Below are 144,179 nucleotides of genomic sequence, written 5' to 3'. Positions count from 1 at the left end.
AAAAATAAGAAGTATAAAGTAAGAATAAAATTTTAAAAATGAAAAATAAAATTAAGAGTAAAAATAAGAATACAATTAAAAATAAGGCCTTTAAATTTTAATAACAAATGCAGAGTAATTATATTCTCCATAAAAAATACCCTTATATATCAATTATTTGGATGATTTCATATTTGTCATAACCTTGTACCACCAAAAAATATTAAATTATGCAACTTTGCATGTAATACCCTTCTTAATTATACCATAGTACCTTATTATTATTTCTTCTTTATTAAAATGTGTGGAAAATAAGTATTGATCAAAAGTGATTATGCAATCAGGATCAAAAACACATTTTCCCCCTTAATACCAAAAATATTATTTTATAAAATTTATGTATATATCAGAACCAAATTAAAAATAATTATTCTTCTAGAAATATTGTGCATAAATTTCATATCGATGAGTAGCATAGATTTGACTAAAGAGAGGTGTGTACCTATTTAGGTAACCATTAAAAATAATATTATAGTTATTCAAGAATATTATCATGTGGAAAATTATTCTAAATATAAATTTGCTTTGTAAACCATTTTGATGTGTGGTTGCCCTTATCCACTATTAGTTAAATCAAGAAATAATAATTATTAAAGAAATATAGAAATATATATATGTAGATAATACCTAATTATGTATTATAATTTCCTCAGAATTAAATATATTTTTGTAGCTTCACATAAAGAAACATTTTTTTTTTTTCAAACATACAAACATACGAGGCCTCTGTCACATCAATCACACTTAGCAGCTGCTGATTTACTCATCTGTCACCTTCACTCTGACATTCACAGATCTGTTCAACTCAAACATTCCACATATGAAGTTTTAGATATATATATATATATTTAACCCAAAATTGTTGTATCCCAATTTATTAATGCGCATTGCCATATCAATTGAATATCTTTATATTTCTTTGACTATTCCCCAAGTACATATTATATAATATGAGAGTAAGTCACTGGAATTTCAGACACTTGAAAAAACTCTTGTCTTAGATTCTTTTTTCACTGGCTGCCCGGTCTTAAGTTACATCAGTTGAAAATAGAATGAATGGGATCCTATACTATTAGCTCAAAGTTCAAAGGCCGCAGCTGTCACACGTCATGCTGTAAAGCTACTTTAATTTGCACGAACACTTCATGCACAGAAAATATTAGCAACACAAAAGAATTAATAAGTATTACATATATATTATAGTTCAACTAGATATATTGTTATTATTTTAAAATGTTATACACATGAAATTAATGCAATTTTTTCACTTCCTGTGTGAATAAAGAAATAAATCCATTTTAGAGTTCTTTGATCAAATCCTGCTTTGGAATGAAAACTCTAAGGAAATATAAGAAAATAAAATTAAATAACAAATTCATACAGAAACAGAATTATTTAAATATCTTATACATTTATTGGTTGGTTCTAATGTAATTCAAAATATTGCTACTTAAATTTATAGATATGTAGTTCTAATTTATTAATTAATATATATATATATATCTTATAAACGTATATATAAATACAATTATACGCAATCTCTACTTAGACAAGTGTATATATATATATATATATATATATATACGAACTATTAGAAACTATGTAACTACAATTTTACTGTATAAGATTATAAATAAATATTGAGACATTTTATTACATTTTGATACAACATTATAATTACAGTTTTTCCTTAGCCACTCCCTAAACCAAATCTTCTGTCTCTCTCAAATATCTCCAGGAACGCCCTATTTAGGAAAGACATTTTTCTATCCTTCAAAACCTCAGAGAACTGCCTGCTCTTCTGTCCACATTCCGTGACGTCACTGTGAGTTGGTCGTCTCACCTGTCTCTGTCCATCAGTTTCAGCCATTTTCCTTTTTAGAGAATCACAGTTCTGACTGAGAATTAACTCATTCTGTGGAGAGATGGATCTTTGCACTGGCTGATATGGCTTATAACATATATGTAATCTTCTTCGTATTTGATAGAGTTCACTATGGGGATGACTCAGTCTAGGAGAGTTTGATATTGGCTTTTGGTAAGATTTTACCTTTCCTGGTTTTATAAATTTAGCTTGATTTATTTTCTTTTCACGATTCTCATGTTTTCTAACAAAATCCAGCATCTGCGCACATTCAAATAATTAATTTTTTTGTGATGCCATAACTTGGGAAACTGAATTTAGGAATTTGAATTTTTGTACAAAAGTTGTTATCATATGTTGTACTTTTCCATTTTTGATGAGAGCTTTGTACAACCGTTCAAATATGGATATGAATGTATATGTACATTCCTTCCTACCAATCCTTAGTTTCTGCAGATCTTCTATGTTGGGAAAATCCTTTGTGACACAATAAAACAAATATCTTAATCTGTCCGAATCATTTTCCCATCCATTAGGAGAGTCATTTTCACAGGGCATTAAATGTAAACGTCTGGACAATGTCACAGGAATCCATATTTTAAATAATTGATTCCTCTCCTCATTGGATAAATCAAACTTATCAGAGAAGCTCTCAAATGTCTCTGAATTTCTACAGGCATGGATTTTGACATCATATTTTGCATGATTTTGTATAATTTCAGCAAATTTTTCCTCATTTTAATTTGGAGTTGAGCCTGGGTAATTCCAGAATTCTCTGATATTTTTAGTGGCTCTTGTACGTCCTTTCCTCCTACGTCACTCACGTCTCCTCCCACATCACCTAGTATGTCGGTTTCTCGTATGTCAGTCATGTCTCCTCCCATGTCAGGTTTCTGTATGTCCGTCTCTTGGTCAGACCCAAGGTCACCTTCAGTTACAGACATGTGTCTTACTTCTTGTTCATTTTCCACATTACAGTCTGAATCAGTATCACCGTCTGACACTTCTACACTATTTTCCTGCTTAGAAATCTCTAACACAAGACTATGAAAAAAATCTACCAAATGTAGAATATTTCTCAATTTCTGTTTGTCTCTATTTACCAATTTAGAAGTTAACTGTAAATTCTGCAATTCACATTCTTTGTATAAACTGAGCCACAAAACTTCTATGTCATCTCCTACATTAACTTTGAAATTAATATTACTTTGTTTAGCAAAATAAGAAATTATATCCATATTTTGCTTACCTTAAGATTCCTTGGCTTCTCTTTATCAGCACGTCCTGTCTTCAGTTCGTCTGATTCTTTTCCTGTGTGATTCTGTTCCTTGTTAGTACCTCTGCTTCCTGTCTTTCCTCAGTCTGTAGGTCCTTTCTGCTTCTCGTGACAAACTAGTGAATTTACTGACACGTGAACAACAGCTGTTCAGCTCGTCAGGACTCCCCCCTTGTTCACGGAAGAAATTCACTTACTTAATTTAAAAAACAAAAAAACAGGACTGGCTGGCTCACCATTGTAAAATAATACTCTTCCTGTATTATTTTTTTCTACTGAGGACTTCTCAAAGTATCAATATCACGATATTCTTATAAAAAATGTATCTATTTATTCTTGGATTGTCCATTAAAAAGAATCAGATTGCAGCAGGTACATACAATAATTAGTTATAAAGTAATTGTCCATTTGTCCATAATTAGCTTAATTGTTGAGATTCACCCATCTTTCCTTGGATCCTGGCTGGTAAATCATGTCTTTGTCCAGCATGTGTCCAGGCCTACATGTCATCTGCTTCTCAGCATGAAGATTCTGTGTCTTGTGGGGTGGGCAGAGCAAGAGAGCCCCCCCTTTCTGTACCATGGGCTTTTATAGCCAGTCGTATGGACACCTGTTCTACATATGGTAGTGAACCAAAAATACATACACAAATAGCGCATGTCAACTAGACATGATGGCTGAGGCATAGAACTCAGAAAAATGATTATCGATTAACATTAAAAATGAATTTCCATAATTTACCATTTAACAGAGACCGCCTGGGAATGCCAGGTGCTGTAGGCTTTTGCTTTTTCCTTCCTTCCACCAGCAGGGGGCACTCTCTTCTATGCCTTTTTTCCATTCCCTTTCACAAGTGCACACATTCATTCTCTTTTCTTTTTTTCATTTGCTTTCTCTCTTGCGCTATTTCATCTCTGCAAAATACCAGCATCCTTCTGATCACCGTGGGCATCCAGCATTGTTGCTTATTTACTTTTAATACTAGGCTGCTTTTCACCAGGACCAGCGTCTCCCGGGTGGCTGGAGGCAACCACCGGTAACCCCAAGCAGAAGACCTTTGCAGGCAACATGACCCTCCCCCCTGAAGAGCAGCTCAAAGTCACTGGCAACCATCTCACCTTCTTCCTTCATTCACCCCTGGACGTCTCGCTCCGCCCCCAAGTTACGGGTCCAGCTTGCTCTTTCTGTCACATTACCGCGATGAAGGGTTTAGCCTGCAGGAGACCCTGCGTCGAGCCATTTTTGAAGACACCTGATGCGACGGGTGAATCACTGCTAAACAAACCACACCTGTAGGGACGGCACAGCCTTTGCATGGACCCTTCGGAGCCCACCCCGTCACGGCCAGATTGCTCGCCATCAAGCGATCCTGAGAAAGGCTGGCCGGGCGATGGATCGAGCAGCTTCTACTGGCCATACCACCTTGGATACGCCCGATCTCATCTGATAATATCACAGCGTACCATAGCAATCAGTAATATCCATCTAATTATTATCAAAATATTAAAATAAATTATGTTTGGAATAATAAACAATAATAGATAATAATTCATTATCAATCAAGTTCTCCATATGATAGAACATTTTTATGTCATAGGTGTAATTACCTTTTCCAACCCATAGGTGTCAGTGTATTTTGAAAAAACAAGTTTTTATATGTTTATTAAACCAATAATATCAAAGAATGTATACTCCTGAACCAAAATGAATAAATATATGAATGTATGAATGAATGAATGAATGAATGAATAAATGAATGAATGAATTGTTGTGTTTACTCAGAAAATGTAAACATTTTTTTCCTTAGCAATATATATTTAATGAAGCAATACTCTTGTATTAGACATTACTTTATTAAATATTAATGTGTTTTCTCAATTGAGATATTGAACTCAAATAAAATCAAATGAGAATTAAAAAATGAAAAAATTGAAAAATAAGAAGTATAAAGTAAGAATAAAATTTTAAAAATGAAAAATAAAATTAAGAGTAAAAATAAGAATAAAAATAAAAATAAGGCCTTTAAATTTTAATGACAAATGCAGAGTAATTATATTCTCCATAAAAAATACCCTTATATCTCCATTATCTGGATGATTTCATATTTGTCATAACCTTGTACCACCAAAAAATATTAAATTATGCAACTTTGCATGTAATACCCTTCTTAATTATACCATAGTACCTTATTATTATTTCTTCTTTATTAAAATGTGTGGAAAATAAGTATTGATCAAAAGTGATTATGTAATCAGGATCAAAAACACATTTTCCCCCTTAATACCAAAAATATTATTTTATAAAATTTATGTATATATCAGAACCAAATTAAAAATAATTATTCTTCTAGAAATATTGTGCATAAATTTCATATCGATGAGTAGCATAGATTTGACTAAAGAGAGGTGTGTACCTATTTAGGTAACCATTAAAAATAATATTATAGTTATTCAAGAATATTATCATGTGGAAAATTATTCTAAATATAAATTTGCTTTGTAAACCATTTTGATGTGTGGTTGCCCTTATCCACTATTAGTTAAATCAAGAAATAATAATTATTAAAGAAATATAGAAATATATATATGTAGATAATACCTAATTATGTATTATAATTTCCTCAGAATTAAATATATTTTTGTAGCTTCACATAAAGAAACATTTTTTTTTTTCAAACATACAAACATACGAGGCCTCTGTCACATCAATCACACTTAGCAGCTGCTGATTTACTCATCTGTCACCTTCACTCTGACATTCACAGATCTGTTCAACTCAAACATTCCACATATGAAGTTTTAGATATATATATATATATATTTAACCCAAAATTGTTGTATCCCAATTTATTAATGCGCATTGCCATATCATTTGAATATCTTTATATTTCTTTGAATATTCCCCAAGTACATATTATATAATATGAGAGTAAGTCACTGGAATTTCAGACACTTGAAAAAACTCTTGTCTTAGATTCTTTTTTCACTGGCTGCCCGGTCTTAAGTTACATCAGTTGAAAATAGAATGAATGGGATCCTATACTATTAGCTCAAAGTTCAAAGGCCGCAGCTGTCACACGTCATGCTGTAAAGCTACTTTAATTTGCACGAACACTTCATGCACAGAAAATATTAGCAACACAAAAGAATTAATAAGTATTACATATATATTATAGTTCAACTAGATATATTGTTATTATTTTAAAATGTTATACACATGAAATCATGCAATTTTTTCACTTCCTGTGTGAATAAAGAAATAAATCCATTTTAGAGTTGTATGATCAAATCCTGCTTTGGAATGAAAACTCTAAGGAAATATAAGAAAATAAAATTAAATATCAAATTCATACAGAAACAGAATTATTTAAATATCTTATACATATATTGGTTGGTTCTAATGTAATTCAAAATATTGCTACTTAAATTTATATATATGAAGTTCTAATTTATTAATATATATATATATATTTTATAAACGTATATATAAATACAATTATACGCAATCTCTACTTAGACAAGTGTATATATATATATATGTATATGAACTATTATAAACTATGTAACTACAATTTTACTGTATAAGATTATAAATAAATATTGAGACATTGTATTACATTTTGATACAACATTATAATTACAGTTTTTCCTTAGCCACTCCCTAAACCAAATCTTCTGTCTCTCTCAAATATCTCCAGGAACGCCCTATTTAGGAAAGACATTTTTCTATCCTTCAAAACCTCAGAGAACTGCCTGTTCTTCTGTCCACATTCCATGACGTCACTGTGAGTTGGTCGTCTCACCTGTCTCTGTCCATCAGTTTCAGCCATTTTCCTTTTTAGAGAATCACAGTTCTGACTGAGAATTAACTCATTCTGTGGAGAGATGGATCTTTGCACTGGCTGATATGGCTTATAACATATATGAAATCTTCTGCGTATTTGATAGAGTTCACTATGGGGATGACTCAGTCTAGGAGAGTTTGATATTGGCTTTTGGTAAGATTTTACCTTTCCTGGTTTTATAAATTTAGCTTGATTTATTTTCTTTTCACGATTCTCATGTTTTCTAACAAAATCCAGCATCTGCGCACATTCAAATAATGAATTTTTTTGTGATGCCATAACTTGGGAAACTGAATTTAGGAATTTGAATTTTTGTACAAAAGTTGTTATCATATGTTGTACTTTTCCATTTTTGATGAGAGCTTTGTACAACCGTTCAAATATGGACATGAATGTATATGTACATTCCTTCCTACCAATCCTTAGTTTCTGCAGATCTTCTATGTTGGGAAAATCCTTTGTGACACAATAAATCAAATATCTTAATCTGTCCGAATCATTTTCCCATCCATTAGGAGAGTCATTTTCACAGGACATTAAATGTACACGTCTGGACAATGTCACAGGAATCCATATTTTAAATAATTGATTCCTCTCCTCATTGGATAAATCAAACTTATCAGAGAAGCTCTCAAATGTCTCTGAATTTCTACAGGCATGGATTTTGACATCATATTTTGGCATGATTTTGTATAATTTCAGCAAATTTTTCCTCATTTTAATTTGGAGTTGAGCCTGGGTAATTCCAGAATTCTCTGATATTTTTAGTGGCTCTTGTACGTCCGTTCCTCCTACATCACTCACGTCTCCTCCCACATCACCTAGTATGTCGGTTTCTCGTATGTCAGTCATGTCTCCTCCCATGTCAGGTTTCTGTCTGTCCGTCTCTTGGTCAGACCCAAGGTCACCTTCAGTTACAGACACGTGTCTTACTTCTTGTTCATTTTCCACATTACAGTCAGAATCAGTATCACCGTCTGACACTTCTACACTATTTTCCTGCTTAGAAATCTCTAACACAAGACTATGAAAAAAATCTACCAAATGTAGAATATTTCTCAATTTCTGTTTGTCTCTATTTACCAATTTAGAAGTTAACTGTAAATTCTGCAATTCACATTCTTTGTATAAACTGAGCCACAAAACTTCTATGTCATCTCCTACATTAACTTTGAAATTAATATTACTTTGTTTAGCAAAAAAAGAAATTATATCCATATTTTGCTTACCTTAAGATTCCTTGGCTTCTCTTTATCAGCACGTCCTGTCTTCAGTTTGTCTGATTCTTTTCCTGTGTGATTCTGTTCCTTGTTAGTACCTCTGCTTCCTGTCTTTCCTCAGTCTGTAGATCCTTTCTGCTTCTCGTGACAAACTAGTGAATTTACTGACACGTGAACAACAGCTGTTCAGCTCGTCAGGACTCCCCCCTTGTTCACGGAAGATATTCACTTACTTAATTTAAAAAACAAAAAAACAGGACTGGCTGGCTCACCATTGTAAAATAATACTCTTCCTGTATTATTTTTTTCTACTGAGGACTTCTCAAAGTATCAATATCACGATATTCTTATAAAAAAATGTATCTATTTATTCTTGGATTGTCCATTAAAAAGAATCAGATTGCAGCAGGTACATACAATAATTAGTTATAAAGTAATTGTCCATTTGTCCATAATTAGCTTAATTGTTGAGATTCACCCATCTTTCCTTGGATCCTGGCTGGTAAATCATGTCTTTGTCCAGCATGTGCCCAGGCCTACATGTCATCTGCTTCTCAGCATGAAGATTCTGTGTCTTGTGGGGTGGGCAGAGCAAGAGAGCCCCCCCTTTCTGTACCATGGGCTTTTATAGCCAGTCGTATGGACACCTGTTCTACATATGGTAGTGAACCAAAACTACACACACAAATAGCGCATGCCAACTAGACACGATGGCGGAGGCATAGAACTCAGAAAAATGATTATCGATTAACATTCCAAATGAATTTCCATAATTAACCATTTAACAGAGACCGCCTGGGAATGCCAGGTGCTGTAGGCATTTGCTTTTTCCTTCCTTCCACCATCAGGGGGCACTCTCTTCTATGCCTTTTTTCCATTCCCTTTCACAAGTGCACACATTCATTCTCTTTTCTTTTTTTCATTTGCTTTCTCTCTTGCGCTATTTCATCTCTGCAAAATACCAGCATCCTTCTGATCACCGTGGGCCTCCAGCATTGTTGCTTATTTACTTTTAATACTAGGCTCCTTTTCACCAGGACCAGCGTCTCCCGGGTGGCTGGAGGCAACCACCGATAACCCCAAACAGAAGACCTTTGCAGGCAACACGACCCTCCCCCCTGAAGAGCAGCTCAAAGTCACTGGCAACCATCTCACCCTCTTCCTTCATTCACCCCTGGACGTCTCGCTCAGCCCCCAAGTTACGGGTCCAGCTTGCTCTTTCTGTCACATTACCGCGATGAAGGGTTTAGCCTGCAGGAGACCCTGCGCCGAGACATTTTTGAAGACACCTGATGTGGCGGGTGAATCACTGCTAAACAAACCACACCTGTAGGGACGGCACAGCCTTTGCATGGACCCTTCGGAGTCCGCCCCGTCACGGCCAGATTGCTCGCCACCAAGCAATCCTGAGAAAGGCTGGCCGGGCGATGGATCGAGCAGTGTCTACTGGCTTTACCACCTTGGATACGCCCGATCTCGTCTGATCTCGGAAGCAAAGCAGGGCTGGGCTTGGACAGTACTTGGATGGGAGACTTCCTGGGAGCATCGGGTGCTGTAGACCATTTTGATGACTTTTTGCCCTACTGCCCAGCTCGGCTAGCATGGAACGGCACCTTGCCGGACACCGACCTTAAGTAACTTAGATGATGGAAGCCCCAAGGCCTCTGAGCCAGTTGGCAGCTAAGTACGCTACCCCGCCGCCTTCACGCAGGCCTGACACCGAGCTCTTTGCCACGGCTAGGAGTGCTTATTGACTCCGCAGCTCGCCGTGTGGAAATGATGGCGTTAAAAGCACCCGGGGCCGTGAAGGGGCCAGGCTTACAGCAGGTGCCCAGGGAAGGTTTTGGATGCCGGCCGCCTAGCGAGGGCCAGCAGAAGTAACATATTTCTCTGCAAAGAAGCTTGTGTAATCAAGCCAGACGGCTGACAAAAAGCTAACCTCAGTGCAAGGAAGGTGCGGAAGGAATTGCGGAGGGGGGGGTGATTCCTGCTAGGGCCCTAAAATCATAAAACAGGCAGGAGAGTCTGACGCATGGTGACGGAGAGGTTGTAGGGGCAGATAGGGGGTGTTGTCACGTGCGAGCACGTGTGCATGCTGGCTTGTGTGTGAGAGTGCGCTTCATAGGTGTGGCGCGCTGCAGACAGTCAAAGGGATTGTTCCCTTTCATTAAAAGTTAATCCCCGGCTGCAGGCTATTAGAAAGCAACTAACCACGCTCTACTCACCCTACCCGGGTCTACCGGTGAGTCTCGCCTCTGCTCCCGGCCTGTGGCATTGGCCGTGAAGCTGACGTTCCGACGACAGAGCTGCAGCCGATCAGTGAGCTCAGCGGCTCTGAATGGGGCCCTCTGTCTACAAGACCTTTTAAGGAAGCCAGCAAAAAAATTGGTTAGTACTTGGATGGGAGACCGCCTGGGAATACCAGGTGCTGTAGGCTTTTGCTTTTTCTTTCCTTCCACCAGCAGGGGGCACTCTCTTCTATGCCTTTTTTCCATTCCCTTTCACAAGTGCACACATTCATTCTCTTTTCTTTTTTTCATTTGCTTTCTCTCTTGCGCTATTTCATCTCTGCAAAATACCAGCATCCTTCTGATCACCGTGGGCCTCCAGCATTGTTGCTTCTTTACTTTTAATACTAGGCTCCTTTTCACCAGGACCAGCGTCTCCCACGTGGCTGGAGGCAACCACCGGTAACCCCAAGCAGAAGACCTTTGCAGGCAACACGACCCTCCCCCATGAAGAGCAGCTCAAAGTCACTGGCAACCATCTCACCCTCTTCCTTCATTCACCCCTGGACGTCTCGCTCCGCCCCCAAGTTACGGGTCCAGCTTGCTCTTTCTGTCACATTACCGCGATGAAGGGTTTAGCCTGCAGGAGACCCTGCGCCGAGACATTTTTGAAGACACCTGATGCGGCGGGTGAATCACTGCTAACAAACCACACCTGTAGGGACGGCACAGCCTTTGCATGGACCCTTCGGACCCGCCCCGTCACGGCCAGATTGCTCGCCACCAAGCGATCCTGAGAAAGGCTGGCCGGGCGATGGATCGAGCAGTGTCTACTGGCCATACCACCTTGGATACGCCTGATCTCGTCTGATCTCGGAAGCAAAGCAGGGCTCGGCTCGGACAATACTTGGATGGGATACCTCCTGGGAACACCGGGTGCTGTAGACCATTTTGATGACATTTTGCCCTACTGCCCAGCTCGGCTAGCATGGAACGGCGCCTTGCCGGACACCGACCTTAAGTAACTTAGATGATGGAAGCCCCAAGGCCTCTGAGATAGTTGGCAGCTAAGTACGCTACCCCGCCGCCCTTCACGCAGGCCTGACACCGAGCTCCTTGCCACGGCTAGGAGTGCTTATTGACTCCGCAGCTCGCCGTGTGGAAATGATGGCGTTAAAAGCACCCGGGGCCGTGAAGGGGCCAGGCTTTCAGCAGGTGCCCAGGGAAGGTCTTGGATGCCGGCCGTCTAGCGAGGGCCAGCAGAAGTAACATGTTTCTCTGCAAAGAAGCTTGTGTAACCAAGCCAGATGGCTGACAAAGAGCTAACCTTAGTGCAAGGAAGGCAAGGAAGGAATTGGGGAGGGGGGGGGGTGATTCCTGCTAGGGCCCTGAAATCATAAAACAGGCAGGAGAGTCTGACGCATGGTGACGGAGAGGTTGTAGGGGCAGATAGGGGGTGTTGTCACGTGCGAGCACGTGTGCATGCTGGCTTGTGTGTGAGAGTGCGCTTCATAGGTGTGGCGCGCTGCAGACAGTCAAAGGGATTGTTCCCTTTCATTAAAAGTTAATCCCCGGCTGCAGGCTATTAGAAAGCAACTAACCACGCTCTACTCACCCTACCCGGGTCTACCGGTGAGTCTCGCCTCTGCTCCCAGCCTGTGGCATTGGCCGTGAAGCTGACGTTCCGTCGACAGCGCTGCAGCCAATCAGTGAGCTCAGCGGCTCTGAGTGGGGCGTTGTGTCTACAAGACCTTTTAAGGAAGCCAGCAAAAAAATTGAAGAGAAGGGAAAGCACAAAAGGACCTGGTCTTGCTGAGCACTGGAAAGGGCAGCCGGCAGCCATACGTCAAAGTAGAAAAGCAGCAAGTGAGAGGCCTGTCTCTGCCTACGGCCACACCACCCTGAACACGCCCATTCTCATCTGATCTCAGAAACTAAGCAGGGTCGGGCATGGTTAGTACTTGGATAGGAGACCGCCTGGGAATACCAGGTGCTGTAGGCTTTTGCTTTTTCCTTCCTTCCACCAGCAGGGGGCACTCTCTTCTATGCCTTTTTTCCATTCCCTTTCACAAGTGCACACATTCATTCTCTTTTCTTATTTTCATTTGCTTTCTCTTTTGCGCTATTTCATCTCTGCAAAATACCAGCATCCTTCTGATCACCGTGGGCCTCCAGCATTGTTGCTTATTTACTTTTAATAATAGGCTCCTTTTCACCAGGACCAGCGTCTCCCGGGTGGCTGAAGGCAACCACCGGTAACCCCAAGCAGAAGACCTTTGCAGGCAACACGACCCTCCCCTCTGAAGAGCAGCTCAAAGTCACTGGCAACCATCTCACCCTCTTCCTTCATTCACCCCTGGACGTCTCGCTCCGCCCCCAAGTTACGGGTCCAGCTTGCTCTTTCTGTCACATTACCGCGATAAAGGGTTTAGCCTGCAGGAGACCCTGTGCCGAGACATTTTTGAAGACACCTGATGCGGCGGGTGAATCACTGCTAAACAAACCACACCTGTAGGGATGTCACAGCCTTTGCATGGACCCTTCGGAGCCCGCCCCATCACGGCTAGATTGCTCGCCACCAAGCGATCCTGAGAAAGGCTGGCCAGGCAATGGATCGAGCAGCGTGTACTGGCCATACCACCTTGGATACGCCGATCTCGTCTGATCTCGGAAGCAAAGCAGGGCTTTTGGCTCGGACAGTACTTAAATGGGAGACCTCCTGGGAACACCAGGTGCTGTAGACCATTTTGATGACGTTTTGCCCTACTGCCCAGCTGGGCTAGCATGGAACGGCGCCTTGCCGGACACCGACCTTAAGTAACTTAGATGATGGAAGCCCCAAGGCCTCTGAGCCAGTTGGCAGCTAAGTACGCTACCCTGCCGCCCTTCACGCAGGCCTGACACCGAGCTCCTTGCCACAGCTAGGAGTGTTTATTGATTCCGCAGCTCGCCGTGTGGAAATGATGGCGTTAAAAGCACCCGAGGCCGTGAAGGGGCCAGGCTTTCAGCAGGTACCCAGGGAAGGTTTTGGATGCCGGCCGCCTAGCGAGTGCCAGCAGAAGTAACATGTTTCTCTGCAAAGAAGCTTGTGTAACCAAGCCAGACGGCTGCCAAAGAGCTAACCTCAGTGCAAGGAAGGTGCGGAATGTGCGGAAGGAATTGGGGAGGGGGGGGGTGATTCCTGCTAGGGCCCTGAAATCATAAAACAGGCAGGAGGGTCTGACGCATGGTGACGGAGAGGATGTAGGGGCACATAGGGGGTGTTATCACGTGTGAGCACGTGTGCATGCTGGCTTGTGTGTGAGAGTGCGCTTCCTAGGTGTGGCGCACTGCAGACAGTCAAAGGGATTGTTCCCTTTCATTAAAAGTTAATCCCCGGCTGCAGGCTATTAGAAAGCAACTAACTGCGCTTTACTCACCCTACCCGGGTCTACCGGTGAGTCTCGCCTCTGCTCCCGGCCTGTGGCATTGGCCGTGAAGCTGACGTTCCGTCGACAGCGCTGCAGCCGATCAGTGAGCTCAGCGGCTCTGAGTGGGGCGTTGTGTCTACAAGACCTTTTAAGGAAGCCAGCAAGAAAATTGAAGAGAAGGGAAAGCACAAAAGGACCTGGTCTTGCTGAGCACTGGAAAGGGCAGCCGGCAGCCAGACGTCAAAGTAGAAAAGCAGCAAGTGAGAGGCTTGTTTCTGCCTACGGCCACACGACCCTGAACACGTCTGATCTTGGAAGCTAAGCATGGTTGGGCCTGGTTAGTACTTGGATGGGAGATAACCTGGGAATACCAGGTGCTATAGGCTTTTGCTTTTTCCTTCCTTCCACCAGCAGGGGGCACTCTCTTCTATGCCTTTTTTCCATTCACAATTTTTTTCCATTCCTTTCACAAGTGCACACATTCATTCTCTTTTCTTTTTTTCATTTGCTTTCTCTCTTGCGCTATTTCATCTCTGCAAAATACCAGCATCCTTCTGATCACCGTGGGCCTCCAGCATTGTTGCTTCTTTACTTTTAATACTAGGCTCCTTTTCACCAGGACAAGCGTCTCCCGCGTGGCTGGAGGCAACCACCGGTAACCCCAAGCAGAAGACCTTTGCAGGCAACACGACCCTCCCCCCTGAAGAGCAGCTCAAAGTCATTGGCAACCATCTCACCTTATTCCTTCATTCACCCCTGGACGTCTCGCTCCGCCCCCAAGTTACGGGTCCAGCTTGCTCTTTCTGTCACATTACTGTGATGAAGGGTTTAGCCTGCAGGAGACCCTGCGCCGAGAAGTTTTTGAAGACACCTGATGCGGCGGGTGAATCACTGCTAAACAAACCACACTTGTAGGGACGGCACAGACTTTGCATGGAGCCTTCGGAGCCCGCCCCGTTATGGCCAGATTGCTCGCCACCAAGCGATCCTGAGAAAGGCTGGCCGGGCGATGGATCGAGCAGCGTCTACTGGCCATACCACCTTGGATACGCCCGATCTCGACGTTTTGCCCTACTGCCCAGCTCGGCTAGCATGGAACGGCGCCTTGCCGGACACCGACCTTAAGTAACTTAGATCAGGGTTCCCCAACTCCAGTCCTCAAGGCCCACCAACAGGTCATGTTTTCAGGATTTCCTTAGTATTGCACAGGTGATGGAATTATTGCCTGTGCAGGTGATGCAATTATCACCTGTGTAATACTAAGGAAATCCTGAAAACATGACCTGTTGGTGGGCCTTGAGGACTGGAGTTGGGGAACCCTGACTTAGATGATGGAAGCCCCAAGGCCTCTGAGCCAGTTGGCAGCTAAGTACGCTACCCCGCCGCCTTCACGCAGGCCTGACACCGAGCTCCTTGTCACGGCGAGGAGTGCTTATTGACTCCGCAGCTCGCCGTGTGGAAATGATGGCGTTAAAAGCACCCGGGGCCTCAGTTCAAGGAAGGCAAGGAAGGTGCGGAAGGAATTGGGGAGGGGGAGGGGTGATTCCTGATAGGGCCCTGAAATCATAAAACAGGCAGGAGAGTCTGATGCATGTGACTCGCCCCCTGGGCCGTGGGGCACTCGGATCCAGGTAATAGGGAGACGATGGGGGTAGTAGTGCCGACCCGGTTCCGTGGCTCAGGGTGGTCAGGCCAATGGTAGTCTTCTACGTTCTGCTAATAATGTCCGACTACGCCACCCGTGGATTGCGGTTATTAGGAACTGCTGCTGCATGCAGACCGCTGGGGCTGATGAGGTGTGCAGCTAGGATAGTGTGACTCCCCACGGGAAGAGTGCGGCCCCAGGGCAGTATAATGGATGGTGGGAGTGATGGTAGTGAGAATCCCAGTGCTGATAGTGCGGGAGGAGCAAGGAGCACACAGACAACAAGTTGCAGTCCAGGGTCTTTACTACAACAGGTAAACTGACCCATAAACAGTCCCGGCTAGGAGGGGACCTGGACGTCTGAGAGCAACGGGGAAATTGGCCCTGGTCAGGGTGAGGGTGTAGGCCTACCGTGCTTTCTGCGCTCCTTCTGGCTATCTCCTCCTGATAGGGTAACAGCCCACGTTTCCGAGCTTTCCGTGTATTCTCGCCTGTATGGCCTGCGACGTGGGTTCCTTTCTGCTCCCAGCCTTGTACGGCTTTACTGGTCCCTTCAGTTGTGGCAGGGCCTCCAGGCTTCTTAGGCCAAGGAATATACAGTCCCTTGCGGACTGGTTCTCTGCTGGGGGATGTGGAATCCTTCCAGCCTCAGACACCAAAGTCTGGTAAAATTAAGTCTTTTCTCTGCCAAGACAGGCTCTCTTCGCCTCTTGTCTCTGGCTTGTGGCTCTCCTCCTGCCACACTTCCTCTTAGGTGCAATCAACTTTCTGTCCCTGCTCCACTCTGGGACACGTCTCCGAGCTGAGACAGGCAATCCAGTTCTCTCTAACCCTGCCCACAGCACCAGCTTTTATAGGGGCAGCCTGCTCCCCCTACTGGCCTGAGACAGGAGGCATTGCATGCTAATGTTCCCCTGACCAGAGAACCTCCCCCTTGCTCTCAGACACAGCTTTAATACATTTTGTGGCATCCAGGCCAGGGTGACACATTCCCCCCTAGTGAAATTTAGTACTCCGGGACTAAACAATAAACAAAGACAATATGCATAACAATAAAACATTAATAGACAGACGACGCACAAATTGAGTACTTAAGGTCACAGTGTGGCCTGTGACCGGGTGTCCATATCACCAATACAACGGGAGCCTTAACCAGGTGGGGGTCTGTCCTACCCCAAGTCCTTCACAGTCTTAGTTCATTCCTGGGTTAGGCTCAGAATGCAGTCCATACAAGGTCCCGGTTATAAAAAGTCCATAACCTGTGAGTCCTTACGGTAGCTGCAAGAAACTGAAACACACTATTAATAAACATGCATTTAACTTGGCAAACATTTCAACATTTGGCAACAGGGTTATTTACAATCTTAGTACACTCTATATTCTCCAGCGAGTGGGTATCTGCCCCTTTGTGCTCCTGGTTGACCTCCATAACCCACTGTCTGGTGGTGGACCAACCTGGCTTTCTCCACTAGCGTTAGGGGTACAGCTACCAGCTGGGTGTACAGGTAGGGCAGGCAGCTGTCTGCGGGTTCTTTGGCTTACCGCAGGCATGGCAGGCTCACTGTCAGCAGAGGGTTGACTCTCCTGGGCTGCTGGTACAGGCTCTTCTGCCTCTGGAACTGCTGGCTCCTCTTCACCTTCCGGCTCTGGTGTTGGTTGTTGCTGGGCCGGTTGCAGGAAATGCAGGACGGGTACCACTATGGCATCATTTATGCGAGTCCAGGACTGAGGGAACTCTCCGAGAATGGTGCTGATCATTTCTTCCTTGTCCTCTGCGGGTTCAAGGTCACTCTGATCCTCTTCTGCACTACGGAGTTGCTCGGGACACCTTTTGAGGTGGTCTCTGGAGACGACACTAGTGGTTTCTCCTCCGTCCTTGGTGATTACGCACATCTTTGGGTTGTCGTGGTCAGACTGCAGTACGGTGTAGGGTTCCCTTTCCCACTGGTCGTCCAACTTATGTAGCCTTCTTTTTCGCTTTAGGACTTGCTCACCAGGTTCTAGGGGACCAGCAGGGGCGTGTTGATTGAAGAGTCTTTCTTGCTTCTCTCTCACCTGGGCCAGGCTCTTCTCCACACTCTCCTGTACCTTCTTGTACTGCAGTTGCCTTTCCGTATCCCAGTCCGCATCCGGGGAGGTGTCCTCAGGTATTAGGACTCCCATCTCCAGGTCTACGGGCAGCTTACCCGGTCTGGCTCGCATCAGGTAAGCCGGGGTGCAGTTGGTAGCATTCACCGGGATATTGTTGTATAGGTCTTTCAGGTCCGGCAGTTTTTCTGGCCACAGGATGCGTTCCTCCAGGGGCAACGTCTTCAGGAGATCAATGACTATATTGTTCATCTTCTCACACATCCCGTTGGTTTGTGGATGGTAAGGCGTTGTCCGAATTTTCTTACAGCCAGAGAGGTTGCAGAACTCCTGGAAGATTTCAGCCTGGAATGCTGGACCCTGGTCTGTCAGGACCTGTTCCGGATACCCGTGTGGACGGCAGAGGTATTGCTGGAAGGCTCTGGCCGCTGTTTGGGCTGTCAAGTCCTTTACCGGGACCACCACTAGAAAACGGGAATAGTGGTCCACGATTGTCAGGGCATAGATGTATCCTGACCGGCTGGGAGCCAATTTGACATGGTCCAGAGCTACCAGCTCAAGAGGCTGCGTGGTGACGATGGGCCTCAAGGGTGTCTTCTGGCTGGTGCGGTCCTTCCTCCTCAGGTGACAAGGGCCACAGTCTCTGCACCATTTTTCTACAGCTCCTCTCATGCCGACCCAATAGAACCTTCCTCTTAGTAGGAACTCCAGTTTCTTCCAACCGAAGTGTCCCGCTCTGTCATGGAAAGCCCCCAGGACCATAGCTGCATCTCGCCTTGGGACCACGACTTGCCAGGTCAGCTCGTGCGTCCGGTGGTTGACAATCCTTTTGCACAACTTGCCTTCGTAGAGGAACAGCTTGCTCTTCTCCTTCCATAGCTGCTTAGCTTCCTCTGGGGCATCTGGATCTAGGCGGGCGTCTTCCCGGGTCAGCAGATCTTTCACCAGGCAGACTGCAGGGTCACTAACTTGGGACTCGGCCCAGCTGTGGTGAGGTAGGGGATTCATCATCACAGTTGTTAGATCCTCCTCCTTCACGCGGTGAGAGTGTTGAGCGGCTCCATACCGGTGAAACGCGGGGAGTTCTACCTCCTCCAGCTCTTCTGGGTCTTCGTCACCTTCAGGTAAGTGAGGCATTCTTGATAGGGCGTCCGCGTTGGCGTTGGTTTTGCCTGCCCGGTACTTGATCACGAAGTCATAGTTGGAGAGACGGGCCATCCACCGCTGTTCCAGGGCACCCAGTCTTGCATTGTCCAGGTGTGTCAACGGGTTGTTGTCCGTGTACACGGTGAACTTTGCGGAGGCCAGGTAATGCTTGAAGCGTTCCATCACGGCCCACACCACCGCCAAGAATTCTAGCTTGAAGGAGCTGTAATTCTCCGTGTTCCTCTCGGTGGGCCTCAGCTTCCGACTGGCGTATGCGATCACCCGTTCTCTGCCCTGTTGGTTTTGGGACAGTACGGCTCCCAGTCCCACATTACTGGCATCTGTGTGGAGAATGAAAGGCTGGCCGTAATCAGGGTAAGTCAGGATCTCATCCCCCGTGAGGGCCATCTTTAGCTGGCGGAAGGACTCCTCTTCCGGTTTATCCCACTTGAAGGGTGGCTTTTGACTTCGGGACTTAGACTGTCCGATCAGGAGGTCCTGCATAGGAGCTGCCATCTTAGTGAACCCGGGGATGAACCTTCGGTAGTAGCCTACCAACCCGAGAAACTGTCTCACCTCTTTGATGTTCGAGGGGCTTGGCCAGCTCTTGATTGCCGTGACTTTGTCAGGGTTGGGGGCCACTCCTTCCGCGCTTACCACGTGCCCTAGGTACTGGACCTTTGGTTTCAGCAGGTGACACTTCCATGGTTTCACCTTCAGGCCATAGCCTGCCAGGGCTTCGAACACCTCGGCCAGGTGCTTTAGATGGTCCTCGTAGGTCTTCGAATAGACGATCACGTCGTCCAGGTAAAGGAGGACCGTCTCGAAGTTTCGGTGCCCTAGACAGCATTCCATCAGCCGCTGGAAGGTCCCTGGTGCGTTGCAGAGCCCGAAAGACATACAGTTGAACTCGCTCAGTCCCATCGGGGTGGTGAAGGCGGTCTTCTCCTTGTCAGCCTCTGCCACAGGAACCTGCCAGTACCCGCTAGTAAGGTCCAAAGTAGAAAAGAAGTTAGCAGATTTTAGTGCGGCTAAAGACTCCTCTATTCTAGGCAGCGGGTATGCGTCTTTGTGGGTGATACGGTTGATTTGTCTATAGTCCACGCACATTCTCATGGTGCCGTCTTTCTTTTTCACCAGAACCAAGGAGGCTGCCCAGGGGCTACAGCTATCTCTAATGACCCCAGCTTCCTTCATCTCTCTTAGCATGCGCTTGGCGTTCTGATAATGTGCAGGGGGAACAGGCCTGTGTCTCTCTTTTATTGGTGGGTGGCTCCCTGTCGGGATGTGGTGTTCTATCCCCTTTACTCTGCCGAAGTCCAGCGGGTGCTTACTAAAGACTCTCTCGTACTCCTGTACCACCCGGTAGACTCCTTGTTTTTGGTGCAGGGGAGTGGAGTCAGCACCCACATGGAGTTTCTGGCACCAGTCCTCCTTTTGTTTCTGGGAGCCATTACCCTCCGCCTGAGGAGATGGAGGCAAGGGTTCCACGGCCCTGATAGCTTGGTGTTCGACAACAAACAGTTTGGCGAGTGTAGCATACCTGGGTAAGTGTACTTCCCTCTCCCCAATGTTGAGGATGCGGACGGGCACCCTCCCATGACGGACATCAACCACCCCCCGGGCTGTCAAAATGGTGGGCCTGCTGTCTGAGTACACGGGTCCTACCATGGCTTGGTAGTCTCTACCTCTCAACCCGATTGCAGTCCGACACCAGATCATCATTTCACTTTTGGGAGGCATGGAAATGGGGAATGGGTCACTCAGTCTTACGCTACTGATCTCACCACCAGACAGTTCTACCTGCTGCCGTCTCATCATGGCTTTTATCTCCTTGTTGAGTACCCTCTGTTGGCTGGAACTAGCATTCACCGCCACCTGTTGTAGAATTACAATTACCTCTGAAAGACAATTTTCAATTATGTTAGTACCCACAGTTATTTTAGGGTGACTTTCATGACGGTCAATGTCCACAATTATCACTCCCTGTGCCGGCAGTTCAACTTTACCAATTTTAATGGTCATCTCCTTGAACCCCATCTGCGGCACGGGTAAGCCATTACTGGCGATGATGCTCAAGTTACTGTCTGGATACCGTGTGATATCAGCATCAGTCCAATACTGCTTAAAAAGTACATAAGGGATTGTGGTTACTTGCGACCCAGTATCCAGCAAGGCGCTCATGGGGATACCGTCCAGCACCACGGGTAAAACCGGGTGCCCCCCAACGTACTTATCACGCCAATTATAAGGGCCTGGTGATCTTATGCCTGGGGGTCGTCCCTCTGCCCCAGGTTGGACCCGTTTAAATTACAGTACCTGGAAATGTGTCCGGGCTGGTTGCATCGACGGCAAATGGGCTGTCCATCCTCTGCGTAGCGGTCTGTGGGCCTCCCTCGGAATGACGGGATCCTCCTCTGTCGACGCCACGGGACATCCTCCGGACTTGAAGCCAGCTCGATGGGTCTTGACGGGTCCACTTGCAACGCCTGGACGGTTCTGGTCAACGCCGCGACGCTCCTGGTTAGCTCCTGGACTTGGTGGTGCAGGCCTTTCGACGGGGCTTGGTTCAGGGCCTGTGCATCAGCCTCCACGGAGTCCATGGAGGAGGGCGCCGCCTCCTGGTGGTAGGTGATAACAGGGCGCCGGGGGTTTATAGCGCCACTGGTTGCAGATTCACGGAGCACCCTTATGGCCCTGTCCATAAATTGGGCAAAGGTCAGGTCGGGGTTCTGAAAGAACATGAGGCGCAGTTGGGCCCTGTGGGCGCTAGACAGTAGACCTTCTATGAATTGTTCTGTTAGCAGCTTATCGGTTTCCTGCACACTGCCAGGGTCAGTTTGTTGAATAGCCCTCAAGGCTTCCTGCAGATTTAGGGCATAGTATCTGATGCTGTCCTGTGCCCGCTGCCTACATCCATAGAACCTCATTTTAATCTCAGCGGAGGTACGTGTATCAAAGGTACCCCGCAGCCGGGCAAGGATACCCTTCACAGTCCTTTTCTCCTCAGTGGGCCATGATTTTACCTCCCTTTGGGCTGCGCCAGTTAACTGCCCTGTCAATATGCTGACCTTCTGTTCCTCTGTCAGGGGGTAAACCTGGAACAAACTGTATAGCCTTTCCTTAAAGTCAGTTAGGGCATGGGGCTCCCCTGAGTATTTGGGCAGCCAGGCCGCTCCAGGGATGTAGGGCAGGGAAAAGGGCATCACTGCTGCTGCAGCTGCGTTGGTGGTAGTGGGCGCCTCTGTGTCTGACATCTTCCTCCCCCCTAGTTAAGCATGGCCTACCTTCCGGCGATCCTCTTCTGTAGGCCGCGGCTCCGCTGCTGCTGCTATGGACGAGGACCTGGCGTCGCGTCCTGATGACGTCAGCGTCGCTCTCTCTCCCTTCCAGGACCTTGCGCAGCGTCGGAGCGTGGGGCGGAGCTTCGGATCTCGCGCGGTTTTGACGTCCACGCCCCTCTTCTTCCCGCACGGCGTCCTGAAGATGGCGTCCGATGGCGGGAAGCAGCTGCGGATGGCGGGAAGAAGGCAGAAGACGGCGGGAAACGGTCCAAGATGGCGTCCGATGGCGGGAATCGGCTCCGGATGGCGGGAAACTTCGCCACAGGTAAGTTTACAAAAGTCTTTTTCAGGCACGCAGTACCCGGTGGTTGCGGGCACGAAATCCTGCCGACTACGCCAAAGCTGACTCGCCCCCTGGGCCGTGGGGCACTCGGATCCTGGCAATAGGGAGACGATGGGGGTAGTAGTGCCGACCCGGTTCCGTGGCTCAGGGTGGTCAGGCCAATGGTAGTCTGCTACGTTCTGCTGATAATGTCCGACTACGCCACCCGTGGATTGCGGTTATTAGGAACCGCCGCTGCATGCAGACCGCTGGGGCTGATGAGGTGTGCAGCTAGGGTAGTGTGACTCCCCACGGGAAGAGTGCGGCCCCAGGGCAGTATAATGGATGGTGGGAGTGATGGTAGTGAGAATCCCAGTGCTGATAGTGCGGGAGGAGCAAGGAGCACACAGACAACAAGTTGCAGTCCAGGGTCTTTACTACAACAGGTAAACTGACCCATAAACAGTCCCGGCTAGGAGGGGACCTGGACGTCTGAGAGCAACGGGGAAATTGGCCCTGGTCAGGGAGAGGGTGTAGGCCTACCGTGTTTTCTGCGCTACTTCTGGCTATCTCCTCCTGATAGGGTAACAGCCCACGTTTCCGAGCTTTCCGTGTATTCTCGCCTGTATGGCCTGCGACATGGGTTCCTTTCTGCTCCCAGCCTTGTACGGCTTTACTGGTCCCTTCGGTTGTGGCAGGGCCTCCAGGCCTCTTAGGCCAAGGAATGTACAGTCCCTTGCGAACTGGTTCTCTGCTGGGGGATGTGGAATCCTTCCAGCCTCAGACACCAAAGTCTGGTAAAATTAAGTCTTTTCTCTGCCAAGACAGGCTCTCTTCGCCTCTTGTCTCTGGCTTGTGGCTCTCCTCCTGCCACACTTCCTCTTAGGTGCAATCAACTTTCTGTCCCTGCTCCACTCTGGGACACGTCTCAGAGCTGAGACAGGCAATCCAGTTCTCTCTAACCCTGCCACCAGCACCAGCTTTTATAGGGGCAGCCTGCTCCCCCTACTGGCCTGAGACAGGAGGCATTGCATGCTAATGTTCCCCTGACAAGAGAACCTCCCCCTTGCTCTCAGACACAGCTTTAATACATTTTGTGGCATCCAGGCCAGGGTGACACACATGGTGACGGAGAGGTTGTAGGGGCAGATAGGGGGTGTTGTCACGTGCGAGCACGTGTGCATGCTGGCTTGTGTGTGAGAGTGCGCTTCCTAGGTGTGGCGCGCTGCAGACAGTCAAAGGGATTGTTCCCTTTCATTAAAAGTTAATCCCCGGCTGCAGCCTATTAGAAAGCAACTAACCGCGCTCTACTCACCCGACCCGGGTCTACCGGTGAGTCTCGCCTCTGCTCCCGGCCTGTGGCATTGGCCGTGAAGCTGACGTTCCGTCGACAGCGCTGCAGCCGATCAGTGAGCTCAGCAGCTCTGAGTGGGGCGTTGTGTCTACAAGACCTTTTAAGGAAGCCAGCAAAAAAATTGAAGAGAAGGGAAAGCACAAAAGGACCTGGTCTTGCTGAGCACTGGAAAGGGCAGCCGGCAGCCAGACGTCAAAGTAGAAAAGCAGCAAGTGAGAGGCTAGTGTCTGCCTACGGCCACACCACCCTGAACGCGCCCAATCTCGTCTGATCTTGAAAGCTAAGTAGGGTTGGGCCTGGTTAGTACTTGGATGGGAGACCACCTGGGAATACCAGGTGCTGTAGGCTTTTGCTTTGCTTTTTCCTTCCTTCCACCAGCAGGGGGCACTCTCTTCTATGCCTTTTTTCCATTCCCTTTCACAAGTGCACACATTCATTCTCTTTTCTTTTTTTCATTTGCTTTCTCTCTTGCGCTATTTCATCTCTGCAAAATACCAGCATCCTTCTGATCACCGTGGGCCTCCAGCATTGTTGCTTCTTTACTTTTAATACTAGGCTCCTTTTCACCAGGACCAGCGTCTCCCCCGTGGCTGGAGGCAACCACCGGTAACCCCAAGTAGAAGACCTTTGCAGGCAACACGACCCTCCCCCCTGAAGAGCAGCTCAAAGTCACTGGCAACCATCTCACCCTCTTCCTTCATTCACCCCTGGACGTCTCGCTCCGCCCCCAAGTTACGGGTCCAGCTTGCTCTTTCTGTCACATTACCGCGATGAAGGGTTTAGCCTGCAGGAGACCCTGCGCCGAGCCATTTTTGAAGACACCTGATGCGGCGGGTGAATCACTGCTAAAGAAACCACACCTGTAGGGACGGCACAGACTTTGCATGGACCCTTCGGAGCCCGCCCCGTCACGGCCAGATTGCTCGCCACCAAGCTATCCTGACAAAGGCTGGCCGGGCGATGGATCAAGCAGCTTCTACTGGCCATACCACCTTGGATACGCCTGATCTCATCTGATCTCGGAAGCAAAGCAGGGCTGGGCTCGGACAGTACTTGGATGGGAGACCTCCTGGGAATACCGGGTGCTGTAGACCATTTTGATGATGTTTTTACCTACTGCCCAGCTCGGCTAGCATGGAACGGCGCCTTGTCGGACACCGACCCAAAGTAACTTAGATGATGGAAGCCCCAAGGCCTCTGAGCCAGTTGGCAGCTAAGTACGCTACCCCGCCGCCTTCATACAGGCCTGACACCGAGCTCCTTGCCACGGCTAGGAGTGCTTATTGACTCCGCAGCTCGCCGTGTGGAAATGATGGCGTTAAAAGCAACCGGGGCCGTGAAGGGGCCAGGCTTTCAGCAGGTGCCCAGGGAAGGTTTTGGATGCCGGTCGCCTAGCGAGGGCCAGCAGAAGTAACATGTTTCTCTGCAAAGAAGCTTGTGTAACCAAGCCAGACGGCTGACAAAGAGCTAACCTCAGTGCAAGGAAGGCAAGAAGGTGCGGAAGGAATTGGGGAGGGGGGGGTGATTACTGCTAGGGCCCTGAAATCATAAAACAGGCAGGAGAGTCTGACGCATGGTGACGGAGAGGTTGTAGGGGCAGATAGGGGGTGTTGTCACGTGCGAGCATGTGTGCATGCTGGCTTGTGTGTGAGAGTGCGCTTCCTAGGTGTGGCGCGCTGCAGACAGTCAAAGGGATTGTTCACTTTCATTAAAAGTTAATCCCCGGCTGCAGCCTATTAGAAAGCAACTAACCGCGCTCTACTCACCCTACCGGTGAGTCTCGCCTCTGCTCCCGGCCTGTGGCATTGGCCGTGAAGCTGACGTTCCGTCGACAGCGCTGCAGCAGATCAATGAGATCAGCGGCTCTGAGTGGGGCGTTGTGTCTACAAGACCTTTTAAGGAAGCCAGCAAAAAAATTGAAGAGAAGGGAAAGCACAAAAGGACCTGGTGTTGCTGAGCACTGGAAAGGGCAGCCGGCAGCCAGACGTCAAAGTAGAAAAGCAGCAAGTGAGAAGCTTGTCTCTGCCTAAGGCCACACCACCCTGAACACGTCTGATCTCATCTGATCTTGGAAGCTAAGCAGGGTTGGGCCTGGTTAGTACTTGGATGGGAGACTGTAAAATAATATGCTTCCTGTATTATTTTTTTCTACTGAGGACTTCTCAAAGTATCAATATCACGATATTCTTATAAAAAAATGTATCTATTTATTCTTGGATTGTTCATTAAAAAGAATCAGATTGCAACAGGTACATACAATAATTAGTTATAAAGTAATTGTCCATTTGTCCATAATTAGCTTAATTGTTGAGATTCACCCATCTTTCCTTGGATCCTGGCTGGTAAATCATGTCTTTGTCCAGCATGTGTCCAGGCCTACATGTCATCTGCTTCTCAGCATGAAGATTCTGTGTCTTGTGGGGTGGGCACAGCAAGAGAGCCCCCCCTTTCTGTACCATAGGCTTTTATAGCCAGTCGTATGGACACCTGTTCTACATATGGTAGTGAACCAAAAATACACACACAAATAGCGCATGTCAACTAGACACGATGGCTGAGGCATAGAACTCAGAAAAATGATTATCGATTAACATTCCAAATGAATTTCCATAATTAACCATTTAACATTTCCCCCTTTTTTGAGAATAAAAGGACTTTAACTGAAATTTCTCAAAAGATGATACATTCATCAATCATTTTTTCTTTCCTTCTTCCTTGGCAATATCATTAAATTTCCATAATAATAATAGTAATAATAGTATCAATATCGGATTATTGTTATATAATAATGTGAATTCATGTTATGGTAAGCCGTGACTAATATTCATTTAATATGTGTAATTATACTTCCCTATATCTAAATTGAAGCAATCGCGGGTTCAATCGTCATCATCTGATGTCATCGGGTCGTCGTCTCGTCTTCTTCTTGGTTCTTTTATAACACAGTCTTTAGATGAAAACTCCTTTGAAATAAATTACAGTATGTAGATATTGTACAGTCCATAATTGTGTTCATTATTGTTCAGTCCATAAACTGTACTCTTTATTAGAAAGATCATGTATGTCAGTTGATAAGAAAACAAAGTCCATGGATGAAATGTAGCTTTAATATCTGTGCAGTGTCACCTGGACTTACGTTGGATCGTCTTTGCAATCTTCCATGTGTCCGCACTGGTCTCGTGTCACTTTTGGAACAGATGTGACGTCTTTGGTCAGTAAAGCAAGGGTTAACTTGTCACTTTCCTGCTTTATATAGCACCATAACCAGTACTCAGTCCTTTATATATAGGACACATATGCCAGGTATTACCTGTTCACCAGCTTTCATTGAAGCGTTGCAGGTGATAAGAAACCACTGGAACGTGATGAAACTTAAACACAACATAGTACATATAGGATCATCGTCCTCTGCCGTCCTGGTGATCAGTGGTGTGAATTGTATTGTATGCAATGGACACAGTCTATTATAACACTTTATTAAGATAGAATTCATAATTGCGATGTCTTGATTGAAGTCTTCATTCCCTAATCTGATACCAAATCTGGCAGTTTTTCCTAACCTATAATATCACAGCGTACCATAGCAATCAGTAATATCCATCTAATTATTATCAAAATATTGAAATAAATTATGTTTGGAATAATAAACAATAATAGATAATAATTCATTATCAATCAAGTTCTCCATATGATAGAACATTTTTATGTCATAGGTGTAATTACCTTTTCCAACCCATAGGTGTCAGTGTATTTTGAAAAAACAAGTTTTTATATCTTTATTAAACCAATAATATCAAAGAATGTATACTCCTGAACCAAAATGAATAAATATATGAATGTATGAATGAATGAATGAATGAATAAATGAATGAATGAATTGTTGTGTTTACTCAGAAAATGTAAACATTTTTTTCTTTAGCAATATATATTTAATGAAGCAATACTCTTGTATTAGACATTACTTTATTAAATATGAATGTGTTTTCTCAATTGAGATATTGAACTCAAATAAAATCAAATGAGAATTAAAAAATGAAAAAATAGAAAAATAAGAAGTATAAAGTAAGAATAAAATTTTAAAAATGAAAAATAAAATTAAGAGTAAAAATAAGAATATAAATAAAAATAAGGCCTTTAAATTTTAATGACAAATGCAGAGTAATTATATTCTCCATAAAAAATACCCTTATATCTCCATTATCTGGATGATTTCATATTTGTCATAACCTTGTACCACCAAAAAATATTAAATTATGCAACTTTGCATGTAATACCCTTCTTAATTATACCATAGTACCTTATTATTATTTCTTCTTTATTAAAATGTGTGGAAAATAAGTATTGATCAAAAGTGATTATGTAATCAGGATCAAAAACACATTTTCTCCCTTAATACCAAAAATATTATTTTATAAAATTTATGTATATATCAGAACCAAATTAAAAATAATTATTCTTCTAGAAATATTGTGCATAAATTTCATATCGATGAGTAGCATAGATTTGACTAAAGAGAGGTGTGTACCTATTTAGGTAACCATTAAAAATAATATTATAGTTATTCAAGAATATTATCATGTGGAAAATTATTCTAAATATAAATTTGCTTTGTAAACCATTTTGATGTGTGGTTGCCCTTATCCACTATTAGTTAAATCAAGAAATAATAATTATTAAAGAAATATAGAAATATATACATGTAGATACAGTGCCTACAAGTAGTATTCAACCCCCTGCAGATTTAGCTGGTTTGATAAGATGCAAATAAGTTAGAGCCTTCAAACTGCAAACGAGAGTAGGTTTTATGAACAGAAGCATAAATCTTACAAACCAAAAAGTTATGTTGCTCAGTTGAATTTTATTAAATTTTAAACATAAAAGTGTGGGTCAATTATTATTCAACCTCTATGTTTAATATTTTGTGGAATAACCCTTGTTTGCAATTACAGCTAATAATCGTCTTTTATAAGACCTGATCAGGCCGGCACAGGTCTGTGGAGTTATCTTGGCCCACTCCTCCATGCAGATCTTCTCCAAGTTATCTAGGTTCTTTGGGTGTCTCATGTGGACTTTATTCTTGAGCTCCTTCCACAAGTTTTCAATTGGGTTAAGGTCAGGAGACTGACTAGGCCACACAAACACCTTGACTTTTTCCCTCTTGAACCAGGCCTTGGTTTTCTTGGCTGTGTGCTTTGGGTCGTTGTCTTGTTGGAAGATGAAATTACGATCCATCTTAAGATCCTTGATGGAGGAGCGGAGGTTCTTGGCCAAAATCTCCAGGTAGGCCGTGCTATCCATCTTCCCATGGATGCGGACCAGATGGCCAGGCCCCTTGGCAGAGAAACAGCCCCACAGCATGATGCTGCCACCACCATGCTTGACTGTAGGGATGGTATTCTTGGGGTCGTATGCAGTGCCATCCAGTCTCCAAACGTCACGTGTGTGGTTGGCACCAAAGATCTCGATCTTGGTCTCATCAGACCATAGAACCTTGAACCAGTCTGTCTCAGAGTCCTCCAAGTGATCATGAGCAAACTGTAGACGAGCCTTGACATGACGCTTTGAAAGTAAAGGTACCTTACGGGCTCGTCTGGAACGGAGACCATTGCGGTGGAGTACGTTACTTATGGTATTGACTGAAACCAATGTCCCCACTGCCATGAGATCTTCCCGGAGCTCCTTCCTTGTTGTCCTTGGGTTAGCCTTGACTCTTCGGACAATCCTGGCCTCGGCACGGGAGGACACTTTCAAAGGCTGTCCAGGCCGTGGAAGGCTAACAGTAGTTCCATAAGCCTTCCACTTATGGATGATGCTCCCAACAGTGGAGACAGGTAGGCCCAACTCCTTGGAAAGGGTTTTGTACCCCTTGCCAGCCTTGTGACCCTCCACGATCTTGTCTCTGATGGCCTTGGAATGCTCTTTTGTCTTTCCCATGTTGACCATGTCTGAGTGCTGTTCACAAGTTTGGGGAGGGTCTTAAATAGTCAGAAAAGGCTGGCAAAAGAGATCTTTAATCCACACATGTGAAGCTCATGATTCTTGGTGCCTGAACTACTTCTTAATACTTTAGGGGGAACAAACAGAATTCTTGTGGTTTGAGGGGTTGAATAATAAATGACACTCTGAATTAACTTTTAACGTTTTAAAAAAACAAAAAAACAAAAAAAAAGTTGCTGCAGTGCATTTCCCACTTCCAGGCTGATCTACAGTACAAATGTCACAATGCCAAGTTAATTCCGCATGTGTCAACCACCTAAATCTGCAGGGGGTTGAATACTACTTGTAGGCACTGTAATACCTAATTATGTATTATAATTTCCTCAGAATTAAATATATTTTTGTACCTTCACATAAAGAAACATTTTTTTTTTCAAACATACAAACATACGAGGCCTCTGTCATATCAATCACACTTAGCAGCTGCTGATTTACTCATCTGTCACCTTCACTCTGACATTCACAGATCTGTTCAACTCAAACATTCCACATATGAAGTTTTAGATATATATATATATTTAACCCAAAATTGTTGTATCCCAATTTATTAATGCGCATTGCCATATCAATTGAATATCTTTATATTTATATACTGGATTTTGGCTGTTGGAGCTGAAAAGAGGACATCGGTAAACCAGGGGAGGAGTCCTGAGGAGATAATTTGCATATTCCCACTGCATTTTGGGGTAAGTGAAGAGTCTCCGTGAGCTCAAAGAACACTGGATTTTGGCTGTTGGAGCTGAAAAGAGGACATCGGTAAACCAGGGGAGGAGTCCTGAGGAGATAATTTGCATATTCCCACTGCATTTTGGGGTAAGTGAAGAGTCTCCGCGAGCTCAAAGAACACTGGATTTTGGCTGTTGGAGCTGAAAAGAGGACATCGGTAAACCAGGGGAGGAGTCCTGAGGAGATAATTTGCATATTCCCACTGCATTTTGGGGTAAGTGAAGAGTCTCCGCGAGCTCAAAGTACACTGGATTTTGGCTGTTGGAGCTGAAAAGAGTACATCGGTAAAGCTTTTTTTTTAAGCTTTTTTCACTGTTTTCAGAACATTAACAATAAGAACATGGAAGAGTCCAGGAGCTATTTGGTGAGCTGCATATCCTGCTACATGTTCACAGACTTGCCAGTGGAAAAGCCAAACTTCACATGCCAGAAATGCAAGCTTGTGTCCCTGTTGGAGGAAAAGTTGCGAAATCTAGAAGAGAGGTTAACTACCTTGAAAATCATTAAGGAAGGTGAGGAGTTCTTAGACAGAGCAGAATTATCTCTTCATGATTCAGAAAGAGAAGAAATTCGAACTGCACCTGACGAAACAGAGGAATGGAAGCATGTGACCCACAGAAGCAGGAGGATCGAGAGGCAGTCAGCACAGATACTGCTCAGGAACCAGTACCAGGCTCTCACGCAGGAGAACCATAAAAAAATACAGCAAAATAAGACTTTGCCAGCAATGAATAACCTTGTAAGCCCTCAGAATCCTCCTGGATGGAAAAAGAAGAATGTTGTGAAGAAAAAACGGAGAGTGGTGGTCATGGGGGATTCCCTGTTAAGAGGAACAGAGGCCGCTATCTGCAGACCAGACATAACCTCAACAGAAATGTGCTGTCTTCCAGGAGCAAAAATTAAAGATGTGTCTGACAGGATATCAAGATTCTTCAGACCTACAGATCACTACCCATTCCTGCTACTACATGTGGGGACAAATGACACGGCAAGAAAGGACCTGTAAACCATCTGCAGTGACTTTGAAGACTTAGGCAAGAAAGTGAAAGAATTGGGAGCGCAGGTGGTCTTCTCATCCATCCTCCCAGTGGAAGGCCATGGAACAATGAGGTGGAATAAGATTCTACAGGTGAACAACTGGCTACGTCGATGGTGCCGTCAACAAGGATTTGGATTTCTGGATCACGGAATGAATTACCTATACGATGGACTACTTGCTAGAGATGGGGTGCACCTTACGAAGACTGGAAAACATGTATTTGGAAGTCGCCTTGCTACACTCATCAGAAGAGCTTTAAACTAGAACAATGTGGGAAGGGAAGCAAAAGGCCAGAAAAAGCCATACAGCTGACAAATACTATTGAGATCTCTGCTACTGGAAGTGGAAAGGAAGAGCAAAGACAAAACAATTTAAATTATAAAAATATGGGAGGAAGAGAAACCAATCACAAACTAAAATGTTTTTATACAAATGCACAAAGCATGCGCAACAAACAAGGAGAATTGGAACTACTAACGCAGGAAAAGGAATATGATGTCATTGGAATCACTGAAACTTGGTGGGACGATACACATGATTGGAATAAAAGGCTAAAAGGATACAACTTATTTGCAAGAAACAGACTTGATAAACGAGGAGGAGGTGTTGCATTGTATGTTAGAAAAGCGTATATCTGCACAGAGATTGAAGCTTCAGAGACTGGGAGTTCTGTAGAAACTGTTTGGGTAAGAATACAAGGAGAGAACAACGGAAAGGACACCATTGTAGGCATTTACTACAGGCCACCTGGGCAAGCTGAAGATATGGATGAACTCTTTATGTATCAAATGACCAAGTTCTCCAAAAAATATGACGTAGTGGTCATGGGAGATTTCAACTATCCAGACATTTGTTGGGAATCTCTGTCAAGTAAAACTAACAGGTCAAGCAAATTCTTATCCTCTCTTGCTGAAAACTTTATCTTGTAGGGGAGAAAACAACTGGATCTGCTACTTTGGATCTAATCCTTATAAACAGGGAGGAAATGGTTGAGGAGGTAAAGGTGGCTGGGACCCTAGGAGGCAGCGATCATGCTATTATAGAATTTTGGATAACTAGAGGAGGAAGACATGTGAAGACTCAAACTTCAAGGTTAGATTTTAGAAAGGCAGATTTTAAGAGACTCAGAAAAAGAATAGGAGGGATCCAATGGCTGGATGTCCTTAAGGACAAAAATGTCCAGGAAGGATGGGAAATTTTTAAAAATGAGATTCTCAAAGCACAATCGTTAACAATCCCGAAAAGTAGGAAGAATGGGAAGCATTTAAGGAAACCAGGATGGATGAACACAGAACTTAAACACATGCTAAAAAGAAAGAAAGAAATGTTTATTAAATGGAAAGAGGGAGGCATATCTAAAGAAGATTATAATGCAGTCTGCAGATCCAGTAGGGCACGTATCAGGTTAGCTAAAGCTGACAATGAGTTAAGGCTTGTAAGAGATGTCAAAAGCAATAAAAAAGGATTTTGGGGGTATGTCAAAAGTAAAAGAAAAGTCAAAGATGCTATAGGATTTTTACAGGATGAAAATGGAGAAATGGTAAGAGAGGATGTTGAGAAGGCCGAACGTTTTAATTCTTATTTTGCATCTGTTTTCTCTCAGAAAGAAAATGTAACATCAACTGATCTCCACTGTCCTTTTAAAGGAATAGAGGAATCCAAGTTATCTGTAAACAGAAAGATTGAGAGGGAATAAAATGACATAACATAAATGAGTTCAAGTCTCCAGGTCCAGATGAATTACACCCCAGAGTACTGAAGGAGATCGTAGAAGAAATTTTAGAACCACTCTCCATAATCTTTGAAAATTCTTGGAGAACAGGAGAAGTCCCAGAAGACTGGAGAAGAGCAAATGTTGTTCCTATCTTCAAAAAGGGGAAGAAGGTGGACCCAGGGAACTATAGGCCGGTGAGTCTGACTTCTATACCAGGAAAGATCTTTGAACAAATTATTAAACAACATGTATGTAAGTACATGGATAAGAATGAAGTGATTAACCAGAGTCAGCATGGGTTTGTAACTAACAAGTCATGTCAGACTAACTTAATTTCCTTCTATGACAGAATCACTGACTGGGTGGATCAGGGAAATGCTGTAGATATAGTATATCTTGACTTCAGCAAAGCATTTGACAAAGTATCTCACACCATCCTTATTGAAAAAATGACCAAGTATGCAATGGACCAGGCAACTGTTAGGTGGATTCATAACTGGCTTAGTGATCGGACTCATAGGGTGGTTGTAAATGGCTTCACATCCAGCTGGATGAATGTCTCAAGTGGGGTACCACAGGGCTCCGTCCTGGGACCTGTATTGTTCAACATCTTTATCAATGATTTAGATGAAGGAATTGAGGGTAAACTGATTAAATTTGCTGATGACACAAAGCTAGGAGGGATAGCTAATACTAGAGAAGAGAGAGAGAGGATTCAAAAAGACCTAAATAAACTGAAGCAGTGGGCAGCAACCAACAGAATGGTTTTTAACAGGGAAAAATGCAAAGTACTACATCTGGGCAATAAAAAATGAAAAAAGCATATACAGAATGGGAGGAATAGAGCTAAGCAACAGTACATGTGAAAAAGACTTAGGTATACTAATAGATCATAGACTGAACATGAGTCAACAGTGTGATGCAGCAGCAAAAAAGGCAAATACAATTCTGGGATGTATTAACAGAAGCATACAGTCTAGATCACGTGAAGTCATTATCGGTCTTTACTCCTCTTTGGTCAGACCTCATCTGGAATAATGTGTACAGTTTTGGGCACCACATTTTAAAAAAGACATAGACAAACTGGAGCAAGTTCAGAGAAGAGCGACCAGAATGGTGACTGGTCTGCAAACCATGTCCTATGAGGAACGGTTGCAGGATTTGGGAATGTTTAGCTTGCAGAAAAGAAGACTGAGAGGAGACTTAATAGCTGTCTACAAATATGTCAAGGGCTGTCACATTGTAGAAGGATCATCTTTATTCTCATTTGCACAAGGAAAGACTAGAAGCAATGGGATGAAAGTAAATGGGAGGAGACACAGATTAGATATTAGAAAAAGCTTTTTGAGAGTTAGGGTGATTAATGAGTGGAACAGGCTGCCACGAGAGGTGGTGAGTTCCCCTTCAATGGACGTCTTCAAACAGAGGCTGGACAGACATCTGTCTGAGATGATCTAGTGAATCCTGCTTTGAGCAGGGGGTTGGACCAGATGACAAGGAGGTCCCTTCCAACTCTACCATTCTATGATTCTATGATCCTATTTCTTTGAATATTCCCCAAGTACATATTATATAATATGAGAGTAAGTCACTGGAATTTCAGACACTTGAAAAAACTCTTGTCTTAGATTCTTTTTTCACTGGCTGCCCGTGTCACGCTGTCTCTGTATACTGGAGGTAGGGGGCCTAAGCTGACCCTAAGCTGGGGCCCTGACTAATCCCTCAACCTGGAGGTACTGTTAAAGGTACAGAGGTCCAGGCCGCCAGCGTAACCCCTACCTCCTGAGGATCCCTGCACCTAAGTAATCTAGTCCTGAGAAGGACCCCGATCACAACAAAAGGGGACAAGTAATAATATGCCCACACACAGTACTTAGACGAACGAGACAGTACAAGGGAAAAACCAAAACCACCTTGCATACAAAAACTACACAACTACAACAGAGGGAACACCAACGGGAAAGGAGATAAATGATAAAGCGAGGAAGGGAAAAAACTCTCCGAATACACTTATCTCTGAAACTCCAAATACCACGATCCGCTCTGTTAGTCTGCATGAAATGCTTTCACCGACACTTCCCTAACAGACCAGCAGGCATTTGAAGGAGTCTCACTACAGCAGCATTGATTGCAGCTGGGCGAGGCTGGACCTCGTCTAGCACAGAGAGAGAGAGAGAATTAACTCCCTCACTGCCGAAAAACACAAAGCACCAAAAAGTCAGCTGCGAGAAGTCAGGCTGTGTAATCGTGACGATCTTCGTGGCGACACACCCGTGACAGTACCCCCCCTTCTACGAGGGGCCTCCGGACCCTCACGGCCAGGTTTATTCGGGTGAGTCGTGTGGAAGGCCCGAACTAATCGGTCTGCGTTAATATCCGACGCAGGAACCCACATCCTCTCCTCAGGACCATACCCTTTCCAATGAACCAGGTACTGAAGGGACCGGCGATTAAAGCGTGAATCGATGACCCTCGATACCTGGAACTCCAAGTTACCATTGACCACCACTGGAGGGGGAGGTAAAGGTGACGGTACCACCGGCGCCACATACCTCTTAAGCAACGATCTGTGGAACACGTTGTGAATTTTAAACGTAGGGGGGAGGTCAAGACGGAATGCCACCGGATTAATTATAGAACTGATTCTGTACGGCCCGATGAACCTGGGACCCAGTTTCCAGGAGGGAACCTTAAGTTTTATATTCCTGGTAGACAACCATACCCGATCGTTCACACTTAGGTCCGGACCAGACACTCTCCTCCTATCAGCCATACGTTTGTATCGGTTCCCCATAGTATTCAGATTCTTCAGCACCCCTCTCCATACTGAAGCGAGTGATGAGGAAAATCGTTCCTCCTCAGGAACCCCCGAAGAGCCCCCCCTACTGAAAGTACAAAACTGGGGGTGAAAACCATATGCCCCAAAAAACGGGGACTTACCAGTGGACTCACTCCGCCTATTATTAAGAGCAAACTCTGCCAGAGGTAAGAAAGAAGCCCAGTCCTCCTGGTTCTCTGACACAAAACACCGGAGATATGTCTCCAAGCTCTGGTTCATTCGTTCCGTCTGACCATTGGTCTGAGGATGAAAAGCCGATGAGAACGACAAATGCATCCCCCGTCGTGCACAAAACGCCTTCCAGAACTTGGACACAAACTGAGACCCCCGATCAGACACCACCTCGGAGGGTACCCCGTGAAGCCTCACAATCTCCCCAATGAACACCTGCGCAAGAGTTTTAGCATTAGGGAGAGCAGGAAGAGCGATAAAATGTGCCATCTTGCTGAACCTGTCCACTACAACGAGTATGACCGTTTTACCCGAAGACGGAGGGAGGTCCGTAATAAAGTCCATAGACAGATGAGTCCAAGGACGCTCCGGGATCTTTAAAGGTAAGAGGGCCCCAGACGGACGGGTATGTGAGGTCTTAGAGCGCGCACAAACCCCACAGGACGCGACAAAAGTTACCACCTCCTTATGTAAGTTAGGCCACCAAAACCGACGCGAGAGGAGATCCACAGTTGCTTTACTCCCCGGGTGTCCTGCAAAAACTGAGTTATGGTGTGCCTCGATCACCTTTTGTCGCAACTGATCTGGAACAAACAGACTCCCCGGAGGTCCAACAGGGGCGTCCCCCTGAGCCTCCAATACCTCCTCCTCCAGCTCAGAGCATACTGCCGAAACCACCACCCCCTCCTGAAGGATAGGAATCGGGTCTTCCGTATTCCCGGCCCCAGGGAAACTACGAGATAAGGCATCCGCCTTTACATTTTTTGACCCAGGACGATATGTAACGACAAAATTAAACCTGGTAAAAAACAATGACCACCTAGCTTGTCTGGGATTCAGACGTTTCGCGGACTCCAGATATAGCAGGTTCTTGTGATCGGTGATGACGGTGACCGGATGGACTGCCCCCTCCAAAAAATGGCGCCACTCCTCAAAAGCTAACTTAATGGCCAAGAGTTCCCTATTGCCGACATCGTAATTCCTCTCAGCGCACGACAATTTTTTAGAGAAAAAGGCGCACGGATGCCACTTACCAGGGGACGAACCTTGTGACAATACTGCTCCCACCCCTACCTCGGAAGCGTCTACCTCTACAATGAATGGCTGTGACGCATCAGGTTGAATGAGTATGGGTGCCGAGGCAAAACATTTTTTCAAGGAGGAGAATGCTTGACAAGCCTTGTCAGACCACCTAGAAAAATCCGTCCCCTTTTTAGTCATGTCTGTGAGAGGCTTAACCATGGACGAGAAATTACGAATGAACTTCCGGTAATAATTAGCAAACCCCAGGAAACGTTGTAGTGCCTTAAGATTCTCTGGCCGATCCCACTCAAGAACTGCCCGCACTTTCCCAGGGTCCATACGAAAACCGGACGCTGAAACCAGGAAGCCTAAAAACTGGAGTTCCTGTACGGCGAACACACACTTTTCCCATTTGGCATACAGTTTATTATCCCGCAAGATCTGTAACACCTGCCTAACGTGCTCCTGATGAGACACCAGATCCGGCGAGTAAATTAAGATATCATCCAGATATATGACAACAAACTGTCCCACCAGGCGGCGAAAAATGTCATTAACAAAGTGTTGGAACACCGCCGGGGCATTAGTCAGACCGAATGGCATGACAAGGTTCTCATAATGCCCCTCCGGAGTGTTAAACGCCGTCTTCCACTCATCCCCCTCCTTCATCCTAATCAGATTGTACGCCCCCCTGAGATCCAACTTAGAGAACCATTTGGCGCCCACGATCTGATTAAAGAGATCGGGAATAAGTGGGAGCGGATACGGATCTCGGACCGTAATCCGATTAAGTTCACGGAAATCCAGGCAAGGGCGTAGGCCTCCATCTTTCTTCTTAACAAAGAAGAACCCCGCAGCCACCGGTGAAGATGAAGGTCTAATATGCCCCTTAGCCAGACTTTCTGAAATATAATCCTTCATGGCCTGCCTCTCAGGACCAGAAAGGTTATACAACCTAGCTTTAGGTAACTTGGCCTCAGGGAGCAGTTTTACAGAACAGTCATACTCGCGATGAGGAGGTAGTTCCTGACACCCTTTCTCCGAGAATACATCCTCAATGTCCGCCAGAAATGGAGGTAAGACCCAAGGAGTAACCGCACTGATGACCGTGTTCATGCAGTTTTTATTACAGAATTTACTCCATTGGCTTATCTCTCTGGTTTGCCAATTAATAACCGGGTTATGCTTAGTTAACCAAGGAAGGCCCAACACTATAGGAGTGGGAAGACCCTCCAACATGTAGCAAGACAACAGTTCTTTATGTATGGCCCCCACTTGAAGTTTTACGTCATGCACAGCTTGCAAAAAACTTCCCTGACCGAGAGGCCTGGCATCGATCGAGAATATGGGGATAGGTTTAGCCAACTCACTCAATCGCATACCTTGAACCCGGGCAAACCGAGCATCAACCAGATTAGCCCCGGCCCCACTATCCAGAAGAACAGATATCCTCTCAGTTCTCGTACCCACCACCACCTCCGCCGGTACGAGAAACTGAGACGAACCTAGGGATGAAATACCTACTCCCAGATTGCCGTCCACCACACAACCTGGGATCAACAGTTTTCCGACGACTCTTCACTCTGCAAGGGACGGGATGGACACCCCCCAATAAAATGTCCCTTTCTCCCGCAGAAGAAACACCTTCCTGTCTTATGGCGCACCACCGGTCCCCTCCCCCGAAATGATGTCCCTCCTAATTGCATAGGCTCCTCTGGACTGACCAGGGGAACCACCACATGAGGGGACCTTGCAGGAGGTGGAGTCATCACAGGGGGTAGAGCTATCCCGCACCTCTCCCGAAGCCGTCTGTCAACGCGAATAGCAAGGGCCATAGCGGCCTCCAGTGACGCGGGAGAGTCACACTGTGCCAACACATCCTGTAATTTGTCGGATAAACCTTGACAAAACTGGCTCCTAAGAGCCGGGTCATTCCACTGGGTGTCCATGGCCCACCTACGGAACTCCGAACAGAATTCCTCCGCCGGACGATCTCCCTGCTGAATCCTACGTAACTTAGACTCAGCAAGGGAGATCCGATCTGGGTCATCATATACGAGTCCCAGAGCAGCGAAAAACCTATCCACTGACTGGAGAGCCGGGGAGCCCAGGGGAAGAGAGAACGCCCAAGATTGTGGGTCCTCTTGTAGGAGCGAGATGACAATTCCCACCCTTTGTTCTTCACTCCCCGATGACCGAGGCCGCAGCCGAAAGTACAACTTGCATGCCTCCCGGAAAACAAAAAACTTGTCCCGCCCCCCAGTGAACCTGTCAGGGAGAGCTACTTTAGGTTCTGGTCCGGCTTGCTCCTGAGGATACAAAACCTTGGACCTAACGTCCGCCAGCTCCATGGACAAACTCTGCAACTGCCGAGCTAGACCGGCTACTGGATCCATGGTAGCTGGAGAAAATCTAAGCGGTCGGTGAAAATGTCACGCTGTCTCTGTATACTGGAGGTAGGGGGCCTAAGCTGACCCTAAGCTGGGGCCCTGACTAATCCCTCAACCTGGAGGTACTGTTAAAGGTACAGAGGTCCAGGCCGCCAGCGTAACCCCTACCTCCTGAGGATCCCTGCACCTAAGTAATCTAGTCCTGAGAAGGCCCCCGATCACAACAAAAGGGGACAAGTAATAATATGCCCACACACAGTACTTAGACGAACGAGACAGTACAAGGGAAAAACCAAAACCACCTTGCATACAAAAACTACACAACTACAACAGAGGGAACACCAACGGGAAAGGAGATAAATGATAAAGCGAGGAAGGGAAAAAACTCTCCGAATACACTTATCTCTGAAACTCCAAATACCACGATCCGCTCTGTTAGTCTGCATGAAATGCTTTCACCGACACTTCCCTAACAGACCAGCAGGCATTTGAAGGAGTCTCACTACAGCAGCATTGATTGCAGCTGGGCGAGGCTGGACCTCGTCTAGCACAGAGAGAGAGAGAGAATTAACTCCCTCACTGCCGAAAAGCACAAAGCACCAAAAAGTCAGCTGCGAGAAGTCAGGCTGTGTAATCGTGACGATCTTCGTGGCGACACACCCGTGACAGCCCGGTCTTAAGTTACATCAGTTGAAAATAGAATGAATGGGATCCTATTCTATTAGCTCAAAGTTCAAAGGCCACAGCTGTCACACGTCATGCTGTAAAGATACTTTAATTTGCACGAACACTTCATGCACAGAAAATATTAGCAACACAAAAGAATTAATAAGTATTACATATATATTATAGTTCAACTAGATATATTGTTATTATTTTAAAATGTTATACACATAAAATCATGCAATTTTTTCACTTCCTGTGTGAATAAAGAAATAAATCCATTTTAGAGTTCTTTGATCAAATCCTGCTTTGGAATGAAAACTCTAAGGAAATATAAGAAAATAAAATTAAATATCAAATTCATACAGAAACAGAATTATTTAAATATCTTATACATATATTGGTTGGTTCTAATGTAATTCAAAATATTGCTACTTAAATTTATATATATGAAGTTCTAATTTATAAATTAATATATATATATATATATATTTTATAAACGTATATATAAATACAATTATACGCAATCTCTACTTAGACAAGTGTATATATATATATATATATATATATATATATATATATGAACTATTACAAACTATGTAACTACAATTTTACTGTATAAGATTATAAATAAATATTGAGACATTGTATTACATTTTGATACAACATTATAATTACAGTTTTTCCTTAGCCACTCCGTAAACCAAATCTTCTGTCTCTCTCAAATATCTCCAGGAACGCCCAATTTAGGAAAGACATTTTTCTATCCTTCAAAACCTCAGAGAACTGCCTGTTCTTCTGTCCACATTCCATGACGTCACTGTGAGTTGGTCGTCTCACCTGTCTCTGTCCATCAGTTTCAGCCATTTTCCTTTTTAGAGAATCACAGTTCTGACTGAGAATTAACTCATTCTGTGGAGAGATGGATCTTTGCACTGGCTGATATGGCTTATAACATATATGAAATCTTCTTCGTATTTGATAGAGTTCACTATGGGGATGACTCAGTCTAGGAGAGTTTGATATTGGCTTTTGGTAAGATTTTACCTTTCCTGGTTTTATAAATTTAGCTTGATTTATTTTCTTTTCACGATTCTCATGTTTTCTAACAAAATCCAGCATCTGCGCACATTCAAATAATGAATTTTTTTGTGATGCCATAACTTGGGAAACTGAATTTAGGAATTTGAATTTTTGTACAAAAGTTGTTATCATATGTTGTACTTTTCCATTTTTGATGAGAGCTTTGTACAACCGTTCAAATATGGACATGAATGTATATGTACATTCCTTCCTACCAATCCTTAGTTTCTGCAGATCTTCTATTTTGGGAAAATCCTTTGTGACACAATAAATCAAATATCTTAATCTGTCCGAATCATTTTCCCATCCATTAGGAGAGTCATTTTCACAGGGCATTAAATGTAAACGTCTGGACAATGTCACAGGAATCCATATTTTAAATAATTGATTCCTCTCCTCATTGGATAAATCAAACGTATCAGAGAAGCTCTCAAATGTCTCTGAATTTCTACAGGCATGGATTTTGACATCATATTTTGGCATGATTTTGTATAATTTCAGCAAATTATTCCTCATTTTAATTTGGAGTTGAGCCTGGGTAATTCCAGAATTCTCTGATATTTTTAGTGGCTCTTGTACGTCCGTTCCTCCTACGTCACTCAAGTCTCCTCCCACATCACCTAGTATGTCGGTTTCTCGTATGTCAGTCATGTCTCCTCCCATGTCAGGTTTCTGTATATCCGTCTCTTGGTCAGACCCAAGGTCACCTTCAGTTACAGACACGTGTCTTACTTCTTGTTCATTTTCCACATTACAGTCAGAATCAGTATCACCGTCTGACACTTCTACACTATTTTCCTGCTTAGAAATCTCTAACACAAGACTATGAAAAAAATCTACCAAATGTAGAATATTTCTCAATTTCTGTTTGTCTCTATTTACCAATTTAGAAGTTAACTGTAAATTCTGCAATTCACATTCTTTGTATAAACTGAGCCACAAAACTTCTATGTCATCTCCTACATTAACTTTGAAATTAATATTACTTTGTTTAGCAAAAGAAGAAATTATATCCATATTTTGCTTACCTTAAGATTCCTTGGCTTCTCTTTATCAGCACGTCCTGTCTTCAGTTTGTCTGATTCTTTTCCTGTGTGATTCTGTTCCTTGTTAGTACCTCTTTTTCCTGTCTTTCCTCAGTCTGTAGGTCCTTTCTGTTTCTCGTGACAAACTAGTGAATTTACTGACACGTGAACAACAGCTGTTCAGCTCGTCAGGACTCCCCCCTTGTTCACGGAAGAAATTCACTTACTTAATTTAAAAAACAAAAAAACAGGACTGGCTGGCTCACAATTGTAAAATAATACTCTTCCTGTATTATTTTTTTCTACTGAGGACTTCTCAAAGTATCAATATCACGATATTCTTATAAAAAAGTGTATCTATTTATTCTTGGATTGTCCATTAAAAAGAATCAGATTGCAGCAGGTACATACAATAATTAGTTATAAAGTAATTGTCTATTTGTCCATAATTAGCTTAATTGTTGAGATTCACCCATCTTTCCTTGGATCCTGGCTGGTAAATCATGTCTTTGTCCAGCATGTGTCCAGACCTACATGTCATCTGCTTCTCAGCATGAAGATTCTGTGTCTTGTGGGGTGGGCAGAGCAAGAGAGCCCCCCCTTTCTGTACCATGGGCTTTTACTGCCAGTCGTATGGACACCTGTTCTACATATGGTAGTGAACCAAAAATACACACACAAATAGCGCATGTCAACTAGACACGATGGCTGAGGCATAGAACTCAGAAAAATGATTATCGATTAACATTCCAAATGAATTTCCATAATTAACCATTTAACAGAGACCGCCTGGGAATACCAGGTGCTGTAGGCTTTTGCTTTTTCCTTCCTTCCACCAGCAGGGGGCACTCTCTTCTATGCCTTTTTTCCATTCCCTTTCACAAGTGCACACATTCATTCTCTTTTCTTTTTTTCATTTGCTTTCTCTCTTGCGCTATTTCATCTCTGCAAAATACCAGCATCCTTCTGATCACCGTGGGCCTCCAGCATTGTTGCTTATTTACTTTTAATACTAGGCTCCTTTTCACCAGGACCAGCATCTCCCGGGTGGCTGGAGGCAACCACTGGTAACCCCAAGCAGAAGACCTTTGCAGGCAACACGACCCTCCCCCCTGAAGAGCAGCTCAATGTCACTGGCAACCATCTCACCCTCTTCCTTCACTCACCCCTGGACGTCTCGCTCCGCCCCCAAGTTACGGGTCCAGCTTGCTCTTTCTGTCACATTACCGCGATGAAGGGTTTAGCCTGCAGGAGACCCTGCGCCGAGACATTTTTGAAGACACCTGATGCGGCGGGTGAATCACTGCTAAACAAACCACACCTGTAGGGACGGCACAGCCTTTGCATGGACCCTTCGGAGCCCGCCCCGTCACGGCCAGAATGCTCTCCACCAAGCGTGTTACAACTCTCCTGTTAGGTTTTTTTTAGTTTGCTGGTCACATGACCATTTTGCCTATTTAATCCGGCTCCGCCCTCCTGGCTTTGCTGGACTTCATTTGTATTTACTACTGTTGAGCTAGCTTGTTGCTCTGTTGCCGTTCTCTGTTAGTTTTGCTAGGTCTTCTGACCCCTATGCCTTTTTGTTGTGTGTTTGTCTTTGACTGCTACTATTTCTGCTAGGAGGTGTCCAACTTTTCCCAGTCCCTAGATCTTGTAGGGATTCCTACCTCACATCTATATGTCTGCGTTCAGACTAGCCGAGGACTTTAGCGGTTCTGATCGCAGGATCAGGTTCCCCGTTACATCGTAGGGATCTAGTTTAGTTCTATTGTAGGGATAGATCTCCTTTCTTTCCTTAGTCTCTGTAGCAGATCATAACAGTAATTCCAGCCATAAAAAAAAAAAAAAATTTCTCTAAGGAAAGACCTCCAGTTTTCCATCATGGTCTCGGTGCAAGATTTGGCTCAACGCTTGCAGGGACTCTCTCTGGAGGTGACCAAGCTCCAACAACACGTGAGTAGCTGTTCTGGAGCGCATTTTGTGGAACCTAAGGTACGTCTGCCTGATCTATTTTTTGGCAAACAACAAGATTTTTTTTCTTTTAAAAATGCTTGTCTATTATATTTTCGTTTGAGACCCGGATCCTCTGGTGATGAATCACAGCGCATAGGGATCATAATGTCACTTTTGCGCAAAGATCCTCAGGGATGGGCTTTCTCTCTCCAACCTAGCGATCCGTGCTTTAGATCAGTGGATTGTTTTTTTTCTGCTTTGGGTTTGTTGTACGATGATCCTGATCGTGTCTCATCTGCTGAGTCTGAATTAAGACGTTTGAGGCAGGGATCAGGTAATGTGGAAAAATATTGTTCTCACTTCCGTCGGTGGTCTGCCCAGGTGGGGTGGAACGATTCTGCTTTGAAAAGCTTGTTTCTTGCAGGGCTATGTGAAAGGGTAAAGGATTTACTGATTGCTTATCCCACACCTGGAAACTTGCAGGAGGCAATGCAATTAGCTATACGGGTGGACAGGAGACTGCGTGAAAGGGTTAATGAGAGCAAATCCTCTGCTATGTCAGCTTCGAGTCCTGAGAGGTTCTGTGCTGAGAATGGAGAGCCGATGGAAATTGGGGCGATGGCACCCCGCTCTCAGAAAAAAGACCGCCGACTTTCTGAAGGCTTGTGTTTCTATTGCGGAAATTCTGGTCATTTTATTAAGAGCTGTGTGCTTCGTAAGAAGAAAGAAAAAAAAATGGTCAGTCATGCTCGTATTGCCTGTTTAAATTCTAAGGGAGTATTCCTATCTGCCACTACTGCTGCTCAGGATGAATTAATTGAATTTCGGGTATTTGTGGATTGTGGATCTACTCTGAATGTGATTGATGGGGGATTCTTGGAAAAACTTAGATTAGAACCTAAAACTTTGTCATCCCCTATTGCTGTGGTTTCTGTCGATGGCTCTCCCTTGAAGAGTGTTACTCACAAGGTCTGTGAATTTCCCCTCACTATTAATGGTATTCATCAAGAGAATTTGGATTTGGTGGTATTGGATAATTTGCCTTCTCCAGTAATATTGGGGTTACCCTGGTTAAAATTGCACAATCCTGTACTGGATTGGTCTACCAATGAAATTAAGTCCTGGAGCCCTAAGTGTTATGACAAGTTTTGTAACGGGCGCATTGCTTCTGTGGCTAGAGGGGAATTGCCTGTACCTATTCAGGATTTTTGGAGAGTTTTTTCTGAGGAGGAGTCGCAGGTTTTGCCTCCCCATAGTGACTATGATTGTACCATTGAATTTGTCCCTGGCGCGACTCTTCCTAAGAGTCGTTTATTTAATCTTACTATTCCTGAAAGAAAGGCTTTGGAAGAATACATACAGACAAGCTTGGCCGCCGGTCACATTAGGCCTTCCAAGTCTCCTGTGGCTGTTGGATTTTTTTTTTGTAAAAAAAAAAGATGGCGGTTTACGTCCTTGTCTGGACTTTCGTGAGATTAATAAAATTACTGTACGCAATCCTTACCCACTGCCATTGATTCCTGATTTATTTAACCAGTTAGTGGGGGCCAAGTGGTTTTCTAAAATTGATCTCCGGGGGGCATACAATTTGTTGCGCATGAAGGAGGGTGATGAATGGAAGACTGCTTTTAACACTCCTGTGGGTCATTTTGAGAATCTGGTTATGCCTTTTGGTCTCACCAATGCTCCAGCATTTTTTCAGAATCTTATTAAAGATATCCTTAGACCTTTAATCGGCAAAAATGTGGTTGTGTATTTGGATGACATTTTGATTTATTCGCCGGATCTGGAGTCTCATTGGCGGAGCGTACGTGAGGTATTACAGTTATTAATGGACAATTCGCTTTTTGCTAAGCTGGAGAAATGTGAGTTCGCTGTACAGAGAATTAGTTTTTTGGGCTACATTATCTCCAGTGAAGGTTTTGAGATGGACCCGGTTAAAGTTCAAGCTGTGCAGGAATTGCCTAGGCCTATTGGTTTGAAATCGATACAGAGGTTTTTGGGTTTCGCCAATTATTACAGAAAATTCATAAAAATTTTTTCTATTATTGTCAAACCGCTGACCGATCTCACCAGGAAAGGTGCTAATGCGGTTCAGTGGACTTCTGAGGCCATTGAAGCTTTTGTGTTTCTAAAGGAGAGGTTCACCTCTGTTCCCATCCTTATGCAGCCTGATGTGACTAAGCCGTTTTTGGTTGAGGTTGATGCTTCTTCGGTGGGGGTTGGTGCGGTGTTGTCTCAGGAAAACAAGGATGGAGTACATCCCTGTGCCTTTTTTTCAAAAAAATTTTCCGAGACTGAACTTAATTACGATATTGATAATCGGGTATTGCTGGCGATTAAACTCGCATTTGAACACTGGCGTCATCTCTTGGAAGGTGCTGAATTTCCCATTCAGGTTTTCACTGATCATAAAAATCTGATCTATCTTGATGCTGCCAAGCGCTTGAATGCCCGTCAGGCTAGGTGGGCACTTTTTTTCTCGCGGTTTAATTTTTCCGTTACTTACATCCCGGGTACCAAGAATGTTAAAGCGGATGCTTTGTCTCGCAGCTTTTCTCCCATGGTCGGTGTTGAGGAGGAAGAGGAGACCATTTTACAAGAAGGTGTTGTGATTGCTGCTTTGGACTCCGTTTTGGAGGATGAGATTCTTAAAGCACAGGAGAATGCCCCATCTAACACTCCCCATGGGAGGTTGTTTGTGCCTACGACCTTTAGGAGAGATTTGTTTGTTGAGTGTCATGAGTCTCGGTTGGCAGGTCATCCAGGAATTTCTGAGACCAAGAGACTTGTGGGTCGCAGTTTTTGGTGGCCTGGATTGCAGAAGGAAGTCATTAAGTGGGTGCGCCATTGTACTGTGTGTGCAAGATCCAAGTCTTCGCATGCTCCTGCTGCGGGGTTGCTTTGCCCTCTGGAGGTTCCTAGTGCACCTTGGACACATCTGGCTATGGACTTTATTACTGACCTTCCTCCCTCTGAAGGTTTCACGGTCATCTGGGTGGTCGTGGACCATTTTAGCAAGATCTGTCACTTGGTTCCCTTCATCAAACTGCCTTGCGCTAAGACACTCGCTAAGGCCTTTGTCAAGGAGATTGTCAGACTACATGGTGTTCCTACTGACATTATTTCTGATAGGGGACCTCAGTTCGTGGCTCGTTTTTGGCGTGCCTTTTGTGACAGGTTGGGAGTTCATTTGTCGTTTTCATCCGGATATCATCCTGAGTCTAATGGCCAGACAGAAAGGAAGAACCAGGATGTTGAGCAGTTCTTGCGTTGTTTTGTGGCAGACAATCAAGAGGGGTGGTCTGAGTTTCTGCCACTTGCTGAATTTGCTCTTAACAAACATACATCCTCTTCTGCTAGGTGTTCGCCTTTTTTTTGTTGTTCTGGGAGACATCCGTCTTTTGGGTCATTTTCCAAATTGGTTTCGGCTGTGCCTGAGGAGGAGAGTTTTTCCGGTGATTTGGAGAGAGTTTGGACGGATGTGCGTGGTAATCTTCAGGAGGCTAACAAAAAATCTAAGAGGTACTTTGATAGGAAACGGCAAGAGATTTTGTTTGCGGTTGGTGACATGGTTTGGTTGTCCTCTAAGAATCTGCGATTGAGGATTCCTTCTAAAAAATTGGGTCCCAAGTTCGTAGGGCCCTTTAAGGTACTTCAGATAGTTAACCAATCTGCTGTTAGGCTGGAGGTTCATACGTCCTGGAGGATTAATCCGGTGTTTCATGTTTCTCTGTTGAAAAAAGCTGATGTGTCGGATGGTGACGCCTCTGCCACTGTTCCTCCGGTGGTGGAGGACGGGGAATATGAAATTTCCCGCATCCTAAATTCTAGACGGTATAGAGGGAGTTTGCAGTATCTCGTCGCTTGGAAGGGTTTCGATAACTCATGGGTGAGAGCGGATTATGTTTCTGCCCCCAGACTTGTCCGAGCGTTTCACAGGAGGTTTCCTGGTAAGCCTGGGCCTAGGGGATCCGGAGGATCCTCTTAGAAGAGGGGGTACTGTTACAACTCTCCTGTTAGTTTTTTTTTAGTTTGCTGGTCACATGACCATTTTGCCTATTTAATCCGGCTCCGCCCACCTGGCTTTGCTGGACTTCATTTGTATTTACTACTGTTGAGCTAGCTTGTTGCTCTGTTGCCGTTCTCTGATAGTTTTGCTAGGTCTTCTGACCCCTATGCCTTTTTGTTGTATGTTTGTCTTTGACTGCTACTATTTCTGCTAGGAGGTGTCCAACTTTTCCCAGTCCCTAGATCTTGTAGGGATCCCTCCCTCACATCTATAGGTCTGCGTTCAGACTAGACGAGGACTTTAGCAGGTCTGATCGCAGGATCAGGTTCCCCGTTACATCGTAGGGATCTAGCTTAGTTCTATTGTAGGGATAGATCTCCTTTCATTCCTTAGTCTCTGTAGCAGATCATAACAAAGCGATCCTGACAAAGGCTGGCCGGGCGATGGATCGAGCAGCGTCTACTGGCCATACCACCTTGGATGCGCCTGATCTCGTCTGATCTCAGAAGCAAAGCAGGGCTGGGCTCGAACAGTACTTGGATGGGATACCTCCTGGGAACACCGGGTGCTGTAGACCATTTTGATGATGTTTTGCCCTACTGCCCAGCTCGGCTAGCATGGAATGGCGCCTTGCCGGACACCGACCTTAAGTAACTTAGATGATGGAAGCCCTAAGGCCTCTGAGCCAGTTGGCAGCTAAGTACGCTACCCCGCCGCCCTTCACGCAGGCCTGACACCGAGCTCCTTGCCACGGCTAGGAGTGCTTATTGACTCCGCAGCTCGCCGTGTGGAAATGATGGCGTTAAAAGCACCCGGGGCCGTGAAGGGGCAGGCTTTCAGCAGGTGCCCAGGGAAGGTTTTGGATGCCGGCCGCCTAGCGAGGGCCAGCAGAAGTAACATGTTTCTCTGCAAAGAAGCTTGTGTAACCAAGCCAGACGGCTAACAAAGAGCTAACCTCAGTGCAAGGAAGGCAAGGAAGGTGCGGAAGGAATTGGGGAGGGGGGGTGATTCCTGCTAGGGCCCTGAAATCATAAAACAGGCAGGAGAGTCTGACGCATGGTGACGGAGAGGTTGTAGGGGCAGATAGGGGGTGTTGTCACGTGCGAGCACGTGTGCATGCTGGCTTGTGTGTGAGAGTGCACTTCCTAGGTGTTGCGCGCTGCAGACAGTCAAAGGGATTGTTCCCTTTCATTAAAAGTTAATCCCCGGCTGCAGGCTATTAGAAAGCAACTAACCGCACTCTACTCACCCTACCCGGGTCTACCGGTGAGTCTCGCCTCTGCTCCCGGCCTGTGGCATTGGCCGTGAAGCTGACGTTCCGTCGACAGCGCTGCAGCCGATCAGTGAGCTCAGCGGCTCTGAGTGGGGCGTTCTGTCTTCAAGACCTTTTAAGGAAGCCAGCAAAAAAATTGAAGAGAAGGGAAAGCACAAAAGGACCTGGTCTTCCTGAACGCTGGAAAGGGCATCCGGCAGCCAGCATTCAAAGTAGAAAAGCAGAAAGTGAGAGGCTTGTCTCTGCCTACGGCCACACCACCCTGAACACGCCCGATCTCGTCTGATCTCAGAAGCTAAGCAGAGTTGGGCCTCGTTAGTACTTGGATGGGAGACCACCTGGGAATACCAGGTGCTGTAGGCTTTTGCTTTTTCCTTCTTTCCACCAGCAGGGGGCACTCTCTTCTATGCCTTTTTTCCATTCCCTTTCACAAGTGCACACATTCATTCTCTTTTCTTTCTTTCATTTGCTTTCTCTCTTGCGCTATTTCATCTCTGCAAAATACCAGCATCCTTCTGATCACCGTGGGCCTCCAGCATTGTTGCTTATTTACTTTTAATACTAGGCTCCTTTTCACCAGGACCAGCGTCTCCCGGGTGGCTGGAGGCAACAACTGGTAACCCCAAGTAGAAGACCTTTGCAGGCAACACGACCCTCCCCCCTGAAGAGCAGCTCAAAGTCACTGGCAACCATCTCACCCTCTTCCTTCATTCACCCCTGGACGTCTCGCTCCGCCCCCAAGTTACGGGTCCAGCTTGCTCTTTCTGTCACATTACCGTAATGAAGGGTTTTGCCTGCAGGAGACCCTGCGCCGAGACATTTTTGAAGACACCTGATGCGGCGGGTGAATCACTGCTAAACAAACCACACCTGTAGGGACGGCACAGACTTTGCATGGACCCTTCGGAGCCCGCCCCGTCACGGCCAGATTGCTCGCCACCAAGCGATCCTGAGAAAGGCTGGCCGGGCGATGGATCAAGCAGCGTCTACTGGCCATACCACCTTGGATACGCCCGATCTCGTCTGATCTCGGAAGCAAAGCAGGGCTGGGCTCAGACAGTACTTGGATGGGAGACCTCCTGGGAACACCGGGTGCTGTAGACCGTTTTGATAACGTTTTACCCTACTGCCCAGCTCGGCTAGCATGGAAAGGCGCCTTGCCGGACACCGACCTTAAGTAACTTAGATGATGAAAGCCCCAAGGCCTCTGAGCCAGTTGGCAGCTAAGTACGCTACTCCGCCGCTTTCACGCAGGCCTGACGCCGAGCTCCTTGCCACGGCGAGGAGTGCTTATTGACTCCGCAGCTCGCCGTGTGGAAATGATGGCGTTAAAAGCACCCGGGGTCGTGAAGGGGCCAGGCTTTCAGCAGGTGCCCAGGGAAGGTTTTGGATGCCGGCCGCCTAGCGAGGGCAAGCAGAAGTAACATGTTTCTCTGCAAAGAAGCTTGTGTAACCAAGCCAGACGGCTGACAAAGAGCTAACCTCAGTGCAAGGATGGCAAGGAAGGTGCGGAAGGAATTGGGGAGGGGGGGGTGATTCCTGCTAGGGCCCTGAAATCATAAAACAGGCAGGAGTGTCTGACGCATGGTGACGGAGAGGTTGTAGGGGCAGATAGGGGGTGTTGTCACGTGCGAGCACGTGTGCATGCTGGCTTGTGTGTGAGAGTGCGCTTCCTAGGTGTGGCGCGCTGCAGACAGTCAAAGGGATTGTTCCCTTTCATTAAAAGTTATCCCCGGCTGCAGCCTATTAGAAAGCAACTAACCGCGCTCTACTCATCCTACCCGGTTCTACCGGTGAGTCTCGACTCTGCTCCCGGCCTGTGGCATTGGCCGTGAAGCTGACGTTCCGTCGACAGCGCTGCAGCCGATCAGTGAGCTCAGCGGCTCTGAGTGGGGCGTTGTGTCTACAAGACCTTTTAAGGAAGCCAGCAAAAAAATTGAAGAGAAGGGCAAGCACAAAAGGACCTGGTCTTGCTGAGCACTGGAAAGGGCAGCCGGCAGCCAGACGTCAAAGTAGAAAAGCAGCAAGTGAGAGGCTTGTCTCTGCCTATGGCTACACCACCCTGAACACGCCCGATCTCATCTGATCTCAGAAGCTAAGCAGGGTTGTGCCTGGTTGGTACTTGAATGGGAGTCTGTAAAATAATACTCTTTTCCTGTATTACTTTTTTCTACTGAGGACTTCTCAAAGTATCAATATCACGATATTCTTATAAAAAAATGTATCTATTTATTCTTGGATTGTCCATTAAAAAGAATCAGATTGCAGCAGGTACATACAATAATTAGTTATAAAGTAATTGTCCATTTGTCCATAATTAGCTTAATTGTTTAATTGTTGAGATTCACCCATCTTTCCTTGGATCCTGGCTGGTAAATCATGTCTTTGTCCAGCATGTGTCCAGGCCTACATGTCATCTGCTTCTCAGCATGAAGATTCTGTGTCTTGTGGGGTGGGCAGAGCAAGAGAGCCCCCCCTTTCTGTACCATGGGCTTTTATAGCCAGTCGTATGGACACCTGTTCTACATATGGTAGTGAACCAAAAATACACACATAAATAGCGCATGTCAACTAGACACGATGGCTGAGGCATAGAACTCAGAAAAATGATTATCGATTAACATTCCAAATGAATTTCCATAATTAACCATTTAACATTTCCCGCTTTTTTGAGAATAAAAGGACTTTAACTGAAATTTCTCAAAAGAAGATACATTCATCAATCATTTTTTCTTTCCTTCTTCCTTGGCAATATCATTAAATTTCCATAATAATAATAATAGTAATAATAGTATCAATATCGGATTATTGTTATATAATGATGTGAATTCATGTTATGGTAAGCCGTGACTAATATTAATTTAATATGTATAATTATACTTCCCTATATCTAAATTGAAGCAATCGCGGGTTCAATCGTCATCATCTGATCTCATCGGGTCGTCGTCTCGTCTTCTTCTTGGTTCTTTTATAACACAGTCTTTAGATGAAAACTCTTTTGAAATAAATTACAGCATGTAGATATTGTACAGTCCATAATTGTGTTCATTATTGTTCAGTCCATAAACTGTACTCTTTATTAGAAAGATCATGTGTGTCAGTTGATAAGAAAACAAAGTCCATGGATGAAATGTAGCTTTAATATCTGTGCAGTGTCACCTGGACTTACGTTGGATCGTCTTTGGAATCTTCCGTGTGTCCGCACTGGTCTCGTGTCACTTTTGGAACAGATGTGACGTCTTTGGTCAGTAAAGGAAGGGTTAGCTTGACACTTTCCTGCTTTATATAGCACCATAACCAGTACTCAGTCCTTTATATACAACACACATATGCCAGGTATTACCTGTTCACCAGCTTTCATTGAAGCGTTGCAGGTGATAAGAAACCACTGGAACGTGATGAAACTTGAACACAACACAGTACATATAGGATCATCGTCCTCTGCCGTCCTGGTGATCAGTGGTGTGAATTGTATTGTATGTAATGGACACAGTCTATTATAACACTCAGCATTCACACCTGTTACCTTCTGAGACGTCCGGATATCAGTTGCTTCTTCTTGTAACTTTTGAGAATCTCTTTGATTTATAAAAATTAAAAGTCTTTATTAAGATAGAATTCATAATTGCGATGTCTTGATTGAAGTCTTCATTCCCTAATCTGATACCAAATCTGGCAGTTTTTCCTAACCTATAATATCACAGCGTACCATAGCAATCAGTAATATCCATCTAATTATTATCAAAATATTAAAATAAATTATGTTTGGAATAATAAACAATAATAGATAATAATTCATTATCAATCAAGTTCTCCATATGATAGAACATTTTTATGTCATAGGTGTAATTACCTTTTCCAACCCATAGGTGTCAGTGTATTTTGAAAAAACAAGTTTTTATATCTATATTAAACCAATAATATCAAAGAATGTATACTCCTGAACCAAAATGAATAAATATATGAATGTATGAATGAATGAATGAATGAATAAATGAATGAATGAATTGTTGTGTTTACTCAGAAAATGTAAACATTTTTTTCCTTAGCAATATATATTTAATGAAGCAATACTCTTGTATTAGACATTACTTTATTAAATATTAATGTGTTTTCTCAATTGAGATATTGAACTCAAATAAAATCAAATGAGAATTAAAAAATGAAAAAATAGAAAAATAAGAAGTATAAAGTAAGAATAAAATTTTAAAAATGAAAAATAAAATTAAGAGTAAAAATAAGAATAAAAATAAAAATAAGGCCTTTAAATTTTAATGACAAATGCAGAGTAATTATATTCTCCATAAAAAATACCCTTATATCTCCATTATCTGGATGATTTCATATTTGTCATAACCTTGTACCACCAAAAATTATTAAATTATGCAACTTTGCATGTAATACCCTTCTTAATTATACCATAGTACCTTATTATTATTTCTTCTTTATTAAAATGTGTGGAAAATAAGTATTGATCAAAAGTGATTATGTAATCAGGATCAAAAACACATTTTCCCCCTTAATACCAAAAATATTATTTTATAAAATTTATGAATATATCAAAACCAAATTAAAAATAATTATTCTTCTAGAAATATTGTGCATAAATTTCATATCGATGAGTAGCATAGATTTGACTAGAGAGAGGCGTGTACCTATTTAGGTAACCATTAAAAATAATATTATAGTTATTCAAGAATATTATCATGTGGAAAATTATTCTAAATATAAATTTGCTTTGTAAACCATTTTGATGTGTAGTTGCCCTTATCCACTATTAGTTAAATCAAGAAATAATAATTATTAAAGAAATATAGAAATATATATATGTAGATAATACCTAATTATGTATTATAATTTCCTCAGAATTAAATATATTTTTGTACCTTCACATAAAGAAACATTTTTTTTTTTCAAACATACAAACATACGAGGCCTCTGTCACATCAATCACACTTAGCAGCTGCTGATTTACTCATCTGTCACCTTCACTCTGACATTCACAGATCTGTTCAACTCAAACATTCCACATATGAAGTTTTAGATATATATATATATATATTTAACCCAAAATTGTTGTATCCCAATTTATTAATGCTCATTGCCATATCAATTGAATATCTTTATATTTCTTTGAATATTCCCCAAGTACATATTATATAATATGAGAGTAAGTCACTGGAATTTCAGACACTTGAAAAAACTCTTGTCTTAGATTCTTTTTTCACTGGCTGCCCGGTCTTAAGTTACATCAGTTGAAAATAGAATGAATGGGATCCTATACTATTAGCTCAAAGTTCAAAGGCCGCAGCTGTCACACGTCATGCTGTAAAGCTACTTTAATTTGCACGAACACTTCATGCACAGAAAATATTAGCAACACAAAAGAATTAATAAGTATTACATATATATTATAGTTCAACTAGATATATTGTTATTATTTTAAAATGTTATACACAAAAAAAAAATTCAATTTTTTCACTTCCTGTGTGAATAAAGAAATAAATCCATTTTAGAGTTCTTTGATCAAATCCTGCTTTGGAATGAAAACTCTAAGGAAATATAAGAAAATAAAATTAAATATCAAATTCATACAGAAACAGAATTATTTAAATATCTTATACATATATTGGTTGGTTCTAATGTAATTCAAAATATTGCTACTTAAATTTATATATATGAAGTTCTAATTTATTAATTAATATATATATATATTTTATAAACGTATATATAAATACAATTACATGCAATCTCTACTTAGACAAGTGTATATATATATATATATATATATGAACTATTAGAAACTATGTAACTACAATTTTACTGTATAAGATTATAAATAAATATTGAGACATTGTATTACATTTTGATACAACATTATAATTGCAGTTTTTCCTTAGCCACTCCCTAAACCAAATCTTCTGTCTCTCTCAAATATCCCCATTAACGCCCTATTTAGTAAAGACATTTTTCTATCCTTCAAAACCTCAGAGAACTGCCTGTTCTTCTGTCCAGATTCCATGACGTCACTGTGAGTTGGTCGTCTCACCTGTCTCTGTCCATCAGTTTCAGCCATTTTCCTTTTTAGAGAATCACAGTTCTGACTGAGAATTAACTCATTCTGTGGAGAGATGGATCTTTGCACTGGCTGATATGGCTTATAACATATATGAAATCTTCTGCGTATTTGATAGAGTTCACTATGGGGATGACTCAGTCTAGGAGAGTTTGATATTGGCTTTTGGTAAGATTTTACCTTTCCTGGTTTTATAAATTTAGCTTGATTTATTTTCTTTTCACGATTCTCATGTTTTCTAACAAAATCCAGCATCTGCGCACATTCAAATAATGAATTTTTTTGTGATGCCATAACTTGGGAAACTGAATTTAGGAATTTGAATTTTTGTACAAAAGTTGTTATCATATGTTGTACTTTTCCATTTTTGATGAGAGCTTTGTACAACCGTTCAAATATGGACATGAATGTATATGTACATTCCTTCCTACCAATCCTTAGTTTCTGCAGATCTTCTATGTTGGGAAAATCCTTTGTGACACAATAAATCAAATATCTTAATCTGTCCGAATCATTTTCCCATCCATTAGGAGAATCATTTTCACAGGGCATTAAATGTAAACGTCTGGACAATGTCACAGGAATCCATATTTTAAATAATTGATTCCTCTCCTCATTGGATAAATCAAACTTATCAGAGAAGCTCTCAAATGTCTCTGAATTTCTACAGGCATGGATTTTGACATCATATTTTGGCATGATTTTGTATAATTTCAGCAAATTTTTCCTCATTTTAATTTGGAGTTGAGCCTGGGTAATTCCAAAATTCTCTGATATTTTTAGTGGCTCTTGTACGTCCGTTCCTCCTACGTCACTCACGTCTCCTCCCACATCACCTAGTATTTCGGTTTCTCGTATGTCAGTCATGTCTCCTCCCATGTCAGGTTTCTGTATGTCCGTCTCTTGGTCAGACCCAAGGTCACCTTCAGTTACAGACATGTGTCTTACTTCTTGTTCATTTTCCACATTACAGTCAGAATCAGTATCACCATCTGACACTTCTACACTATTTTCCTGCTTAGAAATCTCTAACACAAGACTATGAAAAAAATCTACCAAATGTAGAATATTTCTCAATTTCTGTTTGTCTCTATTTACCAATTTAGAAGTTAACTGTAAATTCTGCAATTCACATTCTTTGTATAAACTGAGCCACAAAACTTCTATGTCATCTCCTACATTAACTTTGAAATTAATATTACTTTGTTTAGCAAAAGAAGAAATTATATCCATATTTTGCTTACCTTAAGATTCCTTGGCTTCTCTTTATCAGCACGTCCTGTCTTCAGTTCGTCTGATTCTTTTGCTGTGTGATTCTGTTCCTTGATAGTACCTCTGCTTCCTGTCTTTCCTCAGTCTGTAGGTCCTTTCTGCTTCTCGTGACAAACTAGTGAATTTACTGACATGTGAACAACAGCTGTTCAGCTCGTCAGGACTCCCCCCTTGTTCACGGAAGAAATTCACTTACTTAATTTAAAAAACAAAAAAACAGGACTGGCTGGCTCACCATTGTAAAATAATACTCTTCCTGTATTATTTTTTTCTACTGAGGACTTTTCAAAGTATCAATATCACGATATTCTTATAAAAAAATGTATCTATTTATTCTTGGATTGTCCATTAAAAAGATTCAGATTGCAGCAGGTACATACAATAATTAGTTATAAAGTAATTGTCCATTTGTCCATAATTAGCTTAATTGTTGAGATTCACCCATCTTTCCTTGGATACTGGCTGGTAAATCATGTCTTTGTCCAGCATGTGTCCAGGCCTACATGTCATCTGCTTCTCAGCATGAAGATTCTGTGTCTTGTGGGGTGGGCAGAGCAAGAGAGCCCCCCCTTTCTGTACCATGGGCTTTTATAGCCAGTCGTATGGACACCTGTTCTACATATGGTAGTGAACCAAAAATACACACATAAATAGCGCATGTCAACTAGACACGATGGCTGAGGCATAGAACTCAGAAAAATGATTATCGATTAACATTCCAAATGAATTTCCATAATTAACCATTTAACATTTCCCGCTTTTTTGAGAATAAAAGGACTTTAACTGAAATTTCTCAAAAGAAGATACATTCATCAATCATTTTTTCTTTCCTTCTTCCTTGGCAATATCATTAAATTTCCATAATAATAATAATAGTAATAATAGTATCAATATCGGATTATTGTTATATAATGATGTGAATTCATGTTATGGTAAGCCGTGACTAATATTAATTTAATATGTATAATTATACTTCCCTATATCTAAATTGAAGCAATCGCGGGTTCAATCGTCATCATCTGATGTCATCGGGTCGTCGTCTCGTCTTCTTCTTGGTTCTTTTATAACACAGTCTTTAGATGAAAACTCTTTTGAAATAAATTACAGCATGTAGATATTGTACAGTCCATAATTGTGTTCATTATTGTTCAGTCCATAAACTGTACTCTTTATTAGAAAGATCATGTGTGTCAGTTGATAAGAAAACAAAGTCCATGGATGAAATGTAGCTTTAATATCTGTGCAGTGTCACCTGGACTTACGTTGGATCGTCTTTGGAATCTTCCGTGTGTCCGCACTGGTCTCGTGTCACTTTTGGAACAGATGTGACGTCTTTGGTCAGTAAAGGAAGGGTTAGCTTGACACTTTCCTGCTTTATATAGCACCATAACCAGTACTCAGTCCTTTATATACAACACACATATGCCAGGTATTACCTGTTCACCAGCTTTCATTGAAGCGTTGCAGGTGATAAGAAACCACTGGAACGTGATGAAACTTGAACACAACACAGTACATATAGGATCATCGTCCTCTGCCATCCTGGTGATCAGTGGTGTGAATTGTATTGTATGTAATGGACACAGTCTATTATAACACTCAGCATTCACACCTGTTACCTTCTGAGACGTCCGGATATCAGTTGCTTCTTCTTGTAACTTTTGAGAATCTCTTTGATTTATAAAAATTAAAAGTCTTTATTAAGATAGAATTCATAATTGCGATGTCTTGATTGAAGTCTTCATTCCCTAATCTGATACCAAATCTGGCAGTTTTTCCTAACCTATAATATCACAGCGTACCATAGCAATCAGTAATATCCATCTAATTATTATCAAAATATTAAAATAAATTATGTTTGGAATAATAAACAATAATAGATAATAATTCATTATCAATCAAGTTCTCCATATGATAGAACATTTTTATGTCATAGGTGTAATTATCTTTTCCAACCCATAGGTGTCAGTGTATTTTGAAAAAACAAGTTTTTATATCTATATTAAACCAATAATATCAAAGAATGTATACTCCTGAACCAAAATGAATAAATATATGAATGTATGAATGAATGAATGAATGAATAAATGAATGAATGAATTGTTGTGTTTACTCAGAAAATGTAAACATTTTTTTCCTTAGCAATATATATTTAATGAAGCAATACTCTTGTATTAGACATTACTTTATTAAATATTAATGTGTTTTCTCAATTGAGATATTGAACTCAAATAAAATCAAATGAGAATTAAAAAATGAAAAAATAGAAAAATAAGAAGTATAAAGTAAGAATAAAATTTTAAAAATGAAAAATAAAATTAAGAGTAAAAATAAGAATAAAAATAAAAATAAGGCCTTTAAATTTTAATGACAAATGCAGAGTAATTATATTCTCCATAAAAAATACCCTTATATCTCCATTATCTGGATGATTTCATATTTGTCATAACCTTGTACCACCAAAAATTATTAAATTATGCAACTTTGCATGTAATACCCTTCTTAATTATACCATAGTACCTTATTATTATTTCTTCTTTATTAAAATGTGTGGAAAATAAGTATTGATCAAAAGTGATTATGTAATCAGGATCAAAAACACATTTTCCCCCTTAATACCAAAAATATTATTTTATAAAATTTATGAATATATCAGAACCAAATTAAAAATAATTATTCTTCTAGAAATATTGTGCATAAATTTCATATCGATGAGTAGCATAGATTTGACTAAAGAGAGGCGTGTACCTATTTAGGTAACCATTAAAAATAATATTATAGTTATTCAAGAATATTATCATGTGGAAAATTATTCTAAATATAAATTTGCTTTGTAAACCATTTTGATGTGTAGTTGCCCTTATCCACTATTAGTTAAATCAAGAAATAATAATTATTAAAGAAATATAGAAATATATATATGTAGATAATACCTAATTATGTATTATAATTTCCTCAGAATTAAATATATTTTTGTACCTTCACATAAAGAAACATTTTTTTTTTTCAAACATACAAACATACGAGGCCTCTGTCACATCAATCACACTTAGCAGCTGCTGATTTACTCATCTGTCACCTTCACTCTGACATTCACAGATCTGTTCAACTCAAACATTCCACATATGAAGTTTTAGATATATATATATATATATTTAACCCAAAATTGTTGTATCCCAATTTATTAATGCTCATTGCCATATCAATTGAATATCTTTATATTTCTTTGAATATTCCCCAAGTACATATTATATAATATGAGAGTAAGTCACTGGAATTTCAGACACTTGAAAAAACTCTTGTCTTAGATTCTTTTTTCACTGGCTGCCCGGTCTTAAGTTACATCAGTTGAAAATAGAATGAATGGGATCCTATACAATTAGCTCAAAGTTCAAAGGCCGCAGCTGTCACACGTCATGCTGTAAAGCTACTTTAATTTGCACGAACACTTCATGCACAGAAAATATTAGCAACACAAAAGAATTAATAAGTATTACATATATATTATAGTTCAACTAGATATATTGTTATTATTTTAAAATGTTATACACAAAAAAAAAATTCAATTTTTTCACTTCCTGTGTGAATAAAGAAATAAATCCATTTTAGAGTTCTTTGATCAAATCCTGCTTTGGAATGAAAACTCTAAGGAAATATAAGAAAATAAAATTAAATATCAAATTCATACAGAAACAGAATTATTTAAATATCTTATACATATATTGGTTGGTTCTAATGTAATTCAAAATATTGCTACTTAAATTTATATATATGAAGTTTTAATTTATTAATTAATATATATATATATTTTATAAACGTATATATAAATACAATTACACGCAATCTCTACTTAGACAAGTGTATATATATATATATATATATATATATGAACTATTAGAAACTATGTAACTACAATTTTACTGTATAAGATTATAAATAAATATTGAGACATTGTATTACATTTTGATACAACATTATAATTGCAGTTTTTCCTTAGCCACTCCCTAAACCAAATCTTCTGTCTCTCTCAAATATCCCCATTAACGCCCTATTTAGTAAAGACATTTTTCTATCCTTCAAAACCTCAGAGAACTGCCTGTTCTTCTGTCCAGATTCCATGACGTCACTGTGAGTTGGTCGTCTCACCTGTCTCTGTCCATCAGTTTCAGCCATTTTCCTTTTTAGAGAATCACAGTTCTGACTGAGAATTAACTCATTCTGTGGAGAGATGGATCTTTGCACTGGCTGATATGGCTTATAACATATATGAAATCTTCTGCGTATTTGATAGAGTTCACTATGGGGATGACTCAGTCTAGGAGAGTTTGATATTGGCTTTTGGTAAGATTTTACCTTTCCTGGTTTTATAAATTTAGCTTGATTTATTTTCTTTTCACGATTCTCATGTTTTCTAACAAAATCCAGCATCTGCGCACATTCAAATAATGAATTTTTTTGTGATGCCATAACTTGGGAAACTGAATTTAGGAATTTGAATTTTTGTACAAAAGTTGTTATCATATGTTGTACTTTTCCATTTTTGATGAGAGCTTTGTACAACCGTTCAAATATGGACATGAATGTATATGTACATTCCTTCCTACCAATCCTTAGTTTCTGCAGATCTTCTATGTTGGGAAAATCCTTTGTGACACAATAAATCAAATATCTTAATCTGTCCGAATCATTTTCCCATCCATTAGGAGAGTCATTTTCACAGGGCATTAAATGTAAACGTCTGGACAATGTCACAGGAATCCATATTTTAAATAATTGATTCCTCTCCTCATTGGATAAATCAAACTTATCAGAGAAGCTCTCAAATGTCTCTGAATTTCTACAGGCATGGATTTTGACATCATATTTTGGCATGATTTTGTATAATTTCAGCAAATTTTTCCTCATTTTAATTTGGAGTTGAGCCTGGGTAATTCCAAAATTCTCTGATATTTTTAGTGGCTCTTGTACGTCCGTTCCTCCTACGTCACTCACGTCTCCTCCCACATCACCTAGTATTTCGGTTTCTCGTATGTCAGTCATGTCTCCTCCCATGTCAGGTTTCTGTATGTCCGTCTCTTGGTCAGACCCAAGGTCACCTTCAGTTACAGACATGTGTCTTACTTCTTGTTCATTTTCCACATTACAGTCAGAATCAGTATCACCATCTGACACTTCTACACTATTTTCCTGCTTAGAAATCTCTAACACAAGACTATGAAAAAAATCTACCAAATGTAGAATATTTCTCAATTTCTGTTTGTCTCTATTTACCAATTTAGAAGTTAACTGTAAATTCTGCAATTCACATTCTTTGTATAAACTGAGCCACAAAACTTCTATGTCATCTCCTACATTAACTTTGAAATTAATATTACTTTGTTTAGCAAAAGAAGAAATTATATCCATATTTTGCTTACCTTAAGATTCCTTGGCTTCTCTTTATCAGCACGTCCTGTCTTCAGTTCGTCTGATTCTTTTGCTGTGTGATTCTGTTCCTTGATAGTACCTCTGCTTCCTGTCTTTCCTCAGTCTGTAGGTCCTTTCTGCTTCTCGTGACAAACTAGTGAATTTACTGACATGTGAACAACAGCTGTTCAGCTCGTCAGGACTCCCCCCTTGTTCACGGAAGAAATTCACTTACTTAATTTAAAAAACAAAAAAACAGGACTGGCTGGCTCACCATTGTAAAATAATACTCTTCCTGTATTATTTTTTTCTACTGAGGACTTTTCAAAGTATCAATATCACGATATTCTTATAAAAAAATGTATCTATTTATTCTTGGATTGTCCATTAAAAAGATTCAGATTGCAGCAGGTACATACAATAATTAGTTATAAAGTAATTGTCCATTTGTCCATAATTAGCTTAATTGTTGAGATTCACCCATCTTTCCTTGGATACTGGCTGGTAAATCATGTCTTTGTCCAGCATGTGTCCAGGCCTACATGTCATCTGCTTCTCAGCATGAAGATTCTGTGTCTTGTGGGGTGGGCAGAGCAAGAGAGCCCCCCCTTTCTGTACCATGGGCTTTTATAGCCAGTCGTATGGACACCTGTTCTACATATGGTAGTGAACCAAAAGTACACACACAAATAGCGCATGTCAACTAGACACGATGGCTGAGGCATAGAACTCAGAAAAAAGATTATCGATTAACATTCCAAATGAATTTCCATAATTAACCATTTAACAGAGACCGCCTGGGAATGCCAGGTGCTGTAGGCTTTTGCTTTTTCCTTCCTTCCACCAGCAGGGGGCACTCTCTTTTATGCCTTTTTTCCATTCCCTTTCACAAGTGCACACATTCATTCTCTTTTTTTTTTTTCATTTGCTTTCTCTCTTGCGCTATTTCATCTCTGCAAAATACCAGCATCCTTCTGATCACCGTGGGCCTCCAGCATTGTTGCTTATTTACTTTTAATACTAGGCTCCTTTTCACCAGGACCAGCGTCTCCCGGGTGGCTGGAGGCAACCACCGGTAACCCCAAGCAGAAGACCTTTGCAGGCAACACGACCCTCCCCCCTGAAGAGCAGCTCAAAGTCACTGGCAACCATCTCACCCTCTTCCTTCATTCACCCCTGGACGTCTCGCTCCGCCCCCAAGTTACGGGTCCAGCTTGCTCTTTCTGTCACATTACCGCGATGAAGGGTTTAGCCTGCAGGAGACCCTGCGCCGAGCCATTTTTGAAGAAACCTGATGCGGCGGGTGAATCACTGCTAAACAAACCACACCTGTAGGGATGGCACAGCCTTTGCATGGACCCTTCGGAGCCCGCCCCATCACGGCCAGATTGCTCGCCATCAAGCGATTCTGAGAAAGGCTGGCCGGGCGATGGATCGAGCAGCGTCTACTGGCCATACCACCTTGGATACGCCCGATTTCGTCTGATCTCGGAAGCAAAGCAGGGCTGGGCTCAGACAGTATTTGAATGGGAGACCACCTGGGAACACCGGGTGCTGTAGACCATTTTGATGACGTTTTGCCCTACTGCCCAGCTCGGCTAGCATGGAACGGCGCCTTGCCGGACACCGACCTTAAGTACCTTAGATGATGGAAGCCCCAAGGCCTCTGAGTCAGTTGGCAGCTAAGTACGCTACCCCGCTGCCCTTCACGCAGGCCTGACACCGAGCTCCTTACCACGGCTAGGAGTGCTTATTGACTCCGCAGCTCGCCGTGTGGAAATGATGGCGTTAAAAGCACCCGGGGCCGTGAAGGGGCCGTGAAGGGGCCAGACTTTCAGCAGGTGCCCAGGGAAGGTTTTAGATGCCGGCCGACTAGCGAGGGCCAGCAGAAGTAACATGTTTCTCTGCAAAGAAGCTTGTGTAACCAAGCCAGACGACTGCCAAAGAGCTAACCTCAGTGCAAGGAAGGCAAGGAAGGTAAGGAAGGTGCGGAAGGAATTGGGGAGGGGTGGGTGATTCCTGCTAGGGCCCTGAAATCATAAAACAGGCAGGAGAGTCTGACGCATGGTGACGGAGCGGTTGAAGGGGCAGATAGGCGGTGTTGTCACGTGCGAGCACGTGTGCATGCTGGCTTGTGTGTGAGAGTGCGCTTCCTAGGTGTGGCGCGCTGCAGACAGTCAAGGGGATTGTTCCCTTTCATTAAAAGTTAATCCCCGGCTGCAGGCTATTAGAAAGCAACTAACCGAGCTCTACTCACCCTACCCAGGTCTACCGGTGAGTCTCGCCTCTGCTCCCGGCCTGTGGCATTGGCCGTGAAGCTGACGTTCCGTCGACAGCGCTGCAGCCGATCAGTGAGCTCAGCGGCTCTGAGTGGGGCGTTGTGTCTACAAGACCTTTTAAAGAAGCCAGCAAAAAAATTGAAGAGAAGGGAAAGCACAAAAGGACCTGGTCTTGCTGAGCACTGGAAAGGGCAGCCAGCAGCCAGACGTCAAAGTAGAAAAGCAGCAAGTGAGAGGCCTGTTTCAGGCTACGGCCACACCACACTGAACATGCCTGATTTTTTCTGATCTCAGAAGCTAAGCAGGGCTGGGCCTGGTTAGTACTTGGATGGGAGACCGCCTGGGAATACCAGGTGCTGTAGGCTTTTGCTTTTTCCTTCCTTCCACCAGCAGGGGGCACTCTCTTCTATGCCTTTATTCCATTCCCTTTCACAAGTGCACACATTCATTCTCTTTTCTTTTTTTTCATTTGCTTTCTCTCTTGCGCTATTTCATCTCTGTAAAATACCAGCATCCTTCTGATCACCGTGGGCCTCCAGCATTGTTGCTTCTTTACTTTTAATACTAGGCTCCTTTTCACCAGGACCAGCGTCTCCCGGGTGGCTGGAGGCAACCACCGGTAACCCCAAGCAGAAGACCTTTGCAGGCAACACGACCCTCCACTCTGAAGAGCAGCTCAAAGTCACGGGCAACCATCTCACCCTCTTCCTTCATTCACCCCTGGACGTCTTGCTCCACCCCCAAGTTACGGGTCCAGCTTGCTCTTTCTGTCACATTACCGCGATGAAGGGTTTAGCCTGCAGGAGACCCTGCGCTGAGACATTTTTGAAGACACCTGATGCGGCGGGTGAATCACTGCTAAACAAACCACACCTGTAGGGACGGCACAGCCTTTGCATGGACCCTTCGGAGCCCGCCCCGTCACGGCCAGATTGCTCGCCACAAAGCGATCCTGAGAAAGGCTGGCCGGGCGATGGATCGAGCAGCGTCTACTGGCCATACCACCTTGGATACGCCCAATTTCGTCTGATCTCAGAAACAAAGCAGGGCTGGGTTCAGACAGTACATGGATGGGAGACCTCCTGGGAACACCGGGTGCTGTAGACCATTTTGATGACGTTTTGCCCTCATGCCCAGCTCGGCTAGCATGGAACGGCGCCTTGTCGGACACCGACCTTAAGTAACTTAGATGATGGAAGCCCCAAGGCCTCTGAGCCAGTTGGCAGCTAAGTACGCTACCCCGCCGCCCTTCACGCAGGCCTGACACCGAGCTCCTTACCACGGCTAGGAGTGCTTATTGACTCCGCAGCTCGCCGTGTGGAAATGATGGCGTTAAAAGCACCCGGGGCCGTGAAGGGGCCAGGCTTTCAGCAGGTGCCCAGGGAAGGTTTTGGATGCCGGCCACCTAGCGAGGGCAAGCAGAAGAAACATGTTTCTCTGCAAAGAAGCTTGTGTAACCAAGCCAGACGGCTGCCAAAGAGCTAACCTCAGTGCAAGGAAGGCAAGATAGGTGCGAAGGAATTGGGGAGGGGGGGTGATTCCTGCTAGGGCCCTGAAATCATAAAACAGGCAGGAGAGTCTGACGCATGGTGACGGAGAGGTTGTAGGGGCAGATAGGGGGTGTTGTCACGTGCGAGCACGTGTGCATGCTGGCTTGTGTGTGAGAGTGCGTTTCCTAGGTGTGGCGCGCTGCAGACAGTCAAAGGGATTGTTCCCTTTCATTAAAAGTTAATCCCCGGCTGCAGGCTATTAGAAAGCAACTAACCGCGCTCTACTCACCCTACCCGGGTCTACCGGTGAGTCTCGCCTCTGCTCCCGGCCTGTGGCATTGGCCGTGAAGCTGACGTTCCGTCGACAGCGCTGCAGCCGATCAGTGAGCTCAGCGGCTCTGAGTGGGGCGTTGTGTCTACAAGACCTTTTAAGGAAGCCAGCAAAAAAATTGAAGAGAAGGGAAAGCACAAAAGGACCTGGTCTTGCTGAGCACTGGAAAGGGCAGCCGGCAGCCACACGTCTAAGTAGAAAAGCAGCAAGTGAGAGGCTTGTTTCTATTTATGGCCACACCACCCTGAACACGCCCGATCTCATCTGATCTCGGAAGCTAAGCAGGGTTGGGCCTGGATAATACTTGGATGGGAGACTGCCTGGGAATACCAGGTGCTGTAGGCTTTTGCTTCTTCTTACTTCCTTCGACCAGCAGGGGGCACTCTCTTCTATGCCTTTTTTCCATTCCCTTTCACAAGTGCACACATTCATTCTCTTTTCTTTTTTTCATTTGCTTTCTCTCTTGCGCTATTTCATCTCTGCAAAATACCAGCATCCTTCTGATCACCGTGGGCCTCCAGCATTGTTGCTTCTTTACTTTTAATACTAGGCTCCTTTTCACCAGGACCAGCGTCTCCCGCATGGCTTGAGGCAACCACCGGTAACCCCAAGCAGAAGACCTTTGCAGGCAGCACGACCCTCCCCCCTGAAGAGCAGCTCAAAGTCACTGGCAACCATCTCACCCTCTTCCTTCATTCACCCCTGGACGTCTCGCTCCGCCCCCAAGTTACGGGTCCAGCTGGCTCTTTCTGTCACATTACCGCGATGAAGGGTTTAGCCTGCAGGAGACCCTGCGCCGAGACATTTTTGAAGACACCTGATGCGGAGGGTGAATCACTGCTAAACAAACCACACCTGTAGGGACAGCACAGCCTTTGCATGGACCCTTCAGAGCCCGCCCCATCATGGCCAGATTGCTCGCCACCAAGCGATCCTGAGAAAGGCTGGCCGGGCGATGGATCGAGCAGTGTCTACTGGCCATACCACCTTGGATACGCCTGATCTCGTCTGATCTCGGAAGCAAATCAGGGCTGGGCTCGGACAGTACTTGGATGGGATACCTCCTGGGAACACTAGGTGCTGTAGACCATTTTGATGACGTTTTGCCCTACTGCCCAGCTCGGCTAGCATGGAACGGCGCCTTGACGGACACCGACCTTAAGTAACTTAGATGATTGAAGCCCAAAGGCCTCTGAGCCAGTTGGCAGCTAAGTACGCTACCCCGCCGCCTTCACGCAGGCCTGACACCGAGCTCCTTGCCACGGCTAGGAGTGCTTATTGACTCCGCAGCTCGCCGTGTGGAAATGATGGCGTTAAAAGCACCCAGGGCTGTGAAGGGGCCAGGCTTTCAGCAGGTGCCCAGGGAAGGTTTTGGATGCCGGCCGCCTAGCGAGGGCCAGCAGAAGTAACAAGTTTCTCTGCAAAGAAGCTTGTGTAACCAAGCCAGACGGCTGACAAAGAGCTAACCTCAGGGCAAGGAAGGAATTGGGGAGGGGGGGGGTGATTCCTGCTAGGGCCCTGAAATCATAAAACAGGCAGGAGAGTCTGACGCATGGTGACGGAGAGGTTGTAGGGGCAGATAGGGGGTGTTGTCACGTGCGAGCACGTGTGCATGCTGGCTTGTGTGTGAGAGTGCGCTTCCTAGGTGTGGCGCGCTGCAGACAGTCAAAGGGATTGTTCCCTTTCATTAAAAGTTAATCCCCGGCTGCAGGCTATTAGAAAGCAACTAACCGTGCTCTACTCACCCTACCCGGGTCTACCGGTGAGTCTGGCCTCTGCTCCCGGCCTGTGGCATTGGCCGTGAAGCTGACGTTCCGTCGACAGCGCTGCAGCCGATCAGTGAGCTCAGCGGCTCTGAGTGGGGCCTTCTGTCTACAAGACCTTTTAAGGAAGCCAGCAAAAAAATTGAAGAGAAGGGAAAGCACAAAAGGACCTGGTCTTGCTGAGCACTGGAAAGGGCAGCCGGCAGCCGGCAGCCAGACGTCAAAGTAGAAAAGCAGCAAGTGAGAGGCTTGTCTCCGCCTACGGCCACACCACCCTGAGCACGTCTGATCTCGGAAGCTAAGCAGGGTCGGGCCTGGTTAGTACTTGGATAGGAAACCGCCTGGGAATACCAGGTGCTGTAGGCTTTTGCTTTTTCCTTCCTTCCACCAGCAGGGGGCATTCTCTTCTATGCCTTTTTTCCATTCCCTTTCGCAAGTGCACACATTCATTCTCTTTCTTTTTTTCATTTGCTTTCTCTCTTGCGCTATTTCATCTCTGCAAAATACCAGCATCCTTCTGATCACCGTGGGCCTCCAGCATTGTTGCTTCTTTACTTTTAATACTAGGACCAGCGTCTCCCGCGTGGCTGGAGGCAACCACCGGTAACCCCAAGCAGAAGACCTTTGCAGGCAACACGACCCTCCCCCCTGAAGAGCAGCTCAAAGTCACTGGCAACCATCTCACCCTCTTCCTTCATTCACCCCTGGACGTCTCGCTCCGCCCCCAAGTTACGGGTTCAGCTTGCTCTTTCTGTCACATTACCGCGATGAAGGGTTTAGCCTGCAGGAGACCCTGCGCCGAGACATTTTTGAAGACACCTGATGCGGCGGGTGAATCACTGCTAAACAAACCACACCTGTAGGGACGGCACAGCCTTTGCATGGACCCTTCGGAGCCCGCCCTGTCACGGCCAGATTGCTCGCAACCAAGCGATCCTGAGAAAGGCTGGCCGGGCGATGGATCGACCAAGGTCTACTGGCCATACCACCTTGGATAAGCCCGATGTCATCTGATCTCGGAAGCAAAGCAGGGCTGGGTTCAGACAGTACTTGGATGGGAGACCTCCTGGGAACACCGGGTGCTGTAGACCATTTTCATAACGTTTTGCCCTACTGCCCAGCTCGGCTATCATGGAACGGCGCCTTACCGGACACCGACCTTAAGTAACTTAGATGATGGAAGCCCCAAGGCCTCTGAGCCAGTTGGCAGCTAAGTACGCTACCCCAACGTCTTCACGCAGGCCTGACACCGAGCTCCTTGTCACGGCTAGGAGTGCTTATTGACTCTGCAGCTCGCCGTGTGGAAATGATGGCGTTAAAAGCACCTGGGGCCGTGAAGGGGCCAGGCTTTCAGCAGGTGACCAGGGAAGGTTTTGGATGCCGGCCGCCTAGCGAGGGCCAGCAGAAGTAACATGTATCTCTGCAAAGAAGCTTGTGTAACCAAGCCAGACGGCTACCAAAGAGCTAACGTCAGTGCAAGGAAGGCAAGGAAGGTGCGGAAGGAATTGGGGAGGGGGAGTGGGTGATTCCTGATAGGGCCCTGAAATCATAAAACAGGCAGGAGAGTTTGATGCATGGTGACGGAGAGGTTGAAGGGGCAGATAGGGGGTGTTGTCACGTGCGAGCACGTGTGCATGCTGGCTTGTGTGTGAGAGTGCGCTTCCTAGGTGTGGCGCGCTGCAGACAGTCAAAGGGATTGTTCCCTTTCATTAAAAGTTAATCCCCGGCTGCAGCCTATTAGAAAGCAACTAACCGCGCTCTACTCACCCTACCCGGGTCTACCGGTGAGTCTCGCCTCTGCTCCCGGCCTGTGGCATTGGCCGTGAAGCTGACGTTCCGTTGACAGCGCTGCAGCCGATCAGTGAGCTCAGCGGCTCTGAGTGGGGCGTTGTGTCTACAAGACCTTTCAAGGAAGCCAGCAAGAAAATTGAAGAGAAGGGAAAGCACAAAAGGACCTGGTCTTGCTGAGCACTGGAAAGGGCAGCCGGCAGCCAGACGTCAAAGTAGAAAAGCAGCAAGTGAGAGGCTAGCTTTTCCCTACGGCCACACCACCCTGAACATGCCCAATCTCGTCTGATCTCAAAAGCTAAGCAGCGTTGGGCCTTGTTAGTAGTTGGATGGGAGACCACCTGGAAATACCAGGTGCTGTAGGCTTTTGCTTTTTTCTTCCTTCCACCAGCAGGGGGCACTCTCTTCTATGCCTTTTTTCCATTCCCTTTCACAAGTGCACACATTCATTCTCTTTTCTTTTTTTCATTTTCTTTCTCTCTTGCGCTATTTCATCTCTGCAAAACACCAGCATCCTTCTGATCACCATGGGCCTCCAGCATTGTTGCTTCTTTACTTTTAATACTAGGCTCCTTTTCACCAGGACCAGTGTCTCCCGCGTGGCTGGAGGCAACCACCGGTAACCCCAAGCAGAAGACCCTTGAAGGCAACACGACCCTCCCCCCTGAAGAGCAGCTCAAAGTCACTGGCAACCATCTCACCCTCTTCCTTCATTCACCCCTGGACGTCTCGCTCCGCCCCCAAGTTACGGGTCCAGCTTGCTCTTTCTGTCACATTACCGCGATGAAGGGTTTAGCCTGCAGGAGACCCTGCGCCGAGACATTTTTGAAGACACCTGATTCGGCGGGTGAATCACTGCTAAACAAACCACACCTGTAGGGACGGCACAGCCTTTGCATGGACCCTTCGGAGCAAGCCCCGTCACGGCCAGATTGCTCGCCACCAAGCGATCCTGAGAAAGGCTGGCCGGGCGATGGATCAAGCAGTGTCTACTGGCCATACCACCTTGGATACGCACGATCTCGTCTGATTTCGGAAGCAAAGCAGGGCTGGGCTCAGACAGTACTTGGATGGGAGACCTCCTGGGAACACCGGGTGTTGTAGACCATTTTGATGACGTTTTGCCCTACTGCCCAGCTCGGCTAGCATGGAACGGCGCCTTGCCGGACACCGACCTTAAGTAACTTAGATGATGGAAGCCCCAAGGCCTCTGAGCCAGTTGGCAGGTAAAGTACGCTACCCCGCCGCCTTCACTCAGGCCTGACACCGAGCTCCTTGCCACGGCTAGGAGTGCTTATTGACTCCGCAGCTCGCCGTGTGGAAATGATGGCGTTAAAAGCACCCGGGGCCGTGAAGGGGCCAGGCTTTCAGCAGTGCACAGGGAAGGTTTTGGATGCCGGCCGCCTAGCGAGGGCCAGCAGAAGTAACATGTTTCTCTGCAAAGAAGCTTGTGTAACCAAGCCAGACGGCTGACAAAGAGCTAACCTCAGTGCTAGTAAGGCAAGGAAGGTGCGGAAGGAATTGGGGGGGGGGGTGATTCCTGCTAGGGCCCTGAAATCATAAAACAGGCAGGAGATTCTGACGCATGGTGACGGAGAGGTTGTAGAGGCAGATAGGGGGTGTTGTCACGTGCGAGCACGTGTGCATGCTGGCTTGTGTGTGAGAGTGCGCTTCCTAGGTGTGGCGCGCTGCAGACAGTCAAAGGGATTGTTCCCTTTCATTAAAAGTTAATCCCCGGCTGCAGGCTATTAGAAAGCAACTAACCGCGCTCTACTCACCCTACCCGGGTCTACCTGTGAGTATCGCCTCTGCTCCCGGCCTGTGGCATTGGCCTTGAAGCTGACGTTCCGTCGACAGCGCTGCAGCCGATCAGTGAGCTCAGCGGCTCTGAGTGGGGTGTTGTGTCTACAAGACCTTTTAAGGAAGCCAGCAAAAAAATTGAAGAGAAGGGAAAGCACAAAAGGACCTGGTCTTGCTGAGCACTGGAAAGGGCAGCCGGCAGCCAGACGTCAAAGTAGAAAAGCAGCAAGTGAGAGGCTTATCTCTGCCTACGGCCACACCACCCTGAACATACCCGACCTTGTCTGATCTCGGAAGCTAAGCAGGGTAAGGCCTTGTTAGTACTTGGATGGGAGACCGACTGGGAATACCAGGTGCTCTAGGCTTTTGCTTTTTCCTTCCTTCCACCAGCAGGGGGCACTCTCTTCTATGCCTTTTTTCCATTCCCTTTCACAAGTGCACACATTCATTCTCTTTTCTTTTTTTCATTTGCTTTCTCTCTTGCGCTATTTCATCTCTGCAAAATACCAGCATCCTTCTGATCACCGTGGGCCTCCAGCATTGTTGCTTCTTTACTTTTAATACTAGGCTCCTTTTCACCAGGACCAGCGTCTCCCGCATGGCTGGAGGCAACCACCGGTAACCCCAAGCAGAAGACCTTTGCAGGCAACACGACCCTCCCCTCTGAAGAGCAGCTCAAAGTCACTGGCAACCATCTCACCCTCTTCCTTCATTCACCCCTGGACGTCTCGCTCCGCCCCCAAGTTACGGGTCCAGCTTGCTCTTTCTGTCACATTACCGCGATGAAGGGTTTAGCCTGCAGGAGACCCTGCGCCGAGACATTTTTGAAGACACCTGATGCGGCGGGTAAATCACTACTAAACAAACCACACCTGTAGGGACGGAACAGCCTTAGCATGGACCCTTCGGAGCCCGCCCCGTCACGGCCAGATTGCTTGCCATCAAGCGATCCTGAGAAAGGCTGGCCGGGCGATGGATCGAGCAAAGTCTATTGGCCATGCCACTTTGGATACGCCCAATTTCTTCTGATTTCGGAAGCAAAGCAGGGCTGGGCTCGGACAGTACTTAGATGGGAGACCTCCTGGGAACACCGGGTGCTGTAGACCATTTTGATGACGTTTTGCCCTACTGCCCATCTCGGCTAGCATGGAAAGATGCCTTGCCGGACACCGACTTTAAGTAACTTAGATGATGGAAGCCCCAAGGCCTCTGAGCCAGTTGGCCGCTAAGTATGCTACCCCGCCGCCCTTCACGCAGACCTGACACCGAGCTCCTTGCCACGGCTAGGAGTGCTTATTGACTCCGCAGCTCGCCGTGTGGAAATGATGGTGTTAAAAGCACCTGGGGCCGTGAAGGGGCCAGGCTTTCAGAAGGTGCCCAGGGAAGGTTTTGGATGCCGGCCGCCTAGCGAGGGCCAGCAGAAGTAACATGTTTCTCTGCAAAGAACCTTGTGTAACCAAGCCAGACGGCTGACAAAGAGCTAACCTCAGTGCAAGGAAGGCAAGGAAGGTGCGGAAGGAATTGTGGAGGGGGGGGTTGATTCCTGCTAGGGCCCTGAAATCATAAAACAGGCAGGAGAGTCTGATGCATGGTGACGGAGAGGTTGTAGGGGCAGATAGGGGGTGTTGTCACGTGCGAGCACGTGTGCATGCTGTCTTGTGTGTGATAGTGCGCTTCCTAGGTGTGGCGCGCTGCAGACAGTCAAAGGGATTGTTCCCTTTCATTAAAAATTAATCCCCGGCTGCAGGCTATTAGAAAGCAACTAACCGCGCTCTACTCACCCTACCTGGGTCTACCGGTGAGTCTCGCCTCTGCTCCCGGCCTGTGGCATTGGCCGTGAAGCTGACGTTCCGTCGACAGCGCTGCAGCCGATCAGTTAGCTCAGTGTCTCTGAGTGGGGCGTTGTGTCTACAAGACCTTTTAAGGAAGCCAGCAAAAAAATTGAAGAGAAGGGAAAGCACAAAAGGATCTGGTCTTGCTGAGCACTGGAAAGGGCAGCCGGCAGCCACACGTCAAAGTAGAAAAGCAGCAAGTGAGAGGCTTGTCTCTGCCTACGGCCACACCACCCTTAACATGCCCGATCACATCTGATCTCAGAAGCTAAGCAGGGTCAGGCCTGGATAGTACTTAGATGGGAGACTGTAAAATAATACTCTTCCTGTATTTTTTTTTTTCTACTAAGGTCTTCTCAAAGTATCAATATCACGATATTCTTATAAAAAAATGTATCTATTTATTCTTGGATTGTCCATTAAAAAGAATCAGATTGCAGCAGGTACATACAATAATTAGTTATAAAGTAATTGTCCATTTGTCCATAATTAGCTTAATTGTTGAGATTCACCCATCTTTCCTTGGATCCTGGCTGGTAAATCATGTCTTTGTCCAGCATGTGTCCAGGCCTACATGTCATCTGCTTCTCAGCATGAAGATTCTGTGTCTTGTGGGGTGGGCAGAGCAAGAGAGCCCGCCCTTTCTGTACCATGGGCTTTTATAGCCAGTCGTATGGACACCTGTTCTACATATGGTAGTGAACCAAACATACACACACAAATAGCGCATGTCAACTAGACACGATGGCTGAGGCATAGAACTCAGAAAAATGATTATCGATTAACATTCCAAATGAATTTCCATAATTAACCATTTAACATTTCCCCCTTTTTTGAGAATATAAGGACTTTAACTGAAAGATCTCAAAAGAAGATACATTCATCAATCATTTTTTCTTTCCTTCTTCCTTGGCAATATCATTAAATTTCCATAATAATAATAATAGTAATAATAGTATCAATATCGGATTATTGTTATATAATGATGTGAATTCATGTTATGGTATGCCGTGACTAATATTCATTTAATATGTATAATTATACTTCCCTATATCTAAATTGAAGCAATCGCGGGTTCAATCGTCATCATCTGATATCATCGGGTCGTCGTCTCGTCTTCTTCTTGGTTCTTTTATAACACAGTCTTTAGATGAAAACTCCTTTGAAATAAATTACAGCATGTAGATATTGTACAGTCCATAATTGTGTTCATTATTGTTCAGTCCATAAACTGTACTGTTTATTAGAAAGATCATGTTTGTCAGTTGATAAGAAAACAAAGTCCATGGATGAAATATAGCTTTAATATCTGTGCAGTGTCACCTGGACTTACGTTGGATCGTCTTTGGAATCTTCCGTGTGTCCGCACTGGTCTCGTGTCACTTTTGGAACAGATGTGACGTCTTTGGTCAGTAAAGCAAGGGTTAACTTGACACTTCCCTGCTTTATATAGCACCATAACCAGTACTCAGTCCTTTATATACAGGACACATATGCCAGGTATTACCTGTTCACCAGCTTTCATTGAAGCGTTGCAGGTGATAAGAAACCACTGGAACGTGATGAAACTTTAACACAACACAGTACATATAGGATCATCGTCCTCTGCCGTCCTGGTGATCAGTGGTGTGAATTGTATTGTATGTAATGGACACAGTCTATTATAACACTCAGCATTCACACCTGTTACCTTCTGAGACGTCCGGATATCAGTTGCTTCTTCTTGTAACTTTTGAGAATCTCTTTGATTTATAAAAATTAAAAGTCTTTATTAAGATAGAATTCATAATTGCGATGTCTTGATTGAAGTCTTCATTCCCTAATCTGATACCAAATCTGGCAGTTTTTCCTAACCTATAATATCACAGCGTACCATAGCAATCAGTAATATCCATCTAATTATTATCAAAATATTAAAATAAATTATGCTTGGAATAATAAACTATAATAGATAATAATTCATTATCAATCAAGTTCTCCATATGATAGAACATTTTTATGTCATAGGTGTAATTACCTTTTCCAACCCATAGGTGTCAGTGTATTTTGAAAAAACAAGTTTTTATATCTTTATTAAACCAATAATATCAAAGAATGTATAGTCCTGAACCAAAATGAATAAATATATGAATGTATGAATGAATGAATGAATGAATAAATGAATGAATGAATTGTTGTGTTTACTCAGAAAATGTAAACATTTTTTTCCTTAGCAATATATATTTAATGAAGCAATACTCTTGTATTAGACATTACTTTATTAAAAATTAATGTGTTTTCTCAATTGAGATATTGAACTGAAATAAAATCAAATGAGAATTAAAAAATGAAAAAATAGAAAAATAAGAAGTATAAAGTAAGAATAAAATTTTAAAAATGGAAAATAAAATTAAGAGTAAAAATAAGAATAAAAATAAAAATAAGGCCTTTAAATTTTAATGACAAATGCAGAGTAATTATATTCTCCATAAAAAATACCCTTATAGCTCCATTATCTGGATGATTTCATATTTGTCATAACCTTGTACCACCAAAAAATATTAAATTATGCAACTTTGCATGTAATACCCTTTTTAATTACACCATAGGACCTTATTATTATTTCTTCTTTATTAAAATGTGTGGAAAATAAGTATTGATCAAAAGTGATTATGTAATCAGGATCAAAAACACATTTTTCCCCTTAATACCAAAAATATTATTTTATAAAATTTATGTATATATCAGAACCAAATTAAAAATAATTATTCTTCTAGAAATATTGTGCATAAATTTCATATCGATGAGTAGCATAGATTTGACTAAAGAGAGGTGTGTACCTATTTAGGTAACCATTAAAAATAATATTATAGTTATTCAAGAATATTATCATGTGGAAAATTATTCTAAATTTAAATTTGATTTGTAAACCATTTTGATGTGTGGTTGCCCTTATCCACTATTAGTTAAATCAAGAAATAATAATTATTAAAGAAATATAGAAATATATATATGTAGATAATACCTAATTATGTATTATAATTTCCTCAGAATTAAATATATTTTTGTACCTTCACATAAAGAAACATTTTTTTTTTTTCAAACATACAAACATATGAGGCCTCTGTCACATCAATCACACTTAGCAGCTGCTGATTTACTCATCTGTCACCTTCACTCTGACATTCACAGATCTGTTCAACTCAAACATTCCACATATGAAGTTTTAGATATACAGTACAGACCAAAAGTTTGGACACACCTTCTCATTTAAAGATTTTTCTGTATTTTCATGACTATGAAAAGTGTACATTCACACTGAAGGCTTCAAAACTATGAATTAACACATGTGGAATTATATACTTAACAAAAAAAGTGTGAAGCAACTGTAAATATGTCTTCTATTCTAGGTTCTTCAAAGTAGCCACCTTTTGCATTGATGACTGCTTTGCACACTCTTGGCATTCTCTTGATGAGCTTCAAGAGGTAGTCACCGGAAATGGTTTTCACTTCACAGGTGTGCCCTGTCAGGTTTAATAAGTGGGATTTCTTGCCTTATAAATGGGGTTGGGACCTTCAATTGTGTTGTGCAGAAGTCTGGTGGATACACAGCTGATAGTCCTACTGAATAGACTGTTAGAATTTGTATCATGGCTAGAAAAAATCAGCTAAGTAAAGAAAATCGAGTGGCCATCATTACTTTAAGAAATTAAGGTCAGTCAATCTGAAAAATTGGGCAAACTTTGAAAGTGTCCCCAAGTGCAGTTGCAAAAACCATCAAGCGCTACAAAGAAACTGTCTCACATGAGGACCGCCCCAGGAAAGGAAGACCAAGAGTCTCCTCTGCTTCTGAGGATAAGTTTATCCGAGTCACCAGCCTCAGAAATCGCAGGTTAACAGCAGCTCAGATTAGAGACCAGGTCAATGCCACACAGAGTTCTAGCAGCAGACATATCTCTTCAACTACTGTTAAGAGGAGACTTTGTGCAGCAGGCCTTCATGGTAAAACAGCTGCTAGGAAACCACTGCTAAGGACAGGCAACAAGCAGAAGAGACTTGTTTGGGCTAAAGAACACAAGGAATGGACATTAGACCAGTAGAAATCTGTGCTTTGGTCTGATGAGTCCAAATTTGAGATCTTTGGTTTCAACCACCGTGTCTTTGTGCGACGCAGAAAAGGTGAACGGATGGACTCTACATGCCTGGTTCCCATCGTGAAGTATGGAGGAGGAGGTGTGATGGTGTTGGGGTGCTTTGATGGTGACACTGTTGGGGATTTAATCAAAATTGAAGGCATACTGAACCAGCATGGCTACCACAGCATCTTGCAGCGGCATGCTATTCCATCCTGTTTGCGTTTAGTTGGACCATCATTTATTTTTCAACAGGACAATGACCCCAAATACACCTCCAGGCTGTGTAAGGGCTATTTGACCAAGAAGGAGAGTGATGGGGTGCTAGGCCAGATGACCTGGCCTCCACAGTCACCAGACCTCAACCCAATCGAGATGGTTTGGGGTGAGCTGGACCGCAGAGTGAAGGCAAAAGGGCCAACAAGTGCTTAGCATCTCTGGGAACTCCTTCAAGATTGACGGAAGACCATTTCCGGTGACTACCTCTTGAAGCTCATCAAGAGAATGACAAGAGTGTGCAAAGCAGTCATCAAAGCAAAAGGTGGCTACTTTGAAGAACCTAGAATATAAGACATATTTTCAGTTGTTTCACACTTTTTTGTTAAGTATATAATTCCACATGTGTTAATTCATAGTTTTGATGCCCTCAGTGTGAATGTACAATTTTCATAGTCAAGAAAATACAGAAAAATCTTTAAATGAGAATGTGTGTCTAAACTTTTGGTCTGTACTGTATATATATATATTTAACCCAAAATTGTTGTATCCCAATTTATTAATGCGCATTGCCATATCAAATGAATATCTTTATATTTCTTTGAATATTCCCCAAGTACATATTATATAATATGAGAGTAAGTCACTGGAATTTCAGACACTTGAAAAAACTCTTGTCTTAGATTCTTTTTTCACTGGCTGCCCGGTCTTAAGTTACATCAGTTGAAAATAGAATGAATGGGATCCTATACTATTAGCTCAAAGTTCAAAGGCCGCAGCTGTCACACGTCATGCTGTAAAGCTACTTTAATTTGCACGAACACTTCATGCACAGAAAATATTAGCAACACAAAAGAATTAATAAGTATTACATATATATTATAGTTCAACTAGATATACTGTTATTATTTTAAAATGTTATACACATAAAATCATGCATTTTTTTCACTTCCTGTGTGAATAAAGAAATAAGTCCATTTTAGAGTTCTTTGATCAAATCCTGCTTTGGAATGAAAACTCTAAGGAAATATAAGAAAATAAAATTAAATTTCAAATTCATACAGAAACAGAATTATTTAAATATCTTATACATATTTTGGTTGGTTCTAATGTAATTCAAAATATTGCTACTTAAATTTATATATATGAAGTTCTAATTTATTAATTAATATATATATATATTTTATAAACGTATATATAAATACAATTATACGCAATCTCTACTTAGACAAGTGTATATATATATATATATGAACTATTAGAAACTATGTAACTACAATTTTACTGTATAAGATTATAAATAAATATTGAGACATTGAATTACATTTTGATACAACATTATAATTACAGTTTTTCCTTAGCCACTCCCTAAACCAAATCTTCTGTCTCTCTCAAATATCTCCAGGAACGCCCTATTTAGGAAAGACATTTTTCTATCCTTCAAAACCTCAGAGAACTGCCTGTTCTTCTGTCCACATTCCATGACGTCACTGTGAGTTGGTCGTCTCACCTGTCTCTGTCCATCAGTTTCAGCCATTTTCCTTTTTAGAGAATCACAGTTCTGACTGAGAATTAACTCATTCTGTGGAGAGATGGATCTTTGCACTGGCTGATATGGCTTATAACATATATGAAATCTTCTGCGTATTTGATAGAGTTCACTATGGGGATGACTCAGTCTAGGAGAGTTTGATATTGGCTTTTGGTAAGATTTTACCTTTCCTGGTTTTATAAATTTAGCTTGATTTATTTTCTTTTCACGATTCTCATGTTTTCTAACAAAATCCAGCATCTGCGCACATTCAAATAATGAATTTTTTTGTGATGCCATAACTTGGGAAACTGAATTTAGGAATTTGAATTTTTGTACAAAAGTTGTTATCATATGTTGTACTTTTCCATTTTTGATGAGAGCTTTGTACAACCGTTCAAATATGGACATGAATGTATATGTACATTCCTTCCTACCAATCCTTAGTTTCTGCAGATCTTCTATGTTGGGAAAATCCTTTGTGACACAATAAATCAAATATCTTAATCTGTCCGAATCATTTTCCCATCCATTAGGAGAGTCATTTTCACAGGGCATTAAATGTAAACGTCTGGACAATGTCACAGGAATCCATATTTTAAATAATTGATTCCTCTCCTCATTGGATAAATCAAACTTATCAGAGAAGCTCTCAAATGTCTCTGAATTTCTACAGGCATGGATTTTGACATCATATTTTGGCATGATTTTGTATAATTTCAGCAAATTTTTCCTCATTTTAATTTGGAGTTGAGCCTGGGTAATTCCAGAATTCTCTGATATTTTTAGTGGCTCTTGTACGTCCGTTCCATTCTTTGTATAAACTGAGCCACAAAACTTCTATATCATCTCCTACATTAACTTTGAAATTAATATTACTTTGTTTAGCAAAACAAGAAATTATATCCATATTTTGCTTACCTTAAGATTCCTTGGCTTCTCTTTATCAGCACGTCCTGTCTTCAGTTCGTCTGATTCTTTTCCTGTGTGATTCTGTTCCTTGTTAGTACCTCTGCTTCCTGTTTTTCCTCAGTCTGTAGGTCCTTTCTGCTTCTCGTGACAAACTAGTGAATTTACTGACACGTGAACAACAGCTGTTCAGCTCGTCAGGACTCCCCCCTTGTTCACGGAAGAAATTCACTTACTTAATTTAAAAAACAAAAAAACAGGACTGGCTGGCTCACCATTGTAAAATAATACTCTTCCTGTATTATTTTTTTCTACTGAGGACTTCTCAAAGTATCAATATCACGATATTCTTATAAAAAAATGTATCTATTTATTCTTGGATTGTCCATTAAAAAGAATCAGATTGCAGCAGGTACATACAATAATTAGTTATAAAGTAATTGTCCATTTGTCCATAATTAGCTTAATTGTTGAGATTCACCCATCTTTCCTTGGATCCTGGCTGGTAAATCATGTCTTTGTCCAGCATGTGTCCAGGCCTACATGTCATCTGCTTCTCAGCATGAAGATTCTGTGTCTTGTGGGGTGGGCAGAGCAAGAGAGCCCCCCCTTTCTGTACCATGGGCTTTTATAGCCAGTCGTATGGACACCTGTTCTACATATGGTAGTGAACAAAAAATACACACACAAATAGCGCATGTCAACTAGACACGATGGCTGAGGCATAGAACTCAGAAAAATTATTATCGATTAACATTACAAATGAATTTCCATAATTAACCATTTAACAGAGACCGCCTGGGAATGCCAGGTGCTGTAGGCTTTTGCTTTTTCCTTCCTTCCACCAGCAGGGGGCACTCTCTTCTATGCCTTTTTTCCATTCCCTTTCACAAGTGCACACATTCATTCTCTTTTCTTTTTTTCATTTGCTTTCTCTCTTGCGCTATTTCATCTCTGCAAAATACCAGCATCCTTCTGATCACCGTGGGCCACCAGCATTGTTGCTTATTTACTTTTAATACTAGGCTCCTTTTCACCAGGACCAGCGTCTCCCGGGTGGCTGGAGGCAACCACCAGTAACCCCAAGCAGAAGACCTTTGCAGGCAACACGACCCTCCCCCCTGAAGAGCAGCTCAAAGTCACTGGCAACCACCTCACCCTCTTCCTTCATTCACCCCTGGACGTCTCGCTGCGCCCCCAAGTTACGGGTCCAGCTTGCTCTTTCTGTCACATTACCGCGATGAAGGGTTTAGCCTGCAGGAGACCCTGCGCCGAGCCATTTTTGAAGACACTTGATGCGGCGGGTGAATCACTGCTAAACAAACCACACCTGTAGGGACGGCACAGCCTTTGCATGGACCCTTCGGAGCCCGCCCCGTCACGGCCAGATTGCTCGCCATCAAGCGATCCTGAGAAAGGCTGGCCGGGCGATGGATCGAGCAGCGTCTACTGGCCATACCACCTTGGATACGCCTGATCTCGTCTGATCTCGGAAGCAAATCAGGGCTGGGCTCGGACAGTACTTGAATGGGAGACCTCCTGGGAACACCGGGTGCTGTAGACCATTTTGATGACGTTTTGCCCTACTGCCCAGCTCGGCTAGCATGGAACGGCGCCTTGCCGGACACCGACCCTAAGTAACTTAGATGATGGAAGCCCCAAGGCCTCTGAGCCAGTTGGCAGCTAAGTACGCTACCCCGCCGCCCTTCACACAGGCCTGACACCGAGCTCCTTACCACGGCTAGGAGTGCTTATTGACTCCGCAGCTCGCCGTGTGGAAATGATGGCGTTAAAAGCACCCGGGGCCGTGAAGGGGCCAGGCTTTCAGCAGGTGCCCAGGGAAGGTTTTGGATGCCGGCCGCCTAGTGAGGGCCAGTAGAATTAACATGTTTCTCTGCAAAGAAGCTTGTGTAACCAAGCCAGACGGCTGCCAAAGAGCTGACCTCAGTGCAAGGAAGGCAAGGAAGGTGCGGAAGGAATTGGGGAGGGGGGGGTGATTCCTGCTAGGGCCCTGAAATCATAAAACAGGCAGGAGAGTCTGACGCATGGTGACGTAGAGGTTGTAGGGGCAGATAGGGGGTGTTGTCACGTGCGAGCACGTGTGCATGCTTGCTTGTGTGTGAGAGTGCGCTTCCTAGGTGTGGCGCGCTGCAGACAGTCAAAGGGATTGTTCCCTTTCATTAAAAGTTAATCCCCGGCTGCAGCCTATTAGAAAGCAACTAACCGCGCTCTACTCACCCTACCCGGGTCTACCGTTGAGTCTCGCCTCTGCTCCCGGCCTGTGGCATTGGCTGTGAAGCTGACGTTCCGTCGACAGCGCTGCAGCCGATCAGTGAGCTCAGCGGCTCTGAGTGGGGCGTTGTGTCTACACGACCTTTTAAGGAAGCCAGCAAAAAAATTGAAGAGAAGGGAAAGCACAAAAGGACCTGGTCTTGCTGAGCACTGGAAAGGGCAGCCGGCAGCCAGCCTTCAAAGTAGAAAAGCAGCAAGTGAGAGGCTTGTCTCTGCATACGGCCATACAACCCTGAACACGCCTGATCTTGGAAGCTAAGCAGGGTCAGGCCTGGTTAGTACTTGGATGGGAGACTGCCTGGGAATACCAGGTGCTGTAGGCTTTTGCTTTTTCCTTCCTTCCACCAGCAGGGGGCACTCTCTTCTATGCCTTTTTTCCATTCCCTTTCACAAGTGCACACATTCATTCTCTTTTCTTTTTTTCATTTGCTTTCTCTCTTGCGCTATTTCATCTCTGCAAAATACCAGCATCCTTCTGATCACCGTGGGCCTCCAGCATTGTTGCTTCTTTACTTTTAATACTAGGCTCCTTTTCACCAGGACCAGCGTCTCCCGCGTGGCTGGAGGCAACCACCGGTAACCCCAAGCAGAAGACCTTTGCAGGCAACACGACCCTCCCCTCTGAAGAACAGCTCAAAGTCACTGGCAACCATCTCACCCTCTTCCTTCATTCACCCCTGGACGTCTCGCTCCGCCCCCAAGTTACGGGTCCAGCTTGCTCTTTCTGTCACATTACCGCGATGAAGGGTTTAGCCTGCAGGAGACCCTGCGCCGAGACATTTTTGAAGACACCTGATGCAGCGGGTGAATCACTGCTAAACAAACCACACCTGTAGGGACGGCACAGCCTTTGCATGGACCCTTCGGAGCCCGCCCCGTCACGGCCAGATTGCTCGCCACCAAGCAATCCTGAGAAAGGCTGGCCGGGCGATGGCTCGAGCAGCGTCTACTGGCCATACAACCTTGGATACGGCCGATCTCGTCTAATATCGGAAGCAAAGCAGTGCTGGACTTGGACAGTACTTGGATGGGAGACCTCCTGGGAACACAGAGTGCTGTAGATCATTTTGATGAAGTTTTGCCCTACTGCCCAGCTCGACTATCATGGAACGGCGCCTTGCCGGACACCGACCTTAAGTAACTTAGATGATGGAAGCCCCAAGGCCTCTGAGCCAGTTGGCAGCTAAGTACGCTACCCCGCCGCCTTCATGCAGGCCTGACACCGAGCTCCTTGCCACGGCTAGGAGTGCTTATTGACTCCGCAGCTCGATGTGTGGAAATGATGGTGTAAAAACCACCCGGGGCCGTGAAGGGGCCAGGCTTTCAGCAGGTGCCCAGCGAAGGTTTTGGATGCCGGCCGCCTAGCGAGGGCCAGCAGAAGTAACATGTTTCTCTGCAAAGAAGCTTGTGTAACCAAGCCAGACTGCCGACAAATAGCTAACCTCAGTGCAAGGAAGGCAAGGAAGGAATTGGGAAGGGGGGGGTGATTCCTGCTAGGGCCCTGAAATCATAAAACAGGCAGGAGAGTCTGACGCATGGTGACGGAGAGGTTGTAGGGGCAGATAGGGGGTGTTGTCACGTGCGAGCACGTGTGCATGCTGGCTTGTGTGTGAGAGTGCACTTCCTAGGTGTGGCGCGCTGCAGACAGTCAAAGGGATTGTTCCCTTTCATTAAAAGTAAATCCCCGGCTGCAGGCTATTAGAAAGCAACTAACCGCGCTCTACTCACCCTACCCGGGTCTACCAGTGAGTCTCGCCTCTGCTCCCGGCCTGTGGCATTGGCCGTGAAGCTGACGTTCCGTCGACAGCGCTGCAGCCGATCAGTGAGCTCAGCGGCTCTGAGTGGGGCGTTCTGTCTACAATACCTTTTAAGGAAGTCAGCAAAAAAATTGAAGAGAAGGGAAAGCACAAAAGGACCTGGTCTTGCTGAACACTGGAAAGGGCATCCGGCAGCCAGACTTCAAAGTAGAAAAGCAGCAAGTGAGAGGCTTGTCTCTGCCCATGGCCACACCACCCTGAACACGCCCAATCTTGTCTGATCTTGAAAGCTATGCAGGGTTGTGCCTGGTAAGTACTTGTATGGGAGACCACCTGGGAATACCAGGTGCTTTAGGCTTTTGATTTTTCCTTCCTTCCACCAGCAGGGGGCACTCTCTTCTATGCCTTTTTTCCATTCCCTTTCACAAGTGCACACATTCATTCTCTTTTCTTTTTTTCATTTGCTTTCTCTCTTGCGCTATTTCATCTCTGCAAAATACCAGCATCCTTCTGATCACCGTGGGCCTCCAGCATTGTTGCCTCTTTACTTTTAATACTAGGCTCCTTTTCACCAGGACCAGCGACTCCCGCGTGGCTGGAGGCAACCACCGGTAACCCCAAGCAGAAGACCTTTGCAGGCAACACGACCCTCCCCCCTGAAGAGCAGCTCAAAGTCACTGGCAACCATCTCACCCTCTTCCTTCATTCACCCCTGGACGTCTCGCTCCGCCCCCAAGTTACGGGTCCAGCTTGCTCTTTCTGTCACATTACCGCGATGAAGTGTTTAGCCTGCAGGAGAACCTGCGCAAAGCCATTTTTGAAGACACCTGATGCGGCGGGTGAATCACTGCTAAACAAACCACACCTGTAGGGACGGCACAGACTTTGCATGGACCCTTTGGAGCAAGCCCCGTCACGGCCAGATTGCTCGCCACCAAGCGATCCTGAGAAAGGCTGGCCGGGCGATGGATCGAGCAGCTTCTACTGGCCATACCATCTTGGATACGCCCGATCTCATCTGATCTCAGAAGCAAAGCAAGGCTGGGCTCAGACTGCACTTGGATGGGAGACCTCCTGGGAACTCCGGGTGCTGTAGACCATTTTGATGACGCTTTTACCTACTGCCCAGCTCGGCTAGCATGGAACGGCGCCTTGCCGGACACCGACCTTAAGTAACTTAGATGATGGAAGCCCCAAGGCCTCTGAGCCAGTTGGCAGTTAAGTACGCTACCCCGCCGCCTTCACGCAGGCCTGACACCGAGCTCCTTGCCATGGCTAGGAGTGCTTATTGACTCCGCAGCTCGCCGTGTGGAAATGATGGCGTTAAAAGCACTCGGGGCCGTGAAGGGGCCAGGCTTTCAGCAGGTGCCCAGGGAAGGATTTGGATGCCGGGCGCCTAGCGAGGGCCAGCAGAAGTAACATGTTTCTCTGCAAAGAATCTTGTGTAACCAAGCCAGACGGCTGACAAAGAGCTAACCTCAGTGCAAGGAAGGCATGGAAGGTGCGGAAGGAATTGGGGAGGGGGGGGTGATTCCTGCTGAAATCATAAAACAGGCAGGAGAGTCTGACGCATGGTGACGGAGCGGTTGTAGGGGCAGATAGGGGGTGTTGTCACGTGCGAGCACGTGTGCATGCTGGCTTGTGTGTGAGAGTGCACTTCCTAGGTGTGGCGCGCTGCAGACAGTCAAAGGGATTGTTCCCTTTCATTAAAAGTTAATCCCCGGCTGCAGGCTATTAGAAAGCAACTAACCGCGCTCTACTCACCCTACCCGGGTCTACCGGTGAGTCTCGCCTCTGCTCCCGGCCTGTGGCATTGGCCGCGAAGCTGACGTTCCGTCGACAGCGCTGCAGCCGATCAGTGAGCTCAGCGGCTCTGAGTGAGGCCTTCTGTCTACAAGACCTTTAAAGGAAGCCAGCAAAAAAATTGAAGAGAAGGGAAAGCACAAAAGGACCTGGTCTTGCTGAGCACTGGAAAGGGCAGCCGGCAGCCAGACTTCAAAGTAGAAAAGCAGCAAGTGAGAGGCTTGTCTCTGCCTATGGCCACACCACCCTGAACACGCCTTATCTCATCTGATCTCGGAAGCTAAGCAGGGTCAGGCCTGGTTAGTACTTGGATGGGAGACTGTAAAATAATACTCTTCCTGTATTATTTTTTTCTACTGAGGGCTTCTCAAAGTATCAATATCACGATATTCTTATAAAAATCTATTTATTCTTGGATTGTCCATTATAAAGAATCAGATTGCAGCAGGTACATACAATAATTAGTTATAAAGTAATTGTCCATTTGTCCATAATTAGCTTAATTGTTGAGATTCACCCATCTTTCCTTGGATCCTGGCTGGTAAATCATGTCTTTGTCCAGCATGTGTCCAGGCCTACATGTCATCTGCTTCTCAGCATGAAGATTCTGTGTCTTGTGGGGTGGGCAGAGCAAGAGAGCCCCCCCTTTCTGTACCATGGGCTTTTATAGCCAGTCGTATGGACACCTGTTCTACATATGGTAGTGAACCAAAAATACACACACAAATAGCGCATGTCAACTAGACACGATGGCTGAGGCATAGAACTCAGAAAAATGATTATCGATTAACATTCCAAATGAATTTCCATAATTAACCATTTAACAGAGACCGCCTGGGAATGCCAGGTGCTGTAGGCTTTTGCTTTTTCCTTCCTTCCACCAGCAGGGGGCACTCTCTTCTATGCCTTTTTTCCATTCCCTTTCACAAGTGCACACATTCATTCTCTTTTCTTTTTTTCATTTGCTTTCACTCTTGCGCTATTTCATTTCTTCAAAATACCAGCATCCTTCTGATCACCGTGGGCCTCCAGCATTGTTGCTTCTTTACTTTTAATACTAGGCTCCTTTTCACCGGGATCGACGTCTCCCACGTGGCTGGAGGCAACCACCGGTAACCCCAAGCAGAAGACCTTTGCAGGCAACACGACCCTCCCCCCTGAAGAGCAGCTCAAAGTCACTGGCAACCATCTCACCCTCTTCCTTCATTCACCCCTGGACGTCTCACTCCACCCCCAGGTTACAGGTCCAGCTTGCTCTTTCTGTCACATTACCGCGATGAAGGGTTTAGCCTGCAGGAGACCCTGCGCCGAGACATTTTTGAAGACACCTGATGCGGCGGGTGAATCACTGCTAAACAAACCACACCTGTAGGGACGGCACAGCCTTTGCATGGACCCTTCGGAGCCCGCCCCGTCACGGCCAGATTGCTCGCCACCGAGCGATCCTGAGAAAGACTGGCCGGGCGATGGATCGAGCAGCGTCTACTGGCCATACCACCTTGGATACGCCCGATCTCGTCTGATCTTGGAAACAAAGCAGGGCTGGGCTCGGACAGTACTTGGATGGGAGACGTCCTGGGAACACTGGGTGCTGTAGACCATTTTGATGACGTTTTGCCCTACTGCCCAGCTCGGCTAGCATGGAACGGCGCCTTGCCGGACACCGACCTTAAGTAACTTAGATGATGGAAGCCCCAAGGCCTCTGAGCCAGTTTTCAGCTAAGTACGCTACCCCGCCGCCTTCACGCAGGCCTGACACCGAGCTCCTTGCCATGGCTAGGAGTGCTTATTGACTCCGCAGCTCGCCATGTGGAAATAATGGTGTTAAAAGCACCCGGGGCCGTGAAGAGGCCAGGCTTTCAGCAGGTGCCCAGGGAAGGTTTTGGATGCCGGCCGCCTAGCGAGGGCCAACAGAAGTAACATGTTTCTTTGCAAAGAAGCTTGTGTAACCAAGCCAGACGGCTGATAAAGAGCTAACCTCAGTGCAAGGAAGGCAAGGAAGGAATTGGGGAGGGGGGGCGTGATTATTGCTAGGGCCCTGAAATCATAAAACAGGCAGGAGAGTCTGACGCATGGTGACGGAGAGGTTGTAGGGGCAGATAGGGGGTGTTGTCACGTGCGAGCACGTGTGCATCCTGGCTTGTGTGTGACAGTGCGCTTCCTAGGTGTGGCGCGCTGCAGACAGTCAAAGGGATTGTTCCCTTTCATTAAAAGTTAATCCCCGGCTGCAGGCTATTAGAAAGCAACTAACCGCGCTCTACTCACCCTACCCGGGTCTACCGGTGAGTCTCGCCTCTGCTCCCGGCCTGTGGCATTGGCCGTGAAGAAGACGTTCCGTCGACAGCGCTGCAGCCGATCAGTGAGGTCAGCGGCTCTGAGTGGGGAGTTGTGTCTACAAGACCTTTTAAGGAAGCCAGCAAAAAAATTGAAGAGAAGGGAAAGCACAAAAGGACCTGGTCTTGCTGAGCACTGGAAAGGGCAGCCGGCAGCAAGACTTCAAGGTAGAAAAGCAACAAGTGAGAGGGTTGTTTCTGCCTACGGCCACACCACCCTGAACACACCCTATCTTGTCTGATCTTAGAAGCTAAGCAGGATTGGGCCTGGTTAATACTTGGATTGGAGACTGCCTGGGAATACCAGGTGCTGTAGGCTTTTGCTTTTTCCTTCCTTCCACCAGCAGGGGTCACTCTCTTCTTTGCCTTTTTTCCATTCCCTTTCACAAGTGCACACATTCATTCTCTTTTCTTTTTTTCATTAGCTTTCTCTCTTGCGCTATTTCATCTCTGCAAAATACCAGCATCCTTCTGATCACCGTGGGCCTCCAGCATTGTTGCATCTTTACTTTTAATACTAGGCTCCTTTTCACCAGGACTAGCGTCTCCCGGGTGGCTGGAGGCAACCACCGGTAACCCCAAGCAGAAGACCTTTGCAGGCAACACGACCCTCCCCCCTGAAGAGCAGCTCAAAGTCACTGGCAACCATTTCACCCTCTTCCTTCATTCACCACTGGACGTCTCGCTCTGCCCCCAAGTTACGGGTCCAGCTTGCTCTTTCTGTCACATTACCGCGATGAAGGGTTTAGCCTGCAGGAGACCCTGCGCCGAGACATTTTTGAAGACACCTGATGCGGCGGGTGAATCACTGCTAAACAAACCACACCTGTAGGGACGGCACAGCCTTTGCATGGACCCTTCGGAGCCCGCCCCGTCACGGCCAGATTGCTCGCCACCAAGCGATCCTGAGAAAGGCTGGCCGGGCGATGGATCGAGCGGAGTCCACTGGCCATACCACCTTGGATACGCCCGATCTCGTCTGATCTTGGAAGCAAAGCAGGGCTGGGCTCAGACAGTACTTGGATGGGAGACCTCCTGGGAACACCGGGTGCTGTAGACCATTTTGATGACGTTTTGCCCTACTGCCCAGCTCGGCTAGCATGGAACGGCGCCTTGCCGGACACCGACCTTAAGTAACTTAGATGATGGAAGACCCAAGGCCTCTGAGCCAGTTGGCAGCTAAGTACGCTACCCCGCCGCCTTCACGCAGGCCTGACACCGAGCTCCTTGCCACGGCTAGGAGTGCTTATTGACTCCGCAGCTCGCCGTGTGGAAATGATGGCGTTAAAAGCACCCGGGGCAGTGAAGGGGCCAGGCTTTCAGCAGGTGCCCAGGGAAGGTTTTGGATGCCCGCCGCCTAGCGAGGGCCAGCAGAAGTAACATGTTTCTCTGCAAAGAAGCTTGTGTAACCAAGCCAGTCGGCTGACAAAGAGCTAACCTCAGTGCAAGGAAGGCAAGGAAGGTGCGGAAGGAATTGGGGAGGGGGGGGGGTGATTCCTGCTAGGGCCCTGAAATCATAAAACAGGCAGGAGAGTCTGACGCTTGGTGACGGAGAGGTTGTAGGGGCAGATATGGGGTGTTGTCACGTGCGAGCACGTGTGCATGCTGGCTTGTGTGTGAGAGTGCGCTTCCTAGCTGTGACGCGCTGCAGACAGTCAAAGGGATTGTTCCCTTTCATTAAAAGTTAATCTCCGGCTGCAGGCTATTAGAAAGCAACTAACCGCGCTCTACTCACCCTACCCGGGTCTACCGGTGAGTCTCGCCTCTGCTCCCGGCCTTTGGCATTGGCCGTGAAGCCGACGTTCCGTCGACAGTGCTGCAGCCGATCAGTGAGCTCAGCGGCTCTGAGTGGGGCCTTCTGTCTGCAAGACCTTTTAAGGAAGCCAGCAAAAAAATTGAAGAGAAGGGAAAGCACAAAAGGACCTGGTCTTGCTGAGCACTGGAAAGGGCAGCCGGCAGCCAGACGTCAAAGTAGAAAAGCAGCAATTGAGAGGCTAGTCTCTGTCTATGCCCACAGCACCCTGAACAGGCCCAATGTCGTCTGATTTTGGAAGCTATGCATGGTTGGGCCTGGTTAGTACTTGGATGGGAGACCGCCTGAGAATACCAGGTGCTGTAGGCTTTTGCTTTTTCCTTCCTTCCACCAGCAGGGGGCACTCTCTTCTATGCCTTTTTTCCATTCCCTTTCACAAGTGCACACATTCATTCTCTTTTCTTTTTTTCATTTGCTTTCTCTCTTGTGCTATTTCATCTCTTCAAAATACCAGCATCCTTCTGATTAGTGTTGAGACACCCCCGTAGTGTTCGAGTTCGGTTCGGTTCGTCGAACACCCGTGTGTTCGCCGAACTGTTCGTCGAACTGTTCGTCGAACACCTTCGAACACCGTTAAAAACAATGGCAGGCAAACAAAAACACATAGAAACACATAGAAAACACCTTCAAAGGTGTCCAAAAGCTGACAAACTGCTCAGAAGACATAACTGACACATGGAAAAGTGACAATTACATATAGTCATGCGAAAATAAAAGAGGTGGAGGAGTAAAAGGAGGGGGAGACACAGATATAGGCATGTCATGCCCTTCTAAAATCCAAAAAGTGAGAAGCCGACACGGCCAGTCCGCTCCTGCCTGTGCCACCTCCGTGTCGCCGGGTTTGTGCCAGAGCCGCGGTGAACCCTGACGGCCAGCCCCCCTCTCCCAATACTGGTGCCTGTCCGCTGGTGGGTCGAGCGAGCCCCCCTGTGGTGGAGGCAGCTCTAAGCTTTTTAATTTAAATTGTCTCTCTAATTTGAATGAATACACTTTAAATCCATTTACAAGGATCTATTGGAGGGCAAGTCTCATGCCAGCAGCCGCGTAATTCCAGCTCCAGTAGCGTCCACTAAAGCTGCTGCAGTTAAAAAGCTTTTATAAGGATCGAGCTCGGCTGTCCACCGCAAGGCATCCTAATGCCAGTCCCAGCCCCTATGCCTTGGGGTGCCTCCTGATGCTCTTCACTAAGTATCCCATGGTCCCGAATCATTTCCTTTGAAAAAATTAAGTGTCTAAACTACAGGTGGTGTAGCTTGCTTAACAGCCGAGATAATCCGCTGACTAGCAGACACTGCTACTAGGCACAAAGTATTTCCTGGGCTAGATGCAGTTAAAAATTTGTAATTAGATACTCTCGTTGGATGCTGAGAAAGCATTCCATAGAGTCTCCTGGCACGCCATATATAATTCTCTTAAAAAGCTTGGGGTAGGGGTCTAGGGGACCCTTTTATAGCCAAAATCACGGCCCTGTATCGCAATACGTCACCTAGGCTGAAGATAAATGGAACTGTAGCACCCTGAGGGCTCGGTTGCTACAGACGTATTGCACCTCACCCAGAGGTGTGATATCTCACTCTCAGGTAAGGATGGAGTGTGGATCAGGACCCGACACCTGCATGCATTACACCACATTGCCGTGGGGCAGGGCGACCAATATGCCCCTGAGATGGGCACGACAGTCCCTGTCCCTGGCTGGAGTGGGGGGAGGGAACACTGAGGAAGGGGAACCCTGTAGTGCAGTAGCAGGGAGGAAGCAGTTCCTGGGTGCATTGAGAAGGGAGTATAAAAGGTGGGCACCATCTTAGTTCAGTGCAGAGAAGTCTGAGCAGAAGTGGCAGGGATCAGGGGCTCTGCATGAGCTCTGCTCCGGAGGCGGGCCTAGTAACAGAGGCCCAGGCCTGGAAGAGGGAGAAGGAAGGAAGAGGAGCGGAGAAGGCTCCAGGAACGAGGAATGAAGGGATCCCAGGGGTGCGGACGGGCGAGTCGCCACCGCACGCCCGAATCCACCTGCGTGGAGGGGTCAGGCCAAAGGGGGAGACCGGTCCCCGAACTAGTGGAGGCAGGAAACGACCCTCAGCTAGAAACCGGAGGCTCTGACATTTTATGTGGCGCAGCCCCTCGCTACACCCGCTAGGAAGGCACCACATAGGGTCAGGGAAACTGGCGCCAAGTTTACCAAGAGGAGGCCCGAGGCAGCCGGACAGAAGTGTTGGTAAGAAAGGCCAGACAAAGGACACACAAAGGGGGTCCTGTGAAGTGCTCCAAAGTTATCTGGGAGTTGTCTGAGCCCCTCACCTGGTGAGCACAGTACGACGTGGGCAGCCGTTACCTGCAGACGTGGTCTGGATAATAAGAACTGTGAGTAAAGGCCCTGGACTGCATCACTGACTCCGTGTCGTTACTCCTGCTGCCCTGCACCATCACCCCCATCCTCCGCATACACTGCCCTGAGGCTATACTCCTCCCGTGGGGAGTTATGCTACGCTCTGCTGCACCCACAACACCAGCCTCAGCGGTCTGCCCTGTAGCAGCGGTTCACTCTGACCGCAATCCACGAGTGGCGTAGTCGGACATTTAAACATCAAAACCACATAAATAGTTCCGCCACTGGTTTGACCGCCCTGAGCAACGGAACCGGGTCGCCGCCACGAAGACTACAACCACCAGCATCCACCAAAAAGGGTCCGGCTCCGGGTGTCCCAAGGCCCAGGGGGTGCGTCAGAACATTTTCATCACCTTTCACAATCACCAATGGGACAAGGCAGGGATGTCCTCTGTCCCCTCTCTTATACATCCTAGTGACGGAGCACCTGCTCTCATCAATTCGCCATAACCCCAATATTAGGTGGATTGAGGTGGGAGGCACCGAGTACAAGTGCTCTCTATTTGCTGATGATGTCCTAGTATATATCACTCAATCACATATATCCATCCCTGCTGTTATGGCTGAAATAGATCACTTTGTTACATGGTCAAATTTTAAAATCAATGCAGCGAAGTCTGAGGCTCTCGATGTCTCCCTCCCCAAATCCATATAGGATTCCATCCAGTCCAACTTTCCCTTTGCCTGTCCCTCACAGGGTATCAAATACTTAGGAATTCCTATTCATAGAGACCTCTCCCATCTATGTTATCTTAATTTTGGGCCCTTTATTGAACAACTCCATACAGACCACGGTTGGCAAGTTAGAACTGTAAGATTCACTACGTGAACCGCTGGTGTTTTGTGGAAAAGCACATGTACACTGCGTTCCAAATTATTATGCAAAAAGTGTTTAGGAGTGATAAGGGAAGAATTTGTTTGTTTGTCAGTTAAACTCATTGATGGTGATGTGTGTCAGGGCTCTTTATATCACTGTAAGCAATTGCAGACACCTGTGCTAATTAGTTTGGCAGGTGTGTCCAATGAAAGGCAAGACTACTTAAGAAGGCTCTCTCACATTATTATGCAGCCTACATTTTCTGCCAAAATGGGAAAGAAAAAGGATGTGTCGGCTGCTGAGAAGCAACAAATTGTGGAGTGTTTAGGTCAAGGCATGACTACAATCAACATTGTGCGATGATCAGGATGAAGTGTCTTGGCAATCAAGAAGTATGTAGCTGATTCACAGTACACACGTGTGCGTGCTGATAAGGGCAAATTGAGGACTCTTTCCTACAGGCAATTACGTCAGGTTGAAAGAGCAGCGGCCAAAAAGCCTTGTCATAGCAGACAAGTTTTTGAAGCTGCTTGTGCCTCCAACGTCCCCCGAACAACAAGATGCAGGGTCCTTCAGAGGTTTGCAGCTGTGCATACGCCATCCTGTCGACCTCCTCTATCCACTTCACACAAGCAGAAACGGCTCCAGTGGGCCAAACATTACATGAAGACTGATTTCAAAACAGTTTTGTTCACGGATGAGTGCCGTGCAGCGCTCGATGGTCCAGATGGATGGAGTGGAGGATGGCTGGTTGATGGACACCCCACGCAAACACGGCTACAGCGCCAACAAGGAGGAGGTGGAGTAATGTTTTGGGCTGGAATCATGGGGAGAGAGATTGTCGGCCCCTTTAGGATCCCTGAAGGCGCTAAAGATGAACTCCTTAATGTATGTGGATTTTCTCAAACAGCACTTCCTGCCATGGTTCAAGAAGAAGAACCGTGTATTTCACAGCAAGATCATTTTTCTGCATGATAATGCACCATCTCATGCTGCACATTAAACATCTGCATCTCTGGCTGATATGGGCATAAAAGGGGACAAACTTATGGTGTGACCCCCATGCTCCCCTGACCTGTACCCCATTCAGAACCTTTGGAGCATCATTAAAAGGAGTGTCTATGATGGCGGGAGGCAGTTCACATCTAAGCAACAGCTCTGGGAGGGTATTCTGTCCTCATGCAAAACAATTGAAGCAGAAACCATCCAAAACCTGACAAATTCAATGGACGAGAGAGTTCAGAAGCTCCTTTCGAACAAGGGGTCCTATGTGAAAATGTAACATCACCTAGAATAAAGTTTTGAGTTGAAAACTGTTTGATTTCAGTTTCTAACAACCTGCTAATGCTTATAATTTCAAAAATGACCATTTTTTTGGTCTTTATTAAAATGAAAAGGTTGATCGAAAAGTTTGGGGGATCTAAGAGTGTGGCAACCCAGTAGTCATGATTACTTCGAATTCTGACAATATGAGGGTCATGCTGCAGGTAGTGCAGCAAGAAGGCACTTATGTGTCTTGCGCATCTCGGAGCCCCAAAATTATTTTCCGGGCTAGATGCAGCTAAAAATTATTATTAATTTTAAATCTGGTGAAGCTTTAGTATAGATGGCCTAATAGGATCAGTGCTGCACACTGCTACAAAGCCCAAATTATTTTCCAGCCAAGATACAGATAAACATGATTAGTAATTTGAAAGCTTAAAACGGTTGGTAGGGTGATTTTAACCAATCATCAAGCTTTTACTCTCCCCAGGATGACACAGGGGTAGAAAAGTCATTTCGGATCCAAGGTTTGTTCATCTTTATGAACGTGAGTCTGTCTACATTATCAGTGGAGAGCCGCGTGCGCTTATCTGTCAGCACACCACCAGCAGCGCTGAACACACGTTCAGACAGAACGCTGGCTGCGGGGCATGACAAGATCTCCAAGGCGTAAGTGGCTAGCTCCGGCCATTTATCCAGATTGGAAGCCCAAAAAGAGCAAGGGTCCAGTGACACAGTCGTGGCTTCAATGTTTACTTGGAGATACTCCTGTACCATCGTCTCTAGGCGTTGACTATGTGTCAGACTTCTTGTCTCCTGTGGCCTTGCAAAGGATGGGCTAAAAAAGTGGTGAAATGATTCCGCAAAATTGATGTTACCAGCAGATACTGTGGTTCTGTTACGGTTTGAGTGCTGAACACTTGACGGTCCCACGGTTGGCAAGTTGGAACTGTGAGATTCACTACGTGCACCACTGGTATTTTGTGGAAAAGCACATGTAAGATTCTGCAACAGTCTCTGCTGATACTCCTGCATGCGTTCATCCCTTTCTATGGCAGGAATAATTTCTGCAAATTTACTTTTGTACCGGGGATCTAACAGTGTGGCAACCCAGTAGTCAGGATTATTTCTAATTCTCACAATTCGAGGGTCATGTTGCAGGTAGTGCAGCAAGAAGGCACTCATGTGTGTTGCGCATCCAGGAGCACCAAGTCCCTGTTGTGTTGGTGGCGATGTAACAATCATGCTTCCTTCCTCTGTCCTCTCCCCCCAACCTCGCACAACAGAAATGTGATCAAGGTCTCCCTCATCTGATGAGTCTTCCATCAGTTCGTCCTCCACTTCTTCCTGGGCTCCTGCACCTTCCTCACTAGTTTGGCTGCTACCATGCGCCCTGGTAAAACCATCTCCCCCACCCTCACATGCCTGCCGCCTTGGTGCTGCCGACCGTCTGGATCTTGTAGATGTTAGCCCTTCCGCATACAACTCCTCCTCCTCTACTTCCTCCACCTCCTCTTGTGCCACCACCTGACTCCGAATTCTGTTTAACATGTGCTCCAGCATGTAAATCACCGGAATAGTCATGCTGATAATGGCATCGTCAGCACTAAACATCTTCGTCGCCATTTCAAAACTGTGCAGAAGGGTGCATAGGTCCCTGATCTGAGACCACTCCTCCAGCGTGATTTGCCCCACCTCTGAATCTCGTTGACCCAGGCTATACGTCAGAACGTATTGCACCAGGGCTTGTCGGTGCTGCCACAGTCGCTGCAACATGTGCAGAGTTGAATTCCACCGGGTAGGCACATCGCATTTTAGCCGGTGAAGTGGCAGGCCCAACGACTTCTGTAGAGATGTAAGTCGCTGAGCTGCGGGATGCGAACGGCGGAAGTGAGCACACAGCGACCGTGCCCTCTGCAGAAGGCCATCTAGTCTGGGATAGTGGGCTAAAAATTGCTGGACAACCAGGTTCAACACGTGAGCCATACAAGGCACGTGTGTGACATTGCCCCGGCGAAGGGCCGCACCCCGGTTTGCAGCATTGTCTCACACGCCTTCCTTGGTTTCAGGTCCAGTGGAGACAACCATTCATGAAATTGGTTCTCCAGAGCTGACCACAACTCCTCAGCTGTGTGACTCACATTTCCCAGACATTTCAATGTAAAAACCGCCTGATGACGTTGAGCCCTACTGCCAGCATAGTAAGGAGGTGTGCAGGATCCCTTCTGCGCAGTTAGAAAGCTTGTGGCATGACCAGACAGGCTTTGGGTGCAGGTGGAAGACCGAGAGGAGGTTGAGGAGGCAGAAGCAGTGGAGGAACTTTGACATAAAGAGGATTGATGCACAACTCGTGGGGACGGCAAGACTTGGACAGCAGCCCCTTGTCCTGCTGTCACCATAGTTACCCAGTGCCCAGTCAGCGACATGTAACGCCCCTGTCCATGCCTACTCGTCCAAGTGTCTGTGGTGAAATGCACCCTGTCACACACAGAGTTTCTCAAAGAAGCGGTGATGTTGTGTGCGACATGCTGGTGGAGCGCAGGCACACCTTTCTTTGAGAAGTAGTGCCGACTGGGCATCTGGTACTGGGGCACTGCGACGGACATAAGGTCTCGAAAATCCTCTGTGTCCACCAGGCGGAAAGGCAGCATTTCTGTAGCCAAGAGCTTGCAGATGGTGAAATTCAACCTCTTAGCTTTCTCATGGCTAGGAGGAAATGGTCTTTTACTTGTCCACATCTGAGGGACCGAGGGCTGGCTATTGTGCTTAGACGGGGTTGATAAGGGTGTCCCCGGCAAACTGCCGGTCTGTGAGGAAGATGCAGGTGGACATGTTAGGTTGAATTGATCCAAAGGTGGTGCTATCGATGTCGGACAGCGCTCAACACCAGCTGGTGTTACCACCTCCAAAGAAAATGATGACCTGCCAATCACGCTGGCTGTTGCGGGTAAAGAGGTGGCAGGTCTGCGCCCCAAAACAGGTGTGACTGCTGTCCCCCCAGTCACAGAGGATGAAGAGGCCGCGGATGCACAAGATATGGCAGACGGTGGTTGGCCCGGCCGGCTAGGCCGCATTGTAGCACACTGAGCTTCCCACTGCAACTTATGTTTCATGTCCATGTGCCGGTTCATGCATGAAGTACTCAAACTATGTATTTTTTGGCCTCTACTTAGCTTTTGCTGACAAATGTTACAGATAACACGAGTTGGGTCATCTTTATCGATCTGAAAAAATGCCCAGGCTATGCAAGGCTTAGCACCCATGCGACCTGAAGAGCCACCACGACTTGTGGTGAGAGGCAGAGTTGTGTTTGAGGATGCAGTTGTTGACGTGCTTCCAGTACTACGTCTCTGTCCAGGAAGGCGCAACCTGACCTCGTCGTCACTAGCATCTTCCTCCACCTCCTCTGCTGACCTCATCTCTTGGCTGACTGTGGGTTGACAGTAAGTGGGATCTCCGACCTCATCATCATCACCCTGTGCGTTATCACACCCGTCGTCCTCAGAGCCAACCTGTTCCTGCCCTGACAAAAAACTAAAGTTGTCGCTCCAATCAGGTATTTGAGTCTTATCATCGTCTTCCTCATTGTCTCCACCAACAGGAGTTACAGTTTGGGAATGAGGGTCTACATTATGGTCAGAACCTTCTGCGTCTGGTCCTGGATCCGACTCATAAAGATTCTGGGCATCAGTGCAGATCATTTCCTCGTCTGGATTCACAGAAGCGCTGGAGTCGACCTCTGATTCCCAGGCTATAGTATGAATAAACAGCTCTGCAGACTCAACCATCTGTTCTACCTCATACTCAGACGGGCAGCTGGAGATTTTGGAGCTGTGAGGAAGCAAGTGCAATTGGGGTGACACCTTTGAGGACTGGAGTATTTGTGATGTTGAAGTTGATGTGGAGGAGAGCCCACTTAAAGGAGCACTTGATATCCGTTGAAGCACCTGCTGTTTTTGTGCCTCATCTGGAATTTGTAGCGATTGGCGTGGCCGTAAGAAAGGGATCTTATCACATTGTCCGCTAAAAGAAGTAGACATTTTAGTTTGGCTGGAAGATGGTCTTTCTTCTGCAGATGTTACTGTTGCTTTAACACCTACCCCACGGACACAACCTTTTTTCCCCTTCCCAACACGCCTATTCCCCTTTCCACCAGCAGCAGGCCTTTTTCCACTCATTTTGGTGGTTAACTAAATCACAACTCTGGAGTTGTTTGCACAAAAAAACAATGGATGGGAACCGAGCAGAGCTGAGTGGCCAAACTGTGGTATTAGGCCAAAACTATTGGCTGGGTTAGATGCAGAAAAAAATTATATTCAATTTGCAACCTGATGGAGGTCTGTATAGATGGATTAATAGAACAAGTCCCACACACAGCTAGAAGCCCAATATTTTTTCAGAGGTAGATGCAGAAAAAAATATATTCAGTTTGCAACCTGATGGAGGTCAGTATAGATGGACTAATACAACAAGTCCCACACACAGCTAGAAGCCCAATATTTTTTCAGAGCTAGATGCAGAAAAAAATATATTCAGTTTGCAACCTGATGGAGGTCTGTATAGATGGATTAATAGAACAAGTCCCACACACAGCTAGAAGCCCAATGTTTTTTCAGAGGTAGATGCAGAAAAAAATATATTCAGTTTGCAACCTGATGGAGGTCTGTATAGATGGATTAATAGAACAAGTCCCACACACAGCTAGAAGCCCAATATTTTTTCAGAAGTAGATGCAGAAAAAAATATATTCAGTTTGCAACCTGATGGAGGTCAGTATAGATGGACTAATACAACAAGTCCCACACACAGCTAGAAGCCCAATATTTTTTCAGAGGTAGATGCAGAAAAAAATATATTCAGTTTGCAACCTGATGGAGGTCAGTATAGATGGACTAATACAACAAGTCCCACACACAGCTAGAAGCCCAATATTTTTTCAGAGGTAGATGCAGAAAAAAATATATTCAGTTTGCAACCTGATGGAGGTCTGTATAGATGGATTAATAGAACAAGTCCCACACACAGCTAGAAGCCCAATATTTTTCAGAGGTAGATGCAGAAAAAAATATATTCAGTTTGCAACCTGATGGAGGTCTGTATAGATGGATTAATAGAACAAGTCCCACACACAGCTAGAAGCCCAATATTTTTTCAGAGGTAGATGCAGAAAAAAATATATTCAGTTTGCAACCTGATGGAGGTCAGTATAGATGGACTAATACAACAAGTCCTACACACAGCTAGAAGCCCAATATTTTTTCAGAGGTAGATGCAGAAAAAAATATATTCAGTTTGCAACCTGATGGAGGTCAGTATAGATGGACTAATACAACAAGTCCCACACACAGCTAGAAGCCCAATATTTTTTCAGAGGTAGATGCAGAAAAAAATATATTCAGTTTGCAACCTGATGGAGGTCTGTATAGATGGATTAATAGAACAAGTCCCACACACAGCTAGAAGCCCAATATTTTTTCAGAGGTAGATGCAGAAAAAAATATATTCAGTTTGCAACCTGATGGAGGTCAGTATAGATGGACTAATACAACAAGTCCCACACACAGCTAGAAGCCCAATATTTTTTCAGAGGTAGATGCAGAAAAAAATATATTCAGTTTGCAACCTGATGGAGGTCAGTATAGATGGACTAATACAACAAGTCCCACACACAGCTAGAAGCCCAATATTTTTTCAGAGGTAGATGCAGAAAAAAATATATTCAGTTTGCAACCTGATGGAGGTCTGTATAGATGGATTAATAGAACAAGTCCCACACACAGCTAGAATCCCAATATTTTTTCAGAGGTAGATGCAGAAAAAATATATTCAGTTTGCAACCTGATGGAGGTCAGTATAGATGGACTAATACAACAAGTCCCACACACAGCTAGAAGCCCAATATTTTTTCAGAGGTAGATGCAGAAAAAAATATATTCAGTTTGCAACCTGATGGAGGTCTGTATAGATGGATTAATAGAACAAGTCCCACACACAGCTAGAAGCCCAATATTTTTTAAGAGCTAGATGCAGAAAAAAATTATATTCAATTTGCAACCTGATGGAGGTCAGTATAGATGGACTAATAGAGTGATGCTATGCCCAAAAGATTTTACTTCACTAGGTGCAGTAAAAAGATTGGTATTCTATACACAGGTGGTATATCTTGCAACACAGATAGGCTACTCCACTGACTAACACACTCTGCAATAGGCCAAAAAGGATTAGCTTTGCTAGATTCAGCCAAATGCTGTGAAAAAAACTTGCACAGCACTGGCACAGACCTGCCTGGCAAAAACTGATAGGAACTGATGTAACCTAGTCCTGAAAAGGACTCCAATTACAATTAGTCTTTACTCCCACAATCTATCTATTTAAGAGCACAGACCTGCCTGATAAAAGTCGTAGGAAATGCTGTAACCTAGTCCTTAAAAGGACTGCTATCTGTAGATTTGTGCGAAAATTGGCTTGAAATTAACAAACAACAGCGGTGCCGTCTAACACGCAGCTGCAGCAGTGAGAAAATGGTGGTGACGGGGAAAATGGCTTGGTCTTATAGGGCAAGGACATGTGACATACACTGCCAATGACACATGCCCTTGCTTGTGTGAAAAAAAGCACTTCGCTCCGTGTGTGCGCTGCTGATAGGCTGACAGATTGCACCTCCCCACTGCAAATGCGGGAAAGAGAAAAAAAAATGGAGATCTTCATTGTTCCTGCAGAGATCCATCCCCTGCCCCTCCCCCCACCCCGCTGTACACTCAAACTGCGTATCAACCTTAATTTTCATCATTACAGAGAAAAAATCCAATTATGATTTTGGTGCACGAACATTTATTGAACATAACCTCGAACAGCAGAATTTTTCTCAAATTGTTCGTGTTCGCCGAACGGCTCGAACACCGCCCAAAACAGCTCGAATTTGAGATTGGCGAACAGTTCGAGTAGAACAACGCTCATCTCTACTGGTTAGTACTTGGATGGGAGACCACCTGGGAATACCAGGTGCTGTAGGCTTTTGCTTTTTCCTTCCTTCCACCAGCAGGGGGCACTCTCTTCTATGCCTTTTTTCCATTCCCTTTCACAAGTGCACACATTCATTCTCTTTTCTTTTTTTCATTTGCTTTCTCTCTTGCGCTATTTCATCTCTGCAAAATACCAGCATCCTTCTGATCACCGTGGGCCTCCAGCATTGTTGCTTCTTTACTTTTAATACTAGGCTCCTTTTCACCAGGACCAGCGTCTCCCGCGTGGCTGGAGGCAACCACCGGTAACCCCAAGCAGAAGACCTTTGCAGGCAACACGCCCCTTCCCCATGAAGAGCAGCTCAAAGTCACTGGCAACCATCTCACCCTCTTCCTTCATTCACCCCTGGACGTTTCGCTCCGCCCCCAAGTTACGGGTCCAGCTTGCTCTTTCTGTCACGTTACCACGATGAAGGGTTTAGCCTGCAGGAGACCCTGCGCCGAGCCATTTTTGAAGACACCTGATGCGGCGGGTGAATCACTGCTAAACAAACCACACCTGTAGGGACGGCACAGCCTTTGCATGGACCCTTCGGAGCCCGCCCCGTCACGGCCAGATTGCTCGCAACCAAGCGTGTTACAACTCTCCTGTTAGGTTTTTTTTAGTTTGCTGGTCACATGACCATTTTGCCTATTTAATCCGGCTCCGCCCTCCTGGCTTTGCTGGACTTCATTTGTATTTACTACTGTTGAGCTAGCTTGTTGCTCTGTTGCCGTTCTCTGTTAGTTTTGCTAGGTCTTCTGACCCCTATGCCTTTTTGTTGTGTGTTTGTCTTTGACTGCTACTATTTCTGCTAGAAGGTGTCCAACTTTTCCCAGTCCCTAGATCTTGTAGGGATCCCTCCCTCACATCTATAGGTCTGCGTTCAGACTAGTTGAGGACTTTAGCGGGTCTGATCGCAGGATCAGGTTCCCCGTTACATCGTAGGGATCTAGTTTAGTTCTATTGTAGGGATAGATCTCCTTTCTTTCCTTAGTCTCTGTAGCAGATCATAACAGTAATTCCAGCCATAAAAAAAAAAAAAAAAAAAAAAAAAATTCTCTAAGGATAGATCTCCAGTTTTCCATCATGGTCTCGGTGCAAGATTTGGCTCAACGCTTGCAGGGACTCTCTCTGGAGGTGACCAAGCTCCAACAACACGTGAGTAGCTGTTCTGGAGTGCATTTTGTGGAACCTAAGGTACGTCTGCCTGATCTATTTTATGGCAAACAACAAGATTTTTTTTCTTTTAAAAATGCTTGTCTATTATATTTTAGTTTGAGACCCGGATCCTCTGGTGATGAATCACGGCGCATAGGGATCATAATGTCACTTTTGCGCAGAGATCCTCAGGGATGGGCCTTCTCTCTCCAACCTAGTGATCCGTGCTTTAGATCAGTGGATAGTTTTTTTTCTGCTTTTGGTTTGTTGTACGATGATCCTGATCGTGTCTCATCTGCTGAGTCTGAATTAAGACGTTTGAGGCAGGGATCAGGTAATGTGGAAAAATATTGTTCTCACTTCCGTCGGTGGTCTGCCCAGGTGGGGTGGAACGATTCTGCTTTGAAAAGCTTGTTTCTTGCAGGGCTATGTGAAAGGGTAAAGGATTTACTGATTGCTTATCCCACACCTGGAAACTTGCAGGAGGCAATGCAATTAGCTATACGGGTGGACAGGAGACTGCGTGAAAGGGTTAATGAGAGCAAATCCTCTGCTATGTCAGCTTCGAGTCCTGAGAGGTTATGTGCTGACAATGGAGAGCCGATGGAAATTGGCCTGATGGCACCCCGCTCTCAGGAAAAAGATCGTCGACTTTCTGAAGGCTTGTGTTTCTATTGCGGAAATTCTGGTCATTTTATTAAGAGCTGTGTGCTTCGTAAGAAGAAAGAAAAAAAAATGGTCAGTCATGCTCGTATTGCCTGTTTAAATTCTAAGGGAGTATTCCTATCTGCCACTACTGCTGCTCAGGATGAATTAATTGAATTTCGGGTATTTGTGGATTATGGATCTACTCTGAATGTGATTGATGGGGGATTCTTGGAAAAACTTAGATTAGAACCTAAAACTTTGTCATCCCCTATTGCTGTGGTTTCTGTAGATGGCTCTCCCTTGAAGAGTGTTACTCACAAGGTCTGTGAATTTCCCCTCACTATTAATGGTATTCATCAAGAGAATTTGGATTTGGTGATATTGGATAATTTGCCTTCTCCAGTAATATTGGGGTTACCCTGGTTAAAATTGCACAATCCTGTACTGGATTGGTCTACCAATGAAATTAAGTCCTGGAGCCCTAAGTGTTATGACAAATGTTGTAACGGGTGCATTACTGCTGTGGATAGAGGGGAATTGCCTGTACCTATTCAGGATTTTTGGAGAGTTTTTTCTGAGGAGGAGTCGCAGGTTTTGCCTCCCCATAGAGACTATGATTGTACCATTGAATTTGTCCCTGGCGCGACTCTTCCTAAGAGTCGTTTATTTAATCTTACTATTCCTGAAAGAAAGGCTTTGGAAGAATACATACAGACAAGCTTGGCCGCCGGTCACATTAGGCCTTCCAAGTCTCCTGTGGCTGTTGGATTTTTTTTGTAAAAAAAAAAGATGGCGGTTTACGTCCTTGTCTGGACTTTCGTGAGATTAATAAAATTACTGTACGCAATCCTTACCCACTGCCATTGATTCCTGATTTATTTAACCAGTTAGTGGGGGCCAAGTGGTTCTCTAAAATTGATCTCCGGGGGGCATACAATTTGTTGCGCATGAAGGAGGGTGATGAATGGAAGACTGCTTTTAACACTCCTGTGGGTCATTTTGAGAATCTGGTTATGCCTTTTGGTCTCACCAATGCTCCAGCATTTTTTCAGAATCTTATTAATGATATCCTTAGACCTTTAATCGGCAAAAATGTGGTTGTGTATTTGGATGACATTTTGATTTATTCGCCGGATCTGGAGTCTCATTGGCGGAGCGTACGTGAGGTATTACAGTTATTAATGGACAATTCGCTTTTTGCTAAGCTGGAGAAATGTGAGTTCGCTGTACAGAGAATTAGTTTTTTGGGCTACATTATCTCCATTGAAGGTTTTGAGATGGACCCGGTTAAAGTTCAAGCTGTGCAGGAATGGCCTAGGCTTATTGGTTTGAAATCGATACAGAGGTTTTTGGGTTTCGCCAATTATTACAGAAAATTCATAAAAAAAATTTCTATTATTGTCAAACTGCTGACCGATCTCACCAGGAAAGGTGCTAATGCGGTTCAGTGGACTTCTGAGGCCATTGAAGCTTTTGTGTTTCTAAAGCAGAGGTTCACCTCTGCTCCCTTCCTTATGCAGCCTGATGTGACTAAGCCGTTTTTGGTTGAGGTTGATGCTTCTTCGATGGGGGTTGGTGCGGTGTTGTCTCAGGAAAACAAGGATGGAGTACATCCCTGTGCCTTTTTTTCAAAAAATTTTTCCGAGACTGAACTTAATTACGATATTGATAATCGGGAATTGCTGGCGATTAAACTCGCATTTGAACACTGGCGTCATCTCTTGGAAGGTGCTGAATTTCCCATTCAGGTTTTCACTGATCATAAAAATCTGATCTATCTTGATGCTGCCAAGTGCTTGAATGCCCGTCAGGCTAGGTGGGCACTTTTTTTCTCGCGGTTTCATTTTTCCGTTACTTACATCCCGGGTACCAAGAATGTTAAAGCGGATGCTTGGTCTCGCAGCTTTTCTCCCATGGTCAGTGTTGAGGAGGAAGAGGAGACCATTTTACAAGAAGGTGTTGTGATTGCTGCTTTGGACTCTCTTCTATGCCTTTTTTCCATTCCCTTTCACAAGTGCACACATTCATTCTCTTTTTTTTTTTTCATTTGCTTTCTCTCTTGCGCTATTTCATCTCTGCAAAATACCAGCATCCTTCTGATCACCGTGGGCCTCCAGCATTGTTGCTTCTTTACTTTTAATACTAGGCTCCTTTTCACCAGGACCAGTGTCTCCCGCGTGGCTGGAGGCAACCACCGGTAACCCCAAGCAGAAGACCTTTGCAGGCAACACGACCCTCCCCCCTGAAGAGCAGCTCAAAGTCACTGGCAACCATCTCACCCTCTTCCTTCATTCACCCCTGGACGTCTCGCTATGCCCCCAAGTTACGGGTCCAGCTTGCTCTTTCTGTCACATTACCGCGATGAAGGGTTTAGCCTGCAGGAGACCCTGCGCCGAGACATTTTTGAAGACACCTGATGCGGCGGGTGAATCACTGCTAAACAAACCACACCTGTAGGGATGGCACAGCCTTTGCATGGACCGTTCGGAGCCCGCCCCGTCACGGCCAGATTGCTCGCCACCAAGCGATCCTGAGAAAGGCTGGCCGGGCGATGGATTGAGCAGCGTCTACTGGCCAATCCACCTTGGATACGCTCGATCTCATCTGATCTCGGAAGCAAAGCAGCACTGTGCTTGGACAGTACTTGGATGGGAGACCTCCTAGGAACACCGGGTGCTGTAGACCATTTTGATGACGTTTTGCCCTACTGCCCAGCTTGGCTAGCATGGATCGGCGCCTTGCCGGACACCGACCTTAAGTAACTTAGATGATGGAAGCCCCAAGGCCTCTGAGCCAGTTGGCAGCTAAGTACGCTACCCCGCCGCCTTCACGCAGGCTTGACACCGAGCTCCTTGCCACGGCTAGGAGTGCTTATTGACTCCGCAGCTCGCTGTGTGGAAATGATGGCGTTAAAAGCACCCGGGGCCTTGAAGGGGCCAGGCTTTCAGCAGGTGCCCAGAGAAGGTTTTGGATGCCGGCCGCCTAGCGAGGGCCAGCAGAAGTAACATGTTTCTCTGCAAAGAAGCTTGTGTAACCAAGCCAGACGGCTGACAAAGAGCTAACCTCAGTGCGAGGAAAGCAAGGAACGTGCGGAAGGAATTGGGGAGGGGGGGGTGATTCCTGCTAGGGCCCTGAAATAATAAAACAGGCAGGAGAGTCTGACGCATGGTGACGGAGAGGTTGTAGGGGCAGATAGGGGGTGTTGTCACGTGCGAGCACGTGTGCATGCTAGCTTGTGTGTGAGAGTGCACTTCCTAGGTGTGGCGCGGTGCAGACAGTCAAAGGGTTTGTTCCCTTTCATTAAAAGTTAATCCCCGGCTGCAGGCTATTAGAAAGCAACTAACCGCGCTCTACTCACCCTACCCGGGTTTACCCGTGAGTCTCGCCTCTGCTCCCGGCCTGTGGCATTGGCCGCGAAGCTGACATTCCGTCGACAGCGCTGCAGCCGATCAGTGAGCTCAGCGGCTCTGAGTGGGGCGTTCTGTCTACAAGACCTTTTAAGGAAGCCAGAAAAAAAATTGAAGAGAAGTGAAAGCACAAAAGGACCTGGTCTTGCTGAACACTGGAAAGGGCATCCGGCAGCCAGACTTCAAAGTAGAAAAGCAGCAATTGAGAGGCTTGTTGCTGCCTACAGCCACACCTCCCTAAACACGCCCAATCTTGTCTGATCTCGAAGCCTAAGCAGGGTTGGGCCTGGTTACTACTTGGATGGGAGACCGCCTGGGAATACCAGATGCTGTAGGCTTTTGCTTTTTCCTTCCTTCCACCAGCAGGGGGCACTCTCTTCTATGCCTTTTTTACATTACCTTTCACAAGTGCACACATTCATTCTCTTTTCTTTTTTTCATTTGCTTTCTCTCTTCCGCTATTTCATCTCTGCAAAATACCAGCATCCTTCTGATCACCGTGGGCTTCCAGCATTGTTGCTTATTTACTTTTAATACTAGGCTCCTTTTCACCAGGACCAGCGTCTCCCGGGTGGCTGGAGGCAACCACCGGTAACCCCAAGCAGAAGACCTTTGCAGGCAACACGACCCTCCCCAATGAAGAGCAGCTCAAAGTCACTGGCAACCATCTCACCCTCTTCCTTCATTCACCCCTGGACGTCTCGCTCCGCCCTCAAGTTACGGGTCCAGCTTGCTTTTTCTGTCACATTACCGCGATGAAGGGTTTAGCCTGCAGGAGACCCTGCGCCGAGCCATTTTTGAAGACACCTGATGCGGCGGGTGAATCACTGCTAAACAAACCACACCTGTAGGGACGGCACAGCCTTTGCATGGACCCTTCGGAGCCCGCCCCGTCACGGCCAGATTGCTCGCCACCAAGCGATCCTGAGAAAGGCTGGCCGGGCGATGGATTGTGCAGTGTCTACTGACCATACCACCTTGGATACGCCTGATCTCGTCTGATCTCGGAAGCAAAGCAGGGCTGGGCTTGGACAGTACTTGGATGGGAGACCTCCTGGGAACACAAGGTGCAGTAGACCATTTTGATGATGTTTTGCCCTACTGCCCAGCTCGGCTAGCATGGAACGGCGCCTTGCCGGACACCGACCTTAAGTAACTTAGATGATGGAAGCCCCAAGGTCTCTGAGCCAGTTGGCAGCTAAGTACGCTACCCCGCCGCCCTTCACGCAGGTTTGACACCGAGCTCCTTGCCACGGCTAGGAGTGCTTATTGACTCCGCAGCTCGCTGTGTGGAAATGATGGCGTTAAAAGCACCCGGGGCCGTGAAGGGGCCAGTGTTTCAGCAGGTGCTCAGAGAAGGTTTTGGATACTGGCCGCCTAGCGAGGGACAGCAGAAGAAACATGTTTCTCTGCAAAGAAGCTTGTGTAACCAAGCCAGACGGCTGACAAAGAGCTAACCTCAGTGCAAGGAAGGCAAGGAACGTGCGGAAGGAATTGGGGAGTTGGGGTGGGTGATTCCTGCTAGGGCCCTGAAATCATAAAACAGGCAGGAGAGTCTGACGCATGGTGACGGAGAGGTTGTAGGGGCAGATAGGGGGTGTTGTCACGTGCGAGCACGTGTGCATGCTGGCTTGTGTGTGAGAGTGCAATTCCTAGGTGTGGCGCGCTGCAGACAGTCAAAGGGATTGTTCCCTTTCATTAAAAGTTAATCCCCGGCTGCAGGCTATTAGAAAGCAACTAACCGCGCTCTACTCACCCTACCCGGGTCTACCCGTGAGTCTCGCCTCTGCTCCCGGCCTGTGGCATTGGCCGCGAAGCTGACATTCCATCGACAGCACTGCAGCCGATCAGTGAGCTCAGCGGCTCTGAGTGGGGCCTTCTGTCTACAAGACCTTTTAAGGAAGCCAGCAAAAAAATTGAAGAGAAGGGAAAGCACAAAAGGACCTGGTCTTGCTGAGCACTGGAAAGGGCAGCCGGCAGCCAGACGTCAAAGTAGAAAAGCAGCAAGTGAGAGGTTTAATTCTACCTACGGCCACACCACCCTGAACACGCCCGATCTCATCTGATCTCGGTTGCTAAGCAGGGTCAGGCCTGGTTAGTACTTGGATGGGAGACTGTAAAATAATACTCTACCTGTAATATTTTTATCTACTGAGGACTTCTCAAAGTATCAATATCACGATATTCTTATAAAAAAATGTATCTATTTATTCTTGGATTGTCCATTAAAAAGAATCAGATTGCAGCAGGTACATACAATAATTAGTTAGAAAGTAATTGTCCATTTGTCCATAATTAGCTTAATCTTTCCTTGGATCCTGGCTGGTAAATCATGTCTTTGTCCAGCATGTGTCCAGGCCTACATGTCATCTGCTTCTCAGCATGAAGATTCTGTGTCTTGTGGGGTAGGCAGAGCAAGAGAGCCCCCCCTTTCTGTACCATGGGCTTTTATAGCCAGTCGTATGGACACCTGTTCTACATATGGTAGTGAATCAAAAATACACACACAAATAGCGCATGTCAACTAGACACGATGGCTGAGGCATAGAACTCAGAAAAATGATTATCGATTAACATTCCAAATGAATTTCCATAGTTAACCATTTAACATTTCCCCCTTTTTTGAGAATAAAAGGACTTTAACTGAAATTTCTCAAAAGAAGATACATTCATCAATCATTTTTTCTTTCCTTCTTCCTTGGCAATATCATTAAATTTCCATAATAATAATAATAGTAATAATAGTATCAATATCGGATTATTGCTATATAATGATGTGAATTCATGTTATGGTAAGCCGTGACTAATATTCATTTAATATGTATAATTATACTTCCCTATATCTAAATTGAAGCAATCGCGGGTTCAATCGTCATCATCTGATGTCATCGGGTCGTCGTCTCGTCTTCTTCTTGGTTCTTTTATAACACAGTCTTTAGATGAAAACTCCTTTGAAATAAATTACAGCATGTAGATATTGTACAGTCCATAATTGTGTTCATTATTGTTCAGTCCATAAACTGTACTCTTTATTAGAAAGATCATGTGTGTCAGTTGATAAGAAAACAAAGTCCATGGATGAAATGTAGCTTTAATATCTGTGCAGTGTCACCTGGACTTACGTTGGATCGTCTTTGGAATCTTCCGTGTGTCCGCACTGGTCTCGTGTCACTTTTGGAACAGATGTGACGTCTTTGGTCAGTAAAGCAAGGGTTAACTTGACACTTTCCTGCTTTATATAGCACCATAACCAGTACTCAGTCCTTTATATACAGGACACATATGCCAGGTATTACCTGTTCACCAGCTTTCATTGAAGCGTTGCAGGTGATAAGAAACCACTGGAACGTGATGAAACTTGAACACAACACAGTACATATAGGATCATCGTCCTCTGCCGTCCTGGTGATCAGTGGTGTGAATTGTGTTGTATGTAATGGACACAGTCTATTATAACACTCAGCATTCACACCTGTTACCTTGTGAGACGTCCGGATATCAGTTGCTTCTTCTTGTAACTTTTGAGAATCTCTTTGATTTATAAAAATTAAAAGTCTTTATTAAGATAGAATTCATAATTGCGATGTCTTGATTGAAGTCTTCATTCCCTAATCTGATACCAAATCTGGCAGTTTTTCCTAACCTATAATATCACAGCGTACCATAGCAATCAGTAATATCCATCTAATTATTATCAAAATATTAAAATAAATTATTTTTTGGAATAATAAACAATAATAGATAATAATTCATTATCAATCAAGTTCTCCATATGATAGAACATTTTTATGTCATAGGTGTAATTACCTTTTCCAACCCATAGGTGTCAGTGTATTTTGAAAAAACAAGTTTTTATATCTTTATTAAACCAATAATATCAAAGAATGTATACTACTGAACCAAAATGAATAAATATATGAATGTATAAATGAATGAATGAATGAATGAATGAATAAATGAATGAATGAATTGTTGTGTTTACTCAGAAAATGTAAACATTTTTTTCCTTAGTAATATATATTTAATGAAGCAATACTCTTGTATTAGACATTACTTTATTAAATATTAATGTGTTTTCTCAATTGAGATATTGAACTCAAATAAAATCAAATGAGAATTAAAAAATGAAAAAATAGAAAAATAAGAAATATAAAGTAAGAATAAAATTTTAAAAATGAAAAATAAAATTAAGAGTAAAAATAAGAATAAAAATAAGGCCTTTAAATTTTAATGACAAATGCAGAGTAATTATATTCTCCATAAAAAATACCCTTATATCTCCATTATCTGGATGATTTCATATTTGTCATAACCTTGTACCACCAAAAAATATTAAATTATGCAACTTTGCATGTAATACCCTTCTTAATTATACCATAGTACCTTATTATTATTTCTTCTTTATTAAAATGTGTGGAAAATAAGTATTGATCAAAAGTGATTATGTAATCAGGATCAAAAACACATTTTCCCCCTTAATACCAAAAATATTATTTTATAAAATTTATGTATATATCAGAACCAAATTAAAAATAATTATTCTTCTAGAAATATTGTGCATAAATTTCATATCGATGAGTAGCATAGATTTGACTAAAGAGAGGTGTGTACCTATTTAGGTAACCATTACAAATAATATTATAGTTATTCAAGAATAATATCATATGGAAAATTATTCTAAATATACATTTGCTTTGTAAACCATTTTGATGTGTGGTTGCCCTTATCCACTAATAGTTAAATCAAGAAATAATAATTATTAAAGAAATATAGAAATATATATATGTAGATAATACCAAATTATGTATTATAATTTCCTCAGAATTAAATATATTTTTGTACCTTCACATAAAGAAACATTTTTATTTTTTCAAACATACAAACATACGAGGCCTCTGTCACATCAATCACACTTAGCAGCTGCTGATTTACTCATCTGTCACCTTCACTCTGACATTCACAGATCTGTTCAACTCAAACATTCCAAATATGAAGTTTTAGATATATATATATATATATATATATATATATATATGTATTTAACCCAAAATTGTTGTATCCCAATTTATTAATGTGCATTGCCATATCAATTGAATATCTTTATATTTCTTTGAATATTCCCCAAGTACATATTATATAATATGAGAGTAAGTCACTGGAATTTCAGACACTTGAAAAAACTCTTGTCTTAGATTCTTTTTTCACTGGCTGTCCGGTCTTAAGTTACATCAGTTGAAAATAGAATGAATGGGATCCTATACTATTAGCTCAAAGTTCAAAGGCCGCAGCTGTCACACGTCATGCTGTAAAGCTACTTTAATTAGCATGAACACTTCATGCACAGAAAATATTAGCAACACAAAAGAATTAATAAGTATTACATATATATTATAGTTCAACTAGATATATTGTTATTATTTTAAAATGTTATACACATAAAATCATGCAATTTTTTCACTTCCTGTGTGAATAAAGAAATAAATCCATTTTAGAGTTCTTTGATCAAATCCTGCTTTGGAATGAAAACTCTAAGGAAATATAAGAAAATAAAATTAAATATCAAATTCATACAGAAACAGAATTATTTAAATATCTTATACATATATTGGTTGGTTCTAATGTAATTCAAAATATTGCTACTTAAATTTATATATATGAAGTTCTAATTTATTAATTAATATATATATATATTTTATAAACGTATATATAAATACAATTATACGCAATCTCTACTTAGACAACAGTATATATATATATATATATATATATATATATATATACATATATATATATATATATATATGAACTATTAGAAACTATGTAACTACAATTTTACTGTATAAGATTATAAATAAATATTGAGACATTGTATTACATTTTGATACAACATTGTAATTACAGTTTTTCCTTAGCCACTCCCTAAACCAAATCTTCTGTCTCTCTCAAATATCTCCAGGAACGCCCTATTTAGGAAAGACATTTTTCTATCCTTCAAAACCTCAGAGAACTGCCTGTTCTTCTGTCCACATTCCATGACGTCACTGTGAGTTGGTCGTCTCACCTGTCTCTGTCCATCAGTTTCAGCCATTTTCCTTTTTAGAGAATCACAGTTCTGACTGAGAATTAACTCATTCTGTGGAGAGATGGATCTTTGCACTGGCTGATATGGCTTGTAACATATATGAAATCTTCTGCGTATTTGATAGAGTTCACTATGGGGATGACTCAGTCTAGGAGAGTTTGATATTGGCTTTTGGTAAGATTTTACCTTTCCTGGTTTTATAAATTTAGCTTGATTTATTTTCTTTTCACGATTCTCATGTTTTCTAACAAAATCCAGCATCTGCGCACATTCAAATAATTAATTTTTCTGTGATGCCATAACTTGGGAAACTGAATTTAGGAATTTTAATTTTTGTACAAAAGTTGTTATCATATGTTGTACTTTTCCATTTTTGATGAGAACTTTGTACAACCGTTCAAATATGGACATGAATGTATATGTACATTCCTTCCTACCAATCCTTAGTTTCTGCAGATCTTCTATGTTGGGAAAATCCTTTGTGACACAATAAATCAAATATCTTAATCTGTCCGAATAATTTTCCCATCCATTAGGAGAGTCATTTTCACAGGGCATTAAATGTAAACGTCTGGACAATGTCACAGGAATCCATATTTTAAATAATTGATTCCTCTCCTCATTGGATAAGTCAAACTTATCAGAGAAGCTCTCAAATGTCTCTGAATTTCTACAGGCATGGATTTTGACATCATATTTTGGCATGATTTTGTATAATTTCAGCAAATTTTTCCTCATTTTAATTTGGAGTTGAGCCTGGGTAATTCCAGAATTCTCTGATATTTTTAGTGGCTCTTGTACGTCCGTTCCTCCTACGTCACTCACGTCTCCTCCCACATCACCTAGTATATCGGTTTCTCGTATGTCAGTCATGTCTCCTCCCATGTCAGGTTTCTGTATGTCCGTCTCTTGGTCAGACCCAAGGTCACCTTCAGTTACAGACACGTGTCTTACTTCTTGTTCATTTTCCACATTACAGTCAGAATCAGTATCACCGTCTGACACTTCTACACTATTTTCCTGCTTAGAAATCTCTAACACAAGACTATGAAAAAAATCTACCAAATGTAGAATATTTCTCAATTTCTGTTTGTCTCTATTTACCAATTTAGAAGTTAACTGTAAATTCTGCAATTCACATTCTTTGTATAAACTGAGCCACAAAACTTCTATGTCATCTCCTACATTAACTTTGAAATTAATATTACTTTGTTAGCAAAAGAAGAAATTATATCCATATTTTGCTTACCTTAAGATTCCTTGGCTTCCCTTTATCAGCACGTCCTGTCTTCAGTTCGTCTGATTCTTTTCCTGTGTGATTCTGTTCCTTGTTAGTACCTCTGCTTCCTGTCTTTCCTCAGTCTGTAGTTCCTTTCTGCTTCTCGTGACAAACTAGTGAATTTACTGACACGTGAACAACAGCTGTTCAGCTCGTCAGGACTTCCCCCTTGTTCACGGAAGAAATTCACTTACTTAATTTAAAAAACAAAAAACAGGACTGGCTGGCTCACCATTGTAAAATAATACTCTTCCTGTATTATTTTTTTCTACTGAGGACTTCTCAAAGTATCAATATCACTATATTCTTATAAAAAATGTATCTATTTATTCTTGGATTGTCCATTAAAAAGAATCAGATTGCAGCAGGTACATACAATAATTAGTTATAAAGTAATTGTCCATTTGTCCATAATTAGCTTAATTGTTGAGATTCACCCATCTTTCCTTGGATCCTGGCTGGTAAATCATGTCTTTGTCCAGCATGTGTCCAGGCCTACATGTCATCTGCTTCTCAGCATGAAGATTCTGTGTCTGGTGGGGTGGGCAGAGCAAAAGAGCCCCCCCTTTCTGTACCATGGGCTTTTATAGCCAGTCGTATGGACACCTGTTCTACATATGGTAGTGAACCAAAAATACACACACAAATAGCGCATGTCAACTAGACACGATGGCTGAAGCATAGAACTCAGAAAAATGATTATCGATTAACATTCCAAATGAATATCCATAATTAACCATTTAACAGAGACCGCCTGGGAATGCCAGGTGCTGTAGGCTTTTGCTTTTTCCTTCCTTCCACCAGCAGGGGGCACTCTCTTCTATGCCTTTTTTCCATTCCCTTTCACAAGTGCACACATTCATTCTGTTTTCTATTTTTCATTTGCTTTCTCTCTTGCGCTATTTCATCTCTGCAAAATACCAGCATCCTTCTGCTCACCGTGGGCCTCCAGCATTGTTGCTTCTTTACTTTTAATACTAGGCTCCTTTTCACCAGGACAAGCGTCTCCCGCGTGGCTGGAGGCAACCACCGGTAACCCCAAGCAGAAGACCTTTGCAGGCAACATGACCCTCCCCCCTGAAGAGCAGCTCAAAGTCACTGGCAACCATCTCACCCTCTTCCTTCATTCACCCCTGGACGTCTCGCTCCGCCCCCAAGTTACGGGTCCAGCTTGCTCTTTCTGTCACATTACCGTGATGAAGGGTTTAGCCTGCAGGAGACCCTGCGCCGATACATTTTTGAAGACACCTGATGCGGCGGGTGAATAACTGCTAAACAAACCACACCTGTAGGGACGGCACAGACTTTGCATGGAGCCTTTGGAGCCTGCCCCGTTAGGGCCAGATTGCTCGCCACCAAGCGATCCTGAGAAAGGCTGGCCGGGCGATGGATCGAGTAGCGTCTACTGGCCATACCACCTTGAATACGCCCGATCTCGTCTGATCTTGGGAGCAAAGCAGGGCTGGGCTCAGACAGTACTTGGATGGGAGACCTCCTGGGAACACCGGGTGCTGTAGACCATTTTGATGACGTTTTGCCCTACTGCCCAGCTCGGCTAGCATGGAACGGCGCCTTGCCGGACACTGACCTTAAGTAACTTAGATGATGGAAGCCCCAAGGCCTCTGAGCCAGTTGGCAGCTAAGTACGCTACCCCGCCGCCTTCAAGCAGGCCTGACACCGAGCTCCTTGTCACGGCTAGGAGTGCTTATTGACTCCGCAGCTCGCCGTGTGGAAATGATGGCGTTAAAAGCACCCGGGGCCGTGAATGGGCCAGGCTTTCAGCAGGTGCCCAGGGAAGGTTTTGGATGCCGGCCGCCTAGCGAGGGCCAGCAGAAGTAACATGTATCTCTGCAAAGAAGCTTGTGTAACCAAGCCAGACGGCTGCCAAAGAGCTAACCTCAGTGCAAGGAAGGCAAGGAAGGTGCGGAAGGAATTGGGGAGGGGGAGGGGTGATTCTTGATAGGGCCCTGAAATCATAAAACAGGCAGGAGAGTCTGATGCATGTGACTCGCCCCCTGGGCCGTGGGGCACTCGGATCCGGGCAATAGGGAGACGATGGGGGTAGTAGTGGCGACCCGGTTCCGTGGCTCAGGGTGGTCAGGCCAATGGTAGTCTGCTACGTTCTGCTAATAATGTCTGACTACGCCACCCGTGGATTGCGGTTATTAGGAACCGCTGCTGCATGCAGACCGCTGGGGCTGATGAGGTGTGCAGCTAGGGTAGTGTGACTCCCCACGGGAAGAGTGCGGCCCCAGGGCAGTATAATGGATGGTGGGAGTGATGGTAGTGAGAATCCCAGTGCTGATAGTGCGGGAGGAGCAAGGAGCACACAGACAACAAGTTGCAGTCCAGGGTCTTTACTACAACAGGTAAACTGACCCATAAACAGTCCCGGCTAGGAGGGGACCTGGACGTCTGAGACCAACGGGGGAATTGGCCCTGGTCAGGGTGAGGGTGTAGGCCTACCGTTCTTTCTGCGCTCCTTCTGGCTATCTCCTCCTGATAGGGTAACAGCCCACGTTTCCGAGCTTTCCGTGTATTCTCGCCTGTATGGCCTGCGACGTGGGTTCCTTTCTGCTCCCAGCCTTGTACGGCTTTACTGGTCCCTTCAGTTGTGGCAGGGCCTCCAGGCTTCTTAGGCCAAGGAATGTACAGTCCCTTGCGGACTGGTTCTCTGCTGGGGGATGTGGAATCCTTCCAGCCTCAGACACCAAAGTCTGGTAAAATTAAGTCTTTTCTCTGCCAAGACAGGCTCTCTTCGCCTCTTGTCTCTGGCTTGTGGCTCTCCTCCTGCCACACTTACTCTTAGGTGCAATCAACTTTCTGTCCCTGCTCCACTCTGGGACACGTCTCAGAGCTGAGACAAGCAATCCAGTTCTCTCTAACCCTGCCCCCAGCACCAGCTTTTATAGGGGCAGCCTGCTCCCCCTACTGGCCTGAGACAGGAGGCATTGCATGCTAATGTTCCCCTGACCAGAGAACCCCCCCCTTGCTCTCAGACACAGCTTTAATACATTTTGTGGCATCCAGGCCAGGGTGACACATTCCCCCCTAGTGAAATTTAGTACTCCGGGACTAAACAATAAACAAAGACAATATGCATAACAATAAAACATTAATAGACAGACGACGCACAAATTGAGTTCTTAAGGTCACAGTGTGGCCTGTGACCGGGTGTCCATATCACCAATACAACGGGAGCCTTAACCAGGTGGGGGTCTGTCCTACCCCAAGTCCTTCACAGTCTTAGTTCATTCCTGGGTTAGGCTCAGAATGCAGTCCATACAAGGTCCCGGTTATAAAAAGTCCATAACCTGTGAGTCCTTACGGTAGCTGCAAGAAACTGAAACACACTATTAATAAACATGCATTTAACTTGGCAAACATTTCAACATTTGGCAACAGGGTTATTTACAATCTTAGTACACTCTATATTCTCCAGCGAGCGGGTATCTGCCTCTTTGTGCTCCTGGTTGACCTCCTTAACCCACTGTCTGGTGGTGGACCAACCTGGCTTTCCCCACTAGCGTTAGGGGTACAGCTACCAGCTGGGTGTACAGGTAGGGCAGGCAGCTGTCTGCGGGGTCTTTGGCTTACCGCAGGCATGGCAGGCTCACTGTCAGCAGAGGGTTGACTCTCCTGGGCTGCTGGTACAGGCTCTTCTGCCTCTGGAACTGCTGGCTGCTGGCTCCTCTTCACCTTCCGGCTCTGGTGTTGGTTGTTGCTGGGCCGGTTGCAGGAAATGCAGGACGGGTACCACTATGGCATCATTTATGCGAGTCCAGGACTGAGGGAGCTCTCCAAGAATGGTGCTGATCATTTCTTCCTTGTCCTCTGCGGGTTCAAGGTCACTCTGATCCTCTTCTGCACTACGGAGTTGCTCGGGGCACCTTTTGAGGTGGTCTCTGGAGACGACACTAGTGGTTTCTCCTCCGTCCTTGGTGATTACGCACACCTTTGGGTTGTCGTGGTCAGACTGCAGTACGGTGTAGGGTTCCCTTTCCCACTGGTCGTCCAACTTATGTAGCCTTCTTTTTCGCTTTAGGACTTGCTCACCAGGTTCTAGGGGACCAGCAGGGGCGTGTTGATTGAAGAGTCTTTCTTGCTTCTCTCTCACCTGGGCCAGGCTCTTCTCCACACTCTCCTGTACCTTCTTGTACTGCAGTTGCCTTTCCGTATCCCAGTCCGCATCCGGGGAGGTGTCCTCAGGTATTAGGACTCCCATCTCCAGGTCTACGGGCAGCTTACCCGGTCTGGCTCGCATCAGGTAAGCCGGGGTGCAGTTGGTAGCATTCACCGGGATATTGTTGTATAGGTCTATCAGGTCCGGCAGTTTTTCTGGCCACAGGCTGCGTTCCTCCAGGGGCAACGTCTTCAGGAGATCAATGACTATATTGTTCATCTTCTCACACATCCCGTTGGTTTGTGGATGGTAAGGCGTTGTCCGAATTTTCTTACAGCCATAGAGGTTGCAGAACTCCTGGAAGATTTCAGCCTCGAACGCTGGACCCTGGTCTGTCAGGACCTGTTCCGGATACCCGTGTGGACGGCAGAAGTATTGCTGGAAGGCTCTGGCCGCTGTTTGGGCTGTCAAGTCCTTTACCGGGACCACCACTAGAAAACGGGAATAGTGGTCCACGATTGTCAGGGCATAGATGTATCCTGACCGGCTGGGAGCCAATTTGACATGGTCCAGAGCTACCAGCTCAAGAGGCTGCGTGGTGACGATGGGCCTCAAGGGTGTCTTCTGGCTGGTGCGGTCCTTCCTCCTCAGGTGACAAGGGCCACAGTCTCTGCACCATTTTTCTACAGCTCCTCTCATGCCGACCCAAAAGAACCTTCCTCTTAGTAGGAACTCCAGTTTCTTCCAACCGAAGTGTCCCGCTCTGTCATGAAAAGCCCCCAGGACCATAGCTGCATCTCGCCTTGGGACCACGACTTGCCAGGTCAGCTCGTGCGTCCGGTGGTTGACAATCCTTTTGCACAACTTGCCTTCGTAGAGGAACAGCTTGCTCTTCTCCTTCCATAGCTGCTTGGCTTCCTCTGGGGCATCTGGATCTAGGCGGGCGTCTTCCCGGGTCAGCAGATCTTTCACCAGGCGGACTGCAGGGTCACTATCTTGGGTCTCAGCCCAGCTGTGGTGAGGTAGGGGATTCATCATCACAGTTGTTAGATCCTCCTCCTTCACGCGGTGAGAGTGTTGAGCGGCTCCATACCGGTGAAACGCGGGGAGTTCTACCTCCTCCAGCTCTTCTGGGTCTTCGTCACCTTCAGGTAAGTGAGGCATTCTTGATAGGGTGTCCGCGTTGGCGTTTTTTTTGCCTGCCCGGTACTTGATCACGAAGTCATAGTTGGAGAGACGGGCCATCCACCGCTGTTCCAGGGCACCCAGTCTTGCATTGTCCAGGTGTGTCAACGGGTTGTTGTCCGTGTATATGGTGAACTTTGCGGAGGCCAGGTAATGCTTGAAGCGTTCCGTCACGGCCCACACCACCGCCAAGAATTCTAGCTTGAAGGAGCTGTAATTCTCCGGGTTCCTCTCGGTGGGCCTCAGCTTCCGACTGGCGTATGCGATCACCCGTTCTCTGCCCTGTTGGTTTTGGGACAGTACGGCTCCCAGTCCCACATTACTGACATCTGTGTGGAGAATGAAAGGCTGGCCGTAATCAGGGTAAGCCAGGATCTCATCCCCCGTGAGGGCCATCTTTAGCTGGTGGAAGGACTCCTCTTCTGGTTTATCCCACTTGAAGGGTGGCTTTTGACTTCGGGACTTAGACTGTCCGATCAGGAGGTCCTGCATAGGAGCTGCCATCTTAGTGAACCCGGGGATGAACCTTCGGTAGTAGCCTACCAACCCGAGAAACTGTCTCACCTCTTTGATGTTCGAGGGGCTTGGCCAGCTCTTGATTGCCGTGACTTTGTCAGGGTTGGGGGCCACTCCTTCCGCGCTTACCACGTGCCCTAGGTACTGGACCTTTGGTTTCAGCAGGTGACACTTCCATGGTTTCACGTTCAGGCCATAGCCTGCCAGGGCTTCGAACACCTCGGCCAGGTGCTTTAGATGGTCCTCGTAGGTCTTCGAATAGACGATCACGTCGTCCAGGTAAAGGAGGACCGTCTCGAAGTTTCGGTGCCCTAGACAGCATTCCATCAGCCGCTGGAAGGTCCCTGGTGCGTTGCAGAGCCCGAAAGGCATACAGTTGAACTCGCTCAGTCCCATCGGGGTGGTGAAGGCGGTCTTCTTCTTGTCAGCCTCTGCCACAAGAACCTGCCAGTACCCGCTAGCAATGTCCAAAGTAGAAAAGAAGTTAGCAGATTTTAGTGCGGCTAAAGACTCCTCTATTCTAGGCAGTGGGTATGCGTCTTTGTGGGTGATACGGTTGATTTGTCTATAGTCCACGCACATTCTCATGGTGCCGTCTTTCTTTTTCACCAGAACCAAGGGGGCTGCCCAGGGGCTACAGCTATCTCTAATGACCCCAGCTTCCTTCATCTCTCTTAGCATGCCCTTGGCGTTCTGATAATGTGCAGGGGGTACAGGCCTGTGTCTCTCTTTTATTGGTGGGTGGCTCCCTGTCGGGATGTGGTGTTCTATCCCCTTTACTCTGCCGAAGTCCAGCGGGTGCTTACTAAAGACTCTCTCGTACTCCTGTACCACCCGGTAGACTCCTCGTTTTTGGTGCAGGGGAGTGGAGTCAGCACCCACATGGAGTTTCTGGCACCAGTCCTCCTTTTGTTTCTGGGAGCCTTTACCCTCCGCCTGAGGAGATGGAGGCAAGGGTTCCACGGCCCTGATAGCTTGGTGTTCGACAACAAACAGTTTGGCGAGTGTAGCGTACCTGGGTAAGTGTACTTCCCTCTCCCCAATGTTGAGGATGCGGACGGGCACCCTCCCATGACGGACATCAACCACCCCCCGGGCTGTCAAAATGGTGGGCCTGCTGTCTGAGTACACGGGTTCTACCATGGCTTGGTAGTCTCTACCTCTCAACCCGATTGCAGTCCGACACCAGATCATCATTTCACTTTTGGGAGGCATTGAAATGGGGAATGGGTCACTCAGTCTTACGCTACCGATCTCACCACCAGACAGTTCTACCTGCTGCCGTCTCATCAGGGCTTTTATCTCCTTGTTGAGGACCCTCTGTTGGCTGGAACTAGCATTCACCGCCACCTGTTGTAGAATTACAATTACCTCTGAAAGACAATTTTCAATTATGTTAGTACCCACAGTTATTTTAGGGTGACTTTCATGACGGTCAATGTCCACAATAATCACTCCCTGTGGCGGCAGTTAAACTTTACCAATTTTAATGGTCATCTCCTTGAACCCCATCTGCGGCACGGGTAAGCCATTACTGGCGATGATGCTCAAGTTACTGTCTGGATACCGTGTGATATCAGCATCAGTCCAATACTGCTTAAAAAGTACATAAGGGATTGTGGTTACTTGCGACCCAGTATCCAGCAAGGCGCTCATGGGGATACCGTCCAGCACCACGGGTAAAACCGGGTGCCCCCCAACGTACTTATCACGCCAATTATAAGGGCCTGGTGATCTTATGCCTGGGGGTCGGCCCTCTGCCCCAGGTTGGACCCGTTTAAATTACAGTACCTGGAAATGTGTCCGGGCTGGTTGCATCGACGGCAAATGGGCTGTCCATCCTCTGCGTAGCGGTCTGTGGGCCTCCCTCGGAACGACGGGATCCTCCTCTGTCGACACCACGGGACATCCTCCGGACTTGAAGCCAGCTCGATGGGTCTTGACGGGTCCACTTGCAACGCCTGGACGGTTCTGGTCAACGCCGCGACGCTCCTGGTTAGCTCCTGGACTTGGTGGTGCAGGCCTTTCGACGGGGCTTGGTTCAGGGCCTGTGCATCAGCCTCCACGGAGTCCATAGAGGAGGGTGCCGCCTCCTGGTGGTAGGTGATAGCAGGGCGCCGGGGGTTTATAGCGCCACTGGTTGCAGATTCACGGAGCACCCTTATGGCCCTGTCCATAAATTGGGCAAAGGTCAGGTCGGGGTTCTGAAAGAACATGAGGCGCAGTTGGGCCCTGTGGGCGCTAGACAGCAGACTTTCTATGAATTGTTCTGTTAGCAGCTTATCGGTTTCCTGCACACTGCCAGGGTCAGTTTGTTGAATAGCCCTCAAGGCTTCCTGCAGATTTAGGGCATAGTCTCTGATGCTGTCCTGTGCCCGCTGCCTACATCCATAGAACCTCATTTTAATCTCAGCGGAGGTACGTGTATCAAAGGTACCCCGCAGCCGGGCCAGGATACCCTTCACAGTCCTTTTCTCCTCAGTGGGCCATGATTTTACCTCCCTTTGGGCTGCGCCAGTTAACTGCCCTGTCAATATGCTGACCTTCTGCTCCTCTGTCAGGGGGTAAACCTGGAACAAACTGTATAGCCTTTCCTTAAAGTCAGTTAGGGCATGGGGCTCCCCTGAGTATTTGGGCAGCCAGGCCGCTCCAGGGATGTAGGGCAGGGAAAAGGGCATCACTGCTGCTGCAGCTGCTTTGGTGGTAGAGGGTGCCTCTGTGTCTGACATCTTCCTCCCCCCTAGTTAAGCGTGGCCTACCTTCCGGCGATCCTCTTCTGTAGGCCGCGGCTCCGCTGCTGCTGCTATGGACGAGGACCTGGCGTCGCGTCCTGATGACGTCAGCGTCGCTCTCTCTCCCTTCCAGGACCTTGCGCAGCGTCGGAGCGTGGGGCGGAGCTTCGGATCTCGCGCGGTTTTGACGTCCACGCCCCTCTTCTTCCCGCGCGGCGTCCTGAAGATGGCGTCCGATGGCGGGAAGCAGCTGCGGATGGCGGGAAGAAGGCAGAAGACGGCGGGAAACGGTCCAAGATGGCGTCCGATGGCGGGAATCGGCTCCGGATGGCGGGAAACTTCGCCACAGGTAAGTTTACAAAAGTCTTTTTCAGGCACGCAGTACCCGGTGGTTGCGGGCACGAAATCCTGCCGACTACTCCAAAGCTGACTCGCCCCTTGGGCCGTGGGGCACTCGGATCCGGGCAATAGGGAGACGATGGGGGTAGTAGTGGAGACCCGGTTCCGTGGCTCAGGGTGGTCAGGCCAATGGTAGTCTGCTACGTTCTGCTGATAATGTCTGACTACGCCACCCGTGGATTGCGGTTATTAGGAACCGCCGCTGCATGCAGACCGCTGGGGCTGATGAGGTGTGCAGCTAGGGTAGTGTGACTCCCCACGGGAAGAGTGCGGCCCCAGGGCAGTATAATGGATGGTGGGAGTGATGGTAGTGAGAATCCCAGTGCTGATAGTGCGGGAGGAGCAAGGAGCACACAGACAACAAGTTGCAGTCCAGGGTCTTTACTACAACAGGTAAACTGACCCATAAACAGTCCCGGCTAGGAGGGGACCTGGACGTCTGAAAGCAACGGGGAAATTGGCCCTGGTCAGGGTGAGGGTGTAGGCCTACCGTGCTTTCTGCGCTCCTTCTGGCTATCTCCTCCTGATAGGGTAACAGCCCACGTTTCCGAGCTTTCCGTGTATTCTCGCCTGTATGGTGTCACGCTGTCTCTGTATACTGGAGGTAGGGGGCCTAAGCTGACCCTAAGCTGGGGCCCTGACTAATCCCTCAACCTGGAGGTACTGTTAAAGGTACAGAGGTCCAGGCCGCCAGCGTAACCCCTACCTCCTGAAGATCCCTGCACCTCAGTAATCTAGTCCTGAGAAGGACCCCGATCACAACCAAAGGGAACAAGAAATAATATGCCCAAACACAGTATTTAGACGAACGAGACAGTACAAGGGAAAAACCAAAACCACCTTGCATACAAACAACTACTCAACTACAGCAGAGGGAAAACCAACGGGAAAGGAGATAAATGATAAAGCGAGGAAAGGGAAAAAACACTTCCAAATACACTTATCTCAGCAACTCCAAACACCACGATCCGCTCTGTCAGTCTGAATGAAATGCTTTCACCGACACCTCCCAAACAGACCAGCAGGTATATGAAGGAGTCTCACTACAGAAGTATTGATTGCAGCTGGGCGAGGCTGGACCTCATCTAGCCCAGAGAGAGAGAGAGAATTAACTCCCTCACTGCCGAGAAACACAAAGCACCAACAAGTCAGCTGCGAGAAGTCAGGCTGTGTACTCGTGACGATCTTCGTGGCAACACACCCGTGACATATGGCCTGCGACGTGGGTTCCTTTCTGCTCCCAGCCTTGTACGGCTTTACTGGTCCCTTCGGTTGTGGCAGGGCCTCCAGGCTTCTTAGGCCAAGGAATGTACAGTCCCTTGCGGACTGGTTCTCTGCTGGGGGATGTGGAATCCTTCCAGCCTCAGACACCAAAGTCTGGTAAAATAAAGTCTTTTCTCTGCCAAGACAGGCTCTCTTCGCCTCTTGTCTCTGGCTTGTGGCTCTTCTCCTGCCACACTTCCTCTTAGGTGCAATCAACTTTCTGTCCCTGCTCCACTCTGGGACACGTCTCAGAGCTGAGACAGGCAATCAAGTTCTCTCTAACCCTGCCCCCAGCACCAGCTTTTATAGGGGCAGCCTGCTCCCCCTACTGGCCTGAGACAGGAGGCATTGCATGCTAATGTTCTCCTGACAAGAGAACCTCCCCCTTGCTCTCAGACACAGCTTTAATACATTTTGTGGCATCCAGGCCAGGCTGACACACATGGTGACAGAGAGGTTGTAGGGGCAGATAGGGGGTGTTGTCACGTGCGAGCACGTGTGCATGCTGGCTTGTGTGTGAGAGTGCGCTTCCTAGGTGTGGCGCGCTGCAGACAGTCAAAGGGATTGTTCCCTTTCATTAAAAGTTAATCCCCGGCTGCCGCCTATTAGAAAGCAACTAACCGCGCTCTACTCACCCTACCCGGGTCTACCGGTGAGTCTCGCCTCTGTTCCCGGCCTGTGGCATTGGCCGTGAAGCTGACGTTCCGTCGACAGCGCTGCAGCCGATCAGTGAGCTCAGCGGCTCTGAGTGGGGCGTTGTATCTACAAGACCTTTTAAGGAAGCCAGCAAAAAAATTGAAGAGAAGGGAAAGCACAAAAGGACCTGGTCTTGCTGAGCACTGGAAAGGGCAGCCGGCAGCCAGACGTCAAAGTAGAAAAGCAGCAAGTGAGAGGCTAATCTCTGCCTACGGCCACACCACCATGAACACACCCAATCTCGTCTGATCTCAAAAGCTAAGCAGGGTTGGGCCTGGTTAGTACTTGGATGGGAGACCACCTGGGAATACCAGGTGCTGTAGGCTTTTGCTTTTTCCTTCCTTCCACCAGCAGGGGGCACTCTCTTCTATGCCTTTTTTCCATTCCCTTTCACAAGTGCACACATTCATTCTCTTTTCTTTTTTTCATTTGCTTTCTCTCTTGCGTTATTTCATCTCTGCAAAATACCAGCATCCTTCTGATCACCGTGGGCCTCCAGCATTGTTGCTTCTTTTCTTTTAATACTAGGCTCCTTTTCACCAGGACCAGCGTCTCCCCCGTGGCTAGAGGCAACCACCGGTAACCCCAAGCAGAAGACCTTTGCAGGCAACACGACCCTCCCCCCTGAAGAGCAGCTCAAAGTCACTGGCAACCATCTCACCCTCTTCCTTCATTCACCCCTGGACGTCTCGCTCCGCCCCCAAGTTACGGGTCCAGCTTGCTCTTTCTGTCACATTACCGCGATGAAGGGTTTAGCCTGCAGGAGACCCTGCGCCGAGCCATTTTTGAAGACACCTGATGCGGCGGGTGAATCACTGCTAAACAAACCACACCTGTAGGGACGGCACAGACTTTGCATGGACCCTTCGGAGCCCGCCCCGTCACGGCCAGATTGCTCGCCACCAAGCGATCCTGAGAAAGGCTGGCCGGGCGATGGAATGAGCAGCTTCTACTGGCCATACCACCTTGGATACGCCTGATCTCATCTGATCTCAGAAGCAAAGCAGGGCTGGGCTCGAACAGTACTTGGATGGGAGACCTCCTGGGAATACCGGGTGCTGTAGACTATTTTGATGATATTTTTACCTACTGCCCAGCTCGGCTAGCATGGAATGGCGCCTTGCCGGACACCGACCCAAAGTAACTTAGATGATGGAAGCCCCAAGGCCTCTGAGCCAGTTGGCAGTTAAGTACGCTACCCCGCCGCCTTCACGCAGGCCTGACACCGAGCTCCTTGCCACGGCTAGGAATGCTTATTGACTCCGCAGCTCGCCGTGTGGAAATGATGGCGTTAAAAGCACCCGGGGCCGTGAAGGGGCCAGGCTTTCAGCAGGTGCCCAGGGAAGGTTTTGGATGCCGGTCGCCTAGCGAGGGCCAGCAGAAGTAACCTGTTTCTCTGCAAAGAAGCTTGTGTAACCAAGCCAGACGGCTGACAAAGAGCTAACCTCAGTGCAAGGAAGGCAAGGAAGGTGCGGAAGGAATTGGGGAGTGGGGGGGTGATTCCTGCTAGGGCCCTGAAATCATAAAACAGGCAGGAGAGTCTGACGCATGGTGACGGAGAGGTTGTAGGGGCATATAGGGGGTGTTGTCACGTGCGAGCACGTGTGCATGCTGGCTTGTGTGTGAGAGTGCGCTTCCTAGGTGTGGCGCGCTGCAGACAGTCAAAGGGATTGTTCCCTTTCATTAAAAGTTAATCCCCGGCTGCAGCCTATTAGAAAGCAACTAACCGCGCTCTACTCACCCTACCCGGGTCTACCGGTGAGTCTCGCCTCTGCTCCCGGCCTGTGGCATTGGCCGTGAAGCTGACGTTCCGTCGACAGCGCTGCAGCCGATCAGTGAGCTCAGTGGCTCTGAGTGGGGCGTTGTGTCTACAAGACCTTTTAAGGAAGCCAGCAAAAAAATTGAAGAGAAGGGAAAGCACAAAAGGACCTGGTCTTGCTGAGCACTGGAAAGGGCAGCCGGCAGCCAGACGTCAAAGTAGAAAAGCAGCAAGTGAGAGGCTTGTCTCTGCCCACGGCCACACCACCCTGAACACGTCCGATCTCATCTGATCTTGGAAGCTAAGCAGGGTCAGGCCTGGTTAGTACTTGGATGGGAGACTGTAAAATAATACTCTTCCTGTATTATTTTTTTCTACTGAGGACTTCTCAAAGTATCAATATCACGATATTCTTATAAAAAAATGTATCTATTTATTCTTGGATTGTCCATTAAAAAGAATCAGATTGCAGCAGGTACATACAATAATTAGTTATAAAGTAATTGTCCATTTGTCCATAATTAGATTAATTGTTGAGATTCACTCATTTTTCCTTGGATCCTGGCTGGTAAATCATGTCTTTGTCCAGCATGTGTCCAGGCCTACATGTCATCTGCTTCTCAGCATGAAGATTCTGTGTCTTGTGGGGTGGGCACAGCAAAAGAGCCCCCCCTTTCTGTACCATGGGCTTTTATAGCCAGTCGTATGGACACCTGTTCTACATATGGTAGTGAACCAAAAATACACACACAAATAGCGCATGTCAACTAGACACGATGGCTGAGGCATAGAACTCAGAAAAATGATTATCGATTAACATTCCAAATGAATTTCCATAATTAACCATTTAGCATTTCCCTCTTTTTTGAGAATAAAAGGACTTTAACTGAAATTTCTCAAAAGAAGATACATTCATCAATCATTTTTTCTTTCCTTCTTCCTTGGCAATATCATTAAATTTCCCTAATAATAATAGTAATAATAGTATCAATATCGGATTATTGTTATATAATAATCTGAATTCATGTTATGGTAAGCCGTGACTAATATTCATTTAATATGTATAATTATACTTCCCTATATCTAAATTGAAGCAATCGCGGGTTCAATCGTCATCATCTGATGTCATCGGGTCGTCGTCTCGTCTTCTTCTTGGTTCTTTTATAACACAGTCTTTAGATGAAAACTCCTTTGAAATAAATTACAGCATGTAGATATTGTACAGTCCATAAACTGTACTCTTTATTAGAAAGATCATGTGTGTCAGTTGATAAGAAAATAAAGTCCATGGATGAAATGTAGCTTTAATATCTGTGCAGTGTCACCTGGACTTACGTTGGATCGTGTTTGGAATCTTCCGTGTGTCCACACTGGTCTCGTGTCACTTTTGGAACAGATGTGACGTCTTTGGTCATTAAAGCAATGGTTAACTTGACACTTTCCTGCTTTATATAGCACCATAACCAGTACTCAGTCCTGTATATACAGGACACATATGCCAGGTATTACCTGTTCACCAGCTTTCATTGAAGCGTTGCAGGTGATAAGAAACCACTGGAACGTGATGAAACTTAAACACAACACAGTACATATAGGATCATCGTCCTCTGCCGTCCTGGTGATCAGTGGTGTGAATTGTATTGTATGTAATGGACACAGTCTATTATAACACTCAGCAGTCACACCTGTTACCTTCTGAGACGTCCGGATATCAGTTGCTTCTTCTTGTAACTTTTGAGAATCTCTTTGATTTATAAAAATTAAAAGTCTTTATTAAGATAGAATTCATAATTGCGATGTCTTGATTGAAGTCTTCATTCCCTAATCTGATACCAAATCTGGCAGTTTTTCCTAACCTATAATATCACAGCGTACCATAGCAATCAGTAATATCCATCTAATTATTATCAAAATATTAAAATAAATTATGTTTGGAATAATAAACAATAATAGATAATAATTCATTATCAATCAAGTTCTCCATATGATAGAACATTTTTATGTCATAGGTGTAATTACCTTTTCCAACCCATAGGTGTCAGTGTATTTTGAAAAAACAAGTTTTTATATCTTTATTAAACCAATAATATCAAAGAATGTATACTCCTGAACCAAAATGAATAAATATATGAATGTATGAATGAATGAATGAATGAATAAATGAATGAATGAATTGTTGTGTTTACTCAGAAAATGTAAACATTTTTTTCTTTAGCAATATATTTTTAATGAAGCAATACTCTTGTATTAGACATTACTTTATTAAATATGAATGTGTTTTCTCAATTGAGATATTGAACTCAAATAAAATCAAATGAGAATTAAAAAATGAAAAAATAGAAAAATAAGAAGTATAAAGTAAGAATAAAATTTTAAAAATGAAAAATAAAATTAAGAGTAAAAATAAGAATAAAAATAAAAATAAGGCCTTTAAATTTTTATGACAAATGCAGAGTAATTATATTCTCCATAAAAAATACCCTTATATCTCCATTATCTGGATGATTTCATATTTGTCATAAACTTGTACCACCAAAAAATATTAAAGTATGCAACTTTGCATGTAATACCCTTCTTAATTATACCATAGTACCTTCTTATTATTTCTTCTTTATTACAATGTGTGGAAAATAAGTATTGATCAAAAGTGATTATGTAATCAGGATCAAAAACACATTTTCCCCCTTAATACCAAAAATATTATTTTATAAAATTTATGTATATATCAGAACCAAATTAAAAATAATTATTCTTCTAGAAATATTGTGCATAAATTTCATATCGATGAGTAGCATAGATTTGACTAAAGAGATGTGTGTACCTATTTAGGTAACCATTAAAAATAATATTATAGTTATTCAAGAATATTATCATGTGGAATATTATTCTAAATATAAATTTGCTTTGTAAACCATTTTGATGTGTGGTTGCCCTTATCCACTATTAGTTAAATCAAGAAATAATAATTATTAAAGAAATATAGAAATATATATATGTAGATACATTGCCTACAAGTAGTATTCAACCCCCTGCAGATTTAGCTGGTTTGATAAGATGCAAATAAGTTAGAGCCTTCAAACTGCAAACGAGAGTAGGTTTTATGAACAGAAGCATAAATCTTACAAACCAAAAAGTTATGTTGCTCAGTTGAATTTTATTAAATTTTAAACATAAAAGTGTGGGTCAATTATTATTCAACCTCTATGTTTAATATTTTGTGGAATAACCCTTGTTTGCAATTACAGCTAATAATCGTCTTTTATAAGACCTGATCAGGCCGGCACAGGTCTGTGGAGTTATCTCGGCCCACTCCTCCATGCAGATCTTCTCCAAGTTATCTAGGTTCTTTGGGTGTCTCATGTGGACTTTATTCTTGAGCTCCTTCCACAAGTTTTCAATTGGGTTAAGGTCAGGAGACTGACTAGGCCACTCTAACACCTTGACTTTTTCCCTCTTGAACCAGGCCTTGGTTTTCTTGGCTGTGTGCTTTGGGTCGTTGTCTTGTTGGAAGATGAAATTACGATCCATCTTAAGATCCTTGATGGAGGAGCGGAGGTTCTTGGCCAAAATCTCCAGGTAGGCCGTGCTATCCATCTTCCCATGGATGCGGACCAGATGGCCAGGCCCCTTGGCAGAGAAACAGCCCCACAGCATGATGCTGCCACCACCATGCTTGACTGTAGGGATGGTATTCTTGGGGTCGTATGCAGTGCCATCCAGTCTCCAAACGTCACGTGTGTGGTTGGCACCAAAGATCTCGATCTTGGTCTCATCAGACCATAGAACCTTGAACCAGTCTGTCTCAGAGTCCTCCAAGTGATCATGAGCAAACTGTAGATGAGCCTTGACATGACGCTTTGAAAGTAAAGGTACCTTACGGGCTCGTCTGGAACGGAGACCATTGCGGTGGCGTACGTTACTTATGGTATTGACTGAAACCAATGTCCCCACTGCCATGAGATCTTCCCGGAGCTCCTTCCTTGTTGTCCTTAGGTTAGCCTTGACTCTTCGGACAAGCCTGGCCTCGGCACGGGAGGACACTTTCAAAGGCTGTCCAGGCCGTGGAAGGCTAACAGTAGTTCCATAAGCCTTCCACTTACGGATGATGCTCCCAACAGTGGAACAGGTAGGCCCAACTCCTTGGAAAGGGTTTTTTGTACCCCTTGCCAGCCTTGTGACCCTCCACGATCTTGTCTCTGATGGCCTTGGAATGCTCTTTTGTCTTTCATATGTTGACCATGTCTGAGTGCTGTTCACAAGTTTGGGGAGGGTCTTAAATAGTCAGAAAAGGCTGGCAAAAGAGATCTTTAATCCACACATGTGAAGCTCATTATTCTTGGTGCCTGAACTACTTCTTAATACTTTAGAGGGAACAAACAGAATTCTTGTGGTTTGAGGGGTTGAATAATAAATGACACTCTGAATTAACTTTTAACGTTTTAAAAAAAAACAAAAAAACAAAAAAAAAGTTGCTGCAGTGCATTTCCCACTTCCAGGCTGATCTACAGTACAAATGTCACAATGCCAAGTTAATTCCGCATGTGTCAACCACCTAAATCTGCAGGGGGTTGAATACTACTTGTAGGCACTGTAATACCTAATTATGTATTATAATTTCCTCAGAATTAAATATATTTTTGTGAATTCACATAAAGAAACATTTTTTTTTTCAAACATACAAACATACGAGGCCTCTGTCACATCAATCACACTTAGCAGCTGCTGATTTACTCATCTGTCACCTTCACTCTGACATTCACAGATCTGTTCAACTCAAACATTCCACATATGAAGTTTTAGATATATATATATATTTAACCCAAAATTGTTGTATCCCAATTTATTAATGCGCATTGCCATATCAATTGAATATCTTTATATTTATATACTGGATTTTGGCTGTTGGAGCTGAAAAGAGGACATCGGTAAACCAGGGGAGGAGTCCTGAGGAGATAATTTGCATATTCCCACTGCATTTTGGGGTAAGTGAAGAGTTTCCGCGAGCTCAAAGAACACTGGATTTTGGCTGTTGGAGCTGAAAAGAAGACATCGGTAAACCAGGGGAGGAGTCCTGAGGAGATAATTTGCATATTCCCACTGCATTTTGGGGTAAGTGAAGAGTCTCTGCGAGCTCAAAGAACACTGGATTTTGGCTGTTGGAGCTGAAAAGAGGATATCGGTAAACCAGGGGAGGAGTCCTGAGGAGATAATTTGCATATTCCCACTGCATTTTGGGGTAAGTGAAGAGTCTCTGCGAGCTCAAAGAACACTGGATTTTGGCTGTTGGAGCTGAAAAGAGGACATCGGTAAACCAGGGGAGGAGTCCTGAGGAGATAATTTGCATATTCCCACTGCATTTTGGGGTAAGTGAAGAGTCTCCGCGAGCTCAAAGAACACTGGATTTTGGCTGTTGGAGCTGAAAAGAGGACATCGGTAAACCAGGGGAGGAGTCCTGAGGAGCTAATTTGCATATTCCCACTGCATTTTGGGGTAAGTAAAGAGTCTCCGCGAGCTCAAAGAACACTGGATTTTGGCTGTTGGAGCTGAAAAGAGGACATCGGTAAAGCTTTTTTTTTATGCTTTTTTCACTGTTTTCAGAACATTAACAATAAGAACATGGAAGAGTCCAGGAGCCATTTGGGGAGCTGCATATCCTGCTACATGCTCACAGACTTGCCAGTGGAAAAGCCAAACTTCACATGCCAGAAATGCAAGCTTGTGTCCCTGTTGGAGGAAAAGTTGCGAAATCTAGAAGAGAGGTTAACTACCTTGAAAATCATTAAGGAAGGTGAAGAGTTCTTAGACAGAGCAGAATTATCTCTTCATGATTCAGAAAGAGAAGAAATTCGAACTGCACCTGACGAAACAGAGGAATGGAAGCATGTGACCAACAGAAGCAGGAGGATCGAGAGGCAGTCAGCACCCATACTGCTCAGGAACCAGTACCAGGCTCTCACGCAGGAGAACCATGAAAAAATACAGCAAAATAAGACTTTGCCAGCAATGAATAAACTTGTAAGCCCTCAGAATCCTCCTGGATGGAAAAAGAAGAATGTTGTGAAGAAAAAACGGAGAGTGGTGGTCATGGGGGATTCCCTGTTAAGAGGAACAGAGGCCGCTATCTGCAGACCAGACATAACCTCAAGAGAAATGCGCTGTCTTCCAGGAGCAAAAATTAAAGATGTGTCTGACAGGATATCAAGATTCTTCAGACCTACAGATCACTACCCATTCCTGCTACTACATGTGGGGACAAATGACACGGCAAGAAAGGACCTGTAAACCATCTGCAGTGACTTTGAAGACTTAGGCAAGAAAGTGAAAGAATTGGGAGCGCAGGTGGTCTTCTCATCCATCCTCCCAGTGGATGGCCATGGAACAATGAGGTGGAATAAGATTCTACAGGTGAACAACTGGCTACGTCGATGGTGCCGTCAACAAGGATTTGGATTTCTGGATCACGGAATGAATTACCTATACGATGGACTACTTGCTAGAAATGGGGTGCACCTTACGAAGACTGGAAAACATGTATTTGGAAGTCGCCTTGCTACACTCATCAGAAGAGCTTTAAACTAGAACAATGTGGGAAGGGAAGCAAAAGGCCAGAAAAAGCCATACAACTGACAAATACTATTGAGATCTCTGCTACTGGAAGTGGAAAGGAAGAACAAAGACAAAACAATTTAAATAATAAAAATATGGGAGGAAGAGAAACCAATCACAAACTAAAATGTTTTTATACAAATGCACAAAGCATGGGCAACAAACAAGGAGAATTGGAACTACTAACGCAGGAAAAGGAATATGATGTCATTGGAATCACTGAAACTTGGTGGGACGATACACATGATTGGAATAAAAGGCTAAAAGGATACAACTTATTTGCAAGAAACAGACTTGATAAACGAGGAGGAGGTGTTGCATTGTATGTTAGAAAAGCGTATATCTGCACAGAGATTGAAGCTTCAGAGACTGGGAGTTCTGTGGAAACTGTTTGGGTAAGAATACAAGGAGAGAACAACGGAAAGGACACCATTGTAGGCATTTACTACAGGCCACCTGGGCAAGCTGAAGATATGGATGAACTCTTTATGTATCAAATGACCAAGTTCTCCAAAAAATATGACGTAGTGGTCATGGGAGATTTCAACTATCCAGACATTTGTTGGGAATCTCTGTCAAGTAAAACTAACAGGTCAAGCAAATTCTTATTCTCTCTTGCTGACAACTTTATCTTGTAGGGGAGAAAACAAGTGGATCTGCTACTTTGGATCTAATCCTTATAAACAGGGAGGAAATGGTTGAGGAGGTAAAGGTGGCTGGGACCCTAGGAGGCAGCGATCATGCTATTATAGAATTTTGGATAACTAGAGGAGGAAGACATGTGAAGACTCAAACTTCAAGGTTAGATTTTAGAAAGGCAGATTTTAAGAGAATCAGAAAGAGAATAGGAGGGATCCAATGGCTGGATGTCCTTAAGGACAAAAATGTCCAGGAAGGATGGGAAATTTTTAAAAATGAGATTCTCAAAGCACAATCGTTAACAATCCCGAAAAGTAGGAAGAATGGGAAGCATTTAAGGAAACCAGGATGGATGAACACAGAACTTAAACACATGCTAAAAAGAAAGAAAGAAATGTTTATTAAATGGAAAGAGGGAGGCATATCTAAAGAAGATTATAATGCAGTCTGCAGATCCTGCAGGGCACGTATCAGGTTAGCTAAAGCTGACAATGAATAAAGGCTTGCAAGAGATGTCAAAAGCAATAAAAAAGGATTTTGGGGGTATGTCAAAAGTAAAAGAAAAGTCAAAGATGCTATAGGATTTTTACAGGATGAAAATGGAGAAATGGTAAGAGAGGATGTTGAGAAGGCCGAACTTTTTAATTCCTATTTTGCATCTGTTTTCTCTCAGAAAGAAAATGTAACATCAACTGATCTTCACTGTCCTTTTAAAGGAATAGAGGAATCCAAGTTATCTGTAAACAGAAAGATTGTGAGGGAATATTTAGCTAACATAAATGAGTTCAAGTCTCCAGGTCCAGATGAATTACACCCCAGAGTACTGAAGGAGATCGTAGAAGAAATTTTAGAACCACTCTCCATAATCTTTGAAAATTCTTGGAGAACAGGAGAAGTCCCAGAAGACTGGAGAAGAGCAAATGTTGTTCCTATCTTCAAAAAGGGGAAGAAGGTGGACCCAGGGAACTATAGGCCGGTGAGTCTGACTTCTATACCAGGAAAGATCTTTGAACAAATTATTAAACAACATGTATGTAAGTACATGGATAAGAATGAAGTGATTAACCAGAGTCAGCATGGGTTTGTAACTAACAAGTCATGTCAGACTAACTTAATTTCCTTCTATGACAGAATCACTGACTGGGTGGATCAGGGAAATGCTGTAGATATAGTATATCTTGACTTCAGCAAAGCATTTGACAAAGTATCTCACACCATCCTTATTGAAAAAATGACCAAGTATGGAATGGACCAGGCAACTGTTAGGTGTATTCATAACTGGCTTAGTGATCGGACTCAAAGGGTGGTTGTAAATGGCTTCACATCCAGCTGGATGAATGTCTCAAGTTGGGTACCACAGGGCTCCGTCCTGGGACCTGTATTGTTCAACATCTTTATCAATGATTTAGATGAAGGAATTGAGGGTAAACTGATTAAATTTGCTGATGACACAAAGCTAGGAGGGATAGCTAATACTAGAGAAGAGAGAGGATTCAAAAAGACCTAAATAAACTGGAGCAGTGGGCAGCAACCAACAGAATGGTTTTTAACAGGGAAAAATGCAAAGTACTACATCTGGGCAATAAAAAATGAAAAAAGCATATACAGAATGGGAGGAATAGAGCTAAGCAACAGTACATGTGAAAAAGACTTAGGTATACTAATAGATCATAGACTGAACATGAGTCAACAGTGTGATGCAGCAGCAAAAAAGGCAAATACAATTCTGGGATGTATTAACAGAAGCATACAGTCTAGATCACGTGAAGTCATTATCGGTCTTTACTCCTCTTTGGTCAGACCTCATCTGGAATAATGTGTACAGTTTTGGGCACCACATTTTAAAAAAGACATAGACAAACTGGAGCAAGTTCAGAGAAGAGCGACCAGAATGGTGACTGGTCTGCAAACCATGTCCTATGAGGAACGGTTGCAGGATTTGGGAATGTTTAGCTTGCAAAAAAGAAGACTGAGAGGAGACTTAATAGCTGTCTACAAATATGTCAAGGGCTGTCACATTGTAGAAGGATCATCTTTATTCTCATTTGCACAAGGAAAGACTAGAAGCAATGGGATGAAACTAAATGGGAGGAGACACAGATTAGATATTAGAAAAAACTTTTTGACAGTTAGGGTGATTAATGAGTGGAACAGGCTGCCACGAGAGGTGGTGAGTTCCCCTTCAATGGACGTCTTCAAACAGAGGCTGGACAGACATCTGTCTGAGATGATCTAGTGAATCCTGCTTTGAGCAGGGGGTTGGAACAGATGACCCAGGAGGTCCCTTCCAACTCTACCATTCTATGATTCTATGATTCTATTTCTTTGAATATTCCCCAAGTACATATTATATAATATGAGAGTAAGTCACTGGAATTTCAGACACTTGAATAAACTCTTGTCTTAGATTCTTTTTTCACTGGCTGCCCGGTCTTAAGTTACATCAGTTGAAAATAGAATGAATGGGATCCTATACTATTAGCTCAAAGTTCAAAGGCCACAGCTGTCACACGTCATGCTGTAAAGCTACTTTAATTTGCACGAACACTTCATGCACAGAAAATATTAGCAACACAAAAGAATTAATAAGTATTACATATATATTATAGTTCAACTAGATATATTGTTATTATTTTAAAATGTTATACACATAAAATCATGCAATTTTTTCACTTCCTGTGTGAATAAAGAAATAAATCCATTTTAGAGTTCTTTGATCAAATCCTGCTTTGGAATGAAAACTCTAAGGAAATATAAGAAATTAAAATTAAATATCAAATTCATACAGAAACAGAATTATTTAAATATCTTATACATATATTGGTTGGTTCTAATGTAATTCAAAATATTGCTACTTAAATTTATATATATGAAGTTCTAATTTATTAATTAATATATATATATATATATATATTTTATAAACGCATATATAAATACAATTATACGCAATCTCTACTTAACCACAAAAAAAATTAGCTTAATAAAGCAAAAAATATTAAACGTTTATGTGTCAATTACAAATCTAAACCTAAAAATAGACACATCAACCAATGAATAATAAATGATTAGATTTTATTAAATAGTTGAATTAAAAATCACAATGACAAAACGGGAAAGGGGATAAAATCCGAAAGAGACATACGCAAGGGAAAATTAATGACTGACTCCATCCATATAGATTATAATAGCATTAAAAGGATGGCAGTGGATATAAATAACAATAAGTAAATGGGATAAAATCTATATAAATATAGATAAACAATGGATAGATAAAAAATATATAAAGTGCACGATACAAATTCATACAAGTGTACTAATAATATATATGACCATAAATTATTAATGATATGAATTAATGAATATACAAAATATATTTCAATATAATAATAAATACAAAACAATAAATGGTATAATATATTAAATTAAATAGATGAAGTTTATATAAGGTGCATAATAGTATATCAATCCATTCAAAGAATCGCCAACTACATAAGAATACCACTAGTAATCACTCAGTGGGTAAAAAACAGTCAAGAGGGTGCATATAGGATCATGTAAGCACATGTACTAACCCGAGCTGTGTCTCACATCCGACGCGCGTTTCGCTGTTGCTTTCTCAAGGATACAATGAGACTGAATAAATCAGGGCATATATATATATGTAGAGCTAATAGCTCATTATTATAGACCGGTGGTGCATGAGGAGGAGCTGTGCAGATCATGCATGATCGTGTCGGCGCGGCCTCCCCCCAGAGAGACGCGTCTCCATAGAGCGCGGCTGTCCAGGATGAGGCGGCGCCGGCGTGCGTGTCAGCTTGGAGCGCAAGAAAAAAGGAGGAACCGGAAATGACGTTAAACAGTGTAACGTTATGACAGGACGAGGCGGTGCCAACGTGCGTGTCAGTTTGGAACGCAAAAGAAGAGGAACCGGAAGTGACATTAGACTGTGTAACGCTAAGAATGAGGGAAATCCCAATCGTACTACTAAAAAGAAAACAGTGTAAAAATAGGTGTGGACAAATATGAAACAGTAGAAAAAGTGAAACAAAGATACAAATAAATCATTACATAAATACATAGGCATAAAGCCAAAAATGTATATATACATATATAAATAAATATATATATATATAAAAAAATATATATATACATAATGTACATATAAAACATGTGGTGAACATATAATAAGTCATATGACTGAAGTGATACATAAGTGTAAAATGTGAAGAATATATGTAGAAAGCGGTTCCATCATCACAGGGCGTTGATCCGGCGTTTTCACTAAAAATCACACAATAATCACGAACCACCAAGAAAAACCTTCGGATAGAGCAAAGAAACTAGAAAGAAATATAAAAAGGGGGCATTAAAAACGAATAAAAAATAAATAAATAAATACAAGAACCAATAAATGAAGCGCACATAAGTTAATCAAAGAAAGGGAGCAAAACTATAAGACTCATTAAGACCACGGGGAGACATAGATTCTAAAACGGTGATCCATTTCACCTCTTTTGTGCCAAAAGTTTTTTCCATTTTCCACCCCGAATCCCCGGATAAACACGATCAATCCCACTTACCTTTAAAGTTGACGGATCACAGTTGTGGAATTTTTTAAAATGACGAGGAATGGTCTTTAACTCTTCAAGATTTTCATTGTCACTAGCTGCCCTTATGTCTAGGACATGTTCACGTGTCCTTCTACGTAATTCCCTCGTAGTCATTCCAATATAGATCTTATTACACGGACATCTGGCGCTATATATGACGCCTACTGTGTTACATGTCACTGTATGAGTAATTTTAAAAGTCCTAGAATTGTCAGCATTCGTGAAAATCTTTGTTGAGTCAATATTAGGGCAGGCTACGCACCCACCACAGGGTTGACAGCCCCATTGTGGGCCCTTGGAATCAAAGAGGTATTTGTTATTAGTTGTCAAATGACTATGAACTAGCATATCTCGTAGATTTCGAGATCTTCGATAAGTGATCGTAGGATTTTTTGAAATATAAGGTGCTAGTGATGGATCAAGTTCCAGAATCCGCCAATGTTTCTTCAATGCAGTCCAAATTTCAGGGCTTTTTGTGTTAAAAGTGGAAATGAATCTCACCACATCCGTTGTTCCTCGCATCTGTTTCTTATATAATAGATCTTTCCTTTTAGAAAATTTAGCCCTTCGATAGCTACGCTGAATGATTTTATTATTATAGCCTCTTTCACGAAGTCGATTTTTTAATAAGTCAGCTTGGGTTTCAAATTTGGCGTCACTTGAACAAATCCGACGTATTCTAAGGAATTGTCCAGTTGGAATGTTTTCCACAAGATTCCTAGGATGTGAGGAGGCAGCATATAGGAGGGAATTCACCGAAGTTGGTTTACGAAATACGTCTGTGTGAATAGAACCATCCTGGTCGATATCCAACAACACGTCCAAAAACTCAATTTTGTGTTGTCCACACTTAAAGGTCAGCCTTATATTGAGGTCGTTTTCATTGAGAGCCATCATAAAAGATACGAGGTCCTCATGGGATCCCTGCCATAAAAAGAAGATGTCATCAATGAAACTACCCCAATACAAAACCTTGTCAATATTGGGAATGGGATCAGTCATAAAAATCTTCCTCTCCCACAGCCCCAGGAACAAATTGGCATACGAGGGGGCACAAGCTGCCCCCATAGCGGTTCCCTGGAGCTGTAGGAAGAAGGCATCCTTAAAAATAAAAAAATTATGTTTCAAGACGAAGTCCAACAATATGGTGATGAAATCACCAAAATCCCTATCCACATTTGACATCTCCAAGAAGGCTATCACCGCCCTAATCCCATCATCATGGAGAATAGATGTATAGAGGGATTCGACGTCACATGTAACTAAGACGACGCTCCCATCCACCTGAATTCCATCAATTTTCTTCAGAAAGTCTGAAGTGTCTTTTAGATATGACGGTAGGGTTTCCACAATGGGACGTAAGGTATAATCAATCAGTTTACAAACAGATTCACAATAGTTGTCGACACCAGATACGATGGGCCTACCTGGAGGATTGGTGAGGTCCTTATGGGTCTTAGGGAGGACGTAAAATGTTGAAATCAATGGATCTTTTTTAAAAAGGTAAGACATTTCTTGTTTATTCAAGGTTCCCCTCCGGACCGCATCATTGAGAATGATCTCAAGGGAGCTCTGAAATTTAGATAGAGGATTAAATGTTAATTTCTTATAAGTTGTTTCATCATTTAAATGACGTCTAACTTCTTTCTCATATTTTGGTAGAGGGAGCAGTACGATATTACCCCCCTTGTCTGAGGGTTTAATGACTATATTTGGAAGTGATTGTAATTCCTTAATCGCCTTCCTCTCCTCTCTACTACAGTTGTCAAATGAAATTGAGGTTGGTATCTGTTTAAATTCGTCACTTACCAATTGCACGAATAATTCTATATTCGAGTACATCGAAAGGGGAGGAAAACGCTGAGACTTCGGAATAATGGATGATGGAAATTTACCCATTGATTTGACAGTTTGCTCCTCCAAAAGACTCTCAAGGGTCCTCAAGGCCTCCCGTTCTTCTATAGTAGAGAAAACGTTATCATTACATTTTTTATGAAATATTTTTTTAAAAGTCAATTTACGGGCGAAGAGGTGAAGATCTTTGAGACCAGTAAATAAGTCGAAACCACTAGTTGGTGAAAACGTTAAACCCTTCATTAGAACGTTAGTCTGAGGGGCAGTGAGAATGTGATCCGTCAGATTGATTACCTTTAATGTGGATTTAGACATGCCAGCCTCCATCAGAGTGGTTTGTTTAGGGTGATTTCTCCAGTGATTTTGCCTCTTCTGACCCAGTCTTGTGTTATAGTTGAATTTAGATGAAGAGGAATCAATAGATTCATTGTCGGTTGACATGTGGGAGGACTCTGAGCTTCTCCGTTCGCCCTGAAAGGATCTTGTAAATTTCCATTTATAAATCCTATTACTGCTTTTGTCAGATTGATCACGTAGATATTTGTTGGTCTTAGTAGTGCTAATTTGTTTCTCCCATAAGGAAAAACAAGCTTCCATATCTTCACTAAATTTTTCAAAATCTGTCACTGGAATCAAGGATTTAAGTCTTGCTTCTTTGTTACTAATCTCAGAGTCAATATCATTGAGAGTGGTGCCATTTTTATTAATAATGAGGCCCAAAAATTCACAAGAACATCTATCACAGGATTCCTCCCATCGATTGACAAAATCAGAGTCTTCCCTCCCATAGGAAGGAAAGACCTGTATGCGTAGGCCCCGTGGAATAAGTTTCTCCTTAACATATTGTTCCAACGAAAATTTGTTCCACCATGTTTTTATGCGACGGTGGTAAAGTAATTTCAAAGTGCGCTTACATTCATTGATGTCAACTTGAGCAGTGTTATCTAATTGAATCCCTTTCCCTTTAAATACTGATAAAGCTTGTGAATGCCATACGGCCTCTTTGGCTTTGAAATCCATGGTTGGAATGATCAGACCTCTGTAAATATACAGGATATATAACCACAAAAAAAATTAGCTTAATAAAGCAAAAAATATTAAACGTTTATGTGTCAATTACAAATCTAAACCTAAAAATAGACACATCAACCAATGAATAATAAATGATTAGATTTTATTAAATAGTTGAATTAAAAATCACAATGACAAAACGGGAAAGGGGATAAAATCCGAAAGAGACATACGCAAGGGAAAATTAATGACTGACTCAATCCATATAGATTATAATAGCATTAAAAGGATGGCAGTGGATATAAATAACAATATGTAAATGGGATAAAATCTATATAAATATAGATAAACAATGGATAGATAAAAAATATAAAGTGCACGATACAAATTCATACAAGTGTACTAATAATATATATGACCATAAATTATTAATGATATGAATTAATGAATATACAAAATATATTTCAATATAATAATAAATACAAAACAATAAATGGTATAATATATTAAATTAAATAGATAAAGTTTATATAAGGTGCATAATAGTATATCAATCCATTCAAAGAATCGCCAACTACATAAGAATACCACTAGTAATCACTCAGTGGGTAAAAAACAGTCAAGAGACGCGTCTCTCTGGGGGATGGCCACGCCGACATGATCATGCATGATCTGCACAGCTCCTCCTCATGCACCACCGGTCTATAATAATGAGCTATTAGCTCTACATATATATATATGCCCTGATTTATTCAGTCTCATTGTATCCTTGAGAAAGCAACAGCGAAACGCGCGTCGGATGTGAGACACAGCTCGGGTTAGTACATGTGCTTACATGATCCTATATGCACCCTCTTGACTGTTTTTTACCCACTGAGTGATTACTAGTGGTATTCTTATGTAGTTGGCGATTCTTTGAATGGATTGATATACTATTTAGCACCTTATATAAACTTCATCTATTTAATTTAATATATTATACCATTTATTGTTTTGTATTTATTATTATATTGAAATATATTTTGTATATTCATTAATTCATATCATTAATAATTTATGGTCATATATATTATTAGTACACTTGTATGAATTTGTATCGTGCACTTTATATTTTTTATCTATCCATTGTTTATCTATATTTATATAGATTTTATCCCATTTACATATTGTTATTTATATCCACTGCCATCCTTTTAATGCTATTATAATCTATATGGATGGAGTCAGTCATTAATTTTCCCTTGCGTATGTCTCTTTCGGATTTTATCCCCTTTCCCGTTTTGTCATTGTGATTTTTTATTCAACTATTTAATAAAATCTAATCATTTATTATTCATTGGTTGATGTGTCTATTTTTAGGTTTAGATTTGTAATTGACACATAAACGTTTAATATTTTTTGCTTTATTAAGCTAATTTTTTTTGTGGTTATATATCCTGTATATTTACAGAGGTCTGATCATTCCAACCATGGATTTCAAAGCCAAAGAGGCCGTATGGCATTCACAAGCTTTATCAGTATTTAAAGGGAAAGGGATTCAATTAGATAACACTGCTCAAATTGACATCAATGAATGTAAGCGCACTTTGAAATTACTTTACCACCGTCGCATAAAAACATGGTGGAACAAATTTTCGTTGGAACAATATGTTAAGGAGAAACTTATTCCACGGGGCCTACGCATACAGGTCTTTCCTTCCTATGGGAGGGAAGACTCTGATTTTGTCAATCGATGGGAGGAATCCTGTGATAGATGTTCTTGTGAATTTTTGGGCCTCATTATTAATAAAAATGGCACCACTCTCAATGATATTGACTCTGAGATTAGTAACAAAGAAGCAAGACTTAAATCCTTGATTCCAGTGACAGATTTTGAAAAATTTAGTGAAGATATGGAAGCTTGTTTTTCCTTATGGGAGAAACAAATTAGCACCACTAAGACCAACAAATATCTATGTGATCAATCTGACAAAAGCAGTAATAGGATCTATAAATGGAAATTTACAAGATCCTTTCAGGGCGAACGGAGAAGCTCAGAGTCCTCCCACATGTCAACCGACAATGAATCTATTGATTCCTCTTCATCTAAATTCAACTATAACACAAGACTGGGTCAGAAGAGGCAAAATCACTGGAGAAATCACCCTAAACAAACCACTCTGATGGAGGCTGGCATGTCTAAATCCACATTAAAGGTAATCAATCTGACGGATCACATTCTCACTACCCCTCAGACTAACGTTCTAATGAAGGGTTTAACGTTTTCACCAACTAGTGGTTTCGATTTATTTACTGGTCTCAAAGATCTTCAC

At 44.3% G+C, this 144,179-nt stretch overlaps 7 non-coding genes and 25 pseudogenes across 7 annotated transcripts; all 32 read left to right on the top strand.

Moving 5' to 3' along the window:
* Nucleotides 1-9,684: 9,684 nt before the first annotated feature.
* Nucleotides 9,685-9,804, top strand: LOC141268361 (5S ribosomal RNA; annotated as a pseudogene).
* Nucleotides 9,805-11,299: 1,495 nt separating this feature from the next.
* On the top strand, nucleotides 11,300-11,419 carry LOC141269240 (5S ribosomal RNA; annotated as a pseudogene).
* A 935-nt stretch (nucleotides 11,420-12,354) lies between these two features.
* On the top strand, nucleotides 12,355-12,473 carry LOC141268887 (5S ribosomal RNA; annotated as a pseudogene).
* A 621-nt stretch (nucleotides 12,474-13,094) lies between these two features.
* LOC141270314 (5S ribosomal RNA) lies at nucleotides 13,095-13,215 on the top strand (annotated as a pseudogene).
* A 10,734-nt stretch (nucleotides 13,216-23,949) lies between these two features.
* On the top strand, nucleotides 23,950-24,068 carry LOC141269959 (5S ribosomal RNA). The gene has a single exon (XR_012321557.1). It is a non-coding gene; the product is annotated as a 5S ribosomal RNA (ribosomal RNA).
* Nucleotides 24,069-24,694: 626 nt separating this feature from the next.
* Nucleotides 24,695-24,814, top strand: LOC141267226 (5S ribosomal RNA). The gene has a single exon (XR_012321236.1). It is a non-coding gene; the product is annotated as a 5S ribosomal RNA (ribosomal RNA).
* A 23,998-nt stretch (nucleotides 24,815-48,812) lies between these two features.
* LOC141267173 (5S ribosomal RNA) lies at nucleotides 48,813-48,932 on the top strand. The gene has a single exon (XR_012321186.1). It is a non-coding gene; the product is annotated as a 5S ribosomal RNA (ribosomal RNA).
* A 940-nt stretch (nucleotides 48,933-49,872) lies between these two features.
* On the top strand, nucleotides 49,873-49,991 carry LOC141266833 (5S ribosomal RNA). The gene has a single exon (XR_012320854.1). It is a non-coding gene; the product is annotated as a 5S ribosomal RNA (ribosomal RNA).
* Nucleotides 49,992-50,612: 621 nt separating this feature from the next.
* Nucleotides 50,613-50,732, top strand: LOC141267336 (5S ribosomal RNA; annotated as a pseudogene).
* Nucleotides 50,733-63,825: 13,093 nt separating this feature from the next.
* On the top strand, nucleotides 63,826-63,945 carry LOC141268662 (5S ribosomal RNA; annotated as a pseudogene).
* Nucleotides 63,946-64,907: 962 nt separating this feature from the next.
* Nucleotides 64,908-65,026, top strand: LOC141267513 (5S ribosomal RNA; annotated as a pseudogene).
* A 1,682-nt stretch (nucleotides 65,027-66,708) lies between these two features.
* LOC141266769 (5S ribosomal RNA) lies at nucleotides 66,709-66,827 on the top strand. The gene has a single exon (XR_012320794.1). It is a non-coding gene; the product is annotated as a 5S ribosomal RNA (ribosomal RNA).
* A 624-nt stretch (nucleotides 66,828-67,451) lies between these two features.
* On the top strand, nucleotides 67,452-67,571 carry LOC141268239 (5S ribosomal RNA; annotated as a pseudogene).
* A 931-nt stretch (nucleotides 67,572-68,502) lies between these two features.
* On the top strand, nucleotides 68,503-68,611 carry LOC141269476 (5S ribosomal RNA; annotated as a pseudogene).
* A 605-nt stretch (nucleotides 68,612-69,216) lies between these two features.
* Nucleotides 69,217-69,336, top strand: LOC141269624 (5S ribosomal RNA; annotated as a pseudogene).
* Nucleotides 69,337-70,280: 944 nt separating this feature from the next.
* LOC141269888 (5S ribosomal RNA) lies at nucleotides 70,281-70,399 on the top strand (annotated as a pseudogene).
* A 621-nt stretch (nucleotides 70,400-71,020) lies between these two features.
* On the top strand, nucleotides 71,021-71,140 carry LOC141269060 (5S ribosomal RNA; annotated as a pseudogene).
* Nucleotides 71,141-72,079: 939 nt separating this feature from the next.
* Nucleotides 72,080-72,198, top strand: LOC141268764 (5S ribosomal RNA; annotated as a pseudogene).
* A 621-nt stretch (nucleotides 72,199-72,819) lies between these two features.
* On the top strand, nucleotides 72,820-72,939 carry LOC141269946 (5S ribosomal RNA; annotated as a pseudogene).
* An 8,938-nt stretch (nucleotides 72,940-81,877) lies between these two features.
* On the top strand, nucleotides 81,878-81,997 carry LOC141267860 (5S ribosomal RNA; annotated as a pseudogene).
* Nucleotides 81,998-82,939: 942 nt separating this feature from the next.
* Nucleotides 82,940-83,048, top strand: LOC141269689 (5S ribosomal RNA; annotated as a pseudogene).
* Nucleotides 83,049-84,721: 1,673 nt separating this feature from the next.
* Nucleotides 84,722-84,840, top strand: LOC141269633 (5S ribosomal RNA; annotated as a pseudogene).
* A 621-nt stretch (nucleotides 84,841-85,461) lies between these two features.
* LOC141269783 (5S ribosomal RNA) lies at nucleotides 85,462-85,581 on the top strand (annotated as a pseudogene).
* Nucleotides 85,582-87,765: 2,184 nt separating this feature from the next.
* LOC141269491 (5S ribosomal RNA) lies at nucleotides 87,766-87,885 on the top strand (annotated as a pseudogene).
* Nucleotides 87,886-88,818: 933 nt separating this feature from the next.
* Nucleotides 88,819-88,937, top strand: LOC141268576 (5S ribosomal RNA; annotated as a pseudogene).
* Nucleotides 88,938-89,558: 621 nt separating this feature from the next.
* Nucleotides 89,559-89,678, top strand: LOC141268493 (5S ribosomal RNA; annotated as a pseudogene).
* Nucleotides 89,679-106,270: 16,592 nt separating this feature from the next.
* Nucleotides 106,271-106,390, top strand: LOC141270141 (5S ribosomal RNA; annotated as a pseudogene).
* Nucleotides 106,391-107,331: 941 nt separating this feature from the next.
* Nucleotides 107,332-107,450, top strand: LOC141270045 (5S ribosomal RNA; annotated as a pseudogene).
* Nucleotides 107,451-108,071: 621 nt separating this feature from the next.
* Nucleotides 108,072-108,191, top strand: LOC141268020 (5S ribosomal RNA; annotated as a pseudogene).
* Nucleotides 108,192-115,873: 7,682 nt separating this feature from the next.
* On the top strand, nucleotides 115,874-115,993 carry LOC141268345 (5S ribosomal RNA; annotated as a pseudogene).
* A 9,602-nt stretch (nucleotides 115,994-125,595) lies between these two features.
* Nucleotides 125,596-125,714, top strand: LOC141266816 (5S ribosomal RNA). The gene has a single exon (XR_012320838.1). It is a non-coding gene; the product is annotated as a 5S ribosomal RNA (ribosomal RNA).
* Nucleotides 125,715-126,335: 621 nt separating this feature from the next.
* LOC141267135 (5S ribosomal RNA) lies at nucleotides 126,336-126,455 on the top strand. The gene has a single exon (XR_012321149.1). It is a non-coding gene; the product is annotated as a 5S ribosomal RNA (ribosomal RNA).
* Nucleotides 126,456-144,179: the final 17,724 nt, after the last annotated feature.

The sequence above is a fragment of the Phyllobates terribilis genome, unplaced genomic scaffold (assembly GCF_046119375.1).
Source record: "Phyllobates terribilis strain yellow unplaced genomic scaffold, ASM4611937v1 Scaffold_4__5_contigs__length_816908805, whole genome shotgun sequence".
NCBI lineage: Eukaryota > Metazoa > Chordata > Amphibia > Anura > Dendrobatidae > Phyllobates > Phyllobates terribilis.
The sequence above is the reverse complement of the archived record's forward strand: the minus strand, read 5'-3'. Positions and strand labels throughout refer to the sequence as shown.